At 39.4% G+C, this 106,290-nt stretch overlaps 6 protein-coding genes across 8 annotated transcripts; 4 read left to right on the forward strand and 2 right to left on the reverse strand.

The window, feature by feature from the left end:
• The first annotated feature begins 12,610 nt into the window (after window positions 1-12,610).
• Window positions 12,611-17,002, forward strand: LOC146306706 (suppressor APC domain-containing protein 1). Its single transcript, XM_084711072.1, has 4 exons — window positions 12,611-12,865; window positions 15,031-15,198; window positions 16,383-16,538; window positions 16,770-17,002. Exons 1-4 carry the CDS (start codon window positions 12,767-12,769, stop codon window positions 16,857-16,859), a joined length of 513 nt encoding a protein of 170 aa, XP_084567198.1. The 5' UTR covers window positions 12,611-12,766; the 3' UTR covers window positions 16,860-17,002.
• A 6,519-nt stretch (window positions 17,003-23,521) lies between these two features.
• LOC146306707 (achaete-scute homolog 4-like) lies at window positions 23,522-24,398 on the reverse strand. The gene is made up of 2 exons (XM_084711296.1): window positions 24,269-24,398; window positions 23,522-24,182 (listed from the first exon to the last, which is right to left on the reverse strand). Exon 2 carries the CDS (start codon window positions 24,170-24,172, stop codon window positions 23,648-23,650), a length of 525 nt encoding a protein of 174 aa, XP_084567422.1. The 5' UTR covers window positions 24,173-24,182; window positions 24,269-24,398; the 3' UTR covers window positions 23,522-23,647.
• Window positions 24,399-26,128: 1,730 nt separating this feature from the next.
• On the reverse strand, window positions 26,129-27,933 carry LOC146306708 (transcription factor 7-like 1). Its single transcript, XM_084711510.1, has 5 exons — window positions 27,920-27,933; window positions 27,537-27,693; window positions 27,200-27,307; window positions 27,036-27,084; window positions 26,129-26,412 (listed from the first exon to the last, which is right to left on the reverse strand). Exons 1-5 carry the CDS (start codon window positions 27,931-27,933, stop codon window positions 26,129-26,131), a joined length of 612 nt encoding a protein of 203 aa, XP_084567636.1.
• A 2,487-nt stretch (window positions 27,934-30,420) lies between these two features.
• On the forward strand, window positions 30,421-37,450 carry prdm4 (PR domain containing 4). Its single transcript, XM_084711249.1, has 12 exons — window positions 30,421-30,493; window positions 30,813-30,875; window positions 31,636-31,751; window positions 32,113-32,301; window positions 32,470-33,240; window positions 33,448-33,597; window positions 33,977-34,095; window positions 34,181-34,266; window positions 34,381-34,508; window positions 34,618-35,187; window positions 35,893-36,061; window positions 36,473-37,450. Exons 3-12 carry the CDS (start codon window positions 31,637-31,639, stop codon window positions 36,828-36,830), a joined length of 2,655 nt encoding a protein of 884 aa, XP_084567375.1. The 5' UTR covers window positions 30,421-30,493; window positions 30,813-30,875; window position 31,636; the 3' UTR covers window positions 36,831-37,450.
• Window positions 37,451-38,140: 690 nt separating this feature from the next.
• Window positions 38,141-45,278, forward strand: tmem209 (transmembrane protein 209). Its single transcript, XM_084711340.1, has 15 exons — window positions 38,141-38,198; window positions 38,567-38,727; window positions 38,888-38,946; window positions 39,145-39,276; window positions 39,375-39,604; window positions 39,737-39,941; window positions 40,174-40,349; window positions 40,511-40,582; window positions 40,714-40,810; window positions 41,305-41,430; window positions 41,595-41,692; window positions 42,784-42,898; window positions 43,053-43,150; window positions 44,114-44,187; window positions 44,392-45,278. The coding sequence occupies exons 2-15, from the start codon at window positions 38,588-38,590 to the stop codon at window positions 44,444-44,446; spliced, it is 1,677 nt and encodes a 558-aa protein (XP_084567466.1). The 5' UTR covers window positions 38,141-38,198; window positions 38,567-38,587; the 3' UTR covers window positions 44,447-45,278.
• A 1,458-nt stretch (window positions 45,279-46,736) lies between these two features.
• Window positions 46,737-99,578, forward strand: ahcyl2b (adenosylhomocysteinase like 2b). 3 transcript variants are annotated; one of them, XM_084710563.1, is made up of 17 exons: window positions 46,737-47,132; window positions 78,933-79,044; window positions 86,890-87,033; window positions 88,731-88,831; window positions 88,937-89,039; window positions 89,190-89,284; window positions 90,092-90,198; window positions 90,480-90,596; window positions 90,748-90,811; window positions 92,618-92,706; window positions 92,799-92,869; window positions 93,895-93,989; window positions 94,740-94,838; window positions 96,009-96,077; window positions 96,228-96,306; window positions 97,411-97,531; window positions 98,393-99,578. In XM_084710563.1, exons 1-17 carry the CDS (start codon window positions 46,806-46,808, stop codon window positions 98,397-98,399), a joined length of 1,800 nt encoding a protein of 599 aa, XP_084566689.1. In that variant the 5' UTR covers window positions 46,737-46,805; the 3' UTR covers window positions 98,400-99,578. The 3 variants fall into 3 exon arrangements, with proteins under 3 accessions (XP_084566689.1, XP_084566690.1, XP_084566691.1); XM_084710564.1 differs by having other exon boundaries at window positions 46,738-47,132; window positions 78,936-79,044; XM_084710565.1 differs by lacking the exon at window positions 46,737-47,132 and adding an exon at window positions 76,649-76,776.
• The last annotated feature ends 6,712 nt before the right edge of the window (window positions 99,579-106,290 follow it).

Here is a 106,290-nt window from a genome sequence, read left to right on the forward strand (position 1 = left end):
CTGATCAGTAAAGCAAGGATTTGGTGATTTACAGGTAATAAGGCTTTAAAGCTGGGCTGAATTTGGTTGAAAAGCGAACAGCTTTAGCCATGCTAGCAGTGTGATTCAAACATAGACTGTATATTAATTAGTGGACAGAGCAAAGTGGAAGCTGTATTCTTTTTAAGGGCCAGCAGGGGGCGACCCCACTGGTTGCAAAATGAGGTGCACTTATATGTACCATTATAAGAAAATGACCCTACTTTTTACTTGATTCCTGACCTCAATAAATAGTTTCCTAATTAGTTTACGGTCTCACATGCTTTTTTCAGGTCTTCTTCATACAGCATGATGTTGATAAGGTATTCTTTTGGGCAGGGTTATCTTGTGATTGACAAGTCATTCTCAGTGAGTCTATCCAATGCAACACACAGGGCTTGCACAATTCAGATCAAACTGTCGCACTGTTTAAATGTAATATGAAGACTATTGCAACCAGGCAGGCTGTCATTATTTCCTGCTAAACGAACGAGCCAAAACCAAGCACCATCCAAGTCGCAGTACATCACCCACAGGCTCCACGCTCTTGTCGGTACTGTGCATACTCTGACTGCGAAAAACCAACATGGCTATCCCCATTATGCAACATGCTAGTTCACAAACCAATATGACCAATGCCATCACAGTTGGTTCACACTTGGGTTCAAGTGATGGCAGTGTCAGCCCATTTGACGGTCCATCACTTACAACTGAAATATTTCAACTATTGGCTGGATTCCCATGAAATTTTATAAATACATCCATTGTCCTCAGAGTATAACTCTTAATGATTTAAGCGATCACCTGAATTTTCATTTCATTTTCATTTTTTTGTATTTTAGTGAAAGATCTTAATAACTGCTGACAGGATTTTCTTGCAATTTTGACATTCATTGTTTCCAGACAATGTGTCATAAAGACACTGATGATCCCTTGACTTGTCCTCCAGCAGCACCCTGAGGTTGACATTTATGTTGTTGAATGAAATGTCTCCATAAATGTCAGATGGATTGCCATTAAACATAGTGCAGACATTCATGTCACCCTAAACATGGGCTGTGGTAATTCTTAAGTTTTTAATGTCATGCTAGTGACAGAAATTACAGCTCAAATGGAGCCAGATGTTACTGCTTGGTGTCTTTTTTATTCTTTTTTTTTTCTTTAGAGAGCCGAGGTTACCAGGTTCCTCTTCAAAATAATCGCTAGGATAATGATAGGGTAAGAGGGTTGCATGTGTAGACTTGTTTAGCAGCACGAAATTACTCATGCTGTCAGTGCCGATGTCAGTCATCTGCACTGTTAACATTACACAGGGTGACGCCGTATCCCTTTGCTTCTTCTAAAAATGTCTTTATTTTTAGAAGTAAACCAGCTCTGAGACAGCTCAGATGACTCTTTTGCAACTGGCACATCACTGTGTAGGGCCATCATCAGGTCAAAATTTGTTCTTTATGACCAAATACCTGCAAATCTATCCGATTCCCACCTCAGCTGTTTCTCAACTGCATTTAAATGAACAAAACCCAACTACATTTTGAAATATCATCACTGTAATGCTATTTATACAGCAGGATCAGAACCGTTTCAGAGCAATCGGCGGCATCCATGGCTGCAAGCTAGTAAATGTGTTGCCTGGACTGAGGACACGATCAAAAACATTTGCTCATTTTAAAAACTGTAAATGTATTTTGGATTGAGTATTAAGGATTTCCAATCCTGAGATAAGATAGGATGAAGAAAAATAAGACAGGATTCCTCAAATTAGTTAGGATTTGCTTCTTTTATACCAAACTGGCTAAAAAGCTTATCTTAGACCTTCTAAGACTGGAAGTTCCTGTTTGCTCAGTTGAATAATCTAAATATTTTATTGACCTGCAAATCATCAAATCCATTCTTATGTGTATATAAATACTGAACAGGGTGCAACTTATCGTGGAGGCTTGGATACACAATGCAGCTTATTTTGCTTCTTCTTATCTCCAAATGCAAGCGATCTGTGTGGTGTCAAATAAATTTGGAACTTTGTACTATGTGATAGGTGGTGGTGGGGTGTTGAGATAAAGTAAGGAATAAAAAAGATAGTGAATCCAAACACACACACACACAATCACACACATATACACACACACACATTCACGGTACAAGTACTCTATATGTAGGTAGGCGGGGTTTCCATGGGAGTCTTCACCCAGCTGTGGAGTTGTGGGGGAGGAGTGACTTGTACTCTGATTTCATATGCGAATGTGTGCGTGTGTGTGTGTGTGTGTGCTTTCTCGGTCAGGGTCTGCAGATATTTGGGGTGCAGGGAGAGCGCGGCAGCTCACTGGCAGCTGGATATTGTCAGGGGTTCACCAGGGGAGCTTGGGTGTCAGGGTGAACGGGTTTAAGATGAAATGTGCCCAAGGAGACCCTGACTCACTGTGTTTGTTTTGGGGGGGTCCTCAGGGGGCTGGCCTGGGGGGTTGCCGGTATAACATACAGATTGGGGTCTTGGATTTATTTTCTTTCAGCAGTATTGGCTTGTGTGAGTGGTCTGAGTCTGTGTATGTGCATTTAACTGTGAATGTAAAGCACGTCTTGTTCTTTTAAGAGCAGGAGAGCAGAGCTGAGAGGTGATAACATCGTTGCTCTTTGAAATATTGTTTTTGCAGTGTGTTTGTAGGCGTGGAGGGGGAGGAGGAGGGGTTAAAGGGCGGGGCGAGGCGAGTGTAAATCGATCCTTTGTTTTTGTCCCTGCATATGTGTCTGAGAGGGACTTGTTTTGGTCTTGCAGGGGTGACTTTGAGATGAGTTCAATGTCAAAACTAAAAAGTGAGAGAAAGTCACAGCAAGACAAGAAATACCTGAACTTATGGAAAAATCTGGCAAAAAAAATACACAAAGTACCACTTTCAAATTAAACCCACTATCCTCTGTTATATATGCTTATTTTCAATGCAGTGTAATGTATGTAACTACCTGAAGTCTGAAAAATAAGGGGTAGACCAGGGAGGGTTGCACCAGGGGCCGGTTGCAACAAGTCTTATTTCTCCAATCAGCAACATGCAACAAGTTGTTGCAGATGTCTTCAAGCTAAGCAGCCATATCAAAACAGACCACACAACAGCATTTTCAATATAAACTAGTCATTGTTGCAGTTTTCTACATTAAATACCTGTTTAACTGGAGGAGTGCACTCAGTAGAGTGCAGACCCCTGCCAGACAACAGGTGGTGAAGCACCTACTGCAATGCCACTACTACTTCCAGATGCAACTGGCAAAGGTTCTGCCAACATTAACACGACCTCCACATATGTGGTCCCAAGGTAGGCCTATGTTCCACACATAAACAAATGAAATTCAGCAATTGTTACTTAAGTATTACTAAATTTTAAAAAATACAATAATATTATTGTAACGCAATTCAAATGTTCACAATATGATGCTTATTGAGACAAAAAGTATAAGCATTAGTGAGATTTAATGTATTTTTAACAAGTTGCCACTGTCCATCGATTGTGTTGCATTTGCCCCCAGGATTTGGGTCAGTTGCAACGTCTGATTTCTTTGTCTTCCAAAACTGTGAATGATATGTCACATGTAATCATCTTTAAATGGTAAGGATAACTAGCTGGCAGTTATAAGTTTAATACATCCATATTTGGTTGGTCTAATCAAAATAGTCTCTGAGTAATTGAGGTAAATGCAAAAAGTGTTGCAAACATCCCTAGTCTCCCCCACTTTATCTGCCATTGATAACTCCAGGAGGTTTGTGTTCTGCATCTGTTTCTGCTCCATGCAGCTGAGGTGAAAAGGTGGTGTGTGCTTCAGCTGATGTGTTTTTCACCCTTATCTACATCTGGGAAACATCTGGTTTGCATCTGGCCACGGCCTTGTAGTATTGGGCTGCGCATGAGCGTGACAATAAGTGTGCGTTTGCGAGAGAAAGAGAAGGAGAGGGCATGGAATATATTTGTGAGTGTGTGTGCGTGACTGGCTGGATGAGGGGATAAATGAATGAGGGAGTGAGTGAGCAAACGAAAGAGTGTGCTGAGAAGACGGAGAAGTATGTGTGATTATGTTACCTGGCATGCAAACAGTTATCTAAATATAGCCATCTTAAAATCATCGTATATATGACTTTTTTACAAGGAAAATCTGATATTTCATGTAGTCTGTTCCACACCTGTGACTGTCAGATAGAAAATCTGCACGCATGACTTAACAGTCAGCCTTATCTGTTTGACACTGGTGGTAGAAACCATTCCAGCATTAACTGGTTTTATGGTTCACACCGTGGATGAGATCCATTTTTAATTGATTAAAGAACATAATTATAAATTAAAGTGCAAGTGTGATCTTGGAGATAGCAGGGGTTTTTTTTTTTTATCAGGGGATGACTTAACATTAGGCAGCGCCTGCCTTGGGACCCAAGTTACCAAGGGCCCCATAAAATGCATAAAATAAAATGAATAAAGTACTAATTGATTATATCTTGTCATTATGTCATTATGCCCAAGTGTTAGTACCTCAGGGCCTCCCCATCTACTTTTACTACTCATACCCTGCATCTGCAGAAATCTTTCAAAAAGACTGTAGGCAACTTGTATATATATTTTAAAAGAAACGCAGCGTGGTGTACAGACTGTTGAAAAGTGAAGTGAAGCTACCCCAGTGGAGCTGAAAAAAGGAGGAAGCAGGAGGATACTAATGTACAATACACACACGCCAGCCACAGTGTGTTCACCACACTGCCGTCTGGCAAGAGATATAGAAGTATCTGCTGCCACACCACCAGACTTTAGAACACCTTCTTTCCTGAGACTGAGTGTTAAAATTCTTCCATGAATAAAAGTTTATTTTTATGACACACTATTTATTGAAGGATTGAAAAAAGGAGAGATTGAGGGATGAGGAGGGCCCATGCCTGTGTTTGCCTTTGGCCCTTAAAAAAACTCTTCATTTTAGAACTGAAAATGTCTTGAATTGGATTTTGACAGGTCTTATAAATTTATTGGATTATGAAGTTAAAGTTGCATTAATGTCAGTCTCTCTTTTACATGTGATTTAGGGAAAAAATGTCTTGATCACACTAGAACTACAAAACAAAACCAGCTTGGACCCAATGAGCACTAATGTAACTTTCAACTGTGCAGCCCGGAGCTCGTTTAGCTTCATTCTTCACCTTCAAACTTTTTTGAGGATAAAAAGTTTTACATTATGCAATTTTGATTGACAGACTTCATTAAGAGATTAATTCATTAATGAATAAGAGATTAATTAACATACTTCTTTGCCAGTATGGACATGACATAGTTCTTAAATTACATGCATAATGGTGTTGATAAAAGGTCTTAAAAAGTCTTGAAACAACTTGTTGAAATCTGCAAAAACTCTGCCAGCTATGATGATATATCTTTTGCCAAATTCCTGACAGTGAGCTGTGAAGCCTGCTGGGTTGCACAGAGACCCCCAGGTGATGAGACATTTCTTTAAAAAGAACAGTCGTGGAAAGAAATTCAATGAAATGATTCAGTTTAGTGCAACTTAAGACAAAAAAGCAGCAAGTTAACTATCGAATGTACTTAGTTACTTTACACCACTGGAAGAGAGGGATAGAAGGGACCGAGGGATCGAGAGGGATGGAACAGGAGAGGAAGAAAGTGGAAGCATGCATGTTTTGAAGGAGGTCAATACTTGGAGTCTCTGTGTTGGGGGCCCTGGTATTAATGGTAACAGGGCCAGCTGGGCTGAGGTATGAGGTCTGAGATATGCAGCAGTGTCCTCTGTATGACTCCATGAAACTGTCATGGAGAGAATGTAAGGAAAAGAAAGTGGCGAGAGACTAAAGAGATGATTAAAATATATGGGGTTATTATGTTTGTTATTGCCATATACTGAAACTGGACATGGCGTACTGGAGGCTGTAACTAAGCAGTAAACTGGAAACTATGAACTGCAGTGCCCAGAAACCACGTGACACCAGTGAGCTGCTCTCTGGACATTCATGTTTGCGAGCCTGGCCAGTACAGAATGTGATGTGATGTGAAGGATACCACAGAGATGACTGAGTTTCCAGACTGAACACTGGTGGAGTACTCACATGCTCCTGTCTTGAGAACAACACTCAGAGGCGTAGATTTCAGAGGGGACAGAGGACTTTTATTTTGAAAAGCTGCTTGCCTGAGAGTCTCACTGCATTCCATTCCATTATATTTTGAATTATCACCTGATTTTTTTCCTTCAACAAATATAAAGACATCCCCACTATTAATTGATGCAGAAAATGATCAGATTGGTCTAAAAAAAAAAGCTATTTTTTATTGAATTTTTGAGAACAGAATGAAATACAAAACACACATGACATGAGGGGCTGATGTGAGCAGATCACAGACCTTAAGGAGGGGAAATAAACAGAAAAAAGTGGAGAAAAAAATAAGATGGCATGTGGACACATATAATACATCAATACTTGGCAACACATTATACATAGATCTCAGAACTTTGTTACACAGATCAGGGAGCACACAGCTAATGCAAAGCAGTAACATACCCAGTAGAGATCATTAGACATTGCTGGGGGTCCTGGAGGGATGCCAGTCCATGCAGCATCCCCTGCGTATTAGGCCTGCTGTGCCATTTAGGAGGTAGTTTAGATGAGTGGTTTTCAAACTGGAATCCGGGGACCAACAGGGGTCTTTGAGTGTGTTGTAGGGGGTCCCCAGCAAAAGGAGGAATAGAATATTGATCCTAGATTGATCACTGGATTGACCATGAAGACATAATTATCTTTGAACCTAAAAATAAAGTATTACACAGAGGAGACAAAATCTTCTCAAGTTGGGGGTCTAATGTGCATCAAATGTGTGGGTCACTGGCCTGAAAAAGTTTGGGAACCCCTTGTGTAGATCATTTTCTATCAACAGAAAAGTGTCTATAGTACAGACCAGAGGATCCTACCTTCTTTTGCGCGGGAGCCCTTAAAATGGAGCCACTTGCAACACCAAGTTGCATATGCCTGTGAGTCATGAGAAGTTTGGGGAATTTTTCCTTCTGTTGCAAAATGTTTCATCTCTCAAAGGCATAAAATAATCTAGTAATACTTAAGAAAAGACATAGGTTTTTAGTTTGAAATGAACACACTGGTTATTTTCTGCAGTTTCATCAGAAGAAGAATCAGTGGCCGTGGAAAGATGCCATTCTTACACTCCTGATTGGAGTTAGTATGTTTGGGGGTTCTGGGGGTACATATCTGAATTACATTCCTCGGAGCTGTGATATGGAACAGTGAGCCTTGAGTAAGTGGTGCTGGCGTGGGCCGGAGCTGTGAAAGGGAGTGCCTGGACTCTACATCTCAATTCTGCCTGGCTGAGCCTCTTTGCACCTTATTTACTTTGTATTATAAAGAGATGTAGGTGTGTCACACTCAAGCTGCTTGTGTGTCTGTTAATTTCACTCTGAGCGGTTTTACAAGTGTGTATGAAAGTAGCGGTGACAGCAAGAGAGAGCAAATATGTGTGTGTGAAAGTGTGTGTGCATGTACGAGGCAGTGAGACAGGAAGCAAGTAGGGGCCCACTCTCAGCCGCAAAGTAGTAGTAGTGACTAAAAAGAGTCACTATAGGGGGAAGGTGGGTTACTACTGTGTGTGTGTATGTCTGTGTATATAAACTTGTGTGTATTTAAAACTAAACAGCTCACCAATGTGAATATATTCACATGCATGAAATGTAGCTTGTATGAATATATTTGCGCTATCTGTGTGATCATGTGTAGGCTACTTCCTCTTGGGGGCCCACAGTGGAAACTCATCATGATCCGCATGTTGCATGTCTGTGATAACAACGAAAAGTTTGCTGACATGAGATTTTACTTCAGGTGGCCTCTGTAAAGTTTTTTTTTGTCTGTGTTTACTCCTAGGATTCAGTGTGTCTTTGAACATCTAAAAATACAAAATCACAGTAGAAAACACGGTTTATTGGTGTTCATGTAGCTTTAGGCTTCATTCTGGTGAGAATCATGTGTCTCATGATGTAACACATGCGGGGTCATGGGTTCCTTCCCTCCAGGCTCCGTAACAGAGATGCTGCTGCACATAGAGTCATGCCTCTGAGCGAGTTAATCCCATGTTTTGATCCAACTGCTGAAGCTTCAGGACCGAATGGCTTCAGTTTGTGACCTGACAAAAATACTACACAAATACAGATTTTTTGGATACAGGAAATACCTACTGTATGTAAAATATTATGTAAAAGCAGTGCTGTGGTGGAGTTAACTACTTGTACTTCAGTAATTAGTTTAATAACAGTTTACAGTAGTTGGCGGTGGTTTGACTACATTAAAATCTTGGAAGCTTTTTCAGTAGTTAAACGTTATGGGTTATGTAGCTTATGTAGAAAATTATTTGTAAAGAAAAAAAAAAATTTACTTAAACTGACCCTTCTTAAGTCCCGCCCCTTTTTGCCTTGTGCTTCAATAACAGTTGAGAAAACTTGGCACCTAGCTGAACCTTGGTCAACTTTCCCCTTTTGCTTAAGTTGACTCAGTGCTTGGTACCAAGCTTGCTCAACTGTTATTGGAGCGCAGAGTTAAAAGGGGTGGGACTTAGGAAGAGTCAATTGGTAAGACTCAAACAAGTTATTTTTTTCAAATCAAGTTAACAAGTTAGATGAAAACAATTGCTTAAAGGCAATTAATGTAATTAATGTACTAATATTCTGATTGCTTCACACTGTATAGTACACTTTAAACAGTTTGAATTAATGCAAATTTAAGGCAAGTCAGTTTAAAGTTTGTAATTTTCCAATCAATTATTTGCTTTATGATGTCTGTGATGCTATAAATTTCCTTAGAAATGCAGCATTTTCCTGAATGTGCCCCAGCAGTTGCTCCCAATCTAAGGACTGGTCTGCCCTAGTCCATAAATCAAACACACCTACACTTTACTGAGTGTTCAATTGTACCTCTGTATAACAAGAAGAGATTTCAGACTGATGATTTAACTGTGATGTAGTTTGGATGTAGCTGGAACTACTTTCTGAATGTAGTTTTAGTTTGACAAGCTAATATTTTTTGAGAATATTTAAGATTTAACTGAAGTACTCTTCATTGTGTAAAACTGTCCTCTCAGGGATCATAACGTGGTTATTTTTCCATGAATTGCGAACTGTAGAAATGACAGGTCAAATAAATATGTTATCATAGGTAAACATAACAAAAGCACATCACTTAATGGAGTGCATATAGTTTGAAAACAGTTTTGAGGAAGGCTCAGTGATTTGTATTTTTATTGTGCTGCGCCATCTAGTGTCTCATAAAAACTTCAACTTCTGGCTTTAATGAGGACATCATGAAGAGTCACAAAATGTCAGCTCTGAAAATGATTCACAGCTGCAGCTGGAGATGTGCACATGTAGCGCTCTCTGCTGGTGATCACGCAAGACTGCACCTTTAAAGTGTCGCCCTCAGAAAGGAGGAGAGACAGAACAGTCAAGACTCAGTGAGTGAGTGAAGAATGTCTTGTGTTTTATATTAGATTGGATGTATTTTGAACATGTAAAATAAAATAAAAAATATAAAGAGAAAAAACAGAACAAAAATAACATAATTTAACAGTAAACATGCACAACAAATTCCTCTTCTTCATACATTCATAATTAACAGACGCGTGTTTTTACTTTACAGCTGTGTCATCATTCGGTGGGTGGGATCTGTGGGAGGGTCCCATGTTGACAGTGTCAGACAGGAAGGTCTGTTAAGATGTCTGTTGTCAGGAGGAACAGGCTCAGCCACACCCTCTGAATAACCAAAACACAGTATGTACTGTATGTAGAGCCAGCTGCATAGTAAAAGCCTATAAAAGCACTCTTGCAATTTAGCTCTTGTTAAAGTTGGAGAACTCACAAGTTACATAAGAATGGTCAAAAAATTATGAGATAAAAAGTCATAATTATGAGATAAAAAGTCAAAATTATGAAATAAAAAGTCATAATTATGAGATAAAAAGTTGAAATTATGAGATAAAAAAAGTCATAATTATGAGATTTTAAAAAAGTCAAAATTATGAGATAAAGAAGTCATAATTATGAGATAAAAAGTCAAAATTATGAGATACTTAAACTTTTTTTATCTCATAACTTCTGTCTTTCTTCATAAATCATCTCATGACTTCTCAGATTTATCTTGTGACCTTCTGGAGGAAACTGACCTCTAAGTTGTAAACCACTGGACTGGGCTACTTAAATACACATTAAATAGTTAATCTAGCATTACCATTAACAACAGAACAGTGAAATACACTTTATATAATAATATAACTGTCGCAGGGACAATTTATCAACATTATGAACATTTCTGTACTTTTACTCAAATAGGTTTGAATTAAGGACTATAAGTATTCTTGCATTGTATGTATTGGTAGTTTTATTTAAGTTAAAAATGTGACTGCAATAATATTTACTCATTCACTGTTAACTTGTACTCCAGTTATTTTTTCTGCTGAAAATAGATAGTAATAAAATTTGGGGTCTGTTCTTCCCCTATAAATCACAGCACACTGAAAACAGTGTGAGACTTGCATCCATCCAGTGGATCTTTGAGCCAGTTTGGCCTGAGGCAGTAATAACAAACATGTGTCACTGATTTTCTGTGCTGGCACTGACCAGCTGAACAGCTGAGCGCTGATAGTAATGACGTTAACATCAATGCAGTAATCTATGAGTTCTCCACTCTGACTCTGTGCTCTGTTTGTTTGTCTTAACTGCTGCACTCAGCTGCTTTGACGTACACACCTCTGTGCTCGTTGCACAGCTCGTCCCCAGGTTATGTCACATTCCTGGGAACATGTTTGGACAGAGAGCTCACCTGAAACCGCAAGGAGAAAATAATCACAAGCACTCGCTTTTCATTCAGCAGCACAGGAGGAATTTCATGTTTCCACCCCAGCTGCAGGATGACATGATTCCCAGAAAATTCTGTCAATCCTCGGAGCAGAGAGCTTGTGAAACCGAGGATGTTTTTTCTCCTATCAGTCTTGTAAAGCTGGAAACAATGTTTTTACCCTGATAACACCTGTATCCTCTTCTCAAATCTCCCATCCACAGCTCCACTTTCATATTTCCTGCGCTCGTAGAAATAAAGGTACTAACTAGGACCATAAAAGGTTCTTTGGCTTGTCCAGCCACTTTTACGAGTTCTGCCTAGAGCACAAATGAGGGGTTATACCTCAAACTATCTGTGAAAGGTTTGCTTCCAGAACCGCCTATGAGAGGTTCTACAGAGAGCCCTTCTACGGTGTAATGGTTCCACCCAGATCCGTCTGTCAGGCCTTTTCCACCAACATGGAACCAGCCCTTCAAGCACCTAATTTCAAACTATTTTGAGCATTTCCAACAAACATAAAGTGGTTCAGAACCTAAAAAAAATGGTTCCCAGCTGTTTTTTCCTCAGAACCAAAGTGGGTATTCTACAGGTCGCACTGTTGATAATGTCCTTGATTATAATGGTTCCACTCAAAACTGGTGGAAACGCAGGCTAGTTCACCAAATAGCAACAAGTTTCCAAGGATCTTTAACGGAACCAGATCAAGATCTATAGCTAATTTGGTGGAAATGGGCTCTGTAGTCTGAGAGTTGAACCCGGAACATATCCACCTTGTAAGGGTGCTAACAAGAACCCATCCAGGGGGTTTTACAGAGAAATCATTTTTGACTTGTGTTCAGTTGAATAACATAATATGTTAATGTTAAAACTGATAAATTTCATTTTTTTGTAAATATGCACTCATTCTGAACTTGATGCCTGCAACACGTTCCAAAAAAGTTGATACAGGGTCATATTAACTACTTTGTTACATCACGTTTTCTCAGCAAGTGTTTTGGAGCTGAGGTCACTAATTACTGACATTTTGAAAGTGAAATTATTTCTTGTTCTTCAATATGCAACTTCAGATGTAGTTTGAACTCCACCACACATCTTCAACGGGAAACAGGTCCAGACTGCAGGAACTCTTTACTGGAGAGTCACATTGTTGTAACACTCGCAGAATGTATCTTGGCATTGTCTTTCTGAAACGAGCAGGGACATATGTGAAAAAGACATCGTCTGGATTTGTTGCTCCAAAACCTGTATGTACCTTTCAGCATTAATGGGGCCTTCACAATCATATAGAAAGCCACATATCAAAAAATGTTTTATCTAGAACCCTTTTAAATTATGGTACAAAGAATCCTTGACAAACCCTTGACAAAAGAGTTATTCAAGAAGGCCTGAAGAATTGTTTCTTCTTTGGATGAAAAGGGATCTTAAGTAGCAAATAGTTCTGGGTGGAACCTCAGCTCTTCAGGAAGAACCCGTTTGGAACCCTTATTTCCAAGAGCGTCCCTCGTGTGTTTTCATTGATATCTTTTGTCTTTGATTTGATCCTGTACTGCCAGTTTCACCTTTATTCCACCCCATCTCTACCTCTCTTTCATTGAGCGTCACTGTATGTCGATTAACCAGTCATGGCAGTGACATGTGGAATTTTTCATTACCTCGCCCCGGGGGCACCATGCTGTCTGTGCCTGTGTATCGTGCTGCTTTTTTTCCACTCCTGCCTTCTCCCTCTCTCTCTCTCTCTCTCTCGCTCTCTCACACACACTCACTCTCATTCTCTCTCTCTGGGGTATTATTCTGAGTCAGCCAGTGGTGAGCTGTGGTTTGTTGTTTGTTGTTCAGCCAGCTGTATGGGGCAGTAATAGTAGCCGTCGGTGACTGTGTGATCTCCTCTCCATGGCCTGTCGTCCCTCCGGCTCTGGCTCCTACACCGTGGTGATCATCCCCCTCAGGACAAGCCTCTACAGCCTGGACGCTCTTCGTTTCTACCTATGGGTGAGGGGAGAGGGAGGTGGTATGTTTGCGTTTGCAGGAGTGACATATGAGAGTGTGTTTTGATCCTAATCACTACCATCTCACTGTATCTTTGCTGTGTGTGAATTTAAGTGTGTTCCTCTTCAGTTTGTGATTCTTATCTCAGATCTGTTTTCTTTCCGTTTTCAGCCCAACATGGCTGTAGTATAACTTCACATTTTCAGTTAAAAAAGTTTAGTAGTCACTTCCAAAGAGTGACTTATTACTCATAGTTAAGCATTTACTGCTTCTCAAGTCTGTGTAGGTGTCACCAGTTTGGCACATTTGGCCAAGGTGCATTTACATGACCTTTTCGACTCCTCTGGAATGTGTAATGAACGATTCAAACGTATTTTGAGTCCAATTTTTTTGCTCCAAAAACAGTTTGGCAGCTAAGCATGCAGATTAATCAAGTTAGGTAACACTACCGTTAGCTACTGTTGGCAAACAGTAGTGTTAATGAATGTAAATTATTTTTATTATATGGACGTTATGTCAAGTCAAGTTCACTGACAACAGAAAAGAAAAAAACATTTTGGTAACACTTTCTTTGAATATTATGTCTATAATGCATTATAGGCATAATAATGTATGGCAACTTATAACTTTAACTCTTTTTGTAACACTTTCTAGACATTATAACGCATTTATAAGGCTTTATAAAGTGTTTATAATCATGCAACTTATAACAAAGTTTATAAAGTATCGAAAGTGGTAGACATAATGTATTATAAGTTCAGTGTGGACAATGCATTAAAACAGGGGTGTCAGACATATGGCCTGCAGGCCAAAATCGGCCAGTAAAAGGGTTTAATCTGGCCCACTGGGTAATTTTGCAAAGAGTAAAAAAAATAGCAGAGCACTAAGCAGTAATTCGAGACCAGAACACAGTTCTATGGAAAACAATGATGTGGGACATTGAGAATTGGATTATTATACATCTCAGGCTGTTCATCATCTGTTTTGTAAATGGATGGTTCATTAATAATGAATCATAATGTCTTATGAATGTGCTTATAATACAACATAGACATGACCTTCAAAAAAAGGGTTACCAAAATGTTTACCAGACACCAAAAATAAAATCTCATATTTTGATTGATTTTTTTATATATATATATAAATATTGTACTGATCCAGTCATACTGTTAAAAATGTACATAAAGCGAGTGTTTTTAAGAGATTCCACAAACATATTAACATAATTTAATTGTGGAATGAAAACTCCACACATGTTCCCAGTAGAAAAATACTGATGACTTAACTGAGCTTGACTCGCCAAAATCACAGAACATAAGCTCTGTTTTTTGAGACAATGAAATTATTATTATTATATTATTATTAATAACACGGGGGGTGCTTTTCATAGTGGACATTTAACTGAATTGCTTGCAGAATCACCATGTTAACAGTCACTTTTTCCATCTTTGTTCCATGTGTGAGTCTTTTGAAGGTAGCGTGGCTGCAGTCATCCCAGTGATACATTCCCACATGTCAAGTCTGACCCTCACAGCTTCCTGTTAAGAGCTTATTATAACCACTGACTGCAAATCTTATTATTAACCACAAATCATTATAGAAGCTAAAATTAATCAGAAGTGATACACCGGTATCATGAGTTTATCATTATCTCCTGATCCGTCAGATCAGATGAGAAGGTGGCTGATGTTTTGAGCTCATGATGCCACGCGTGGATCACCACCTCCATGTATATCATGATATCCTGGCTGTTGAAGCACTGTTAGCTCTTGTTTGAACCCATTTAAAGTGCGTGTAATCCAGCTGAGCATTGACAATAGAACCAAAGGCCTCCTGCTGCTCTGTAGATTGGCTCTGCTCATAGAAACAAAGCCTTGGGGCCTCTGGAAGACAACAGGCAGCACTGTGCCCACATGCTGCTTTACATCAGGCTGCAGGCCCGGTGTTTGGTGGTCCCCCCCATAGCAAACACACACATACTCAACAAAACTGGCTATATCATCAAACTCAACATTTCTGATTATTTTTTAAGTCTTTATGGATACTTTTTTTTTGCTGTGACAGGAAATGAAAGTATAGTAACCCCTAAGCCACTTTATGTTTTTGAAAATGTTAAATGTTTTTGTCTTTTATGTGAACTTGATCAAGCTGTGTCCTTCCCATCTCAGATTAAGCGTCTGAAGGATCTAGAGAAGGAGAAGGACGCTCTGTGCTCTGGTCTGGAGATCCTGGAGAAGGCTCGTCTCTGGTACCTCCAGCGGCTGGAGGAGAACAGAGCCCAGCAGGACAACATCGAGTCCAACAGCGTGTTCAGCTCCTGCGAGGGTGCAGCAGAGGTACACGGCAGGACTTCACTCACTTTACTGACCATAATTCAATGAATGCTGCATCAAACACAAACTAATTGGCTAGCAAATGGTGCCATTTGAACACTTAAACGCTCCTTTTTTTTATGAGTCTTGGTTGTTAGAATCTCTTTTTTATGGAAGCTCATTTCTGCCAATGTGCTGAAAAAAGTTCCTGTCAGAGATTATAATGAGGAAACCCCTTCAAATTACTGCAAAGATAAAAAGAAATCTTCCCAAAATAAGGAGAAACTTTCTTGAAATAATAATAAATTATTCTGAGCAAGTTTCTAATTATTTTTCAGATACTAACTCATTATTTTTGGGATACTTACCTGTGCATGACAGCTAAATGCTGCTGCAGTTTGCATGCAACTTGTGTACACACAGGCAGCGTTTCTGTTGTGGGGCTGCTACTGCCACCCCGATCTTTCAACATAGAGTTTGCAGAGGAGTTTTGAAGAGAAGGGCTGTAACCAGAAAGCAGCATGATTTATTCATTCAGATCAAGAGAGAGAAGGAGGAGGAAAGACAGTTTAAAAATGCTGTCCTGCATCCATTTTTTTCACAACATACTCTACAGGTACAGACGATGAAACTGTAGTGAAATGTGTCGTGTTGCAGGTATAATGTTGACTATCAATAGATCATTTTCACTGTGTAGCTTTACAGAGAGCAGCATGCGTCACGCAGAAAAAAACAGGTGCTTGCATGGGCTGTATGACTGCTCTGACCTGTTAAAATGGGTACCAAAATAAAATTCAACAGGTTCTGCCAGTCACCATGCACACAGGCTGCTCATGCAGGCAGTGTGACCAAACTGTAACTCATTATTTTGACTAAGTTTCTCATTATTTTAAAATACTAACTCATTATTTTAAGATACTGAGTAGTTACTTTGAGAAACTTTCTCATTGTTTTCACATACTGAAGCCTTATTTCAAGAGAGTTTGTCATTCTAATGACTTAAAGGATCTTATCTTTCCATCATATTGACAGAAATGGGCTCCCATACTTTTTTTTAGGAATCATTAACTTATTAATGGATGCAGATGAGACAGGATGAGAAACATTTTTTAAGACGACGAAATTACTAAGAGTTAACAGTAGTCTTCAACAATCATCGGCTCATGGCCAACATAAGATTCTGAGTCTGTCTGTTTGTGTCTTTCCAGACTCGATCTTGCCTCCTCAGGTCTCGTATCCAGCGGGTGAACGGCTCTCTGGGCTCTGTGATGAGTGAGCCCAATGTCACCAGCAGCAGCGTCCCCTCTCTGCCTGAAGCACTGGCAGACAGCGACCTCCGCTGGCACAACACAGTGCTGACTCAGGTAAGGAGATCAGGCACTATAAAATAATTTCCAGCTATTATGTGACTTGTTTTTCTCAGGTTGCATACCAAACTTTTTGTTTATTTCTTTTGGCACATTCCACAGAATGAGTGTTTTTCTCTTTTTGAACAGAGGATCCTTTTGTTTAAATGATCTACGGCTCATAATTGATGGCTGTTTATGCCTGTATCCTGTCCATCATCATTTTGTTTCATTTTTCTCCTTTGACAGGAGGTGAGTGACAAGAACCGTCAGATCTCCATGTTAGAGTTGGAAAAAGACGCTCTTCTTGAACAGCTTGATGAACTGCAGGCTCACTGATTGCATAAATACACACACACACATTGACAGGCAGACACATGAACTGTACTGCAAACTTACGTTTCACTTACTGTGACACATCCGCTGACTTTCAACCACTTGTAAATATGTATTTAAATGAATAAATCACAGTAAGTGATGAATCATTTGTTTCTGTGCGATCTTTTGAATATGAACCAGTTTTACCAAAGTGTTGAACCTGAGAAACAGGACTGTCAGCCAACTATTACTGTAATGAGTCAGTAACTATCTTAATTATAGCCCAGCCCTGCTGTCATCATGCACCATGAAATAACTTCCCATTAGCAACAGAATTATTAACATAGGCAGTTAATCTTATAATGGTCCCATTAATTTCTTAATTGTTTTTTTCTGCTGACACAACAATAGACGATTTTCACAGCAGCCGTATTGACATCAAATAACAGTGTCAACTAGATTTTTTAGATTTGCAAAAAGCTAAGATTTTCAGTGTTTATGTCCAGTTTACACTTTCTGGCTGTGAGAAAGAGGTGCAAAATAACAGAAACACCTTACATTATAGTACAGCATGTATTTGGGAAATCAACTAAGTACATTTACTTAAGAACAATTTTTAAGTATTTGTAATTTTCTTCAACATTTCCACTTTATGTTGCTTTATGATTATGTTCTTTATCTTCTTTCAAATTAAAGGTTTACACACAAATCATATGATTCATTGATACATTTTACTACACAGCTTTATTAACTACTTGATTCTGATTGGTCAATAACAGCAGTCTATTATTTCTGTATAGCACACCGTTGCTATATGAAAAACAGATCATTGCTATGGACACAGTTTTTACCATAGACTCAGGAGGAGGAATAAAATCATCTTTAAATTAATATTCTGTATCAAATTATTATTATTATTATCATTATTTTGGTAAGCAACTATATAATAACCAGTCCAGTCTGTCCAGTCTGTCCTACTCTGTTCTCAGTCTTATAATTAGTCCAGTTGTTTACAAAAACCTAAATATCACTTTTCTTCCTTCCACCTTGTCCCCTTGGGTGGGTGAGGCAACTTAGTTGCAATCTGCAAGCCCACCACTAGATGCCACTAAATCCTTCACACTAGTCCTTTAAGTTGAAGTGTATTTTTTGTCTGCAGTGTGTAGCAGGAGACAATCCTGCATCTTTGTATGTGCTGTTACCCTCAGTTGTTCCGTTTCCGTCCCTGAATGTGGGCTCTCTGTCTCGACACGTTGCAGCAAACCTCTCCCGGTGGTCCCGCACTGATCTTACTTCAGCTGATAAACTTTATCTAACTGAATCATCAGGCAAGTTTGCAGGAATTTTTATGCTGCACAAATCTGTAGCCTTTCTTTCAGACAGAAGAAAACATTAACAGGCTTAATATAGAGCTCAAATCTCTGGCACCCATTCAGGTTCCTCATCCTGATTTTATTGTAGTTTTTATCCCACATTTTAACAAAGGACCGAAAACACTGTCGTTCCATACAAACACTAGAAGACACTATCAATAGATCCAAATATTTTAATAGACATGAAGCTTCTCCAGTACTTACATTCATGCAATTATTTTTTTGTTACAAGTTTTCTGAAATCATATGTTGTATCAAATATGCAATTGAGGCATTGTCTTATTAAATATGCACTTATTTGCATAAATTCCCACAACATTAATCTGAACATTGGATAAAGGCAGCTTCAAACTTCTTGTGTCTGTATTCTGTATTGCAAGTTTTCTGAGAAAGTATTTTCAAATATGCAAATGATGTATTATCTTATTAAATATGCACTAATTTGCATACTGTTGCAGAACAGAAAACTAAAGGCAACGAAACCTAAAACACCTGAATGTGTATTTTGGATGTTTTCTTTTCATTAGTCCGAAAGAAGAAGCACAATAGCCCAAAATCTCAAAATTAACCAGCACATAAAACAATTTCTACTCCACTCATTTTTTTAAAAAACTTTTTCCTGCTGACTTGTTTTCATTTTTTATGCTTCATATCCTTCATCAGAATCATGTTTTGTATGCTCATCCCCACAAGGTGAATGATAGAGTGTGTGTTTACTCCGGGGCCCATGGTGGCCCTGTGTGTCTGAGGCTTACAGTCATCATGAGAGAAGGCAAACAGAAGAACGTTTGATAGGAGACAGGATGCAGTATAAGGGCATTTTGTTGTATCTGCTGGTTTAAGACAACAGGGTTTTGTGCAGTTGTTTGTTGCACAAAGTAGGGTCAAGACAACAGCACAGGACAGGCAAGTATGAAGAGGCTGCGGTGGCACCATGAGGAGTCTGTTACCTCAACCTCTGGCCTCACATCCTCCACATCTGGGAGCAGCAGAGACAGCCACAGGGACCTAAAAATGTATTACTTTTGCATTACCTTGTGCAAGAAAACACTCTGATTAATAATTTTAAAAGGAATTTCAGTCTCATGTGAAGTCAGAGAAAACATCAAACCACCAACAAATGCCATTATCATCCAATATTATTCTGTATTCACATTGGAAGCATCATTTCAAAAAAAAAGATTTTGGACTCTGGACTCAACTTTTGATGACAGCACTAACTAAAGTGTTTTAATTTTTAATTTCACTTGCTTAATAGTTCAGACATTAATTTGTTCTTCTATCATAAAAAAGCGTTAACAAAGTGTTAACAAACTAAAGTTAACTTTGCATACAGTATATGGATTATATTTATTATTGGAATCTTCTCTAATATTATTCCATTGTTTATAATATTTCTACACATATTTGTTTCTACAATATATGAGGTTTTTTTTCTTTTTTCCCCAGCCAATAAGAAATGTTTTCCTAATGCTTTCCAGCTTTTTGATCTGGGTCTGTTCCTGCGTTCATGCTGCAGTCACAAATGAGGTGAAATGTTTTCAAGCTATACACAAAGTACCACAATCCTTTATGCTGTTTCTCTGTAGAGGTACCTTTAGTTACAAAATAAAAGCTAACTGAAACTGCGACCGATCCTTGTTGCAGTTTTGGTTTAGGTTCACTTAATAATTAATTAATTTTAATTATAGAAGATTACCCAGCCATCAGATTAATGCAATGGAATAAAGATAGATCTGGGTTTTCTCCACCAGTTTTTTGTGATTTGCCTCCTTTTAGCTTAAAACTAAACTGACTAAACATTTTATATAATATATTATTATGATACAAAAGACAAACAAACAGATCCAACTCTGGAATTAGTTCTGAAGTTAGTTAGGATTTGCTTTTGTAATACTAAACTGGGTAAAAAATCAAATTTTAGACTCTTTCTATCTCAACTTAAGATTTAAGCTACACATTTCTATTATTAAGTCCCAGATAAAGTTATAAATCTTTCCTCTGTTCTCTGTATTAAATCACATTCATGCATAACCAACAGCTTTTCCAGTAAAATACTGTACTAGAGCAATGCCTGCAAGGAATCTGTGCTGGGATCAGATTAGAATCAGCCTGTGTGCATTAGGAAAGAAAACATCCATCCAGGGCAGAGGCTTTCATTTAAGTAGCTTCATGTTCTCTATCTTCAGAGTGCCACTGAACCATCAAGCCCAGGGTACCAGCACTTGACTAATTATTGGGTCTAATTCACATTCTGCACAGCCAAACACCTTTTGTTATGGGTATGTCATGCCTTTGTGGCTGTCAATGCCGTTCTTCCATAGCAGCACGGTTCACTTGAGCTGCACTCTGCTCTCCCAAAATCCCTTTTACTTGTATACAATATCATGTTTGCCTTTTTCCCCCTCCGATTTGTGGTTTTGCTGAATATCAGAAATTTCTAGCTGTTTCCATGCAGGTCAGCGGAGGTGGGAAGTATAAACACACAAATAGGGTGGAGATGAGGAGGAGGTGTTTTTTTGGAGGTTCCTCTCGCAGGGCTGAGGGCTCCCTGATAAATACATTCCTTAAGCTATTAGGAGAGAAAAACTTCCTGAGATAGAGCAGTCGGTAGGTGGTCTTTGAAGAGCACTCAGGTAACTAAAAACAATAAGCGAGAATTTTTCTGAATAGACACATTTCTGTGCATCAAGCATGCGTTACAGTAATATACAGGGTTACAAGGTCCATTTATTGATCATTTTGCAACCAAAGGTTGTATCACGAGATGCTAGTTGTAGTCCCTTTAATGCTACTCACAAAACCAAAATTAGAAATATATACATATGTACAGTAAATAGGTGAATAAATAATACATGGTGGAGTACTGAGGATGAATTAAAGAGTAGTCTGGTGGTACGGCTGTGGTTACTTCTATATCTCTTGCCAGATGGCCAGATGGGTGAAAAGGCTGTGCCTGCGGTGGATATTGTCTTTCATTATCCTTTTGGCTCTGCACATGCACGTCACAAAGGCTCTTACTGATGCCAGTGATGTTCTGGGCAGTTTTAATGATGCAATAACGCAGCAGTGTTCACTTCCACTGGCCAACAAGACACAAAAAAATCAGCTTCAGTTGAGTACATACATATTTGAACAAAAAGTATACTTCAAGCTACTACAAGGAACTTTCATTTTATGTTTATTTTGGAGGCCCGTGTCAACCACAGTGGTAGTGTTTCCACCACAAAATATAACCTAGAAAATTATCTAAAGAAAAATCTCCTCCAGCATCTTTTCAACCAGCTAACGAACTACTTACTTTAACTTTGCCTGTGAAAATGAAAACACAGGCTTGTTTCATCTGGTTTCATGCAAATCCAACCTGGAAACAACCAGTTTTCTTGTAGATTGTCACTTTAACTTATGTAGGTTGTGTAGAGGCATCAGTATAAAACTGAGACAGTTTCATAACCAGTTAAAAAGTCGTCACAGTAGCTTTTAAGCACCAAAACTAAAAGTATTCAGAATGATACATTTCTGGATTATAATTATTGATTGATTCATGTGTAAGCATAATGCTGCAGCTGGTAAAGGAAGATCTTCAGAGCCTAACAAGAGTAGTATATGTACCTGCAGTGGAGTAAAAGTATAAAATAGCATATAAAATGGAAAATACTCATATAAAGTACAAATAAAGTACACTAGCTGAATAAATGTGGCCTATTTAATTATATTCAACCACTGTTGTTGCAGCAGGAAAATCACAGCTGTGATTAATAAAGTGATTAAATGGGTCTAATTAATATTATTAGCTCCACCTGTGTTTCTCTACAAGTCGAAGAGAAAATGTGCTGAGAAAGAAGCCCATCATGGTAGCATCGTCTCATTCTCTTCATTACAGTAAGTCTTCTGATTTTACAGCTACAGGACAACATTATAAGGTTTAATGTTTATTAGAAATTAATTCATGTATGAACTCTTGAGCTGTTCACTCATTTTGTGTCAGTAGAGGACATGCATGTGATCTAAAGATCTAAGAGAGAACAACTGAAGCTGTCCACTGAATTTAGTTACAACCACTGTTTAGTTTGTATCATACAGATTTCACACTGCTGCATGGCCTTACTTGGATCCCATGCTTTACAGTTATTTGTTATTTGATGAATTGCAATTTCAAGGTGCTCAGAGATGTTATTATTTTTACCTGGTATCTGTTCAACCGTCAAAATGATCTGTGTCTATATCTGTGTTTTGATAGAGCACCAGAAGTGGATGTGGTTTGTACAGAAAGCCATGTTAAACCAGGCTAATGTTGTGTTTTTTTAATCTACATTTCACTGGCAATGCAATTGTTGTGCATACAAAACATCATTTTTTTTTTATTTGGCACATAATAACGTTTAATAATTTATCTTCAGTTTCTACCATTTAATTCACAAACACCCAAATAATGACAAATCAGGTTCACAACTCACTGTAAACAATTTCTGAAATACAGATTTTCTTGGGTTTCTAAAAATCAAAGATTCAAGTTTATCTGAGGAAGAAAAGTAAATTATCTCAACAAAACATTATAAGTCGGTAAAACTTTTTTTGGTTTATTTCAAAGCTTAGGTTTGATTCAAAACTCAAAAATCTAGTAAAGGCAGTTGTCTTGAAATTCAGTTACAGTTACAGTTAAAAAGTTTTATAAATCTTAAGATTGTGTGTTTTCATCTGAAATAGAAACTCTACATTAAGGATAAAATTATATGCATTAAATCAATGACTGGTTAATGACTGCGACCTTTTATTTATTTATTTTTTAACTCTGTCGAAGCAATAATGGAGCTGACTTTTTCTGAATAATAATGACCAACTTCAGATAGAAGAAATATCTGTTATTTGTGCTTTCCTGAAAAACATATCTGGATTTGGCTGTATCCCAAATACAAATCATTATGATTCAGCTGTGAAATTCATAAACATGTTATAGGACATGGAACTATTTGTTTAGAAATCTCTCAAGTGATGGACTGACACACTAAATGCATCTTTTCAAGTTCAAGTTCAGATACTTGAATATTCATGAATATTCACATTGGTTAGTCTGAAGTTCATAACATAGGCCTATGAAGAATTTGTTTACTGTTTTTTTGTTTGTTTGTTTTGTTTTGTTTTGTTTTGTTTTCAGTGTTTTCGATGTAAAACCCAGTAATAAATTACCTGGCTGATAATGGCTATTACGTGCAACAAAATCATCTAAGTTTAAAGAGTCATTCAGTCTTCTTTCAAATAATTTTACTATGACTCTTTGTCGTAGCTCACTACATGTAAACCAATCATGTTTATGCCCAAATGTACAGTTTTTACATACAGCAAAATAAGACAATGTAAATGCTGTCAACAAGGAATGTTTTACTTTCTTAACAAATGAATTAATGCACAGCAGATCACAGATAGAGAGGATAAGATCTAGTAAACTATGTCCCCATTGTCGCTGAGGCCAGTTTTGGACTCTCCATCACTGTTGCACTCTGTCCTCTGCGCCTGCAGCGGCGCACAATTACGCGCGTCCACACCAAGCGACACCTCGTCCATCCTCGACGCGTTTATGTCCAGCAGACTCTGCAGGTGTTTGATGTAGTCAATAGCGGCCCGCAGCGTCTCCACCTTGCTGAGCCGCTTGTCCTCCAGCTCCTGCGGCAGATGCTCTCTGAGCCGCGCGTAACCCTCGTTTACGCAGCGCACTCGGTGTCGCTCCCGCTCGTTTCTTTTGCGGATGAACGCGGGCTCGAAGGAGTAATCACACACGCCGAGGGGTCCGTGGAAGGGGAAGTAGGAGAATCTCCTGTAAGGTAACCTCTGGCCGTGCACAGGGTCCAGGTACGCAGCGTCCAGGTGGAAAGGCAGTCCGAGGCGGAGCGCGTCTTTATATCCGCTGTTATCCATGGAGAAGCCGTGGAGAGCCAGCGGAGGAACACGTGAAAAATGCTCCATTAACGCTTCTCTATGGATAAAAAAATGTGAAAATCTTAGATTAAACAGCAGTGAAATATGGGTAATTAATTTTGCACCATAATCGATACAGCTTACTCTGTCAGAGTCTCCTCACGATCATCTCGAGTTCTGAGCAGGAGTTTCCTTTTAAATCTCGCCACTTTGTGATAAAATATAGTAGAGTGTGATCATTCATAAGTCGACCCTTCTTGATCTTGTTCGGGACTCTGTCAGTCTGTGTGACAACTTGTCCGTTGGGATTTTTAGGCTGTAGGTATGGTGGGTGTGATGATGGGCGGAGATGAAGCAGCCAGATTTCTCGCCAAGATAAAACTGTTTACATAACGTTTTCTGCCTTCCGCTGATACTATGATTATAAAGAGTTATATTATAACTTATTATATATATTATTAGAATAAATATTATTATATTATATTATATTATTATATTATAATTGACTTTATTAATTATGATAAATTATATATATCCAGTGCCACTCAGTCTGAGCGGCAGGGGCCAAAAATACTACTTTACTTTACTTAACTTATTACTTGGTATCAAAAGTAATTAGTTACATTACCAGTTCTATTACTATATCACTTTTGTACCTTGTTATGTTCCAAAATTGACCTGCTGATCCAATGAACTGTTACATTCAGAGTCAAATAAAGTCAGAATATTGACACCACTTCCACCTGTGTAAAGGCTTTCTGTCGCTCCTTTAGCTTTTTGGCCAGCAGCTGATGCGACCTGCCCTGACCTGCTGCACATATAAGACGTCATAAGATAGCCTACCTGGGTCCAAAAGTAACTCACTGCTGTAAAACAACCACGATAACTGATGTAAATCTGTCTGTGTGACTCAGGTAGAAATCATGTTCCTGGACGAGGTAATATTAAAGTTTTATTCAGGTTACATTTACTCACATTCACTGACTTCCATCCTCACTCTGATATATCCAGTCTATCTTTTGCTTTCCTAGGAATTATAGCAATCAGCTAACAAAGGTTAGCAGGAAACACAGTGTTACTTTAAATAACTGTGTTGCTGCATACTACTGTACCCATCAGCCTAAGTTGTTTGTGCACCTTTGTGACTTTGTGGCACTTCTCACATTTTTGAAAAACCTTTTTTCATGGCTCCACACTGGTGAAAGGCGTGGCTTGAGGCATTTTGTTTTCAGGGCATCCCATTCTAGTGAACGTGATATCTCAGGAACACTTGGAGGGAATTTCTTCAAACATGGTTCCAGCGTCCACTTGGACTCAAACTGATTATATTTTGGTCATCAAAGGTCACGGTCAGATTTTGGGGCATAACTCAAGATTTCATACACTAAGGTGGACAAAAGGTCAAAGGTCAAATTCATAGTGACATCATAATGTTCAGCTCTCTATCAGTCCTCTGTACTCGTTTGTAAAAATAGTCTCTAAGACAAGACAGTATGTTTCTCACTGGAAATTATTCACTAATTACACATGTAAATATAGTGATAACTTCCATTTTGCCCAAAAGTAAATATTATATTTTATACTTATATTATTATTCTTGTACTATTCATAGCTGTCCAGTAAAAAACACTCTCCAAAGATGGTGATTTCACTCAAAATGTTGAAAAAATGCATCAACACAAAACTGAAAACATGGCTGTTTGTCTTAGCTTCAGAAAAGTTGACATTTTGGACATAAGCGGTTTTCGCTGGACAGCAACTAATATGCCTGTTGGCCAGTATCAACATTTTCTTTTCTTGATGCTGCTTTTCCCATAAACCAAAAATATGATGGCTTCACAAACTGTTCTGCTTAATATTTTGATAGCAATTTTTATTAATAATTTTATGCACAGGTGATTTAGTGTCTGTCAGTTGTAACATGTCAAAGATAAGGACTTTACCATGAAGACTTTATTTGAATATTATTTATTTTTTTGTAATTAATAATCCACAGTGTAGATGTCAACACATGGAGAAGTTCTCTGATGTCCTTTGATTAGGTGCAGTCAGCAGAGGCAGAGCGAGGGCGGCCTGAGACGTGGATGGTGCAGCATCCATCCAGGAAGCAGGGCTGGACTCATATCCCTGTGGTAAGTGGTATATTCCACACACAGGCACCGTCACTGGAGTCTCTAAGTATGGTTTCTGCACCTTGACTGACTGCAGGGCACACGGCTCCATCACAGCTGTCTGGGTGTGAGCGGCCTTCATCACACCTGTTTCCTCCTCACGTTTACATGTAAACACTACAACACACAAATACATTGATCAGTCTTCTAAAACTTTAAATCTGCATACAGCAGTAATAAATATGTATTCTGGGTTTTCTCCATTCTGAAATGTTAGAGGTGCGTCTGCTGTCTGTCACAAGTGAGCGAGTTGGTTCACTTCTGGTTCCACAACAAATTTGGTGCCTAACAGAAAGAATCTCTTGCTGTCTGTCTGTTTGTGTGCATGACTGTCCTTCGAATATCTTGAGAACGGTTCATGCCAGTGATGTCACACATCAGTATTGAGCGTGACGTCAATCAGATGAGCGCTTCTTGACATCGCTGCATTTCCACAAACGGCCAAGCAGTTCAGACATTAGTTTATATTAAATCTTCATCTTAAAAGTCTAAATGAGCTGGTTTCTGCTCCACAATATCTTGTATTAATGTAAATGTTCAACAACAGCAAAATGTTTAACTACTTCAACTAAATTCTTTTTAAAATCATAAAATAGGTCTAGTTTGTAAAAGTAATGTAATTTAACAATCTGTGATCTGTGATCTAATCTGGTCAAATATAATCCAATATAATCATATATCTTCTAGTTAATCACATTTTACTTTAAAATATGCCGTGATTCACAGAAACATCATCTTACCTTCATACTGATTTCTGACCGTTTTCCTTTCCCTCTTCCTCTTTTTGCCCTGCAAGAAAACAATCACATTACACTTTTCCTCTGATACCAACTCATAAAAACTCTCTGCGGTGACTGTGCTTCATCGGCTGCAGTGCAGTGATGTGTCAGCAGGGTGTACTCACATAGTTTTCACCGGTGGACCATCCGGGGTGTCTCCGGGCATGGAGCAGTCTTTCTTTTTCGGCCTGGTCATAGTATTTGGCCTGCTCCTCTCTCGTCAGTGAATTCCACTGCAACAGACGACAACAAACGGTCAGCATACAACACAAAACATGAGCATGAAAACATATTAACAGATGCAGACACGGATCCACATCAATCAGTGTATCTCTGCTGCAGTATATATGAGTCATTAAATGCAACAAAATCTGCAAATCTGTGAGACAATAAATTAAATCACTGTAAAGATTTAGAGTAAGAGGATTTTTCACAAGCTTGACTGCAGAAAAAAACACTTACTCTCTGTCCTAGGACTGCATTCACCATCGTACTACTTCTCTTCATGATTTCGGCCTCAGTGTTCGCTCTCTGCTCCTTCATAAACAGCATGAATGCATTCAGAGGCTTCTTAATGTACGGCCTGTCTTCACTCTGTTGGCTTTCACGTTTTCTCTTTCTGTGGGACAAAAACAGAGCGAGAGTTCATGGAGCTGCTGTGCAAAACTGCAAGGGAAGAAATATTTTTTTAAATTGAGACCTCACGCACACTACAACAGAAACTCTTTCAACTGTTCTAGTATCATAAATATGTCATTTATAACACAACAAATTCTTAAGAAATCCAAGTGGGTTAGTGCTGAAAAATACTGAAATTGGTGATGCTACAATTATCGATTTCCCACTGTTGCTGTCCCATTGTTGTTGCAGCCACTAAAATCATTGTCAAGAGTGTGTTATTTCAGAGCAGCGGGCTTTTGTGTTCAGGATATCCATGCAGACATACTTGGTAGGCACATAACTAGGCTTATTTATAGTTTGCATTTCAGTCTGTGACAAATTTTGACCAAAACTGTCCAGAGCAAACTTACTTGAATCTGGAGGTGTTCACTGGAGGAGCAGCAGAGACAGGAGGAGCAAAAGTCTCTGCTGTTAACACATGCAACACCTCTCCATTCCTACACAGATACAGGTAACACACATTAAAAGAGTGTGTGTGATGATACAAGCAGAAGCTTAATAGCTGTGTTCGTGTGTGTTTGTTTGCATTTATGTGTGTGTTACTTACAGCATTCCAATGGGGCGTAGGTTAATGCCATCGGGGAGCCTCACAACTGGTTTGTTGTCACACTGGAGACACAAACACACACAGAACAGGTGATCATATAAGCTGCAGTGGTGCCATCTGCCCACCAGGTGTCAGGATTTATCCTTACTGTAATTTCACAATGGACAAATAACCCACTAACACCCAGCTGTTCGAATGAGCTGCTGACATCTGCAGAGCAAAAAACATGTGAAGAATCCACAACAAACAGGTGACAACAGTAGCACGTCTGTAAAATGTGAAAAAAAATCGAAATACTCATTACAATTCTCATGAGCACAAAGCAATATCTTCAAATTGCTTCTTTTGTTCAGACCAACAGTCTTAAACACAAAGACTTCATTATTAATTTTTGTCTTGATTAATCATTTGGTTTCTAAGATATAGTAGCCAATTTCCACCAATATGCTGAAAAAATACCTTAAAAGTTATTCTAATGAGAAACTTATTTTAAAATACTAAGTCATTATTTTGAGAATGTTACATATTATAATGACTTGCATATCTCTTTTTTTCATCTACAGATATTGATCCCTAACCTTTACTTAATATCTTACCTGTCCATGGCTATAAGCACCCTGGGGCATTGTGGGAGCAGCCATCAGATGACAAACTGCTACTCCACCCTCACTTAGTGCCGGCTGAGGACGGGTGTTGAGCTCGGGTCCGGCAGGTACAGGAGGAGGAGGAGGAAGAGACGAAGGTGCAGGAGTTGGAGGGGTGGGTTTGCTGTCCACTATATCGTTTAAGGCCGCGTGGAGAGTGGAAACCAGCTCTTCCCACTCCATCCCCTCTATAGCACGCTCAAACGCTGCCCTCAGATCCATTTTAGCAGCAGAGATTTGTGTCCACAACTCGACCAGAGGAAAGACTCTGTCTGAATAAGTGGTGCTTTCTGGACTCCTATCACACACTTTGAGAGAAACCTGCTTTTGAGACACTTTTACAGGAATAACATTTGTTACTATTAAATTAATCACCAACTATTCTGACTCAAAATTAAATAAAATTGTTATAATTGGCTTCACTTGCATCAACTACAACATTAAAATTCTGCTGACGTGTTAATTCATCAATAACGATACTCTAATATGAAAATGTATATAATAATATGACCCTTTAAAGGAGTACTTTCTTTTATGTACTTACCTTACTGTTTTGTCTTCACTGATGTTTCGCTTCACTGACTTGACTTGAAGTTATTCGAGAGGTTTGGATTTTTCTAGTTTTCCTGAGTTTTGATGCTTTCACTGCGGCAGCCTTCAGGTGAAATGAAGCACTTGTGTTTAAAAACTATTAAAAACTCTACACATTCTATAGAATCTCACTGTGTCATTATGATGATGTAAACTAATATTCCATTCTCTGTTTCCATTCTAATTTATTCTCTTTCTCCAACATCCCAACATTAAAATGATAATACAGTTGTCAGGTGAATGTAAGTCAATGACTGGTTACCAGTACAAGCATTATGTCCAACTCTACTATTTGAATAGGCTGCTCTTTATTAGCTGGACTGCAGCAAAGTGGGACCAGAACATATTGGCCTAGACCAATTAGATTTCAACCTAGTCTTGTTTTAGTCCTTCTGTAGTTGTAAAAGATGCACACTCAGCAGAGGCAAACATAATAAACTTCATTCATTCATGTAGGACCTATAAAACACTTCATACATAAGATGCGAACTCAATGTGCTGTACACAAAATTTTATTTAAGAAAGCCAAAATGTTTAAAACACTGAGACACTAACTATTTAAACAGCACAAGATAGAGCAGAACATGAAACATTTCAGTAAGACATAATTATGTCTACCTGATGCTGATTTGCCAGTAACAGTAACTTGATTGTGTTGCAGCTGTCAATAGGGTTGGGGTAAGTTTCAAAGTCAGACTTCTTTCTTTAAAATAAATATCGTAAACAATCAGTCATTCATTATCATCCTCAAACTGTATGGCTAACTGACAGACAGCTGTAAGTTTAATATATAAACAGTAGGTTATTATAGTCCAAATAGTATCTGAGGATCAGTGAAATGCAAAAAAAAAAGGGGTTGCAACTGACCCCAGTCCCCCCTCCACTCGCATCCCAACAGCGCATGCGCATGAAGGGCTGTATGCTGTCATGGCCCCGTTCAGGGAGGCATTGTGTTGGTATGTTGTTGTTTTTAAGCTGTCTTCCTTTTCACACAATATGTATTTTCTACACTGAAGCAACACGGAAGTGACATGGTGTATCTGTACGTTTAGGGAGCTAAAACACGTGATAATTGTCTGTTTTAACGATGTATGCAGGTATAAGATAGCGATGCTAACCGTGTTAGCAGTGTGACAAAACTGGTCGCTGCTTAGATAGTTGCAAACATTTTAAACGACACATTAACTTTAATGTTTTAGCTGTTTAAATTACAGTAGTGGTAAAATTGTGAGTGGTGGGCCGATGCATTACTGTTCCTACCATTTTATTCCACAGGGAGATAAATATAAACCCTTGAGAAGTGCACGGTTACTGATGGACATCTGTTGTTGATTTCAGGTAAGCTAACCGAGCTCTCACTGTAGATGTGTGTCGCCTGTTTGTCTTTATATGCTGTCGTTTACATATAAGAACTCAGGTAACCGAACATTTACAGTTTTCTGTGTAAAAGATCTTTACCTATCACAAGGTAACAGAGCATAAATGCATGTCGTAATGTTCCTAACTGTGTAACAGAAGCCAAAACCCAAACAAACAGCTAATTGTTAGGATATCATTTGGCTTGCTGCTGGCTCATTGCTCAACTCAACTCTACTCAGCTACTTTTATAATCATCACTCATATACACATGTAGGCCAAAGTGCTTCACAAAGCAAACAGCAGAAAATTTGCAAGAATAAGAATCACAACAATAAAAGAAAAGTCAGAACAATAAAAGTGAAAGAGGTGGAAAAAATATGTAAAAGCCATCTAAGGTTATAACATGATTCCAACTCGAAAATTGAAAGCCAAATTAAAAAGATAGGTCTTTAATTTCCTATTTAAAATACAGAAAGAGCTTGCCATTCTAATAGCAGTTTCGGTTTAATTACTTTTAGTGCTTTTATTGCCTCTGGTTTTGTCCTTACATTGGTTTTGTGAATGCTTTTAGGACATATGGATTATGGAAAAAATGAGGATACTAGAATGGGTACTAGAAGTTCATTCAGGATGGTGATTCAAGAACCCCCACGCTTTGCGTTAGGTTCCTGCATCACCCTGTCTGGGGTTATTTTTCATTAATGACCTGCTTGGTCGACCTGATGTTTTTTTTTTCCAGGATGAACGACATGAACCTGAGTCCTGTGGGCATGGACCAGCTCAGTGTGCCCTCAGTGAGTGCCAGCCACCTGGGGCTGCCCACCTCCCCCACACACAACCCAATTCCCACCCCAGGTATGAAAGACACGACCGGCCCCGCCTGTTTGCTCAAGCTGAGAAACACACTAGATATTCAGTGATAGTCATACGCTGAATATTCAATTTAAGATAATTTTAGGATGTCTTAACAATGGAAACAATCAGGAAAATGTGTGGAAGCTGATAAAACTTACAGAGGAAAGGGTGTGATATTTTGAGAAACCAAGGTGGAGAGAAAGGTGACCATTTTGAGCAACTATAATCAGGAACAGTTATGAGTTCAGTTGTGTTGTCTATGTTCAGTATGTCTAACATGGCCAGCCGCTGAATTGATGACATGCTAGTAAAAACCCTCTTTTGGTTTAGTATCTGCTATTGACTCTTCATTGTGGTTCAGGCATGCCGGTGGCCATCCCCAGCCTGGGTCCTTCCCTGGGCTCCCTCCCTTCTGCCCTCTCCCTGATGCTCCCCATGGGTCCACTGAGTGACAGAGGGGTGATGTGTGGCCTACCAGAGAGGAACTACTCCTTGCCACCGCCTCCCTACCCCCACCTGGAGAGCAGCTACTTTCGACACATATTGCCAGGTTTGAGTCTGCCAGAGTTATTGTAGTTTTAGTTTTAGTTTACTAAAATATCCTTAGTGTCTGCCAGCTTATTGTAATGTGGATGATTGTTTAATTGGGCTTTATCCCAGATTCTTATCTTTGAAGAGTAGCTCTAATCAAGTTCCTTGTTCTTTTTCCCTGCTGTAGGTATCTTGTCCTATCTGGCGGACCGTCCACCACCTCAGTACATTCATCCCAGCAGCCTTAACATGGATGGCACCCTGTCTGTGGCGAGCAACAATCCGTCAGGTCTGGACCCCTACAGTGGCCCTGGAGGCCCTCTGGAACAGGGCCTGGTGCCCATGGACTCCAGACAGGTCAGTGGACAGGGGGACCTCCACCAGCCTGGTGCTCATGAGCTGGACTCAACAGGGTTGGCGATGGAGTCACGTGTCAGCAGCCCCATGTCTCCCGACCGGATGGGAGAGGAGCTGGCCACCATGGATGGAGTTGGGGTGGTGCCAGTGTCTGACACCCAGCAGCAGCTTGGAGGGGGGCGACAGCCTCAGCCGCATGAGGGCCTGACTGGGGTGGACTCATCTGGCGGGGTTATGCCCCTCCATGGCCCCCCTGTGCTTGAACTACCGGTGGTGATGGAACCGGATCACATGGGGGGCCGGGTTGGGAACACTGGGGGAGGAGGAGCAGGAGGACTGGGGGAGCAGCTGCACTCAAACGGGGAGCTGAACTCGGGCGTCGTCAGCGTGGTTCTCACAGGTTCCATGGCCAGCCAGGGCCAGCTGGAGCCAGTGTCGCTCCATGGACACTCTGGGATGGGCCTGGAGGCAGTAAACGTGTCCCCCATCACTGCAGAGGTGTCACTGGGGCCAGAAAACAACCTGGTGCTGGTCAACTCCACCCTGCAGCTGGAGGATTCTACCTCCAACAAGGAGAACATGGTCACTGCCTACACCATCTGTGAGTGAGGATTTGTAACATATTCTTCAGATGTTAAAAAAAATGGATGTACCAGTGAATTTTAAAACTATATTTTAGCTCTTTTTAATTTATTGGAAATCATATACAGCTATAAAGCTTTGAAAATATCATTCTTAAGTGAAAATATATCAAATATCTGAAGCACTTCTCACCTGTACCAACTTCTGTGCTGTTTTTGTCTTCCAGGGTGCACACTGTGTGAGCGCTCATATACCTCAGACTGCCCAGAGCATGGCCCAGTCACCTTCATCCCTGATGCGCCCATCCAAAGCCGGGCTCGCCTCTCTCTGCCACGTCCATTGTGCCTGCGTATCTCCGTGGCCGACGAACCGCTTGGTAAGAGAATAAACCATCTTATAAAGAAAATTAACCCCCCATATCAAAAATTATTCCTCTGGCCTTCTGTTATCTGCCTAGATTGTTTTGATGTGAGTTGCTGTTTTGGAGATATCAGCCGTGAACTGCCACTTTAACATTGTACTTTTTTGTATCTGCTAGTTTCATTTGTGGATCGCATAAGATTTTGTGCACATACATGTGATTATTGGGACTCTCTCTCTAAGAGCCATAACAAAGTAAAAGCATGTATCCAAATTTATTAAGTTATGCAAAGAAAACTTTAAAAAGTTGGTAAATACCACACGTGGGTAGACAAAAAAATGTGTGGTAGATTGTCAGTTAGATTACTGACAAAATGTGCTTATGACTCTCTTAGGCGTTTTTGCACGGGATGTCATTCCTCCGAGGACCTGCTTTGGACCAATGGTGGGCCAGCATTGTAGTAACGTTGATCTCTCTGATTGGCCAGAAAAGGACACACCACAAATATGGAAGGTTAGAGCAGTGGCTTTGGTTTAAACATGGGTTGTCACAATCGTGAAATCAGTCGCAAGCAAATAAAACAATATCTCTATTTCAGATGTATCACAACAATGTGCTGGAGTTTTACATTGTGACGACAGATGAGAACGAGTGCAACTGGATGATGTTTGTCCGCAAAGCGAGGTACGATGCTGGTATAAAATGTTGAGTTCTGACCAAGATCTACTCTAGGTAATAATCTGTAAGTACATGTGTACTATCCTATTAATAAACAACTCCTATTTGCTCTGTGATTAGGACCCGTGAGGAGCAGAACCTGGTAGCATACCCTGCCAATGGGAAACTGTTCTTCTGTACAACCACAGAGATCCACCCAGACCAGGAACTGCTCTTCTACTACAGCCGAGACTACTGCAGACTGATGGGTGAGATGACACGTGATGAAACACTTTATTGAAGCTGCACTGATCCGTTGCTGACATGGTTATCCATTATGTGATTTTGAGCATTCCACCATCCTTAATGTCTCCACAGGCTGCCCTCAGGTACCTGAGGGTCAGATCTGCCAGTGTGGTAAAGAGTGCTCCTCCTTCTCTGAGCTCAAGTCTCATCTCAGCAGCCATAACAGTAACCACAGCCATAACCCGCCTCCACACAGCCACAGCCCACCACAGCAGGACCACTCCCAACAGCAACAGCAGCAGCCACCACCACAGCAACAGCAGCAGCAACAAGAGCAGCAACCACAGCAACAGCAACACACTCACCAGGAGGAGAAGCTGACTAACGGGACCTCAAGCTCCTCCTCCTCCCCGTGGCCCTGCCATTCCCACACTACAGGACAAACAAACACTGACAACAGCAGCAGCAACAGGGGTGGCAGCAATAGAAATTCTAATAATGTCACCTCCAGAGCGAAAGGTCAGGGTCACGTACGGGAGAAGAAGTTCAAGTGCAGCATGTGTTCCCGGGCGTTTATCACATCCACAAAGCTGAATGTGCACTTTATGGGCCACGTGGGGATGAAACCTCACAAGTGTGAATACTGCAGTAAGGCCTTCAGCGATCCCAGCAACCTCAGGATGCACCTCAAGATCCACACAGGTGAGTACTGGAGTCATTGAAGTATAAACATTATAATATAATATATAAGCATTTTCAGCTGGTGTACTAACACCCTGGTTCTTCATTTGTTCTCCAAACAAATAAACACTCATATAAACTCATTGTAATTAGGGCAGAACAATATTGTGATATGAGACTAGACATTGTGTTATGTTTTGGATTTTGAGAAAGAGTTGATTGTTGCGTCTCATTCCTGGGTTGTGAAATACTGACGCTTAGGGAATGAGACTCAACAATTAACCATCTTACCGAACTGTGACTGGCCAAAGTCTCCCGTTACAGGATAGATTTTCTAAAGCCTCAAAACGGGGCCAAGAGGAGGAACAGCAGTCTATTTTTCTCTCTAGATGCTTGAATTATATTATGCTTAAGGGTTATTATGGAATTTTGCCAAATGATGCCAAAACTAAACTGCCTACTCCAGTATTAGATATGAAGCTACAACTAGCAGACAGATTTTGTTATCATTGGATACAGCCAGGCTAGCTGTTTCCAGTCTTTGTGCTAAAGCTAATCTAAGTTACCTGGCAGCTGACTGTAGCTTCATGTTTAACAGACAGACATGAGAGTGGTATCAATCATCTTATCAAACTCTTGGCAAGAAAGCACATATGTGTATTTCCCTATATGTCAAACTTTTGTTTTTAAAACATTTTGAACCTCTGACCTTTTTTCCTCTAACAGGTCAGAAGAACTATAGATGCACGGTTTGCGAGAAGTCGTTTACCCAGAAATCCCATGTGGCATCGCATATGCTTATTCACACCGGTGCAGAGAAACTGAAGTGTGACCTCTGTGACCGAGCATTCATCAGGAAACATGACCTGAAACAACACATGTTCTCTCACACACAGTATGTAATTTATTTATTGTATTGTATTGGATAGTTTGGATTCTTTAAAGTCTATTTGTATGAGGTACTTGTTGATAAACAAAGCTACAGTACATGGCAAGCAGAGAGGGAGACCAGCACAAAAAAACACTTACAAAAAGGTCTACCTAAAAAAATTAATATCATTTTAAGTGTATGGTATATTAAGTACATTTTCATCACTTTACTTTGCCATCAGACAGCCCTTTCTGACAGGAAACTGTTGTAATATTGGCCAAATTTCACTCTCTCCAAATCAACCAAACTCTAAAGGCAAAGTCAGTAATCATAAAATATAAAACACCACTTGAAAAAAGCTGAATTATCCCTTTTAACTGATGAAATAGTGCTTATATTATGTGTCCTTTAATATTATTTCCCTTCCCACCACAGTGAACGGCGGATCCAGTGTCCAAAGTGCAACAAACACTTCCTGAAGACCAACCACCTGAAGAAGCACATGAACTCTCACGAGGGCCGCAGAGACTTTGTCTGCGAGAAATGCCACAAAGCTTTTCTCACCAAATACCACCTCACCCGTCACCTAAAGATCTGCAAAGGGCCCAAGACAGAGAGAGCGTCTCGTAAGGAGCAGGATGTGGATGAGGAAGAAGACGAGGAGGAGGAAGAGGATGATGATGGTAGGGGAAGAGGAGGAGGAGAGAGACTTGTTGACTCAGCAAGCAATGAAGACTGTGGTTTAGACGTTGGAGGATATAACTCTGAAAAGTCCCTGTCGCCGCCTCATTGACGACACTGTGCCTCTTGAGATGTCTTCTTTATTTATATACTTTACTACAATACTGACGTTTACCTCTAGTTTCTGCCAAATATTAGTTACTTTCTCATATTTTAATTGCAACATCTTACATAATCTGAATTTATAATGTATTTATGTTTAGTCTCACACGCATATCAGTGCTGCTAAAATAATCATCATTATTATTAAGCCAACTGATTCTACAGTTACTCTGTCTTCTCATTGAACTCAGGCCACTGTAATACTGGTTGATGGAATTCATATAAGCTATGTTTCATCCATTGTTATTCCTTGTTCTGCATTTTCTTTGAGTCACTAACATGGAGCGAATGGCTGATATTAATTTGCAGTTTGACAGTAATGTCAATTAAAATTTCTGATGCCATATTCTTGCATTTTAGTCCTCATAGTATGTAATTGTGCTTTTCTTTATTTATTAAAAACAACATTTGTATTATTTTTTTTTAATTCAAAATGTCAGTGTGAATGGAAGTGAGCCTCTTGAAAACAGGAATCTGGGCATTAATGTGATATTCCTTATTGTGGTAAAATGTTATGGCAACATCCTATCTGTTCCATTCTGTTCAAATAAATGAACATTTACAGTTGTTTTCTTTTGTTGACTGATATAAATGAGTATGACAGATCTGAAAGCATAAATTACTATTCCAGGGACTATATCAATTTCTTGTGTCTATATTGATTTTTAATTATAATGATCATAGACTGCAGATCATTGCTCATCCATCTGCCATTCATTCAACTCAAAATCATATGGGTAAAATAAGGAGACAGCGCCTCTATGTGGTCATGTGATTGCTTCACTTCTTTGACATAATTTGTGACTACTATAACTATGATCATCAGGTAGATTAAAATGATTAACTTGTGGTTTCACGCTGCATTAATGTGAGGGAAATTACTGAGGAAAATTACAAAGATTTTATTTTAAACACAAATGACCAATTGTGTAACTGTCTGTATTGGTTTGAGAGTCCACACAAGAAAATCATGCCTTAACACTTTGCTGTAGTTCTAAAAATGATTTGTAATTGTTTGTTTTTGTTTCTTTGCATTTCTGCAAAAAATACCAGTAAGTTCATGGTGGGAACCCATACTGATTACTTTAACATTTACAATTTAATAGTTTTTCATCACATTACTTCATATTTTTAAAAAAAACTTAACTCATCTATTAATTTGAACTAGTTCAGTACAGATCCATTATGGTTAAGGTTGCGAAAAATGCTCACTCTCGCGAGATTTCGGCTCAGAAACTCCTGTGACCGGAAGTACGCACTGTAGCTTCCTGTTAAATACAAAATATGCAGCGCCGCGGTTGTCATTCACTGTAGCGTGGTATGCATTACCTAACTATATTTCCATCACGTTATAGTTGTATGTCCGTGGTATGACTGTTGATAATAATGTTATATTATTGTCTGTATTATGTGAAAAGAAATTTACACTAAAACCACACTTTCCACGCAAATTCTGCATTATTTATGTGTAAGCTAGCTAACTTCAGCTAACCGCTTCGCTAGCATGTCAGCTAGTCGTAACTCATGCACACGTTATGCCTCACAGTCTGATTGGATGTTTAGCTAAAAGATAGTGATCTTATGTTACTAGAAACTTTATGAAGATGTTTTCTTATCCTGAAAGTAGGACACTTCATACTCTTTTTGTCTCCTAACCTCGATGTTTTTCTCTGCTCCTCCTCTCAGCCTGAATAGTCTGATAACATCATGTTGACCCCACCGAAAGAGGGGATGCCCAATATGATAGACAGGGCGCTGAGGATGAAGAGGGAAGAGCAGGCTCGACAGGTGGTCCTGGCCTGGGCTGTGCTCAACATGTCTCTAGCTGGCATGATTTACACAGAGATGTAAGTGGTTTCAAGCCCAGTGATGTGCTCTCCTGCAAACATGAGCAACAAGTTGTAATGTATCTTTGAGTTATTGTCCTTCCGTCTCTTATCTTCCATCTCTTCTCCTCCAGTGCACAGTGTAATGATAACTGTGTGTCTTATTTTACTTCTCTGTTAGGTCAGGGAAACTGCTGAGCCGATACTATAACATCACCTACTGGCCTATCTGGTACATCGGTGAGGACACTGAACTTTCTTATTTATTTTAAGATATCTACTTACACAGCCAGACTTAATCTTAATTTAAGATGCAGAATTGATCTAATATTGCATGCCTAAATGTAAATCTGAAGTTATTTTGATACTAACAGACACCCATATGTTTACACTTTGTCCCTGTATGCTAATTGTGTCGCTCTCTTCTGTCCTTTACAGAATTGGTGCTGGCTTCTCTATTTAGCCTCAACGCTCTTTTTGACTTCTGGAAATATTTTAAGTACACAATGGCTCCCTCCACCATTGCTGTATCCCCCATGCAGCATCAACTCCTGGGTCTGAGAAACACAAGTGAGACTTTGTTTTTTGCCTTTGTTTAATCAGCCTTGGTCCTTGGTTTTGATTATGAGATTCATCAAGTATGTTGGTTATTGTCTGTCTTCTTACAGGTATTCAGGCTTCTCCGCCCCAAAAGCCAGAGAAAAAGGAGACCCCAGCCCCGGCTCAGTCATCTCCACTGCAGGGTCAGAGCGTGCTGAGTTTTAGCCCCTCGCGGCCGGCCACCACCAGTCCTAAGTTCTCCCCCAGCTGTGTTCCCGGGTACAGCCCTCCTCTTAGCAACCCATCCACTCCAAGCAGTGCAGGAGGGCCCTTTTCACCCTCAGTGGCCTTTGGAAAGGTGCATCGTTCATTACTGTTATCTGGGTACTAGAAAAGGGTTTATTCTAAAGTGACTTTCTGTCTACTGGAAAGTATCAAAAATTGTCACATGTAAGGTAAATGCTCATGTCCTTCTGGCTTATGTTCTCAGGTGTTGAACTACAGTCCCTCCCCTGGCTCTTCTCCGTACCCCAGCAGTATCGGACCAGCAGAAGGCTCCAGCTTGAGAGCTCGATATCGCACGTCCCCTTCAGTGTTTAACTCCCCTGGAAGCAAGGAGGACTACATGGAAGACCTGAAGAGCCTGGAGAGATTCCTCCATACAGAGGAAGAGAAGAGTCACCGCAGCCAGCTAGGTACAGTAGAAACATTAAAAATATGGCTGTTAGTGTAAACAGAGCAGGACGCCAACTTTATTCACCCTGAGACAAGCAAATGTAGACCAATAGATGCTTTTGCCAATCAGTTCTTCAGATAATTTGGTAATTATTATCTCAACTTGAGTTAATGTGAAAAAACATATACATGTACAGGAGCATAGAATAAAATCCATACAGTCTCACAATGATGAAATGATGCTCTCTGTAGGAAGTCCAGAGGCTGTCTCTCCAAACCACAGCCCAACATTTTGGAACTACAACCGCTCAGTGGGAGATTATGCCCAGAGCCTGAGGAAGTTCCTGTACCAGCCTGCCTGCCGCTCTCAGGCCCCTTCTGCCCACAAAGATGAGACGGACCTGGGCTCCAAACAGGCTGCAGAGGAGGTCTGTAGATTAGCATCGTATGGTTTGTTGTGGCTCTAATAAGGAAAAAAATATAGTTTAATTTAATTTCTACAGATCAAGACAACACCACTAGGCTAGACTGGACTACCAGAATGTACGAATAGCTTGAAACTATATCTGTTTCCCTTCCTGTTCTGTAGGTGTGGGCCAGAATCACAACCAGCCGTCCTGTAGTGGACCGCATTGATAGCTGGACAGCCAAGCTCAGGAATGTGAGTGTTCAAACATTTTTATAGAGCTATATACTTGTAGAAATTTTCAGCTAAATTTGATTGAAGTTAACAAAAATACATCAGAAAACAAGTATTATTCTATTCAGTTATTCTATTTGTGTGTTTTGCAGTGGATCAGTGACACCATCTTGGTCCCACTGGTCAAAGAAATCGACTCTGTCAACGGTCAGCTCAGGAGGATGGGCTGCCCTGAGCTCCAGATAGGAGGTAAACCATCTGCAGAGGACATGAACTGTGGGAAATGTGCTTTGTCTTCACAATGCTGTTGGGCTAAATGAAAAGTAACAGTCATGCAGGAACAAAAAACACATCAACTAATTAACTTATTTTATGTCTTAAAAATATTAGATTTTTACAATGGTATTATGTCAATACCATTGGATGAAAATGTTGCATTTAATGTTGTACAAATTATGAGCTATATAGCACTGAATATCTAAATGAACATGCAATGTTAAGTTGAAGGAAAATGTCTTAATGTTACAGCAGCAGAGCAGGTTTTTGGGGCGATTTTATTATTTTTCATCAAAATGCCAGACAAGTGCAGTACTCCACAAGAATGCCATTTTTCAGGGAAATTCATTTCCAGTTCAATAGAAAACATTATTCTGAAATATGTAATTTACAGTAGTTGTTACTCTGATTTTAAAGTATTCTTTTATTTTTGGCATCTCACGAGTTTTCACTGTTTCCTCCACCAGAGGCCAGCATCAGCAGCCTGAAACAGGCAGCAGTGATGAAAGCCTCGTCTATCCCCACCATGAACTCCATTGTTCAGTATCTGGACATCACTCCTAACCAGGAGTATCTGGTGGACCGTGTGAAAGGTAAGTTCAACAATACAGTACAAGTATGTCTCTGACATTTAACGTATGCCTAATGTGATGATCTGTGTGTGAGAACAAAAATCAAATTTCATGGTGAGTTTCAGTGAGAAACGTTTTAAACCTCTTACGCATGCTTGTTTTTCATGTGTGTTGTGTTGTGTCAGAGCTCGCCCACAGCGGCTGCATGAGCTCCTTTCGCTGGAACAGTGGTGGAGATCTGAAGAACAGGAAGTGGGACACAGACCTCCCCACTGACTGTGCTGTGAGTCCACACACACACACACATACACACACACACACACACACACACACACACACACACACACACACACACACAGAGAGAGAGAGAGACTAAGCTAGTGGTTCAGCCAGTTGCCATGTAAAAATATCACTGAACAGGTTCAAATCCAGGTTTGAGTTCTACATGAGTTAGTGTTGTTTCATTAGATCAACATTCTTTAATGAATGCATCTCAACAGTTTCATCAACATAAATGTAATTTATAGTGCTGATAGATTGCCAGTTGACTGCTCAGTTCATACTCTCTTTGTGTGTGGCAAGTGGGGGAGCAAACAGTTTTAATTGCAGTGAAAATGTTGTTGTTGAAAAGCTAAACGTAAACGCTAACTAATATTGATTAAAGCAGAATGTTTTAATAGATAGATTTGTTGTTTGTTGAAGATTGGATGTGAATTTTGGAAATGATCTATTTTCAATAAGTTTTGGACTTTACAAAGCTCTGGAGTAAAGGTAAATGTTTGCATTAAGGCTGCACAATATGGTAAAAAAAAATCATATTGTAATTATTTTGACTTAAATTGTGATATAGGATTAGTGGGAGAGAGAATTTTTCATTTTCACTGAAAAAAAATCTGGATTTTTGTTGGGGTCTGCAGCAAACAAACACGTTTTCTTACATCTAGAGCGCAAGGCCAGGATATCTCTGCAGAACTACAGTTGCAGAATTGAATGTATTTAATTGTGCAGCCCTAGTTTGGATCACACCAGTTGGAAATGATCCTATGGGACCACCACTGGAATCAAACTCAACAAAAAGTATAATACTTAAAATATTAGTGTAGTCTAACCTCATGCAACTGTGCAGAAATACCTGATTTAAACAGAAAGGATAGGCATGTAAAAAAGAAAAAAACGCTGTGCAGCATTCAACTGTAGATTCAGAATTCAGATATCATTGTTATAAATTAAGCTTTGAACTATTCAGTGCAGTCCTAGTTGTCACTTCTTCAAGTCTTTGGACTGCAGAATATGTGCTGCACACGTGATACAGTGACAGTCTGGGTGGCATCACCAGCCAAACGCGCCTGCCTAACACTCTGTCTGCCTCTCCAGATCCTCATGCATGTGTTTTGCACATACTTGGACTCCAGACTGCCCCCACACCCAAAGTACCCGGACGGGAAGACTTTCACTTCACAGCACTTCAGCCACACCCCAGACAAACCTGGTAAGTACACACACACACAAGCCAAAAAGGAAGGAAGAATAATAAAATGCTGTTGACTTCCACTGTATGCTTCCCATTCTTCAAACACAGCACCTACCTTTCAGTCTTTACCTCATACTTCACATCACGTCCTTTTTCGTATTACTTCTCATAGATGTTACCAAGGAGAACCTGTTCTGTGTCCACCAAAGCAGCACCACTCCGCCTCATTACCAGCTCATCTACCAGGGACACATCTACAGTCTACCCAAGGTGACAGCACAAACATACAGTTTTTCAGAACAGCTTGTGCTCTTATTTTGCCCTCGCCGTCTTAAAATCAAATCCCAAGAGACGTCTGTCTCACGCTTTTCTTATTTTGTACCCTCTTAGTCGTGCTATTTTTAGGTCTCCCTGAGGTGGCTCTGTAAATCAAACACAAGATCAAATCATCTTTAACAACCCCTTTGAGGATTGAACCTGCCAGATGCTTATAAAATGCAGAGTCATGAACACACCGGACATGCAAACAGGGTTGGGTGGTAATGGATTACATGCAATCAGGATTATGTAATCAAGTTACAAGAAATAAGTAACTATGATTAGATTGTTGTCATGTTGTCAAGGATTACTTTAAAATATAACAATTTAAAAATTCTGAAACATTTTTTCAGGATAATCAATGGACTATTAACTCATAAGAGGCATGTCAAACATACGCGATTGTGCTACACTTTGTAGCAGACATGGCGGGAGAAAAAAGAAACGCTGTGAACGCTAATTGCTGTAAATGTTTTTAGAGAAAAAATAATATTTGCTGATCTGAATTTCTGTGGCTGTTTGAGTTTGAAGTAATTCCGAAGTTTTCAGATTAGATTGCATTTGTTTTGTAATCCAATGGAGTACGTCAACACAAAAATTGCCATGTAATTTGTATTCAGCTACTACATTTCAAAGTGATCTTAAGTAACATTAAGACACAACAACAAGATGTCTTGTACTTTCAACAAGTGCACTGATTTGTTCTTGTTACACACTGATGAAACATAGAGAGCTTTGTATCGAAGGGTCTTCTTTATACCAGAAATTCCCACACATGTAGAGCATGTACCCCAGAAAAGCCTGCAAACTCTGAGCATCACACCAGACATCTCAATCATAAACAGCTCAGGATGTTTTCTTCTACTGTAACAATTTGATTGCAATAACATGAACCAATCCTGATATCTATTACAGGGCAGAAACAACCTGTTCCACACAATCCTCATGTTCCTCTACGTCATTAAGACAAAGGAGGCCGGCATGCTCGGGTGAGTACTTCTACCTATAATCCCATAAAAGGCTGTCTAGCTCAAATTATCTTTGACATGCTTGTGTGCCATTTCAGGGTATAATGAAATATTGATTCATCGTCAACATAAAGGTCACACACCAAAGAGCGGGATTTAAAATGATTGCTTTGACCTTGCTTGTCTTCTGTAGGATAATTAAATTGCTTTCCATACTTTCTTCAGGAGAGTAAATCTCGGCCTCTCTGGTGTGAACATCCTGTGGATATTTGAAGACTGATGTGTCGTCGTTACAAGCGACAAAAAGCTACAAGTGGATTTTTTTTTCCCACAATGCTATGTGGCTACACTGCTCAACTTAAGGACTGCTCATTCAGGGGCACACGGGAAAAGCAGCACTTCACTTTTAAAGACAGTAAATGCATCTTTTATGGACATTTTCTCAATTTTGGTGTACAGTTTGGCAACTTAATGTATTGTCATTGACATTTTAAGTATGTGACACCACAGTGTGCTTATGATATGATGCAGAGTTGTATTTTCTAAACATCGTTTGGTTTTCTGATTTTGTATTTTGAGAATGTACCAGCATGGCAGCCTTGTAAATAATATACCTCAGATGTATCTGGTGGACGGTAAAGGGCTCAGACCCATTTAGCACGAATGCAGATACAGTATGCGTGGACTTGACTTTTGTTTCAGTATGCTGTATGCTGTTTTTGTTCCTGTAGTTTAATGAATGCCTGCTGCAGTAGGGATGCTCCTGACATGCTTGAAGTCGCCATGGAAATTGGATTTGAGAAAGCAATAAACACACAGAAAAATCTGACTTGTCTAAATTGGAGGTATTCTGTAGTTGCAGAGTTTCTCTGTAGGCTGCAATGCAACAGATCACTATGTAAAGTGTTAATTATTTTGATATGTGATGGAGAAGACATGACAAAAAAATATCTGAATATAGTGTCTTACAAAAGAGATCTGAATGCCATTTACTGATTGCCTGTCAGTCATTACTACATTTCAAACTTTCTACATGTTTGCCTGTTTTCAATAATGTCATTTTACAAATGTCACATGAGAGTTGAAAATAAAATTGAGATATTAAAAAGAAACAGATGAAGGTTCTTAATTTCCCTCTACTAAAAAACACTTTTTTTTTTTGCAATTTTGTCATTATAGGCAGCATCCACTTGGTGGCAATGTAGTTCATTTTCTTTTTGTTTGACCTTACTCCTGGTCCCATTATCTCATGACATACTGCATATCCACCACATGAACACTGTAATGTGATGCAGCAACGTTCAGTGAATGACTTGAGGCTGGCTGACAATTTTACATTAAAGAAAATTATTTTGTGTCAGAATTGATTGAGGGCAAACTGTTCTGTGATGCAGCAGCGTGTCCTTAAGCATGTCATAATAGTAGCAATTAAGGTCATCCTGGTGCTGTTAATCTTAACTCGTGAGACTGAGAATTAATCACATCCCTCAGAAATTACTACCGAGATTATACGTGGTTGTCTCTTGAACAAACAGCGTTATTTGGAATACATCAGGTGGCGTCTTGAAGGGAAACCTTGGTTTTGCGAAACTCTCGCGAGATTTGAACCCAATTTTTCTCATTGTGCATCATGTTCAATTACATAATTTTTTTATAATGTGACAAACCGTGGTTAAAATATTGGTGGGTTTACGACCAAAAATACTGATTAGGAGATCCTGATTTTGGTCAAATGATCATTCTCGCGAGATCTTTCGCGCATCTAGAGTTATCTTCTAGACACGGCTACATAAATCGCGTTTGTTTTGTAGTTTAGCGTCGTCCTCTTTCATTACAAACTACATTTCCCATAAAAGATTTCACATCGTAGCTTTTCCATTTGGGAAATGTAGTCGCTTTGTTGATTAGGCTTACTTTTCAAATAAATTGAATGTAATGGATTTTATTGTTTTATCTCGTGTTGACAACCGTTTTGTAAAGCATCACGTACAGTATGTGTCTACCATTGAGATTTTTAGAATAGTGGTTTGTAAATAGGGGTGTAGGGATTGATAAAGTTGATTCATTCAAGAAAACAAAATAGAAATAATATTTAAGTATGTAAAATATAATATGTATATAAACATTCTACTATAATATACAACAATATGGAGAAAGACAAAGATATGTGTAAAAATATGTGTACGTTAATATATAAATAGTGAACACACAGTGAAAACATTAACAATAATCGTATGTCAAATAAACATACAATGTGGAAATAAATAAATAAATAAATAGTCTGCATAATTTCCATTTATTTTACATTTCCCTCGTACAATTTCATTTTTTGTATTTTTTTAATATATGCGTTTCTTTGATCTTTTTTTAATATTATATATACACAATATATACAACATTTTTTCGTGAATGTTGTAATAACAAATGATCATTGTTCAAAATGACTGAGTGTACTATGTTTTTCCAAAATGTAATATAATGAAATTTGTTCAATTAAAAAAATGAAGGTGGTCTCCTCCAAAGGATTTTACTCGGAAGAACTACAAGACCCACAATACACTTGGCCACCGTTGCTGCTCCGCTCACATCCGCTCGACTCGCTATTTGTGTTGGAAAAAGGACTTTGTGAAACTGCAGCGATGTCAGTCCAGGTTGTGGCAGCGAAAATGGCAGAGGTCGAACTCAAAGACGTCCCCAGCGGCAAAGACCTGCCGGCCGGTTCCCCGATGACACCGACCTCGGAAGGCAAGAACCTCGCCAGGAACGAGCCCCACGAGGCCGGTTCCTCCGCCGCTGCGTCCCCCACAGCGGAGCCCTCCGCGAAAGCCGGGGAAGGCTTGCTCACCCCGAACCCCGCGAAGATGCCGCAGGCTTCGGCTATGAAGCGGACGGACCCGCAGCAGAACGGCGGAGAGGCTTTTGTCAACCGTGACGGTACCGTGGCCGAAGCACCGCGGATGAAGAAGGTGAGCCAGCCAACGTTTTTCCTCCATAGCTGCCATATCCTCCGTGTTATTGGACCACTGAGCCAAGCACCTCGCCGCAGTGAAAGCTCGCTGGGAAAGCTTGCATTGTGTGACGATGCTAACAGGCTAACTGGTTCAGCTGTGTCAGTTAACGCTTTTAATAACGGTCTCCTGTGCTAATAACACTGTTGAGGCTGTAATAATGGCTAAACATGCTTTTAGAAATAGGTGTACCCATTTCATTTTGGCTGACATAGCGAAATCTTAAAGACATGAACTCAGAAGCTGGATAGAAGTGTACAACTGTTCACACAAGTTTGGTTGAGATTGAGTTTTTAAGATTTCAGTCCGTCAGTTAAATGAAAGCACAAGTTGCTGTCTTACCTAGTTTGCAGTAACAGTTAGCCTACTATTCTTACTTGAGCAGCAAGAAGTAGAATAAAACAGAGAATGTAATAAGGCCTGACTGATAATGAATGTATGGGACCGATACCAATTATAGAGTGTAAAACAATTCTCGTATATCGGGCCATATTCAGGTTACTGAAATAGTAAGCTTTGACTGCTATGCTTTATCCTTTTTTTAATAACTATACATTTAAAAAAGAATGATTTTAATTCTGAAATATTCTTGTAAATACACATAAAATTCTGACTTATAATGTAAAAATAGAAATAATCTATATTATGTAAAATATATCAAAACGTATACTAATACTGAGTGGACAAATACAGCTGTGCTAGGCCAATATCAGTCGGCTGTCCGATATATTTGTCTGGCTCTACAAAGTAATTATTAACTTAAATTCATATGACAAGTGCTCTCCTATAGGGCTGGGTATTTGCAAGAATTTGGCAATATGATCATATCAGAACACAGGGATCATGATTCAATATACTTTGATATACTGTGATAGCAAGACACACACATTAAATCTCATTTTAAAAGATTTTCTTTTTAATGCAGTCAGAACAGTGAAGATGGATAATAACACTACCTAGTGGCTGGGAGTTTAAACACAACACAGAATTAAGCACTGCCACAAATCTTTGTCAAGTGGAGCAATATTTTCTTACACCCCTAGTATCCTGTTGCAGCAGTCTGCTTGCAAATATGTACGATTGTTTAGTGAGAGCTCAGTCAACTTATTTGGCAAACGTGAGTTAGATACAGTAAAGTTATCGGTGCCTTAGGTCAGGGTTCCCAAACTTGCATGTCAAGGATCCACTTCAACAGATGCGCATTAGACCATGGACCCCCTTTTGTCTAAAAGAATCCCACCCCTCTTTCCCCCTTTTCCACTATGTTGTTCTAGCGTTCAAAAAATGTGATGAAAGTTAAAATGTTCTGTTTCTCCTTTTGCTGGGAATCCCCCACAACCAACTTCAGGACCCCAGTTTAAAAAAAAAAAACTTCCCTGTGTGCCAGACTGTTTTTAACGGTACTTGCAGTTCGCTGCTAAACACATAACCTGCCTGATAATTTTAGTTTGACTGATGCAGTGCCACCCAAGGTGTGTGATCTAACTCTAACTCAGACATAACAGTAGCAGCCAGTAATCCATGACCCTGGGGCACTCCTGTCACCTAGTTTTCTGAAGCCTGATTTAGCCTGTAGATTACCTAGACTTCAGTGAAGGGAGTTCCTGCCCTTGTGGCTTAATTCAGAGGTCAGGCTGACTTAGCATGTCTTTCTTGTTGTGCAAGGATCCATAAAAATAATAAAAACAAAAACAGCTTGGCTGTGCTTGTTGTGCCTTAAATGCATCTTATCTTTGTATTTCTCACTCAACACTTCTCAACACTTGATTAGTGAATATGAAGGGCAATGTTCAAGGAAAGAACATTTTTTGATAAGAGATCCTTTGAGGAAGCTTCCAGCTCTGATCAGAGTTATTCTAACCAGTAGACAGTGATTTATAGCCTGTGGTCACTGTAGTGCACTTTATCAGTGGTAGTCAGATTTAAGAATTGATTTTAGATATGTGCATGGTGGTGAGAGACTCTTGATTTATTGACTTCCTGCAGGCATGTGGCTTTAACAAGTCTAAATCTGAAAAATTTTAATTTAAAAAATGGGCTGAACCCAGTGGTTTTGGCCAGTTTGTGCTCCTGCTGTGACGTGAATGCAAAATAATTAAGTGTGTTTTCACCGCAAACAATTGGACAGAAAACCAAAAAGATGGGGTGATTGTCAGGGTGAAACCGAGGGACAGAACAAGTCAGATGGGATGCAGTCAATACTATGCCCAGACAATAATCCTGTCTCTCCTAAGTGCGCTATACTGTTTTGAGACCAAGGCAAAGCTGTAATCAGAACAGTGATCATTATGTAATGCTTTTATTTCTACCAGTACCATTTAAATTAATAATAAGAGTGATGTGTTTGTGTCTCTGTGTCAACAGAGGTTTATGTAATCCATTTTAATTTAAAGAGTATGTGTTAATATAAAGAGAAACATGTACTACAGGGATCATTTTAACCTAAGAGGGACATCTCTGAATAATTACAGCAAAGTATTGTTTTTAATTCATATAATGCAGAGCTTAAGTAATGGATAATAGGCACTCTAAATACATTGTGGCAGAAATCTGCCCATTATATAAATTTAAATACTCATTGCACTATGCATTGTCACTGCATTTGTCTAATCAACCACTTTAGTGTATATCCACTGGGACAGAAGGTTGCCTCAAGCCTATTTATAGATCACGAGGCACACTGGGTCTTATGGCACACTGCATTACAGACATATACGACCACAGTCTGGCCTGGTGCATCTGCTGATTTCTGCTTGTCCAGTGCAGTAAAGGGTGAGTGAAGCAGTAGGGCTGATAATGCAAGTATGCAGCCAGGCAGCAGTGTTGACTGACTGAATGACTGGCTAGCTTTTAATCCATGCCTTTATCATGTCGCCACATGAGGGGATTAAGAGGGCCAGCTCTGTGTTGTAGGTGGGCCCAGATGTAAGCTTTTAGGGTCAATGATGAGTTTCATTGTCGCATGCGCTGGCTTGGCATGAATATCTGCAGCTTCTGGGAAGTCAAAGATGATTCCGCCAGTTGGGGAGAGAAGGAAACTAGCAGACAGTTCTACAGGCAGCTGGACTAGTTGCTAGCATGGCCACTGTTTGCGTCTGATGTCTGAGGCTGCAACAAGCCTTGTTTGAAGAATATTTAGCCTACCTGTTGGGCACATAGTATCTTGTGATGTATGACATTTTCTTATCTTATCTGTACATGCAGAGTTAGTAGTATACAGCTGTTAGAAATTGCTGATAATGCATAAACATTTTTTAACGCAGTGGATTGCATCAGACTTGTACTCAGTATTGGCCAGTATGCAAAGTGTGTGTATCAGAATTGATATGGGAAAGGAGAAAAATGGCATTTGGACATCTCTAGACCAAACAAGACTTTCCACCTTGTAAGTCACACTGATGTGGACTTAAACAATTCTCCCCTGACCTTTGACATTTGTCAATGACTGAACTTCCCAACATTGTATTAGGAAGGCATGCACAGTGATATTTTTGAATGGCTCCAGATAACAGTGTGTTAGTGAGGTCATCCTTCTGTGATGTAATGTTATGTCACTCACTAAGCTGGTGTTCTTGGTAGCGTGTGCTGGTAGACAGGCTTACAGTGACACGCGGCTGCTCTACTTGGGATGAGAACTGTTTTGGAAGAAGACATTCTGAATACATAAAGACGTCTGGGGTTTAATACAGTGCTTCTGCATCAGTTGCACTTACTGTGCTTTTGTGGCCCATTGGGAACCTTTTTTGGACCCCATCATAAATTGTATTACATGTTTCCCACATTTGATCCTTAAGCATTTGTATTCATGACTAGGGCTTTGGCGATTCATCGATGTAGATTACGAAAATCTGTTGATTTGCATGTGTGTCAATGCATTGCAATAACCTGCTACACCCAGTCAGAGCATTGAATCACCCGGAGAACAAGCTGCAGCTAACAAACCTCACCCGCAGTTATCTAAAGTGTGGGAGAGTTTTAGACCAAAACACAACTGTATGCTTGTCTATAAGCTCTGCAAATTGGAAATGACTGATCACAGCAGCACAACTGCTCTGCATGATCACTTAAAGGGAAAGCACCAGAGTGCTTTGTCAAGCAGCAGCAGCAGCAGCAGCAAGACTGCACCATCTCTTTTTACTGACTGTCATCACTGAAGCATGATATATTTGGATTATATATTCTGTTGGTAATTTTGACTTAAAATGTGTGCATCCTCTAGGATTGTTTTTTATTTAATGTTTAATTAACAGGCATGTGTGAGGAGAAAATGCCTTAAACCAATGTTACAGACTGTTGTTACAGTCTACAGATCATTTCAGTTATTTTTCTCGCCCCACACTGATGCAAAAATACATTGCCAGACTGCATATTACTCCAGTGAGGAAATCATTAGATTAATTGTTTAAAAAAAATGTTACATGCAGTGTTCACCTGCCTTTGTCTAAGTTTGTTAGCCAAGTTACTACACTATAGTGATTAGTGTAGTAACTTGTGTAGTAAATTAGTTCCATTTATATTCTCATGACTAGACAAAGTTATCAGGTAAAAGATAAGAAGTCACTCTGTGTATTGTTGTCTTCATGCAAGGTTATTGAGCATCTTTGTCTGCAAGGCTGTGACTGTCTTGGGCTACAAAGGACCATGTCACTTTCCTTCCTCTACATGCCCTCTCATTTGTGAATCACCTCTGAGACTGAGCTGATCTGTATGCGTCTTTGAGTACACACACACACACACACACACACACACACAGTGGTAATCACATGCACCTCCCCAGGGAATCCTGTCTTCTTTCATTTAGTGAAGATGTTGTCATAGCCTAATCCCGCTTTTGTCTTCAACAAATGAATTTTGTGAGTAACTACTTCATTTAAAGGTGAGAATGAGACAGGCGCAGGCTGTTAAACATTGCAGACAGAAAATATGTAATTAGCTTGTGTTTGTGAGAGGTTGACAAATGTCATAGCTTTTGAGAAGATTTGTTTCTCCTGTTCAAACTACAATACAAATGTCTGTTTAAAATGTACACATTTGAGAGGCAAGATGTGCAAAAATGCTATCTTAAGCCCCCTTTACACTGGACAGAAAAACACTGTCTTCAGTGGGAAAAGGTACAATTTGCATTCATTGGCAGGCCAAATGACTCTGCAGTAGTCATGGGTATTTATTTGCTCCAGCTCAGCATCAGTGATGTAAACATGACACTTGGATGTGTCCCTTGTCGGCAGGGACAGTGAAAACTCCTCATCTCTGTCAGTAAGTTCTGTGACACTTTTGTTCCTTTTTCATCCATACACATTCACTGGTTGGTGCATCAGCCCAGCACAGTGGAGTTTACACCCACTTGATGGTGTGTATTTACTGATGTGGTGTCAAATCACCTATTTTTAGCAGGTTTAGCCACATCTAAAAACATCTGCATATGCACACTACTTTTGGTGCAAAACAGTATTAAAGTCACACTTCATATACCAAGATTTGCCAGCTGCAAAGTCTCGAGCAGCAACATAAAAAAGCACCAAATGTGATTTTGTTTTGAGTGTACTGCCAGCCCGAGACGTTTTACCACATTAGACGGATATAGAGTGTCTTTTAAGACATCCAAACACACATCCCCTTGCTGTGTGTTGGCAGGGAGAATGTGGAAGCATGGTGTGAAGTCTGAGAAATGCCCAGAGGAAGAGGGAGGGAGAGAAAGGGAGCACTGGGTCCATATCGCGTTGTCCCTCAGTCTTCAATGCCTGTTTTTTCCATAGATGTTGTTGAGCTCAAAGAAAAAGTGTTAACCGTTAAAATCCAATCCCAAGCTCTGACCCCAAGATTGTGGAGGTCACAGAGGGTTTCGGTTAAAGCACTGGAGTTGCAACACCTTGTAACCCCTTTGTTACTGGAAAACTGACAGTAGGTTTCACACTATCATGTCGCCTTTTCAAATAATTTATTTATGAATGTGGAATCAAAACATTAATAAATAATACATAAAGATAGTAATTAAGATATTAAAACATATTTTAGAGTCTTATACTCAAGTTGGACTAGAAAACAGCCTCAAAATGGACTTGACCCACTTAAATTTAATACTGCTATAATTTGAATATACCCTTATCTTTCCAATGAATTTATGTAAGCCACTATTTTTAATGATACCACTTTTGTAGACTTGCCTCTGCTCACAGCCAGCCCGCCATGAAATACAGAATTTATGTCATACTTATCTTGACATGGCCAGCTTGGAGACAGCCTGTCTTCTTTAAGAGTAACATTAATATTGTTTTGGAGACTGAGTGACAGGAGTTAAACCCCGTGCTATCTCTGTGCAGCCCTGTATTAAATTAAACACTGTTGTGTGGCTTGTTGTGCTGACAAGAGCTTTCATTGGTTATTGAGTCATCATGGAGGACAGTAAGTAGGTTTGACTATTGCCAGAGGTCACTGGCAGGGTCAGCGGGGAGGGTTATGGACAGACCTTGGGGAGTGAAGAACACAACAGAGATGGAGGAGAGGGAGAAAGGATGCAGGTTTGCCTTAATACACAGGTGGAAGAGATATACTGATATACATTGGTTTGGCTCTAGTCTGGATTACAGTGAAACTTAACAAGGCAGCAGAACAAGAAATGCGTCTCAAAATAAGTTGTTATAGGAAGTCAGTAGTGCTGTTGTGTAATTTGGCATGTCTCTGCCACTCATGCAAGAGTGAGTATATTTGGCCAGCTTTGCCCTCAGTGCACTTAGCTGGGGTTTATTGCTGTTTTAAATGACCTATGAGTGAACCTCTGAGAAAGAGGAGTGGGAGCACCAGAGAAAGATCAGATAAATCAGATTACCATATCGCAACGTGTTTATTTCTGTTTCATCTCCTCTCTGTTTCTGCTGCTCCTGTTTGTCTCGCATCACGCTACGCAACAATACTTTGTACCTGGATGACAGACTACCTAAAATAAACCAAACCTCAGCCTTTATTCATCTGAGTTGCATATCACTCCCACCCCAGGAAACCACTTCCTCTGTTGTTTTTGTTGTTTTGTTATTGAGCCCCTTTTTAGCGTTCTCACAGTCCCATTGTGTTCGTGTGCCGTGCATTATCTGTCTGCCTTCTTGCTGCGTAAATCTCAACACCACGCAGCAAAGGCACGTGTTGGATCACACCTCCATAACCATCTTCATCCATGCCAGAGAGGCTGACTCAGTAACCCGACTGTCAGTACTTTACACCAGTTTGAGTTTCTCTCACCCCCAGGGTTGCCAGATAGTGATCTCTTCCTCACTGTCCAGACGGGATGTTCTAGCATCTATTTTTCTGAAGGGCTGCATGATGGGGGAAAGACACAATATTTGAGATCACGATTTTCTCTTCATCTTAATCAAATATTTATTGCTATCACATTTGTCAGCGTCTTAACACCTTAATAGCTTTATGACACAGTATTAATATTAGTATAACTATAGTAAGGTTGTCAAAAGTATCAACACTTAAATACTTATTTGATACTGCATGTTATAACAATATAATAAATAATTTTGGCTTGCAGCACAAGCAGGTAGTGTTCAGTGACTTTTTCTGTACCATCGAGTGTGTGCATGTTGTTAATGTAAAACAAAAAAGAAGTAAAATTATCCTATTTTGTGTGATAGCCATGGCCAGAGGCAATATGCTCAAGTTCAAGGTCACTACGATGTGATCTCATCGTGATATCTCAGGAACACCTGGAGGGCAGTTCATCAAATTTAGTATAAATGTCCACTAGGACTCAAGGATGAACTGATTAGATTTTAGTGATCATAGGTACATCTGACAACCTTACTTTAGTTATATGCATATGTTGATACAGTGTCAGAAATGTCTAAAGGTGTCTGAGGCTGACAAATGCGACTGCAGTGAAATGAAAATTGTGATCTCAAATCTTATGTGAGAAAATTGTGATCCTTGTGTTTTTTCTTCCATTGAATCATGCAGCCCTACAGCAAAGTAGTTGCTAGAACATCCTGTCTGGAAATGAGGATAAGGAGTCTGTTCCGTTCTCATAAAATTTTGTACAATCTTAGAAACACCTTGAGGAAATTTCTTTACATCTGGCACAAAAGTGCTCTTGGACTCGAGAATATAATTTGGTGGTCAAAGGTCACAGTGACCTCACAAAACATGTTTTTGGCCATAAAAAAAAAGACATTTTATACCTTAAAAGTCAAAGGTCAGCTTGACTGTGACCTCATGATGATCTGCAAAAACATTATCTACTGTCTGCTGCATGTCAATATAATGATAGCTTCCATATTGCCAAAAAATACACTCCTTTTAAGTCTTTATATATTTATAGTCTGGTAAATGTGAATTTGACACAGGGACTCCAAACTATAGTAACAGAAGCAAATACATATGTTTAAAAATATCTAGCTAAATACCACAGATTTCAAATGGGGATTTATAAAACAAAACTAAGCTTCAGTCAGATTTAGATTGTGCTCAAAGTTGTGTCCAGTTATTAAAGCCGGCTGCTTTTATTTTGTAATTCGGGTTAAGTATGCCACTAGTGCTACCAGCTGGATCTGTGTGTGATGTACATGCATGAACACACACACACACACACACACACACACACACACACACACACACACACACACACACACACACACACACACACACATGAATGACTGTGTGTTGGAGTACCACAGAGTGTGCTCAGCTGTACTCATGCTGAGATTTTGAGTCAATATGAAGCAAAGCTATTATATTAGCTTTAATGAATTCTATTCAAATAAACCCATGTTCAAATGTTAATGCAATTTCCTAAATGTCAGTGAAATTTGTCTTTTAGCCTGTAGCTCTTGTAATGATCATGGCAAACCTTTTGTGACATTTCAAAACAATAATTAGGGTTACCTTGACATTAAAGTAGTGTAGCTGTCCTCTGTGCTATTGAAGAAAATATAAAAACACCTGTATTTGACCTGCTTGCTTCTGTGTGAGAAGTCTGTGTCAGTGCTCCCCTGTTCCTGAGTGTACCACCCACACATTTCTGCATCTGTGTGACTCCCTGTTTGGAGCTCATTTCCTGCCTCGTCATCGCAGCTAGCTATCACTGAGTGCGTACAGCTCATTGAGTTACACGTCTCTCCATCAAAAGGCTTTTTACACAGCTCAGGTTCTTGGAACAGTGAAGTGAGCAGAATGAAGGGAAAAGGAGAGACTTCCTGGAACCTGCTTGCTCACAAGAAGCGAGCATAGTGTGAAATTTTAAACCCCTTGGTTTAGTTACTCTTGAACAAGCAGTTGAGGCACCAACCCAGCTAATGTGTGTGTAAATGTGCCCGCTGACAGTGTTGAGTTTACATGAGGATCAGTAGACAGTAGTGGACATTAACACTGAACCGGCTATGCAGCATGACGAGGAATGCGGCTCCATACTCAAGCACTGCATGCAAACAAAGGGCCAACATTGTGTTCAAAAAGTGCTGCCTCACAAAAGGGCCCTCACAAAGCCTGAAATGAAACCCCCCCCATACCATCTGTCTGCCCTGCTTCCTATTAGTCAGGCCAAACCGCCAACCCCTGGCAGACAGACGAAAGCTGGGCTGGGAAATGGATATATCCAGTCTTGCAGTATATGCATGTTCTTATTGAGATGAAAAAAATTCCATAACATGAAATTAATACTGTCAGAAGGGCACATAGCTTTATAATGGACAAATACCTAAACACATCATGAAACAGTGCTACTGCTAACCACTCATATAGCAGTCACGTAGGAAAGACAGCTCTCATCATGCCATTGTTGACTAAATGAACCAAACTGAAATAACTGCACCACACGCCATTGTAACGTTATCAGAAGTTAGTTATACCATTTTCACTCCAGAATGAGTATGTATATGTGGGTTCCTAAAATACGGGAAACTTGCTAGAAATAGACCATTGATTCTTGTCTCATTGTCAGTTTGCCTCCGTTTCCTTTTTGTTGGACGTTCATTACAAACGCGCCAGAAAAAAGGGTTAGTAAACACCAGAGAGAAGCATGGAGGCCAGTGATAATGTAATGGTGGCTCTATTTTTATTTCAGTCTGTCTTTAAAACTCAATGCAGACTAATTTGGAACATGATCATGCGCTGTTTGAATGGACAGGGATGGAATCTGTAGCTGAGAAAAAGAAGTTACAGCTGGTTGACAGTCCTTCATTGCCTCCTCAGAAAAGGGGTGATGCTGATTGGACCCTTTCCCACTCAAGATGAAAGTCAGGTGTCAGTGGGTGTTAGTGGGGTTTTGCCCAGAGTAAAATGAGCTTTAAACGTAAAGGTGAGCATTCCTTTGGACAAAGCTTCATGTGTAGCCAAAGTATAAGTGCCAACAGCCACAAAAACCTTAATAATGAAGAATTGTTTTAGATAAACAAGGCGGGGTTGTAATAACGTGGCCACTTTGTATTTGCTTTTTATTTTTTTGGGCCACTTGAGGCAACAAAAACGAGCTTTGAACAGACCACTGATATGTTATCACATAAAAGTTGCTAACTGTTATTGCATATCTGGTGTCAAACAGTTATTAGTTACACCTTATTTACACATCCAGCAAACCCAGAGCGACGTTATCATTCATTTATAGTCTGACCACCTGATGAATGGAAGTCCAGTATTCACTCTACTTTTAGCTCTGTTTTGGTCTCCACACACTCATAAGAGAAATATCTGTCTCTTTTTAGCAGCTAGATTCTCCACTGTTTTGACCAACTAGTTGTTAACTCTGGCTGCTGTTTGTACAGTGGGTTTAGTAGGGGTAAAAGCTGCTGATGAGAGTGTTTGCATTGAACCAAAACTGTACATTTGCATGCAATAAAACCAAAATCGTGAGCTGAAAGAGGCTAAAACAGCAGAGCTGAGGGATATGTAAAAATATTGCTAAGAGCAGGTTTAAATAATGCATTTCCTCACATTGCACATGGTTTATATATTTTGGCATCATCCAGTGATCTAGAGCTTTTGTCAAGAGGATTTTAAAGAAAAAAATCCAAATCCACCTTAATAACTAATGAAGAATTGCTTCACACTCCTAATTAAACATAGATCATTGACCCCATAATGGGTTTATTCAGAAATAGAGCTGCACCACCCCCGTCTGTGTGCCTTTGATGTAATTATACCTTCCCCACAGGGAGAGAGAGGGCTATTTCTGGCAATTGAAGACGAGGGAAGGAAAAAAAAACATGAAAACATGCAATTCCAGAGATGGACCACTTAATTTTTCAGACTTAAGGTCTTTGGTTTTGCTTCCAACCTTATGGGCGGATTCATGGTTTCATTTAATGACTGACATTAACAATCCATTTGTTTTTCAATCCAGCGAAAGGATTTATTGACTCCTTAGAGCTGGAGTGGTTTGAAAATCTGATGAAAAGCATGGAGATGGGCAGTTGCATGGGTAAATAGATGAGTGGATGAGTATAAATGCATACAGTAGATACAGCTTGCTGCTTAATTTGCTTAAAAGCCACGCTATTGCTGATCCATCACTGGATCAACAATTCTGTGAATAGTATAATTTGTTTTCTCTCAGAGTTGACAGCCATATAGAGCCGGAAACAATAGATCTTTTTAAACCATCAGATCAATAATAATGCCGACCATTTTGCTGTCAGTTTGAATGGAAGTCATTTGACCACCGTCACTGGATGTGATCACTAAGCCTTCTGGCTTCAAACTGTGCCCTAGTTTGCTCTACATGGCCAGCAAGACCCTGTTACACAACTAAAATGTGCTTCTGTGTGTGCATGTACATGAGAAACCCTTCAGTTAGATTATTCAAAGATAATAATTAATATGAATTTTAATTTGCCAAACCTTTACCAAACTTTAGCTGACCTCGTCACAAAGAATCCTCAAATAAATTTAAAAACTAATTGGAAGCTTTAACTTGTCCTTGAATGACATGTGAAGCCTGCAGTCTTGGCACTCTTCCTCCATTCAGTGGCAGATAAGAAGGGAAAGGCATGTGAACGAGAAGGGAAAAAAAAGTTAGAGAAAGCCCAGAGTGTGTTGGCTGACTGTTCTCCTCTCCCCCTCTCTGTTAAGAAGCAGGTAGGGTTTAATCTGTCACTAAGCCCCATCATTCATTGCCTGTTCTCCACTAGTATCAATGTCCCTGGCTTTTACAGTGACTATCAGACCATATCAGAAGGACACGGATTGCTCTAGTGTTCAGTGTAGATGACCCTGCATACTTTCCATAGTTTTATAGCAGCACTGGGATTATTGAGGGCTGCAGTAGTCAGTTAGATCCAGTCATAAGGGAAGCCAGATTAATTGGAACTCCCCGTTTTAGTTTTAAAGTTATGATTCCCCTCTGCAGTTTTTAGACACTCCAGAAAAGGCTTGGTAAAGTATTTAGGGTGCTTATTTGTGTGCTGGACTTACAGTTTCCAGGCATGCTAGCAGCAATATCCCAAGTTTTAAATGGATTGTAATGAAATTTTGAAATTTTTTATTTCAATGAGCCCAGGTCTTTGTCTTTGAGGGATGACTGTAGGATGAATTACCATAAAATTTGGCAAAGACATTCATGTTGAATTACAACAAAAATTTAAACAAAATTAATTAAAACAAAACAAAATTAAAATACAAAATAAGATAGTGAACATGTTAAACATTATACCTGCTAGACATCAAAATGATAACATTATCACCCCCTCGAAAATGAGACATGTCTCAAGGGGTTTGTCCTAATGAATAAATTTTGATTACTTTTTGAGCATGTTAGCATGCTGACATTAACGTTTAGCTCAAAGCACCATTGTGCCCAAGTTCAGCTATACACAGCCACTTACTTAGCTGTAGACTCTTAGGCCTTTACACATCAACAGTGACGCTAAAAATTTTGCACGAAGTTGTGAATATTTCCGAGGTGAAATTCCAGTGTGCTTGCCCACTTGCATCAAGTGTGAAGCAATTTTGCAAATAGATTCTGGCTTAAAAAAATCACTTAACAGGCAGTTAAATTGGTCAGATTTGTACATATTGAAAGCGAAAGGTCAGAAAAAAGCTGCAGTATTGCTCATGGAAATTCTGCCAGTGATGTGGAAGCTTGTATTGACTGCACACAAGTTTGAAAAATAATATTTACAACATGCCCATGAAAATGGCAAACCAAACCAAAACTGGAAACATGATTTGTGTGAAAAAAGACTAAACACCTTTGTAGAGTCCTTTATTGCACACAATAGAGTGCTGCAAGAATGAGTCCTAATACCCAGAAATGAGTTGGCACATTAGCATGTCTGGAAGTCAGTTTTTTTTTTTAATTGGGTTTTCGATAGATGCATGAAACAAGGCAGTACAACTGTGGTCTAGTTCTTTTATAGCCTAGCATTAGCTTTTTACTCCTGTCAATTGCATTACAGTGGTGTTAATTTGTGAAGATTATTATGCTGAACATAATGTGTAAGTATCGTAAACCTTTGTTCACCACAGAGCTTATTTTCTGCACTAATCCAGTGGAAAAATCCTATTGGATTTTTGTCGAGGGAACCAGAGTGATGCTAACTTCCAGGTCGGTCTACAAAGGATATCCTCCCTGCGGCACTCTATAAAGGGACTCATTTTGAACTGGCTAGGGGTTGTCTGTCTGCAACTGGTGCAGGATTTATTTGGAAATGAACAAAGATTGTAATTTTATCACTTGTGCAGCTCTTCTCTTCCCATGACATTTGCTCATTACATGAACCAGTTGGTGAAGCAGCAGGTACTTGTGCCTGTTAGCCCTTCATCTGTATAATGTATCTGTGTGCTCTTTCACATTGTTTCATGCTGACAAGGCTGTGTGTAGGGCTCAGAGTGAAAGAGCAGAGGATGGCTTCCTCTGGTGCTGCTGGTGACGTGGCTTCACTGAGTGTAGTGAAGCCCTCTGTTGGCACGAAGCCTCTGGCGTTATATACGTTTGTGTGTGTGGGCACGTGTTAGGACACTGGTAATTGCGTGTGGGCTCAGTAACTGCCAAGTGTATGCATGGTAATGGGTGTGTGTGAGCACATTTGACTCGTGACTGCGTGTGTGTGTATGTGTGTCATTATTTACAGTCTTGAGCACTTGTCTGTGTATATAAATCAGCAGGGCCCATTCTTACATCACAGCCACCCTCAGGGCGACATGCTGCGCTCTGATACGCACAGCCGCACACACCACCTCCCGCTAGCTCCTCGCTCCTGTCTTTCTATTGGTTACTACTGGATGAGAGGAGGGTGATTGAGCTGCGATTGGAGCAGCCACCTTCCCTCTCAGGATTTCTTAACCTCATGCTCTGGTGTGCTACCTCTTTATTTCCTGTCCCTCTTTCAGTCTCACTGAAACTAGCAGCCTGTTGTAACTCACATGTTGCATTAAGCACTTTGTCCTATGGATAATTGCATGCACAAGCTGTTCAGTAGCGGGAGACACCATCATGTTGACCCCTAGTATGGAAGTGTCATGTCAAGGTCACAACAGCTCGCTCTTACCTCCCATCTTTGCTCATGAACATAACTCAGAAGCATGCATTGGGTAATCTGTAAGTGCATGTGTGTATCTGTGGTCTGTGCTTTTCTGTGCTGCTCTCTGCTAGTCCGAGCACCTCTCTGCATTTACTTGCCTCTCCATCCCTTCGTCTGCGGGGCTGCCAGAGCTTAACAGCTACACAGCCTTTTCACTAAAAGCCAGGCCTCTCTGGAAGAGTTGTAAGCCTGTTTTTGTGTCTGTCCAGCAAAGTGTCTGGTCTTTCCTGTGGGTGTACTTAAGGACATGGTTCTCCGCTGCAGGCTTTTTCCAGAAGCAGTTGTTGGCACTCAAATCGCTATATAGCAGCTTTGTTTTTCTAATTGGATACTAGTGTTGTTGTTTTTTTTAACATAATGTAGAATTAGGGGTGTGTATAGTTAGGATTTTATTGATACTGATACTTACTGATATTCTTATGGATGCCACTTTCCTTAATTTGATGCAAAAAATAAACATGACATTCAATGATGTGAAAAGACTTAATGGTATTTTAATTGGAGTAACGGACCTTGTTCTTTTCCTGAGCAGAGCCTAGCCGCCCTAGTCCACCTTAAAGGTCAGTCTACCTTAAGTGAGCCTGTATCTAACTTGTCACTAATTCAGGGCTAACTCCCTTTGGTCCTGATGAGTTGTAGCATTTATTCACTGACAAATAACCTAACCTGTACACACACTGCACTTATATGCTACATTCACAGCTAAGCAAAACATGGAGGAATGACTTATCACTAAAATGGGAATCGCTGATACACCTTAAAGATAAGTCTACCTTAAGTCTAAGACAAGATTGTCGCCAGAGCTAACGCTATGTTCACAGCTATAACATCACACACATGCTCACTTGCTAACAGTTACATTGGAGAACACTAAAATTTATATACCAATAGCAGCACTGTTTGTCCAGGAGCTTATAAAAATTTAGGTACTGACCAATCAGGAACTAGTACCAATTTAGTACCAGCTCTCGCCACCCTTCTCTATTTCGATAGGGAAATCTGAAATCTCTGTCTGAAGCTGTGTTGGACAGATCAGTTCCTCGTGAAAACAAAGGTGACTACTGCATGTAGGTGTTTTGCAAAGTCTTAGACAGTAACTTGACTTGTGACCCAGAAAGTGCCAGTGACGCGCAAAATCGGCCATTACTCAGATAAAAGGTGAACGCGGGTGATGACACTCTTGAGCGTGCACACTGCTCCCCTGCTGGGCAGAGTGACTCTAATTGACTGCTGAAAACTGTCGATAGCTGTTAAATGATAACCTACTGCACAACAGTGAAGGGATACTGAAACTATAATTATAGTCACAATTCCCTGTCTGCCCAGCATGCGGATAAATGCTTTCAAATAACAAAGTAGACAATAAATTCATGCATTTTTGTGGGGTTCGAAAAGAAGTTACAAGTGTGGAGGCAACTGGGGAATGAAGCATTCATAATGTCTGCATGAACAAAGTAAATGTGAAGTAAGTAAAAGAGTGACTGTAATGAAAACTAAGTTAACCAAAGTTAATAAATAGATCTTGATATCAAACCTCAGTAGCCACTTTTTGAGTGCTGGTGGTTGATAGATCATTTAGGAAACACATAAACGTCAGTGTGAGTATTTTCTGATTCATAGGTGAAAAGAAGCGTGTGATAGCAATCCCACACTAATAAGCCAAAGCATTAAAGTGTTATACTTGAAACTATAAAGCAGTGCTCAGTTCTCAAAACCGAAATTAATAGGAAAATAAAGTAGTACACATATCTACAGTGTACACAGTGAAATACTAAATATTAATTTTTGATGGCATTCAGGTGCCAGAGTGAATACAGATGCTCTCACAGGGCTTGTGACGAATATCAATGAAATTTCCTCCGGTTTCTTTTACTAACACATAATAGAGTTGGAAACTGCAACTCGTACAAGACGGACCTTATCAAAATGCTGCTCTCGTGTCCAACTGAAGCCAGGAGTCATCAAGGGGCAACATGGCCTGGAGTGTCACAGACTGTCTTACACTCGACAGCAACAGCAACAGCGATTGTCAGCCAATGTGCCAATCAGCAGCAGCACGTTCTGTCAAGACCAGGAAGCCCATCAGCTCCAACATGGTGAGCTGCTCCAGATAACAATGTCCTTTAGATGTATACATTGTGAAGGTGCAGTGTAAGCACCTGAAAACTGACCTGTATTATGACCCTGATGTGAAAGGTGGCAATCAAAAAGAAAGGTACAGAGAAAACATTTTTTTTATGATGCCATCACTCTGAGGCAGTATGTAGCACAGGCTGTACTTTCTTCCTCACCAGACAGCACTGCCATGCGAGTTGAATCAGAGGGCAGTGTATCCTCAGCTAACTGGGATTGTGTTTGATCTAACATCAATTAGGGAGGCAGGGAAAGTTGTGGACAAGACTGTGTGTGTGGAGCGCTGGTAGAAAGATGCAGAGGAAAAGACGAGGAGGAAAAACACGGGCACCTCTCTGTCTGCTATAGTCTATTTTCATTTTTCTTGTACACAAGCACAATAGTAATCCGGGAATAGTGGTTGAAAGCAGAGAGAAACATGTGCACAACTCTTTTGATGTGCCATCCAAGGACTTCCTAAAAGCACATAATAAACTGTGGTCTGCTCTCCAGTTTGTGAAGTTGTGAAAGAGAGAGTGTTGTGGCAGTGGGAAAGGAGGAGTGAAAAGAGAGTGAAGCGACTAAAATGAAGGGAGAAGAAAGCATGAACAAGTGCATGTCCTCCACAGAGTGCTGTGCGTGGGAGAGCTGAAAAATAAGACTTCCGTTGCTTTGTCCGGTAGCCTCTCATGACGGCCTAAAAGACGGCTGAACAAAGAGACTGCTGCTAGCAGTGATGCTGCTTTAAGAACCAAGGACAAATGTATGGTGCATGTAGTGAGATGTTGCAAGAATATACTGTTCCATCAAGGTTTCTCAACTGCTCTTTGCTGCCAATGGATAATTTTTACTACTCTACTGATAACAGAATGACACATCGCTGATATTTATTTGTGCCTCAGGAGTAATTTGATGGACTGAGTTGGACGGAGACACTTTGTTGTGACTGCCAACAATCCTCAGTGTGTGTGTGTATTATTGCGTGCATGTACGTGCAAGTTTCATTGCAACACAATATACTGATCATTCAGAAAAAGGCACATGCCATGCTTTTGCAAAAGAGTTGCCATCTCATTTATGTACACAAATAAGTTGCTTTATGAGTAATGTAGGCAGGGCTTGAAATGAACGTTTTTCCACACATTACATTTATGATGTATAAATGCATTATGATGTTAACTTCATACATTTTGTAGAACAAGGGAAAATTCAGAGTTGAGTCATATGGTTTGTCAAAACAGTACACCTACACAAGTGACTGACCATGAATGACTGAATGAACTACTGTAGTGGTCAGTCACCTTCACCGTAGGACTGATTGATTAGATTAGATGTCATTTTACTAATTTTATTTTTTTCAGATGATAAAGTAACCATTTAAATTTTGATACTGGATGTTTTGATTGGATTTTTTTAAGGTCTTGGCAAACGTGTCTTATTCTTCTCATTTCTGTTTCAGTGGATTTTGTGGAGTTGTAGGAATGTATTTTTGTACCCTAAATTACGCCCAGATTTGGTACAGTCTGGCAGAAGCACTTTTAGGATTTAGCTTTGAGGATATTTGCAGACATTTGTTTATAGCACTAAGCTGTTAACAGGACATGTTACTTCTCTCCTCCGCCGGCAGTCTTTTTTATGCCATCACTCACTTTTGGAGACCTTTTTGGCAGACAACATCCAAACATAAAGCTATTAAAAGCCCATTGGCACTTTGATTTTAGAGTACTCATCCTTGCACTTAGCTTATCTGATCTTCTCTGCCTGTGTGTTCTCCTTTTAACTTTGTTTATTCATCATCTTTACACTGATATCATCACATGGACACCAGGCAGGCACTATGGGGAAAAAAAAGCTGGAGCATTAAAGCAACCACTGGCCATATGCTGGTGAAAGTTGGCTGTGGCTGACAAAATCTGTCCACCAGGAACTTTGACAGCTGTCATCTATTAGTGGTCCTGCTGGCTCCTAAAAAAGCTTGAAGACTTCTCCACAAATTATACACTCTAAGTATTAGGCTTCACTTCTGGATGGAAAGCATATCACAAGCCTGACTAAGCGACTTAGTGCCAACACAATCATCCTTCCATCACAGATACAGACTTTGTGTCTGTCTGTCTTGTAATATGAGATTTCCTGACCACTGCTAACTTCCCAGAACAAAGCAGGTGTTGACACAACACTTAAAACACTGTAGTAGCAATTCATGTTTTCAGTTGAAAAAGGTCACTGGTACGTTGCGTTTGGTTCAGTGCACCTGACTGTTTATGGTCTGTTTCAGTCTTTATGAAGGGCTTTTGTGTCTTTTTCTGCACATTTTTCTTGACAATATCTGATTTAAAGAAAACCGTATCCTTTTGTATGAACAAATCACACTTGAATTTTGAGGTGTTGCCAAAAGTGTTATCCCCTGTGAAATTAATATAAAGCATAAATACCTTTTTACACAGTTTATTACTTTGAAATGGGTATACAGATTCATTGGCCAGTCTCTACCATCTGCTCTGTGGTCATAAGGTTTAACTTGCTGAAACATAAGGCTGAGATTCCTGTCAAGATTAATAACAATCCGCAAATCAGAATGATAAATGAGCTTTTTTGTTTAATGCCCAGTCCTGGCACATATACCCATTCGGTGTGCATTCTTTGGCTGGAGCTCAGGTTGTGTTGCCAGCAACAGAGGCTGGGTTCCCCCCCAGAGGAGAGCAGCAGTGGTGAGGAGGTGTAAACAGCCAGCTTCCCACTGGTCCTGATGGAGAACACTTCCTTCCCTCTTCTCCCTTTGGGTTTCCTCACAAAGGACATTGGCACAGGTCTCTGCTGGCCCAGCCTAGTTTGCCTCCACTGTTAAGTCACCTGCTGATGGACTGTACACACTTTACTAGTCTTTTGTCAACCAAAAACCAAAGACAAAAGGGCAGTTTTATCGGCTTGTTATAGATTTTATTGTCTTATGTTTACCTCGCTGACTAAGGCGAGGTAAGGTAACTAGCATTTGTTAATGCTTTGAAACTCTAAAATTTAGGTTTATTTAGGATAACCACTCTGTTACAAGGTACCACCAGCTAGAGAGCTAATTTTTTACTTAATTCTGAAGAATATGATGTGTTGATCTGGCCATCACTGCGGCACAATATTTAATTTAGAAAATTAATTTTACACATTTCACCTTTGGCAAATATTGTGTTTCCTTAAATTTGAAAATACCATCAGGGTAGTTTGCGATTTTTGATCAAATTCAGTTTCCCAACAACTTTATTTTAAATAGCTTCATCTCATGACATTGCAGAAAGCTTGTATAGATGTGGTAAAAAACACAGTGTGCTCTGTTTTCTTCTGTCGGATGTCCTTATTTGTCATATTGAGTTCAAAAGGTTTTATTGCCATAGTGGAATACATCAGAAACCACAGCTGTTATGGAAACACATACACACACAATCAGATGTCAGTCAGATGAGGCTCCATTTCACTGCACATGGGGTCTCTATCTGTCACACCAAGACAAACACAGAGTTTCTCACATTCAGTTTTGTCTCTGAGGACAATAGCTCTTTGATTTGGGGGGTTGAATGACCTGGCTTTCGATGGTCTTTGGCAGCTCTCTGAGGTGGAGGGTTAGAAACAGAAGACAACTGTCTAAGCTGATGGGTGATTCTTTGGTCAGCGTTTTGTGTCTTTAGGGCAGTATTTATGGATGTTCAGCAGTTTGAAAGGCTGCTCTGAAGTGCTACAAATTGAGAGGTTTGCGGGAGTGTTTTTGTGTATAATTAAATGATGAGAGACGAGGCTCGAGTCTTCTTTTGTCCTCATTATACTGAAATTCCACCTCCTCACTCACTCTTCTCTGTTGTCCTCAGTTCACCTGAGACAATTCTCCCTCATTCCTGGAGTAAACACTAGTTAACACAATATTCAGACTAGTGTAGAATATGATGCTGTAGACAAATATATGCATATCAGTGCCATTTGAGGTCTGTTTATATAATGACATTTGGCACCAGATGGAAGAGCTGACAAATGAGTCCCCTGTGAGACGGGAAGGAATCACTGTCTTTTCAGCTTGTGTAGGCACGCAAATCCACACAACTTCAGCCTCAAGCTTGGAAATGAAGAGAAATGAGCACAGTGGGCAATGTAAACAAGGAAATGAATCAGAAACACGAGACCCACAGGAAACATGCAGGAAAACATAACCAAGCACATGACCTTGTTGACCGGTTCAAGGTGATGGTTAATTCGAGGGGAGCTGAACAAGGCAAGGCAGTTCAAAAATTGTTTTAGTTAGATAAAGCCAAAGCAAACTGTCCACTTTGCCTTAATGAGCATTATCAAATTTCAATTTTCTTTCTCAGTAGCATCTACCTCTGAGTGATTCTCACTGTCCTTCCCAGGGCTGTAGAACATTCATGTAGGTTCATGCTGAAGGTTCATTTCAGAGAGGCTGGTAAGTTTATCTAACTAGGGTACATCTGTATCCCTGCAGCTATCCAGAGCTCAGTAACTGTTCACGAATGAGACGGCATCCTACAGATTACCGTTCTGCTTTCTTGTGGAGAGACCACTTCATACCTAATGCCCAGTTCAAAGTAAAGACCAATCAGCTGGTCCCTGTTGGGGTGTGTGCTGGGAGCAGCTCAGTGGAAATAGACATCTGACTCAGAATGAATGGAAAAAGAAAAGAAAAGGCAAAAGTATTACATGGTAATGTAAAAGTATTGAGAGAGAACACAAAACATATTGTGAGGGAATGCAAAATATTGCGAGAGAATATGGAAAAACATATTATGAGGTAATGCAAATGTAGTCCTTGCCATGGCCCATAGGGGGCTCTGTAGATTTAAACTTTATCATTATTATTATTTTTTTTTTTTTTTTTTTTTTTTACACGTGATGCAAATGTTAATGTAGGCTGTGGAAAAAGTAGTTCAGGGTGACAGTAGTTCTGGGTTTCCAAATAAAGATTCGAAAGTAAAAAATAAAACTGCAGGGTAAGAGAGTAAATAAGGAGTTTATTTCAAATTAAAAATTAAATGATAGAAACTCTCCAGTTATATTAGTAGGATATATGTGCAATTTTACAGGGTAGCTGTTGTTTTTGAGGGCAGCTTCCATATTAACTGTCATGTTCGGCTGTTAAAGTCCCCCTGTGAATTTGTAATCTGTGACGCACATTGGCCAGTAAACAAAGAAACCAGTAGATGCAATCAGTAGAGTTTAATGTATTCATTATAGTTTGCATTTAGGCTTAAGTCACATAGATTTTGAAACCAAATATGGTGTTGTAGTACAGTATAAATCATACCAAGTGTTGTTGGTCATGACATGTTTCCCGGTGCAGGGCTTGAGAGAGGACCTCAGACCCAGCTGACACAGCTCAAGAGGCCCAGCGATGGGTTGCTCCAAGGGTCTCGGCTTCATCCCACGACCCCATTGTGTTTGATTAGGATCAGGTTCCCTCCAACACAGGTGTGGAAACATACAGAAGATGAATCTCTTCTGGTCTGGAATGACTTGGGGAAAAAAAGTAAGCTGTGTAAGCACAGGAAAAGCTCAGATGTTATGGTATTTATTTGTGGAGTCAGGTGCTTTTGTTTTTTAGAAACCAAAATGTTCAGGTCCTCTGCAGAAACTTGAAGAAGGGCATTTTCACACGTGTTGAAACCCTGCAGACACACAGCTGGGGAGAAATTGCTGTGTGCATGCCAGCTTGTGTCCCTAGTTACAGCTGAGTACACACACATCACACAAACGCTGTAGTGTCGTAAGAAACTAAAGCATCATGATGAAGTCTTCTTTATTTTTTGAAAAAATGTCTTTAAAAACAACATGCTCTATCCCCTGCAATCATGCTAACAGGAGGGAAAATGAAGAAAGGGTAGAACAATGAATAATGCTCATTAATAAGTAACTAATTTCCTCAAATTATTAACTTAGTAATTATCCGATATGGCACTGCAAATAAAGGTCTGTTGCCTCTGAGTCTAAGGCAGTGTCTTCACATAGCTTGTTTTCCAAGACCAACAGTCCAAAACTATAAGATAATCAGGTTTCTGTCAGAGAAGATGAAGTCAAACAAGAAATACTTAGATTTGTGAAGCTGCAACCGGAGAATTTTTGGAATTTTGGCTTAAAAACAGTGGATTGAGTAAGGGATGTCAAAGATAACATAACATTATGTTCAACAGCTAAACCACCAAATACATCCAAATATTGCACTCCAAAATCAAATTAAATGCTAAGTACTGCATTTTGTGTCATAACCAACAAATGTATTACGTATTACTTGTCACTTCACAGCCGTTATTATTATGACTTTGTGGGTTTGTGGTAGCTTGGAACCTCTCAGTTCATTTCTAAGCACGTTACAAACACACTTTGGTTGGACCTGCAACAAATCAGAGCAGTGAAACGTGATGTAGCAATGTTTTGTCCATTTTCCAGCAGGACACAAAATGAAGGCTGCCTGGTCCGACTCTTACTCGTATTACAGCTAAACAGTGTAGTTTTTTGAAAACAAATTAAATGAAACATGGGCAATGTAGTAACATAATATTGATCCATATGTGATCAGCACTGCCTAGTTTGACAGTTTTAACTGAGTTTTATGAGGCGTTGCAGTGGTCTGATCTTCTGACTAGATGCAGTTGAATCAACCTACAACCAATCAGAACAGCGGACTGTTTGACAAGTTAAATCTGGACTTGTGACGGCTCCTCTGTCAATCATTGTATAGAACGTGCCCCATACTTCATAAATGGTTGTGACTGGCCCAACCAAACCCGGAGACACACCTGCCAGAGCGAATGTAAACATGAGCTCAGCAGGTTTGTGGCAGATTTTTCTGGGAAGCAAGCAGGCATGCTCATTCAACCTGGTTAAACACAAGCCAGAGAAATGTGTGTGTGACGGCGGGCCTGTGCACATTTTGTTACAGAAGTGTTTTGTCAGAGCGAAGTTTCCTGTTGGCTCGTCAATCAGTGACAACTGCTGTAGCAGAGGTCTCTTTTAATGTCATTGTCATACTAGTGTGCTGACTAATTCAAGATGTGCATGAAGAGTCATTCACTGCTGATGTTTGGCCAAACATCAAAATAATTTTCCAAAAGTTTTAGAACAGCCTCTGGATTTCATCTTGCTTGCAAAGACTTGGAAACAATTTAGCTAAACATTAACTTTTAGGGGACGAAATCTTTTTTCCTCTTGAAGTCATGCCAAAGGCTTATGGAGTGCAGCTGCAATGCAGAGGGAGCTTGGCATGTTGCACTTTGTACTTGTGTAGAAACTATTGAGTTTTTGTTTGATTGGAAATAATAAAGAATATTTTTACCAGGCAGCTGTGTAGAATAGAAAGGCACAGGTTACTGACCACCTGTTAAAAACAGAAAACCTTAGCAACCAGAGCCAAGCTTTTTACCTGAAGTTGTCATCCAGCTGTTTGTTGTTGATTTCTCACCTTCGCAGTCACCAACCTACTGTTTTTCAGGTAGATTTGAAGTAATCTTCTTACAATAGGCTTCGTGCCACCTCTTCGCCACATGGGATTCAAGTTTCATACACAAACACAAAACCTACCTGTAACCAAATCCACCCACCTCGCATTGTTTTTGTCACAGCGTCTGTAGTTAATATTTTGTTCTGTCTGCCTCTTGTGAGGATACGGTCTGTACAAGCAGAGAGAAACGTTTTTTGGTGTTTCAGATTCAATATTAGTTTGTCACTGAAGTGTTTGCAGCCCTGTGAAATTTGAATTGGAGGTTGTGATTGAATTTTGGTTGGAAAGGAATGAGGAGTGTGCAACCTGGTGGTTCTCAAGACGATGGAGAGGAACGGAGACTCTAATAACACCAAGGTAATGCTGAGTATTTATGGTGGTGTTCAGGGCATCAAAATCCTGGATATTGTCTCAGTTATTTTAGTATACCATATGTATGGCTCGTTGTTTTCGGTTTTTACTTAATTTAGCATTTAAAAGCAGTTAATAGAGAGTAATTATGAACACATTGCAACAGAGCTGTACGGTAAAATGAAGTGAAATCGCATATCTGCTACTTGAGATACTCTTTCAGTTGGTCCCGTACAATTGTTGCACATATTGTAGCAGATGTATGATTTTCCTTTAGTTTACAGCTCCGTTATGTTGTAATGTGTCTCAAATTACTCTCTCACAAAGTCTAATAAAGGTCTAACACTGGGAAACGATAGACTATAGTTTAAAGTACAGTTCTGTTTTAATGTGTCCCTAATTACCCTCCAGTAAGGTCTAATACTGTCTAATAACAAACATATTATTTCTAGTTTTTGTCTCATTTGATAAAAAGTACAACCTGTTAAGCCTGGTTAGTGTACTGTAAAATAAAATGACCAAACATAGTTGCAGAGATATAAAATGTCTTAAGAAGTTACAATTAACAAACTTCACATTAAAAACACAAATTTTCTTACATCTTCATACAATATGTACAGTATCTACAATATGTGTTAAAAACATTTATTAAATGTTTATGTAGTTCTTATAAGTGCTAAATATACAATTATACAAATATACAAATATATACAAGTTGCCAGTTCAGTAGGATGAGCAGCCTCAGCACTAAATGGCGTTGGGGGAAACCGTACAGTATCATATCTCATCACATTAGCTGCAACAGTACATCTGTGCCTGTTTGTTTTTCTTTTCACTCGCCCAGAGGGGGTTTCTGTTGTTTCATCGCTCTGACCCAGACGTTCTTCCCGCCCTGTCCCCCAGATCCCATGGTGTTCAGCTAGCTTGTTGACTTTGTTCAGATAGAGATCCTCTGCCCTGTCCTGAAACATTACTGTTAACCACAAAGTTGGAACAAACCGTGACGTTCTAGCAGGGTCAGAAGAGCCCACGCTGATTATGCCAGCACCCCGGATTTAGATTTTCTGGTATTTACAGTGGTATTTATAGTGTTCCTGTGCAGTATCATTGAGTTAAATAGCAGATAGAACACAAAGCATGTTTGTGTGTGTGTGATGTCTGAGGTCAGATATGCATTTGCTCTGGCTTGGTGCTGTGCACAGCTTCAGGGCTTCCAGTTGGAATTAAAAGGATACAAGTTATTTGGGGTTAAGCCTAGGCCTCCACTATATTTCTATACTATATTTCTCCTCTAGCCACAAAGCATCATTATACTTAATTGAAATGAAATGGTACATTGCTTGAATCGAGAAATAAAACTTTTGTTTCATTATAAACTGGAGAATCTGCAGATTAATTCCATACACAGTATGTTATATGTTATGATCCACTATAGTTAGGCCCAATAAAATATGGATAAATCCCTGTTTGTTTAGCTTTGCTGTCATCTCAGTGTGGTCGCCATATTGGAGCATTCAAGATAGTAAACTAGCTAGTAAACAAATAAGAGATGCAGCATTCAGTACAAAATCTACTGTAACTGGCTTAATTCAGAACCAATTGTCATGAAATTTGTTTTTGTATGAACGTAAAAAAAATAGCATGATAGTTGTTACTTGAATTATAATCATTTACTGGAGGCAGTCTATTCACTGCTGTGCCAAAACAGTGACCTTTTGAAAAGCCACAGCTTACACTGGGGCATGCAGCAACCAACATGAAGTGTAAATTAATTAGAATTTCAGCTTTCAGATTTCTATATTTATTGTACTGTTGTAAAGCCACCTGGTTCCTTGTAATGTTGTGAATAACAAAATGCAATTTGTACTTATCTCCCTGTTCATTGTTTCCTCATTAAGTTGATGCAGTTTAAGAAACTGAGACTGTACTAAACAAAAAGTTAACATATATCTATATAAGAAAACGTAGCCTACGCAAAAAAACTTTATTAAAAACTTTGCAAATCTCTGCTGGTTGTTCTGGCAGCTTCACCATCTGCTGCCTGGCAGGGATCTGCACTCCACTGAGTGCACTCTTCTAGTTTTCAGTGCAAACACAGGAAAATGAAATGGAACACTGGGTAGTTTCTTACTTTTGTTTCTACCACTTTTAGAGCTCTGTGTTTGAAACAGGTTTGTAGTAGTTGCTTAGCAACATTAAGAGCTATTATCAGCGTTGTGCATCTGTATAGAATTACTAGCATCAAAAACAAGTGAACATGCTGTCCAAGTCTTACTTGCTAACCAATACAGTCCACCTCACTGGGACTGGCTACACTCCCAGTATCCCACAGCCCCTCTGGGATGTGGTAAGTGGACCCTGGCCAGTGCTACTGTGTTTTTCACCAGTAGAAAGCCAACCTTTAGTAGCTCTGCCTCTGCAATTTAGTTTAATTGCGGAACACACACAGCTGAATTGAAAGGTGGCAGTCTTGGGTGAGCTCCCATGTGTCCCTGTATTGAGTTAACATTCATTATTCACATGTCATTAGTCTCTCAATCAGTCACCATCCATAATGTACAGGAGTGCAGTGCAAGGTCAGAAAGACGGAGGGAAGGTTGAAGATTGTCTGTTTCTTTCCCACGCCTGTCTCTCCTTTTTTAACTTCTGCGTCACAGAGATCAAAAGCATCTTGTCAATATATTTCTCATCTCTTTGAGTATTTGCCTTTGTGTTAGGTTTTCAGTTGACATAATGACATTTCCGCCTCTGGCTGCTCTCTACATTTTGATTTAATGACCTCCACATAATGATTTTCTTCCAAAATAGCAGCCAGTGTTTTGGAAAATAAGCTTTTTACATGTTGCTGAGTCATGTAGACCTCTTCCTAGGTGGCTCTCTAATGTACTAGTGCAGGAGCAGATAGTTTCAGTCTCCATTAGTTGTCCTCAGTGCCTCTCTTACATAAGACAATAAGTCTCTCTGCAAGGCTCTGTCATGTCAGGTCCCTATAAAGTTGTTTTTGTGATGTTAGCTCAGGTCATCCAGCTTTGATTAGTGCATGTCTTATCACACCAGCATTTGACTGTTCATAATACAACACGCTTCATTCATAGATGCAGAGAGACTCAGTGTAAGCTGGAGGAACAGCTGACCAGCTGGTGATTTATTGTAAGCGGCTGTGGATAAGAGCATCAGCTCATTCACTACCTTGAAATAAACTGTAAAAAGTCTCATTACAGCAAAGTAAAACAAAGATTTATTGAGATTTCTGGGGTTGTTTCACTTGCCAAGAATACTGTCAAATTCAAGATTATAGGGTCTTTTTATAAGTTAAAAATTGGTTAATGATGCAAACTTGCATGTCTTGATTTGTTCTTTCTGTTGTTTGTATGCTGTAATATGCAATATTAATTTTGAGGATCAGGAGTATATAGAGCTACACCCCAAAGGGTGAGAACAGAATGGGTTACCTTTCTGTCATTTTGCTCACTTTCACTCTCATTTTGTGCAGCGATAAACAAACCACTGTGTCATTTTCTCTGGCAGTACCCACTGTTCTGATCCCTGAGCTAACCTGTGGTAATCTTGTCCCAAAAACATGTCATAAGCTTCTATATCCCCTCCTCCTGAGCTCCCAAAATGACCCTCAATCCTTCACAGCAACCCTGAGCTCCTAAAGCTCCTCATCCAACCTCCATCCGATAAATCTGAAGAGACCAATAGCCCCATTATAGCTGGTTATTGGGTTCAGGGTTATTAGCACCATTACCTTCTTGCAGTAGTATAGAAAGGAGTACGCCTTTCTAAGGTGCATCAGTTTATAAATAATCTATCAATAATCTTTAGTTAGATTGCCATGGAAAGTTTTTACAAACTTTGGTGATCCCTAAATTTCCTTCTAGTGCCCCTATTTGTGGTTTTGAGTGAAATGTCTCAACAAGTATTGGATGGATTGCTATGAAGTTTGGCACAGATGTTCATGTATCCCTCTGTAAGAATTGTCATCATTCTGGTGATCCCTTAACTTTTCATCTAGCACCATCATCATGTCCAAAACTGTTGGCCCAAAACCTGGCACAGCCTGGCATCGCCAGAATTATTCACAAATATGAGCTAGTCTGGGATGTCCCAGTTAATTTTTGGGATAACAAAATTTTGATCCATGTTTTTGATAAAACAAAATTTTGTTATTCCATTGCCTATTTCCTAATGCCTGTGCTACTTAGTCTGAGAGTTATATCTGAGTTTTGTGAGCCCGGTGTACCATTATTTTGTGTCTGAAATCTCATCTACTTAATTATACCAGCATTCAGCTGGTGCTTAGTTCCCACATCACTGGCATGATTTTTCAGACCTTTCTCTGTCCTTTCAAATCTCTCTGTCAGTCATGGTACCCAACCTGCCCCATATTAAATATCCAGTTGTAATTGGACTGAGCTCCAAATCTGTCTGAATAGGAAGGTGGCCAGATGTATGTGCCAGCGCAAATGACAACTCCTGCTCTTGTGAGTTTTTTGGGGTTTATTTTTGGTTTACTGCTCCCTTTTGACTTAATTAATTAGTATTTTTGTGTTATGTGTTTATGTCTGGCAAGGACTTTTGGATACAGTTTAGATAATAAGTTGTTGTTTTGTGCTCCAATTTGGGGTACATTTTAGTAATTCCATGGAGTCCCACCCTAGATTTTGAACAATATATTCAGTATTCAGTAGTTTCCCACCACTTTTTCAATATCCAGGCTTAATACTGCTCATCATAACCATCTTGAGTCAGCAGGGGCAAAGGTTATCTTTGGTTTTGATACCAGCAATTCAACCCAATCTCTTGAACAATCAACAATTAAACAAGAATACAGAGGTAGGAGAGAGGGAGAGAGGGAGGGAAAAAATGAAGGGAAGGGGAAACAATTCATTGCATTGTGTTTGCCGGCACATGGTTGGACCAGTTTGGGCTGGATTGCAGGAAAGCGGAGGCTAAAAAGAGGCAGAGGGAGAAGAGGTGGCCTGTTAAATGATCAGACCTTGAAAGGCGAGGTCCCCTCAATGCACAAGGCCTTGAATCAGACATAACTTTGAACTACATCACACACCCCCACACATATGCTGCAATGCTGAAGAAGAAAAAAGATGGGGAAAGCAGTGAGCCCAGTGTAAAAAAGGTAAGGATAAAGGGCAGAATTGAGGGAGAGGATGAATAGTCTGTGTTTGGTTTGTAGGAAAGTGATGATCAGTCTGTGGATGAAGTGGAAATGGCAAAAAAAAATTGATTGCAAGTGAAAGTAATCAAATGGTACATTAGTTTACATTGGATTTGAACAATTTTGGTATCAATTCCGATACTGGCTGATAGGAGTAAGTTATGTGGTATTGGATGAGTAGACTTATACAATACAAGCACTTTAGGCAGTATAAGAGGCATTTTTATTGTTACTGGTATTGGTATTTATTTAATTAACTGTATGTATGATATATGTTTGTAGCATGAAGGGACTACTTTCTTTTCATTGTGCAACTTTGTGTTGTATAATGATAATAAACAACCTTGACAGCTTGATACTGAAGTGAGAAAAGGGTTTACACTATTGATGATTTCATGTGTCATGATGGTTACGATGACTCAGATGTCCTTTGTGATTGGACAGCAGCTCTGCCCTGTCATACACTGAACTTCTCGCAGTGAATGTCTTGTGAGAATGAATGAGTGATTGAGTACACCCACCCGCCCACACACACACACACACACACACACACACACACACACACACACACACACACACGGAACCTCTTGGTATCTGACATGCACGTCATACAGAGGATGTTTCTGAATGTCTGTCTGATTTTTTTTCTCTGATAAATGCCTGAAAATATTTTCTTGTGTTGTACTCAAGGCTGGTCTTTTTCTTTTCAACATGGAGAATGATAGAGAATAACTTGTTCCTTTTATCACATCATAAAAGCTTTTCACCACCTCCGTCAGAGGACTGTGGCATTGGAGAAATTTCTCATTTGCCAATACATATCTCAACAAGACAATTTGCTCTGATTTGTGGGTGTTAGTCAAAAACTTTTCTCAGTTAGAAATGAAAAAAACACAAAAATTCATGTGGTTTTCATACTTCACTGTTCACCACCCCCACTTGCATGGATTGTTCTTGTTTTGTGGTTTTATGGGAGTAATATGTCAACTATTTATACTCTGTAATATTATCAGTACTTGAACTATGATGCTATTGTAATAGTGGAAAGATCAACAAGACGATAGTCGTGGTCGGTGTGAAGCCTGACTACAGTGGCACAGGACCAGGACAAACTGTTGTACCTTGTGTCAGCTGTGTGGCCTTGTTGGCAGTTGATAATAACCTCATTGTCTCTTTTATCTTTTAAAGTCGGAATGAACTTTCCTTCCTTGTGGACTTTTTCTGTCTCTGTTTTTTTGTCAGCTTTTTTTAATCTTTATGCGAGTGTTCTTTCTTATCCCTAAAACAATTTGTTGTTGTCCTGTTCGTGTAAAACAAATCTCTGCTGACACAAGCCCAACATGATCTGAAAAAAAAAAGAATTGAAGTCATTAAAGATGCAGTTTAAGTTTTCTGTTAATGAGTGATTGTTGAATTTCATCATAATGCCTGGTTAATGTATCATGACTGTGTAATGCAACTGTGTGTGTCTGATGCTCAAGAGATACAAGACATGCATTACATGTGCCGACTTTAAAAAAAATCATTATGGCGAAAGTAGGGTTGCCCCAATCACATTTTATTGCAACTGATACCAATGAGCTGATACACAGCCATTTTTTGTTTTGTTTTAGGTTAGTTTGATATTAAGTCAAATCATACTGGTAATAAATTTTACCACTAAGTGTTGCAAATGACTCAGACACTCCCAAGTGGACGGTAAGAGCCCATGAATGAGAGCTGATTAGTGAGTTTTCTGCCACACGTTCCTGTAAATGTTTCACTGTAAAAACCTTGTTAAGAATTGAAGGATTTCTGTCCACTGAAATGCTACAGGGCCTTTAATTTGAAACAGATACAGGAAGTGTTGAGTTTGCAAAAGCCCAATGCAGTGCAAATGAAGGCAGATCATTCAGTTAAAGCTTCAGACTACGTTACTGTACAACTGTAATAAGCTCGCTACCTTGCTAACATCACATTGTTTGCATCATCGATGTTAACTAGAAAGTATTAATCCCAATCTCCCATCTGCTTTTAAACTGCTAAATATTGTTTGATAACAGATAATATGTTAAAATGTCCATTTGATCTACATTAATGCAGTTCTGATCTCTTTCCTCCTGCTCTCTCTTTGTCAGCAGATCCAGTTTGCGGACCAGAAACAGGAGTTCAACAAGCGTCCCTCCAAGATTGGCCGGCGCTCTCTGTCCCGTTCCATCTCCCAGTCCTCCACAGACAGCTACAGCTCAGGTAAACACACACTCTCTCCCTAGTGCTCAATCTCAATAGCCCACTACTGGTCCTTTATCAAACATGCCGCTGGCTGTGACATGTTTCCATTACGTCTTTTATGACACCAAAGATACAGAAGTATTTCACCTGGAGGAATAGTTGGCTGCTTGATTGTGCTTTCCTCTCTAGTTCACGTCTGTCCTCGTCTCTCAGGGTGTCATTCTCACACTCTTGACACTGCAGTTCATGTGAAACTGTGTACTGTGTTAGAGGGTTAACTGCTGGTGATGGGCTGGAGAGAGAAAGAAGTATTGGCTGTGGTTGAAACTGGGCTGAATCACCAGTTCCATTCATGACTGCGGTGGTAAAAGACAAAGTTCCAAAGACAACCACCATAAATCAGTGTCAAGCAAAATGCTGTACATGCTATGATATTTGAACAAATAGGAATTACATGAGTCCCCACTTCATGTCTTGTCATAATTGTGAAATGTGGGACAGTAAAAGTAGGAAGCAGAATTCTCTGAATTCTATTTTATAATAAATTATGAAATTCATGAGAGAGTGTCTCTGCACTGACAGTGGTCGTTATTTATGGCTTCAGTGGTGAAACCCTTTTCCTTTTTTTTTGCCATTATACATTTTATCCGGCAACTCTTCTTGCATTTTTCTGATGCACCAGGTGCCAAATATCGCCCAAGCATTGTGACTTCTCTCATAGGTCCCCTGCCATGTCTGAATAAATCTGTAAGGAATATTTGCATATAAGTCACCTATGTCCAAATGTCCAAATGTTTTAACAGCTTGATCAAACCAGCATTTTTGTATATTCCATGTCTGAAAAGGGCTTTAGAGGAGGCTTCTTACAGTGCTAAAGATTATATAATTGTTTGTTCTCTAAATAAGGCCTTAAGATTTAATTTCCCTCAGCCCATGTACTCAAATTGGATTTTGAACTGATAAAATAATCTAGGGGTGCAACTTCCAATTATTTTCATTATTTATTAATCTGTTGATACTTTCTTGATTAATTGAATACTGGTTTGGTCCATAAAATGTTATAAAATGATGAAAAATAGTTGCCGATTAATTTAATAATTGATTAGCAATTAATTGTTGCAGCTCTAAAACAATCGAACACTTATTTAATTTTAATTTAAGACAAGAATAAAATCCGGACATTCATAGACATTCACACAAAAATCAGTGCACCACCTCCAAACCTGGCTAGTCAGTGAGTCGGAGAGATGCTCATTATATCCTCTGGCTCGCCTCAGTTGGCCAGGGACGACTTCCACTGGAGCACCTCGAGGGGACAACTCCGCTTTAAAGGAGTGTTTTGGAAAATGCTTATTTGCTTTCTTTTTGAGTCAGTTATGAGAATGGTATCGATCTTCTGATCCATCTAATTAAATATGAAGCTACAACCAGGACATGGTTAGCTAAGCATTAGGGCTGCCACCAACTCAAGATTGTCCTTGTCCACCAGAAGCTGTTAGTGGACTTGTCATCACATGTTTATGATATTAATTTATTTAAATATATATTTTTGGGGCACAGAGCAAACTGCTTGTTCAGCGATACTTGCCGAAATTGGGTAATATCTCTCATCTCTCTTATCTTATATTTTGAACAGGTCTTCAGTTCACATTACATTTGTTTGTTTAATCCATACAAAACTGATGTATAAAAACCACAGATTGTGGTTTTACAGGCACTTGGGTGCTGAACTATTTCCTGGATGGGGCGCCGTTGCTTTCTGAAGCCTTGTTGTTCACTGTGAAGTTTCAAGCTGAGTGATAAGCACACGGCATTTCCCAAAAGTGTACAAAATCTTCCGCCTTTAGTATTGAGAAATGGTAGCACAGCATCAAGATGAGAGAGTCTGATATGCATGAACCTGTTTATGATACTTTCTCTCTTGTTTACATTCTGTTTGAGCTGCTCTAAGGGCTCTTTGAGTTCGGGCTGTGTGTCGGGGTCATTCACAGTGCATGGATCTTCCCATGACACCATTAACGTGATGAATTAATCTGTGTTTGTGATACTGCTCTGATGGGGTTGTGTCTGCTGGCAGCATATTATGGACAGACAGATGGATGACAGATGGACAAATGGACTATCAGTCAGTATTAGTGGATGGCCATGAAGTGCCCCTCAGGTCAGTGGTGCTAAAAAAGTCTACAGAGTATTCAGTACTCTTACTGAGGAAAGATTAAACATTTTGGTCCTGTGGCTTCCTCACCAGCACATTTGCAGGCCGCCACATGCGTCTTTCAGCGAGCAACTCCAATTGGGGTCATCTAAGAAAAGGACCTTCTGTTCTGTATTCCAGGAAAGGAAAAAATCTGCCTAAAATTTGTAATGTAGGGCTTTTCCATAGTAGAGGGGACAGTCACTCCGAGACATATTGTGAATGGCCATGGGCTGTAGACCCACACTGGCTCCATGCAATTGTTTCTCCACTGCACAGCAAGGTAAAGCAAGGTGGCCAGAGGGAGACTTTAAAGAAACACTCATGGGTCACCCAGAGTCGGCCTTAACTTCAGTCCCACTTTTTGATTTGGTTGGGGAGCAATTTTGTATCTATTATGCTGGAACAGTAGCAAATAAACAATACTAACATGGAACCAATGACCACTAATGCAAGCTATGCAGCCTGATCAGAATTTATCAGAGCCCACCCAGCTAGCTTTATGCTCCACCTTTACGTGTGAAAAGGACAAGATGTCTTGCATTTCATGATTTGGATTGGCAGATTTCAAAGGGAGATTTATTCATATTAATTAATTAATAAGAGCTTAACTTCTTTTTTGCCTGTATGGGTGAAATTGCATTTTGCGTTGCATAATGGTCTTAAAAGGTCTTGCAGAAACCCTGTATTTAGATTCTTAAATTCAGCTCTGTATTCAGCTCTTAAGATCAAGATCGGCACACTCAATGTAGAGTCACTTTCTAAGGTGAGAGCTGGATTTGTTCCATTTGCCCTCTAACACACATCTTTTCTTCTTTGTTTTTCTTCACTTTACTTCTGCTTCTCTCCTCTCACCTCAGCTCTTACTCACCTCCCTCCTGGAACCAGATCAGGGCTCATTAAATCACTCTACCTCCCAAGAACCATCCTCTCCAGCCTGAGGCTGTCTAAACTGACTAAAATAATGATCTGATTTTTTCCCCCTCGATATTGAGATAGTGACGGGAGCACTTAGTCTGTATTTATTTCACTCAGTGATTTGACAAGCTCATTTTTGTCCGTCTTGCTAACATCTTAACTATTACCGGCAGCAACTGCAAATTAAGTGAAATGCGTCAGTGCTGCTTTCAGAAACTTGTGCAGCCCCCTTTTGTCTCTCCTTTTGAGCCCTCGGTTTTATGCTTGTTCTTTTTTTCCCCCGCCCCTCTCTGCTGATTCCCTGTCTTCTCACATAAGTCCCTCACCAGACTGCTTCTTATTTCTCTGATGTTTCCCACAGTACAGAGGACACTCTGAACACACCAGTAGTATTTTTGCTAAGATCAATTTGGTATGGATTTTTCATAAGGGTTCCTCTTCGGCTGGTGGTCCAAGTTTCTAAAAACAAAGCAGCAGAAGTGAATCACCTTGTAATAAGTATTTTTTTTATATAGGTCAGTATTTTGGAAGGAAAATAATAAATCTAAATAATAATTTTACAGATCAAAATGTGTTTTCAAGTAACTGCAAGAACTGAGAGCTAGAAAGAAGTGCACTTACCAGACCTCTGTAGCCTGCTCCTCATTGCTGCCACTTAGGATAACACACCTGAGTCTCTGACTGAACAGTCAGAAGTCAAATTGCATTTTGGGTTATGTAGTCATGGGTTTTGGCAAGGCAGAAATGAAATGAAATTAAAAAAAAGACAACATATCAGGGCCTGCTGCATTGATTTAGATTTTCCTGACTTGGTTTGATTTTGTGGGGATCTGCTGTAAACACTGGGGCATATTTTTGAGTTGTCTCTCTTTAAAGGGATAGTTCACCCAAAAATGAAAGTTCAGTCATCATCTACTCACATCATGTTTAGTTTTTTAGTCCACAAAATGCCGCTGGAGTTCCACAGGAAAATGGTGTGATTGACTGTCTGACAATACACTACATGGAGTCTCTACAGTGCTAAGACTGAGACAAAATATTAGGTTTTAGTTGAAATGTCTAAGCTCTTTCTGTATTAAAGAGACATGCTGAGGCCTCTTGATTTTGACTTTCCCTTTACTAGGACGTTGTCTTTGGCTTTGTCCCAGTATCCTTTGCAAGTATCAGTACATCCACCCTCATGACCCCTAAGATCTCCTCAGCTCACACACCCCCCCCACCCTTTCCTGCTGTCAGTACGGATGGGAGATTTTAAAAGAAAATGGTACACTCATGGATTATTACCCTGTTTTTTTTTTTAAGCCTTTCCCCTCCTGGCACAGTACAGCATGTTCTTTAACTTCAGGACTGTTACAGTTCTGGCAGGATATCCAGTCTTATCTGGTACTGCTCCATGGTCACTTTGAGAGGGTGGTAGGAGTGATATTGGCATGGTGTACCTGCTCGTGTACAGAAGTATTGCACCTGAGTAGTGAGTCAGCCTGAAGCACAGGAACCACACAGTGCTGGAGCCAGACATGGAGGCATCTCTTTACTGAGCATGTTGCCGTATGCTGTGGGCACTACTGTTTATATCTCACAGGGGTGATACCTCATTAATACTGATACCTCTCTGTTGCAAGTTTTTTTTCTGTTCAAGTGTTAAAACACATTTGTACTGTGTTTACATTCTTCTGCAGTCTGAAATTGGAAAGAGGCTGGAGTTGCTCCGGTGGTGGAAAAGGTTTTGCAGGCAGCTTTATAATCAATTTAATTAAACTCTGTGCTGTGCAGAATCCGTAGGCTTCCAAAATCAAATTGTAGGGTTGGGAAAAGTACAGGCTTTATTCACAGCGAAGAAACCAAAGGCACATTGTGTTTGTTCTGCACTTTTAGACCTTAAAGCTCTGGCCAAGTCAAGGCAAAGCAAATTTATTTGTACGCCACCTTTCAACAACAAGGCAATTCAAAGTGCTTTGCGGAACATATAAAGACGTTACGACAAAATATAAAAAACACATGGCAATGTGAAACACACAAGGAAATATAAAAAGATACATATAAATGGTATATAAAATGATTAATACAAAATAAACCAGAATAATTAAATAAAATAAGACAGGAGAATAGTCCCAGCTTTATTCAAGAACATTCAGTGACAAACAGAAAAATCTTAAGGCTTGATTTAACCAAGAGTTGGACAACATTTTACATTGTCTGAGACTTTGTTCCAGATATGTGATGCATAAAAACACAACCCTGCCTCTCCTTGTTTAGTTTGGGTTCTGGGGACAATAAACAGGCTCATCACAGACGGTCTGAGAGGCCTTGTAACGGAGCAGCAGATCCAAAATGTATTTTGTCCCTCAAAAGTCAATTCTGTGCCGACTTTTAATCGTTCCTCTTAAGATCCAAAGAACTATTTCTGTTTTATCTTTGTTGAACTTGAGAAGATTTTGGCTCGTCCAGTCCCTGATTTTTTTTTTTTTTTTTTTCAATGCACTTTTGTGAGGCCATGGTCACCTGGTGATATCTGTTATGTAACTCAGTGTATTGTCTAATTCTGGCAACATATTTTGTTGTTTTTCACACATCAGCAAGTAGATGTTCAGAAACAAAAGCGGCTTGAGAATGGAGCCTTGGGGAACTCCACATGACATTTTTGTATGCTCAGATGTGTAATTAACAATCAAGACAAATTAGTCCCTAACCGCTGTGCCAGACAGTCCCACCCAGTTCTGACTGTCTAGTGATAAACTGTAGTCGACTGTGTTCAATGCTGCACTGAGATCTAATAATACCAAGACTGAAGCGTCTCCGCTATCTTTGTTGTTTGAGTGGATGACATTCAAGACCATAACAGGAGCAGTCACAGTACTGTGTTGTGGTCAAAATCCTGATTGGAAAAGATCACAACAATTGTTAAGAGCCTTTTGACTGAGTTTGGTTTGATATGGGTTTTAACAGTCTGTTCATCAGTGAGGGTTTGAGATGATTTTTTTTTTTCAAGAGTGGCTTAATTACTGCCCTTTTCGGTGCCTGGGGGTAAAAGTGTTGACTACTTGCAGAATAATTATCAAGGCAGCAGAATGAGGATTTTCAGGCACAGTTACCTCCAAGGTTATATGGCTGATGAGATTAAATTGTGTTGAGATAACTGAATTAATTTTAAGTGCATGCTAGTCGAATGGCATTGATTCATTGATTAGATGAACAAAAGACAATTAGTTGCCAACAATTCTGATAATCTGTTAAGCGCTTCAGTCATTTTTCAAGCAAAATGTCAAACATTTACTGGTTCCACCTCCTTAACTGTAAAGATTTGCTGTTTTTCTTTGTCATTTTTGATAGTAAATAAGCTCTAGGCAAGTCATGGTGCTTCTTTCTTACCAGAGCCCACCTTTTCCTTAGTGGGAGCAATGGCATTTGAAATTTTAGATCTGAAGATCTCTGCCTGAATGAATAATAATAATAGTTGGACTGCACTAAAAAAAGGCAATAACCAAATCAGAACTCCACCCACTGTTGTAATGCACTGTAGCTCATAAAGCTTAAGTTGGGAGCGTTTTAACTTGGTAAGAAATGCTGCAATGCTGTCTTGTTCTAACTTGAATTTAATACCATCACTTCCATTTAAACAGCGAATCCCAAAAGGGGTGATGCCATGGAGAGTGAAGGGAGGAGGAATCAGGACACTGATCCATAAGCTGGTTGTCAGTGCGCTGACATTGAGGCCGTGATGTTTTGTCTTTGTGGGGCTGAGGCTGCTGTGTGTCAGGGTGCATCATCTCAGGTCTGGCTGATGTGTGTCACGGGCTGAGCTAAAAATGGTCCATCGGTACATGAACTACAGATTTGCACAAGGGGAGGCCATCTGCCATCTGCCCCGAAAAGATTCCTGGATTTCTGGAACAGTTTGAAGTTATCAATGTAGCTGATCCCTCTCAGGCCGCAGGTTTTGCTGAGCCATATGTTGAGTACTAAGAGTCTGCTGAACCTGTCGAACCCTGTGTTGACCGCTGGCAGTGGTCCACAAAATAGAAAGCAGATTTTAAACAGTTCAATGAAATCCTACTTGAGCACTTCTGATTGCTCCCCACAAACGTAACTGAAACCTGAAATCTAGTGTAATTTGGGATTGAGGAATTTTCTCTTTTGTCACAGACCATCGACATATACTGTGATCAGAAACATGAGCAGGTGCATCTCCCGCAACCAGCATTATAGATTGAATGGTCTCTTCAGATTTTTTTTCCCTATTTCCCTGTGAGACTACTGTCTCATTCTCATGAAGAGTTATAAATCATTCAAACCTGTTTTCTAGTTGTCGGGGCTGCCTGTGCTCTGTGCTCATGCCCACCTTTTGCCAGTTGAAGTTGGCTGACCTGAATCTATAAATTCTTGTGGGTGCACAGTCATTCGCTTATCTTTTCATTTAGCACCCAGATTATCACATCACATAGAAATTACAAAGTAGATGCAACACAGAGATTTCATTAAATTATCCTCCCAATGATTTATAAATTGTTATTGGAAATCCCCTTCAATCTGTTGTAGTCTGAGACAGGTAGGAAGAAGTAGCATAATTAGCTAAACAGAGAGAGAGAGAGAGAAGAGCATCTCCAATGTAGCAAAGCAGGCAGCAGCCCGTTTTTTATTTTTTAAAAAGACATACACTTACGGATATTGCATCAAGACTTTTTTTGACAGTATTGAATTGTGTGTGTGTATGAGACCTACTGACGATATTTTTGTCTGTGTTTCTTTTTTAGCGGCATCATACACGGACAGCTCCGACGATGAGACGTCTCCTCGGGACAAACAGCAGAAGAACTCCAAGGGCAATGGAGACTTCTGCATCAAAAACATCAAACAGGCCGACTTTGGACGCAGAGAGATTGAGATCGCAGAGCAAGGTAAACCAAAACACTGCAGCTTCCCAGTAGGGTTCATTATTTCTTCAAATTTGTACATATGATTTAAATGCTGTGTTCCAAAGCCCCTCTAAATACATTTTCCCATGTGACTTGACGTAGGTTTCTTCATGACGACGTTGCAACATATCTACATTGTGTCACTGCTTTTTGCTAACAGCTGAGTAGGTGTTTCCAGTCGAAAAACCTGGAACACTGACGGAGTCGCCCTTTAAAAAGGGGAAACTTAAGGGTTGGTTAGTGGTTTATTATTAGTCAAGTTTCCATCCAAATTTATCATGAATTATCACCAAATTTACTGAAAAGCAAAAGAAAACGAAATGCACAATATGGTTGCACAATATGGTAAAACAGTCATATTGTGATTATTTCACTAACATTACGATTGTAATATGCAGTACGATTAGAGAGAATGAACAATTTACATTACAGTTTTCATTTTGACTGAAAAAAGTTATTGAAATTGTGATGAAGTGACATGTGACAAACAAACATGTTTTCTTTCATCTGGAGAATAAGACTTGTAGACCAGGGCATCTCTGCAGAGCGACAGTACTTCATTATAATGCTGTTTTCTCACATTTTTCCTTTTCCAAAACATTGCAGTATGGTTCTGGTTCTGCTATTTGGACATTACATTTGGCCACATTGCAGTTTTGGTAATTTTGCCATTAATTGTGCAGTCCCTCATGTTTCCACCCACTACTGTTAATATTAGGAATTTAGTGCTAATTCTCCAGTCTTGTGCCATTAAGTCATTGCAGATGAAGAGGACACAACAGGAAGCTGTAATTAAGAGGGCACCAGTCAAACCTGAAACGATGTAAAAGAAAAAAACATGAAAATTAAAAGCTTTTTTACGATATTACCTCCCCCCCCAAAATTTTCCAGCATTTCCTTTCTGTTTTTTAATGCACAAATTGAGTATAGATGGATGGACGAACAGCTGGGGTTAAGAATTGGGCACTGATTCTCCAGTCAGGTGCCATTAGAAAGTGGGAATTAAAAGAGCACCAGTCAAACCTCAAATGATGGAAAACAATGTAGAGAACATGATGTTTATGTTTCTTTCATTCATTAATTTGAGACGCATTAGAGTCTCTTTCACTTGATATTTTGACTTTTTTTCCCAAATTTCCTTCCTTTGCTCTGTTTTTTAAATACACAAATTGAAAATATGGTTAAAAACAGCTGGATTGAAATGAAAACAAAATACAGAATGCAATGATATGTGAATCTTTTTTTACCTATATTTAATTGCTTGCAGTACAAGGGCAGGATATTTAATGTTCAAACTTATTGTTTTCTGTAACTATACACTCTGTGTGTTTGAACAGTGCTTTTATGTCTATGTGGGGTTGTGTTATGGTGCTGGGTGGCCATATGTCGCTTGTCACTGCCAGTGAGAAAACCATTTAATAACAAACACATAAATACAGACATTATTCACATCATCCCCTAATTACTTCACTGAACATACAAAGAGCCTCAGCTGAACCCTGCAGGCTACACTCACACACAGACGCACACCACTTAGCTTGACTCCTTCAGCTGGATGAGATCAGACGATAGATCAGTGATGAAGTGTCTGAAGGATTAAATGAGAGGAATTCCTTCACCATCCAGATGATTCCTCTATCTATTCGCTGACTATTTATTTGTTGGTGTGTTTCTGTCAGAGATGCCAGCTCTGATGGCACTGAGGAAGCGAGCCCAGGGGGAGAAGCCCCTCGCCGGTGCCAAAGTGGTGGGCTGCACCCACATCACTGCACAGACTGCTGTGAGTGGGAAACACAGACGCACTCACAGGCTAAACATAATGCAGTTTTAGTCCAGCAGCTGCGACAGAAAGTCAAACTTGACTGTCTTGTCTCTTCTCCCTCAGGTGCTGATGGAGACTCTGTCAGCTTTGGGGGCTCAGTGCAGATGGGCAGCCTGCAACATCTACTCCACCCAGAATGAAGTGGCAGCTGCCCTGGCAGAGGGAGGTGAGACAGAGAATGTGACATCTGCCCTTTTCATCTCTCCTGTCTTTAAATATTCAGATGCTCTCCTTCCCATCATCCTGCAGATTCATTATTTTTTCTCTTTCACACTTTGTGTCCGCTGCGCACTGAATGCTTCCTGTCTCTTTGTAGGTTTCAGTGTATTTGCATGGAAGGGTGAATCAGAGGACGACTTCTGGTGGTGCATTGATCGCTGTGTCAATGTGGAAGGCTGGCAACCCAACATGGTAGCACACCCACAGTCTAAATAAAGCCCATTAAAGACACAGTTCACTCCAAAATCTTATATATCACATATTTTTCCTCATGCCTGTAGTGCTATTTATTTATCCATCTAGTTTGTTTTTGGTGTGAGTTAACAAGACATCTGCTTTCTCTAGAATATAATTAAAGTACAAACCCCAAAACCAGAAAAGGTGGGGCGCTGTGTAAATAATTGGAATAATTGGAATACTTTTTTGTCTTGTTGGTGGTACAAACATCTGTTTTTTTTCTCTGAAGAACAGAAGTAAAGGAAGGATAATGTGTCTAGTATTATTTTGGGTAAATTTATACAGATGGTGGAAATAATAAAATGTGTTTTATGTTTTGTTTTGTTTTTTTACCACATTTGTTAGACAGAAGAAAGGGTTTTCATGGAATTATTCTAAAAATATTTTTGTGGTTAAACAGATTTTTTTCTTGAACGTTTAAGAAAAGACACTTAAGAGAATTGGAAAAATGTGTGTGGAAAAATTGACCCTGCTCTTTTCTAATGTTAATAGCAAAAGGTAAAAAGGTAGTGTACACACAGATGTTCAAGACAAAGTTGCCTTGAAGCTCCTTGTGTACTTTACCTTTGGGTATTTAGTGTCAGAAATATATGACTTTGGTTTCAGCACCACAAGTAAAATACTGGGAAAACATGTCCCTTCAAAGAGCTAACCTGCTTTTTATCCGTCTTTCTTTTTCACCTTTACTTATTATATTTTTCTCCTCTTTCAATCTTCCTCCCTCTCTCTTCCTTTCTGCTCATCTTCATCTCCAATTGTCAGATCTTGGATGACGGTGGAGATCTGACTCACTGGATCTATAAAAAATATCCCAACATGTTCAAGAAGATCAAGGGCATCGTAGAGGAGAGTGTTACCGGAGTGCACAGGTGGGACAATCACGCATAAAGGCTCAAAATATTCTATTGCTTCAGATGAAACCAGTTCTCTGTCATTTAAATATTAGCAGGTACAAGTAAATGTTGACACTAGACTTGGGCTCACACTTTCAGGACAGTTTCTGTGGGGTAACATCGCCATCTAGTGGGGAAAATGTAACTTAGATTACACCATTGCAGCATTGCTGTGTGTATACTGTTAATTAATTCATACATGTGCATAGCTTTACTTTGCTATTTTTTTTTAATTTGTGTGTTTTTTGTGTGTTTAGGTTGTACCAGCTGTCCAAGGCAGGAAAGCTGTGTGTCCCCGCCATGAACGTCAACGACTCTGTGACCAAGCAGAAGTTCGACAACCTCTACTGCTGCAGGGAGTCAATCTTAGACGGGTTTGTTTAACTTCATTAGAGATTATAATACCCAACATGTTTGTTGTTAGAACGTCTGCAGGGTAATTACACCCACCTCCTCTCCTCTCCGCTCCACACTGTCTGAATAAATATCAGGCTGTTGGTGAAATAATTGTGTTTCTGTCCTCAGCCTGAAGAGGACCACTGATGTCATGTTTGGAGGCAAACAGGTGGTGGTGTGTGGATACGGAGAGGTGAGGCGGACATTTTCATCTTTCCTTTACAGGTTCATACACAGTGGTTGTTCCTTTGATCTCCTCTTGTTACATTACAGCGATGATAAATCCACATATTAAAATGGAGAGATTTAGGGGTAGCTTAGAAGACAATATAATTATTTCCTCCTTTTGTAAGGAATCAAAGCAGTTAGGGACCAAGATTTTGGAAATGTCCCACAATTTAGTATTCAGAGGTTGTCTTTAAACAACTTCTGTTACAATTGATTTATTGACAGTGTTTTGATCAAATGTAAGCTACTAAAAACTACCAGAGCACATAATTTGCTTGTCTATTTCTGGTCAATATACTAGATGTATAAATGCTTAAATAAATAGGCCATTGAAACCAGTAGTAGCTGATTTGTTATGGTAAATATTCTCTAAATTCCCACCCAGGGGTGCCTGCAGCCTCCCCCAGGAAGCATTTTCGATACCGCAGGGGAAAACTGACTCAACACTGAGAGCATAAAATTTTAGATTTTACTGAAAGATAATTACAAGAAGGCTATAACATGACAACAGATAAAACAAATGAGAGGAGTGACGAGAAGGAGAGAGAACTGTGAGTAACTGAGAGAGGCGGGACTATGTGGGCACTGCAGTGGTGTGTGTCAAATTGCTGTCAGAGAGAGGACACATCAAGACAGTCCAGCTGGTACCAGAGTAAAAAGCATTTCAGATAATCAGTATCAATCTTTATCGATGCGTCTGTTTTTTTTTATAACACTGCCAGGAAGTACTTTTTTCAGTTTTTAAAGTGTTTGTGAAAATTGTATAATTCTTCATCTAATGTGAAAAAATACAAATAAATAAACAAATAACCACTGAGAATACATCAAAACTGTGTTCAACACACTCTCAATGTCAATGTTAAACTTAAAACACCAACAATTACATAGATATCACATCCATTTTTATTTATCAAGACTTTTCACGTACAGAAACAAGCAAAAAGCAAATGGGAAACAAAAAAGCAAACAAATATGAGGTCATGAGATGATCAATAAATCAAGGCAGATTTGCTTATATTAAGATAAAATATCAAACATGGAGAAGGTCATATGTTTTAGAAGATGTACGTGATGTAGATGTAGGGCCACCCACACAAAGAACTACAACTATAATCGTTCTAACTCAAGTGGATAGCAGAGTCCGAACTGCAGCTTTGTACAGTAGTTGTGGTGTGAACGCTGACATGCATTTCAGTTAGAACCATTTTAAAAACAGTAGTTTTACAGTTGTAGTTTTTTTGTGTGGACAGATTCAAAGTCTGAATAGTAGGACAAGGCAGAAAACACAAGCTTGATCAAACGTAATTTCTCCACATTCCCTCCATTAGCAGAGCCCCGTGCCAGTTTGTTTGGCCTTCTGTTTGGAAGTGATAAAAAAGCAAATCAAGTTTGTCCAACAGAAGTCTCTCCAGGTCTGGGAGTTGGTGGAGGATGGCTGTGTTTCCCAGGCATTCAGCCACATGTCTTCAGTCAGTTCACTGTCCAGCTCTTTTTCCCATCATTCCTTCACATAGTCTGAAGTATCCTTATTCAGTGATAGTGAAACTGTTTAAAATCTATTCAGATTAATACGTTTGGAGCATGATAGTTGATGTTGATGAAGGAGTAGTTAGTTAATCTGACAGTGCGTTATACACAGAAATTTGGGAACTACTGCTATCTGCAAGTGTCTAACCATTGATTTACCCAACACAATAGTATGTTTTCTCCTTTGATTACAGATGTTTTTCTGACGGATCGTGTTATAATATCTCATATCTGTCATCCTCAGGTAGGAAAAGGCTGCTGCGCTGCCCTCAAAGCAATGGGCTCCATCGTCTATGTCACAGAGATCGACCCCATCTGTGCCTTGCAGGCGTGGTAAGAGTGCTTGTTGGATTTCTTACAGCTCACTGACTTGGGTTAACATCGCTTTAGTCTCATGATCTTAATCGTCTCCATCCTGATCACAGCATGGACGGCTTCAGGCTGGTGAAACTGAACGAAGTCATCAGACAAGTGGACATCGTCATCACCTGCACAGGTCGGTCCAGCCGCTGTCTGTCCCTGTGTGTCTCTGATAATCATTGGATTCTCGGCTAATGACCTCACAGCAGGGACATGATCCAAAACTAAAGTGTAAGACGGTGCAGATTGACAGTCACACTGCTCAATTGCTGTCTGTTCAGGATGACTGGACAGATATTCAGTCATCAGTGTGTGACAGTCACTAATAAAGTTCTCAGCGCAGCAGCCAGGGAGTTTTCCTCAATATTTAATTGGAGCAGAGAATTACTCGTTTCTCTGCTTCGTTAGCAAACGTCGCCAGCAGGCCGAAAGCGGAGAGCTCTCTCTTAAGGGCAAATGAACAGAAAAGATAATAAAGAGGATAATAAGGTAGATGATGATGCATGGCACTTGTGCAAGATTGTTCTAATGAAGTTATTAAGTGCTGTTAAATAAATATATAAATTAAACGGGAAAAGCTTTAGCTCTAATAAGGTCATGTACTGGTGGATTCATTAAGGTCGATTCATTAGAGCCCTCGCAGCAAAATTCAGAACGCGTGTTTAATTCCCAGTGAATTAATAATGCTGCTGGCGTGAAATAAGGGAATCAGTCTTCCTCTCTGAGAAATTCAAGTCATTCTTCAACGCTTTCCCAATTTGTGCATAAAAGTGTGACTTTACTTATACATAGATTGTACTTACTGTTGGTAAGTTTTGTTTAAGAATTCCTCTGGTTTTGATCAAAATGTCAGATAGAAACGGTCACTCTAGTCCTTTTAGAGACATGCACATCATCATTAAAGAAGCTCCATGCAGGCAGGTTGAACAGTCAAACTAAATCACATTTTCAGACTTAATTAAATATGCTACATGCTGAGATAAGAAGTAATTAAATAGAGTAAAATAAAATGGATAGAGACTCAATTCCCAGATTTTACTACATTGGGTTCTTTGATTAAATTTCAAATACACTCAATTCTTATTTTCTTTTTGTCTGTCTTTGCTCTTTGTGTGTTTGTCCTTATCTTTCTCTCTCATGTCTCTCTCCCTCCATCATCAGGCAATAAGAACGTGGTGGTGAGAGAGTACCTCGACCGCATGAAGAATGGCTGCATTGTCTGCAACATGGGGCACTCCAACACCGAGATCGACGTGGTCAGTTACCAACTTGCACAAAACTTGCGAAGACACAGAAATAACGTGAAAACAGTACATGGTGCAGGCCTGCGTCATAGCCAACATGTTTAAACAGGTCAAGATAGAAAAGAACAAATTAGGAGACATGGTGGAAGAGCAAAGCGTACGCCAACACACATGACAATTTTCAGTCACATGTGACAGCATGTCGAACACACTGTTGACCTTGTGATTGTTCAGTGTTGTCATGGCAACTGAAAGCCCCCTCATCTGAGTCCCTTGGAATAATTTGGCAACACAAGAGAAGTGTATTAGAAAGATATTAGACATGTATTAAAAATTTGCACCATGGATTTGATGCCACTGCATTGTTTGAACAACTTAAACTGGGGTGCAGTTATAGGCTTAGAGGCTATGCATTTAAAGCTTTTAACTTGTGCTCACGTAGAGTGTCAACAATTAATAGCAGCTAAAGATAAGTGTCACAGTGCACCAATTGTACTCTCTAGACCGTAAAGCAATGAGACAGTGGTGCTACAAATAGAGCAAGTATGCAAGGAATTGAAGGATTTTTTTAAAAAGTCAGAAGGAAGGAAGCCGTTCAGACACTAGAGGAAGTTGTGACTCACTTCTTTAAGTACGTTAGTCCTGGAAAAGACCGAGCGAGCTGAGTCAGTGATGCCCCTGATGATAGATGAGATGACAGCTCAGTGGAAAATCACCACCAAAACAAAACGATCGCTGATGATGTTTGTGTTCCTCACGTAGGCGAGCCTGCGGACTCCCGAGCTGACCTGGGAGAGAGTGCGCTCTCAGGTGGACCACGTCATCTGGCCCGACGGCAAGAGGATAGTGCTGCTGGCTGAGGTACACACACACACACACACACACACACCTCCTGGATCACACGCTTAACCCAGAGGACTTTGAAAGAATATATCACTGTTAATATGTTTTCCAGCCGTTACTAGTTGGCTCATGTACATTTAGCCTAAAATTTCATCAAGAAATGAAGTTGTAGAAAGATGCATACACACACCCCTGCATGTGCACATTGCAGAATAAGACTAGATGTGTGTGTGTGTGTGTGTTGGAAGCTGTGACAGAATGAGAGCAGTCTGACAGGGCCAGACAGACAACCTGCCAGCCCGTTGATGCCTGCGTCTGTGCTTTTGTTTGATCTGCAGTAGGTTTCAACCACCATCCTCACCTCTCCCGCCTCCATTATCACGATCCGTTCTACCAGTCCTGATCCAAAATAGTTGCATTCCAAAAATGTTTTTTATTTAAATAAGACATCATCTCAACATCGACAGTCAGTGCCTCTGAAGAGAAGAGAATTAAGATAGCAGGTTTGCTTTTAAAGTTTAAAAAAAGAGGAGCTGTTTTTTCATTCCTTTATTTAGTTTTAGAATGTAATATTATACACTCATGCATTTATTTATACAAATTCATGACATGCACTTATTGCTCCATTGCTAAATCAGCGAGGGAGATGGGCAACAAAGACAAGTTTTAGCTGACGAGACATTCAGAGCTGTGGAGGCTCTTTGTGCCATTTTGACCCCTCATTACTGGACACAATTAAAAAGGTCAACCAGCATCTACTGTAGTTAATACACTGACTATGGATAAGTACCTCTCACATCCTCACATCAAACTATCCCCACTGTTATTTTAAGTGTGGACAGGATATCAAAACCTTACTGACAGTTTTAATTCTGCTTTTTATTGCAGCTACAAATACAACCTTTCTCTGTTCCCTCTCCTCCTGACCGCAGAGTGTTTCAGTTTTACATACTAACTACCTAATTTTCTGCAACACTTGGGATCTCCTAAACGCACTCACTGCAATGCAGCATCTCAGACAGCTGCAACGGTTTACTGTCCGTGGAGACGAGAGAAAACAAACAGATAAAACAAACACAAATTTCATTTTATGGGACATGAGATTTCTCCACTCATACTGTATATCCTTTATCCTTTTAAGTACAAAGTAAGGTGTCCTCTAACCTTGTGTCACCTCTTCCTCTGCAGGGTCGCCTGCTGAACCTCAGCTGTTCCACTGTTCCCACCTTTGTGCTCTCCATCACCGCCACTACCCAGGTAAATCAGGGGATCAATTTCTGTCTCATTTACACTGTTGTACATGATTAGTCTTATTTAGAGCATTGTTCTCACTTTGTTTCTGTATATCACTAAAAAGGAGGTCAAAAGAAGCTGGTGTGTGAGTAACACTTGTGTGTCTCTACCCAGGCTCTGGCTCTGATAGAGCTCTACAACGCCCCAGAGGGACGCTACAAACAGGATGTTTACCTGCTGCCCAAGAAAATGGGTAAGATTTCAGAATTTGTCAATGGAATATATGGAAGCCCATTTCCCTGGTGGAAAATAAAGATTCTGTAAGTCATTATAATGAGAAACGTTCTGAAACAAGTTAATAACTTTTTAACTTCTATATCTATCTATACTACTATGTATAGTATCTATACTAAGATAGTACTAGATACTAAGTCATTATTTTAAGAGTTTCTCATTATTTTGAGATCATAAATCACTATTTTGACATATGGAGTCATTATTGAGAAAGTTTCTCATTATGTTGAGATGCTAACTCATTTTGAGGTACTAAGTTATTCTTTTGAGATCCATAAGTCATTATTTTAAGATACTAGCTCAGTATTTTGAGAAGGTTTCTCATAATGACTTACAGGACCTTTTTTCATCACACTGGCAGAAAAAGGCTTCCATAGGAGTAAAACTTGAACAAAGACTACTTAAATAACAGAGAACAGAGGTATGAATTCCTAAATGATAACAAACAACAAGATATCAGGCCAGAGAGATTTAAGAAAAAACATTGTTTGGTACTTAAGCAGCCACCAAACATGAAGCGATTACAGAGAATTTGTTTTTGCCCCAGCACACAGCCTGCAGCCATATTGCATTTATCTCCATAGACATCCAAGTCAGTCTCATCTGTTCAGTCCAGAGTTGTCTCCCTGGATAGCGTATCATTCACAGTAGAATAAGTCTCGGTTGTCTGTGCACATATGTATGCGTGCATAGCCTGTCACATTTCTTAGCGTTTCCCCTCAGTGCATTAGAGCCAAGCACACAACTTAGTAAAGAAAAACAGGGAGCCAAATGTAGGTCACCCCGTCAGTGCTTCCTGCTGCTGCTGCTGCTACCACAGCACATGCTGTCAGGGAGATGATGGAGAGGAATGAAAGGAAGGGCTGAAGAGGAAGTTAAGACATGAAGAAGGATGAGGAGAGGAAAGCACATGAGGAGAAAGGGGAAGATAGAAGGCAGTGTGGTGAGGAAAAAAAATCCTAGAGCCCCACTGCTACATCTCTTCCTCTTCTCATTTGAATGATTAATCAAACGCAGACGCCCGGTGAATGTTAAAATGTTCTTTCTCTCTCTTGCCATACAGATGAGTATGTGGCCAGCCTACATCTCCCAACGTTTGACGCACATCTTACAGAGCTGACTGATGAACAGGCCAAGTATCTGGGCTTGAACAAGAACGGGCCCTTTAAGCCAAACTACTATAGGTATGAAACCACTTCAACATTTTGTGGCATTTTGTTTTCTCTAACTCCAATATTGAATTTATTGAATTTAAATCTTTTAAAATTCCTCATCAAATTGAATTTACATTCAGTCTTCACTGCTTGTAAGTAACTAAAGTGAAGGAGAACGGCCAGGGATAGCAGTTTGTAAATAGAACAAAAATGCAAACAACAATTCAGTAAAAATAAAGATCATGTTAACCGTTATGCTAAATTGGCATTATCTCACTATGGGTAAAAATAAATAATTAAATAAGAAAAATAAATAACATGGTCAGTTATCACTTGAAATTTGATGAAATCAAGAAACTTGTAACCGGACTTGGACTTAAAAGACCAATGACTCATGACTTGAGAAGCATTCTGAGAAAGGGCCTGGAGTTTTATATATATTTTTTTTTATTTAAAAAGTTGACTTCATCCTACATTTACCCCTCATCATAACCTGGTCAAAATTTAAAATAAATTCAGTTGGTCTCTTTGGCTGTTTTATGACGAAATACCTGCAAACCCATTCTTTGTAGTTGGTGCTAATTTACAAAGGTAACCATGCTAATATGCTAAACTAAGATAGTAAACATTACGCATGCTAAACATCAGCATGTTAGCATTGTCATTTTGAGCTCATTAGCATGCTGATTTTGGCATTGAGGCCACACTGTGCCAAAGTAAAGCCTCACAGAGCTGCTAGCATCACTGTAGACTCACACTGTGTCCCAAATTCCAAACCAATACGCTATATAAGTATTTTTTTTCTTTAGTATATCCAAAACCATAGTATGAAACTGATATTTACAGCAACCATCATCCTAACTTGTGTCCCTTCTTTTTTTTCTCCTTCAGGTATTAAACCTGTGTTGGGTTGGACTGAAGAAACACAACTACTCCATGAATGGCACAGACCCATAGAGGGAGAGGAGGAGGACCGAAGGAAGGACGGACAGAATAGTCAACACACCTGCTTTATATTTGGGGAAAGGGGAAGGGGAGGAGCTCTGACCGAGCCTGAGGGGGAAGGGGAGGGACGGAAGGGGCGTGGCTTTCCCTGCGCTTATGGCAGTCGTTTTATTTATTCACTCTCGACAACAATAACGATAACATTAACTCTAATCTGCCATTCGCCGTTAGCTAGCTCCCCGGTGTCTTCTTCTGGAAGACTTCCCTTCCACTTGTCATTTCACCGCCATTATCTACGCTCATTTGTGTGTCGAGTTGTATGTAAACCCTCCATCCTCCTTTCCCATTGCCAGATCTTTTATTGTTTAACTATTAAAGATGAAATTATTGATGCTAAAAAGAATATATACGTCTATATAAAAAAAACTTGATTAAAAAAAAATCTGTGTGAATGAAGATGACCTTTGAAGATTTAGTGACGGACATATTTTCCTGTCCTTTTTTTTTTGTTGTTTTTGTCTTTTTCTTTTCTACTCGTGATTTTTGTTTTATCTCTTGTGTAATATTGCGAGGGCGGGGTTAGACGTAGCGGGAGGGGGTTAGGCGGGATCTCAGGGTCCAATCATATCATGTCTTTTATTTGATTGTTTCATTGAGATTCACCATTGTGTCTGTTTCTAAACTTTTTTTTATGCGTTCTTTCCCTTCGGATCAGCCTGTAGTTTGTCTTTTTTTGTTAAATATGACTGGATGGTGACGGTTCTTCCCACCTGTCACTCAAAGCCACAGTGAAACCATCTCATTGGCTGCTTCTTTCTCTTCCAGCTGCTCACGTGGCGCCAGTGTTGAAGTAATGAAAAGTATTTCAAGCTAGTGAGAGCTAACCTTTTCGTTTTGTCTTTCCCTTTGCTCAGAATGACTATACTGTATTAGAAGCATGGCAGGATGTCAGATCATTACAAGGGGTATACTGTATATTTAGATATTTATATTGAAATTAAGATTTTTCTATCTCTTTCTCTCCTGCGCCATCTAATATCATTTACTTTTTGGAAAAAAAATCAACATATGTCATAAAGATAAGCAATTAAATGTTCTAATGATAAGTGTAATAAATGTACTTAAACCCTCATTTTGAATACTGTGACAGAAAATATTTACAGAGATACCAAATGTGCAGTCCAGCCGGTACTTAAAGCAGTTATCTTCAATCAGGTCCTCACTGAAAAGTATGGTGCTGTTAAGATTTACTGTACTTACCATATACACCACGACTCTTCGGTACTGTAAAAAAATAGATAAAATCTGGGATCTGAATTCCACCACGCTGTAAAAAGAAAATAAGTTTAGAAAACTAAAAATTTCATGTCAGCTTGCTTCAGTAGATTTTAGAGTTTTGATTCCAACCAAAACTCAAGTTTAAAAATAAGGTTTTACCAACTAATAATGTTATGTTAATATAATTTACTTTTCTTTAGATAAACTTGAATCTTTGAGATTCTGAAGCCCCCAAAAAAGAACATTTCAGAAATCTTTGAGTAGACTGATTAAAGTGGAAGTGAATAATAGCTAATAAATTAATATTTTCAGATTCAACCATTTCATTTTCAAGCAAGTACGACCAATTTTTGAAACATTTTTTGGGGGGTTTCTAAAAATCAAAGATTCAAGTTAATCTGACGAAGAAAAGCAAATGATCTAAACAAAAGACTGTAGGTTTGCAAAACTTTGAGCTTGATTCAAAACTCAACTGATCAAGCAAAGGCAGTCCTTGAAATTAGAAGTATTCTTAACTTTTTTTTAAACAGTGTATGGCTTTTTTCTTTTCTGCAAATTCATCTCCAAACTTGCTGTCCCTGACATATTTTTAGTTTCTTCCTCCCCACCTCGAGAGGTTTAGATTCTTCCGCTGTAATGAGCTGCACAGTCGTCATCCTCAGCAGCTCGTCCCCAGCTGACCTGACGCTGGAAATTAGACAGTCCTGACAGTCATTTCACCTGACAGCCGAGTACACCCCGCCGCTGTACCGGCTCTGCACCTGATCCAATCAGAATCTCTGCTAACCTGCAGGGAGAGGCTGCCAGCTCCACTCTCACAGAGAGGGATCAAATGCTTAAACACACACACACACACACACACACACAGTAGCTCATTATCCAGGTCTGAAGATTTACTGTTCTTTACATGGAAAATACATGTAATCATTTTACAGCTTTTGAACAGGAGGAAATAGCACAAAAAGCTTTGTTTACCAGTTAAATAAATACATTTGCTCACTCAAAATATGCCTACACTTCATGCAATTATGTGTTTATGTGTGACATGAGTAATATCATCACTGTGCATAATGTTTAATACCAACCAAAGTCTTTAAATGAGTAGTTTGACTGTTTGGGATTAAAACTTATTAGCTTTTGTGCTGAGAGTTAAAGCTACTACAAAGAATTTGCAGTTTTTTGATTTTGGAGGCCCTTGTGGACAAAAGTGGTAGTGTCTCCACAGTAATAACCACAAACTATGACATGAAACAAAATGATCTAAAGTCTCCTACTTCTTTATAACCGGCTAATGTACAACTCACAGTAACTTTGCCTGTGAAAATGTAAACACAGCCTCCAACCTGGTGGCAAACATTAAAGCTACAATATGTAGTATCTCCGCATTGAAATGTCTTTTAAAAAAAAAAAAAAAAAACTAGATATATTTTGTTGAGTTGTGTGGTTATATTATCCCAAATGTATCCAACAATGTTCAAATGCAAAAAAATACCTGATTTATTCAATATCAAAGTGCGTCTCCTGCTAGCTAGTTACTATAACATCTTGGAAAACACGATCTACATCAAATTAGACTAAACGTAACATGAATAAAACTTTAATATTACCCCGACCACGAGCATGATTTCTACTTGGATCATGTCAGTTATATTTTCATTAGCTATGATGGTGGTTTAAAAGTGAAGGTGACGATAAATGTAACACATTGTTATGAATTCTCAAGATCTGCTGCTACTTACCGTACAGAATTAACCAATCTTCTCACGGATGCTCTCGTTTGCTCATGTAAGTCATTAAACTGACTGTTCCATTACCAGTTTAAAACTCTTTGTAGGTTTAAGAAAATATACCACCATCTTGCCAGTTAGCTTAGGTTAGCATAAAGCTAAAAATGTAACGAAATGCAAACACCAGCACCTTTAAAGTTCAGTTTTTGTACAAATTAAACAAAAACAGATGCAACATGTTAATTAGTGAGCTTCAGAGTTTTGGTAGGTCAATTTTATTATCTTTGGAGACAGCCAGGCTACCTGTTTCCCCCTGCTCCCAGTCTTTATGCTAAGCTAAGCTAACTAATAGCTAGCCCCAGCTGCATATTAACTGTACAGACGTGTGCTATTGATCTTCTTGTCTAACTTTCAGCAGTAAAGCGAATAAGGGTGTTTCCCAACATGTCAAACCATAACTGTTAAATCTGGAAAAACGAATTGAATCGAAATTGTAAAGCTAAACATAGCGTACGCCCATATGCCACCATGTAATGACAAGATCCAACACTGTGTCACAGCCCATATGACCTCAGTGTTGCATTGTTCCCTGCCAATGTGTTCGCATTTCTGTCCCCTTGTGCTGTGAGAACCCCCACTTTAAAGTAATGTAATCTGTTGTCAGTGTAGTTCTCAAACTTGTCGTCATGAGTCTTATTTTTCCCTTATTTTTGTAAGCGTGAATGTGTTGAAGAGTATATGACTTCTTGAGAGAAAGCCGATTATAGATGATGAGGTGGGTGTGTGGGTGTCTCTAAATGTCTTTCTGTGTTTGTACACATCCTTTTTTTGTAGGCCATGGTTGCTTCGTTAACAGCTGCCTCAGGATCCTAGCCTGTGTGTTAGGGGGACAAAACCTTTTTTTTTTTTTTTTTGTTATGTCAGCCGTAAGCTGACCAACACATGGGTGGGCGGGGGACGACACCAGCATCGTATATGTATATACATACTATATACAGATATGACAACCTTTAAAAGTATAGGAAGGTAAAAAGAAGACTCTCAACTCCTGTATTTATTGTTGTAAATCCTCATACAGTGCAAACTGGCAAAAATTCTCACGTTTTAAGTTGTCTAATAAAGAAAAAAAAAACTATGTTTAAATATTGCAAGTGATAATGGTAGATGATGAGCAATAATTTAAAAAATTCTGTAATCTTAATGAATAAAGATGTAAAAATTGTAACTGTTTTGTATGCATCTTTTTGTTCTCAACACATTTGACTCAAATGCTCTTTTCAGGACATAATCGCCCACTCTGTCCGTTATGTAGCTGTTTGATGCGTGTTGTTTTATAGTGGATTGATTTCTGAGTGTTTATGTGTGTTGGGGGAAGGGGAGCCCATGTGTCAAACCTCAGCTGCCGAGGTCTGTCAGAGCCACAGTGATCTCATCCGAGCCAGCAGCGATCAGACAGGGACGTCTCTGACATCAACAGCTGGCTGTGTGAGCCTTTATTTATTCTTGACACTAATTTGCATCATATGTTAAATGGGTAGATGACACATGTAGAATATGATGTCACTGTAATTTACAACAGTGCAAACCATGATTCAGAGATTTCTAAACATCGGCACTTACTCTCTTTCGACATGCTTCTGATAATTCCCCTTTAAAAACGTAAAATTTAAAGCAAGGTTTGACAAAGGAAACAGCTTAACAGAAACATGAGGCATAAATCAAGGTGTATATAGATAAAATCAAGAAATAAATATGCTGCAAAAGTTGAGAAAAGTTTCAAAGCAACTGTCTTCACTATATTTTTTGCATTTTGAATCAAACTAAAAACTATTTTTGTTTAACATAACTTATTAGAAAAAAGGTTAATAATTTAATATTTTCAGTTGCTCAATGATCAGTTGGATTCACAGCTCACTGAACATTTTCTGGAATGCAAACTTTAGAGCTTTAGGACTTTAGGATTTAGTGAAGACATTTGCCTTAAAATGATGACTTTTGTCAACTTCTTTAAAGTATATCTAGTCTTAGATACTTGTATATATTTCATTCTTTAGAGAACTCCTACAAAAACTTCACTACAACCAAATTTTTAAAGGTTCACTCCACCATTAATACACAAGGCCAATTTCCTCTACATGTGAAGTACCACCAAGTGTAAAAATAATTGTATGATGTCTCGTGTAGAACTGGAGGAGCTATCTTAAGTCAGAGAAAATAACCCTGATGATGTTACTTCAGCTTTGGTCTGGAGAATATAATAGGAATCCTGTGTCACAAACTGAGGGAGGGGGGGTGAACTTAAAAAGATGTGGGCATTTACTCGTCAGACAGGGTCTAATACAAAAAGCTAGCAAGACCCCCCATCACTTGATGATGATCCGTGCCGGGTACACAACTTGACTATCTGATGTGAAAGTCCCCTGATTTTCTGGAGTAAAAAAAAAGAATCTAATTAATTTGCCAAACTTTTTTAGGTAGTTAAAAAATTTGATTCCTTTTCTTTCAAAATCCCTTTCTTTTTATTGAAAAGCTATATTTTAAACAGTCACCTTGAGTGAGTCTGTCATTGGGACCTCTCTTCCCTGCATCCAAGATATTTTTACTAAATGCTCCACAAAAAACAAAAAAAAAAAAAACATGTAAACACTACATGCCTGCTGCTACTTAACTTCACTTTACACTTATTTACACTACTTATATTTTTATAATTCTTGTATCACTCTGCTTATTGCAGTACATTTCGTACAACAAGCACCATCACCAAATGGACTGCATAAGTAATATTAACAATGACGTCAATCAAATACAACTTTTCTTATTAATGTCTTGTGGTTCACACATTTCAATAATTATTTTTTCATTGTACATGCCTGTGTTAAAGTCTAAACCTCCTCAATGCTGAAATTCATCCACAGCATATCCATAATGTCTTTGTAAATGGTGTTTTATTGGATTTCTAACTTTGTCGGACTTGAGTCTAAATTGATTCAACCACCGGTGAATAATTTAACAATATTTAATCATGAACTTGTCCACTCACGAGCCCCGCTGTCCTGCCATGTGGTCATGATCCACCAGAAGCTCATGCCTACATTCATCTGTACAATCCAATCATGTCATCTTAAGTGGTTTTCACTTTCAGGGGTTTGTCTGTGTGTGTGTGTGTGTGTGTGTGTGTGTGTGTGTGTGTGTGTTTGTGTTGGTAGATGGGGTGTGTGGCAGCTTGCACACAAACCCCCACCCTCCCCATATTAATAATTCACCTGCTCCTCTGAAGGGAGGCTGACAGGAGGTGAAGTGGCTTCACAGGGGGCATCAGCTCCACCTCCATCCAACATTTAAACTGGGGGGCACAAATTAACATGCAGAAACATGAACTGGTCTGACTGAACCCCTGACGGCAGATTGTGTTATCAAGGAGAAAATCGTGTTTCGTGTTCATTCGGTTAATCTTGTTTCATGTTCATCGAGTTTGACACAGCTGGTGGGAAACATCACCCGTCAGACGAAGCCTGACAGATTTTGGTGCTTGGTATTTTTCCACCAACCTACCAAACTACGCTGCCAAAAAAGTAACCACACATTTGATCAAACTGCAGTGAAGACCATGTGTTTTACCTTATAAAAGTAGTACGGCATAATAAAGTATCATTGCTTGGGAAAAATAGCATGTAAAATTAGCAAGCGCTACAAAACTAAGATAAAAACCAAAGCGTAGCGACTGCACCGCAGCTAACCGAGGCTAGCTGTTGATATAAGCTAGCTTAAGGTAAAGTTAATTTTCCCACTTTTCCCTCCTGTTTACTGTAATTGAAAAATAAATATTGATATTTCAACATACAAGTAATACAATATAAATAAGGCAATAGCTACATGTAATCTTAAAAGACAAAATATCGGCGCCGGATGACCAGCTAAAAGGTATTGTTTAGCGGAGCAACAGTAACCGACCAGCTAAACTACCTTTTAATCACATATTCAAATTGTATTAACTTAGATTAATTTATTAAACTAATACAAAAATTAGTTGATGAGGAAACAAGGACACATTTTATTTGCATTTTTTTGGCTTGTCTGTGAAAATAATTAGCCTAAAACAGCATAAAATAACTGTTGTGCAACTTAAATGTTAAACAGTTTGAACTTCATACCTGCCTTTTTACAGTTGGTGGGTTTTAATTAATTAATTAATTAATTTTCATACTTACATTTTCCAGTGGCTTGTTCATAGGCATGAAATCACATAGGTTTCCAGTTAATGAACATTTAATTTTATTTTATTCCCTATTAGCGTAGTTTTAGTTTGTTGCAACATCAACATACATTTCATTTATATGTCACATGTAAACCCTGTGTGCTGAACAACAAAACCAGCTCACAGATTAAAATAATTTCTGTCTGGTTTATAAATTAAGTTGAGGTTTGTGAATTTTCACACAACTGACTATACTGAGGAGCACAGCGTGGTATTTTTATCCAGGTATTTGCCATGTCAAAATCACTTTTATCAAACAGGGTCAACCAAAGTACTTTACAGCTGTGCTGCTCTGATATGCTTTAAAGTTACAATTCTTAAACACAAACTATCAGTCTTTCTCATATTAAAACAGTAACACAAAACTTAGTTTGATGACATTGTGAAGTAGCGCGGGAGCATGGGAGTTATTTTCTTCACTGTTAAACAATCACCATAGCTAATGAAAATCTATTCGGTATGGTTCCGGCAGAAGACGTTATATTTATTCAGTGTCATTTTTGCTGGCTTCCTTCGTCACTCTTTGACATATCTGGCATATCCCGTGTTTTTCTGGAAGTTATGGCAACTAGGAACCAGCTAGC

The sequence above is a fragment of the Lutjanus erythropterus genome, chromosome 22 (genome assembly GCF_056507025.1).
Source record: "Lutjanus erythropterus isolate fLutEry1 chromosome 22, fLutEry1.hap2, whole genome shotgun sequence".
In the NCBI taxonomy this organism is placed as follows: Eukaryota; Metazoa; Chordata; class Actinopteri; order Lutjaniformes; family Lutjanidae; genus Lutjanus; species Lutjanus erythropterus.

What these genes read in the sequence shown, in the direction of transcription:
- prdm4 (XM_084711249.1), top strand. Translation starts at nt 31,637, where the DNA reads ATGAACGACATGAACCTGAGTCCTGTGGGCATGGACCAGCTCAGTGTG. An exon ending in CGTGGCCGACGAACCGCTTG is followed by an intron (nt 33,598 to 33,976) that starts GTAAGAGAATAA and finishes TGACTCTCTTAG; the next exon opens with GCGTTTTTGCACGGGATGTC. An exon ending in ATGTTTGTCCGCAAAGCGAG is followed by an intron (nt 34,267 to 34,380) that starts GTACGATGCTGG and finishes CTCTGTGATTAG; the next exon opens with GACCCGTGAGGAGCAGAACC.
- tmem209 (XM_084711340.1), top strand. Translation starts at nt 38,588, where the DNA reads ATGTTGACCCCACCGAAAGAGGGGATGCCCAATATGATAGACAGGGCG. An exon ending in CCTCAGTGGCCTTTGGAAAG is followed by an intron (nt 39,605 to 39,736) that starts GTGCATCGTTCA and finishes TTATGTTCTCAG; the next exon opens with GTGTTGAACTACAGTCCCTC. An exon ending in CCAAACAGGCTGCAGAGGAG is followed by an intron (nt 40,350 to 40,510) that starts GTCTGTAGATTA and finishes CCTGTTCTGTAG; the next exon opens with GTGTGGGCCAGAATCACAAC.
- ahcyl2b (XM_084710563.1), top strand. Translation starts at nt 46,806, where the DNA reads ATGTCAGTCCAGGTTGTGGCAGCGAAAATGGCAGAGGTCGAACTCAAA. An exon ending in AAGCACCGCGGATGAAGAAG is followed by an intron (nt 47,133 to 78,932) that starts GTGAGCCAGCCA and finishes TCTCTTTGTCAG; the next exon opens with CAGATCCAGTTTGCGGACCA. An exon ending in CATCGTCATCACCTGCACAG is followed by an intron (nt 92,870 to 93,894) that starts GTCGGTCCAGCC and finishes CTCCATCATCAG; the next exon opens with GCAATAAGAACGTGGTGGTG.
- LOC146306707 (XM_084711296.1), bottom strand. Translation starts at nt 24,172, where the DNA reads ATGGAGCATTTTTCACGTGTTCCTCCGCTGGCTCTCCACGGCTTCTCC.
- LOC146306708 (XM_084711510.1), bottom strand. An exon ending in ATGCAGTCCTAGGACAGAGA is followed by an intron (nt 27,308 to 27,536) that starts GTAAGTGTTTTT and finishes CGTCTGTTGCAG; the next exon opens with TGGAATTCACTGACGAGAGA. An exon ending in GGTCAGAAATCAGTATGAAG is followed by an intron (nt 26,413 to 27,035) that starts GTAAGATGATGT and finishes TGTGTGTTGTAG; the next exon opens with TGTTTACATGTAAACGTGAG.
- LOC146306706 (XM_084711072.1), top strand. Translation starts at nt 12,767, where the DNA reads ATGGCCTGTCGTCCCTCCGGCTCTGGCTCCTACACCGTGGTGATCATC. An exon ending in CCTGCGAGGGTGCAGCAGAG is followed by an intron (nt 15,199 to 16,382) that starts GTACACGGCAGG and finishes GTGTCTTTCCAG; the next exon opens with ACTCGATCTTGCCTCCTCAG. An exon ending in ACAACACAGTGCTGACTCAG is followed by an intron (nt 16,539 to 16,769) that starts GTAAGGAGATCA and finishes CTCCTTTGACAG; the next exon opens with GAGGTGAGTGACAAGAACCG.